The 144,179-nt window shown below is 40.5% G+C and overlaps 5 protein-coding genes across 5 annotated transcripts in view; 4 read left to right on the forward strand and 1 right to left on the reverse strand.

Moving 5' to 3' along the window:
- cand2 (cullin-associated and neddylation-dissociated 2 (putative)) overlaps window positions 1-1,106 on the forward strand; it is a 19,068-nt gene extending 17,962 nt beyond the window's left edge. Inside the window, exons 22-24 of the mRNA XM_078283599.1 lie at window positions 1-99; window positions 313-420; window positions 876-1,106. The exon at window positions 1-99 is cut by the window's left edge and continues 66 nt beyond it. Coding sequence (XP_078139725.1) covers window positions 1-99; window positions 313-420; window positions 876-1,106 — 438 coding nt within the window. The remainder of the gene's footprint in view (window positions 100-312; window positions 421-875) is intronic.
- Window positions 1,107-2,766: 1,660 nt separating this feature from the next.
- LOC144539362 (uncharacterized) lies at window positions 2,767-9,720 on the reverse strand. The gene is made up of 5 exons (XM_078283804.1): window positions 9,715-9,720; window positions 6,675-6,797; window positions 5,955-6,047; window positions 4,521-4,561; window positions 2,767-3,932 (listed from the first exon to the last, which is right to left on the reverse strand). Exons 3-5 carry the CDS (start codon window positions 6,028-6,030, stop codon window positions 3,642-3,644), a joined length of 408 nt encoding a protein of 135 aa, XP_078139930.1. The 5' UTR covers window positions 6,031-6,047; window positions 6,675-6,797; window positions 9,715-9,720; the 3' UTR covers window positions 2,767-3,641.
- A 17,505-nt stretch (window positions 9,721-27,225) lies between these two features.
- Window positions 27,226-88,046, forward strand: angpt4 (angiopoietin 4). Its single transcript, XM_071903578.2, has 10 exons — window positions 27,226-27,630; window positions 73,206-73,361; window positions 74,322-74,443; window positions 80,266-80,350; window positions 80,867-81,014; window positions 81,429-81,541; window positions 82,964-83,065; window positions 85,058-85,224; window positions 85,444-85,577; window positions 87,886-88,046. Exons 1-10 carry the CDS (start codon window positions 27,226-27,228, stop codon window positions 88,044-88,046), a joined length of 1,593 nt encoding a protein of 530 aa, XP_071759679.1.
- Window positions 88,047-95,950: 7,904 nt separating this feature from the next.
- On the forward strand, window positions 95,951-100,321 carry cox6c (cytochrome c oxidase subunit 6C). Its single transcript, XM_071903586.2, has 4 exons — window positions 95,951-96,051; window positions 98,452-98,566; window positions 98,856-98,988; window positions 100,193-100,321. Exons 2-3 carry the CDS (start codon window positions 98,462-98,464, stop codon window positions 98,979-98,981), a joined length of 231 nt encoding a protein of 76 aa, XP_071759687.1. The 5' UTR covers window positions 95,951-96,051; window positions 98,452-98,461; the 3' UTR covers window positions 98,982-98,988; window positions 100,193-100,321.
- A 1,261-nt stretch (window positions 100,322-101,582) lies between these two features.
- On the forward strand, window positions 101,583-137,630 carry LOC139915088 (serine/threonine-protein kinase 4-like). The gene is made up of 11 exons (XM_071903589.2): window positions 101,583-101,997; window positions 106,858-106,938; window positions 108,345-108,473; window positions 109,141-109,255; window positions 109,600-109,764; window positions 111,152-111,319; window positions 111,666-111,803; window positions 112,877-113,005; window positions 114,289-114,499; window positions 127,989-128,146; window positions 136,243-137,630. Exons 1-11 carry the CDS (start codon window positions 101,954-101,956, stop codon window positions 136,399-136,401), a joined length of 1,497 nt encoding a protein of 498 aa, XP_071759690.1. The 5' UTR covers window positions 101,583-101,953; the 3' UTR covers window positions 136,402-137,630.
- Window positions 137,631-144,179: the final 6,549 nt, after the last annotated feature.

Consider the following 144,179-nt stretch of genomic DNA (forward strand, 5'->3'; position numbering starts at 1 on the left):
TGTATGTACACGCTGCTGGACAGCTGTCTGGACGGGCTGGACGTCCTGCTGTTCCTGGACCATGTAGAGGAGGGGCTGAAAGACCACTATGATATCAGGGTGGGTGGGAAACACACACACACACTGATGCACATAGCACTTATACACACACAGCATTTCACATTGTTTTATCTTCTCGCCTCTACTCCTGTTTTTGCCTCCGATCTTCCACTTATTTTCTCTGCTTTCTCTCCTCTTTTCACCCTTTCATGCTTGTGTGTGTGTGTGTGTCTGTGTGTGTGTGTATGTGTGTGTGTGTGTATATATATGTAGATGCTGACCTTCCTGATGCTAGCCAGACTGGCCTCTCTGTGTCCTGGTGCTGTTCTCCAAAGACTGGACAGACTGGTGGAGCCGCTTAAAGCCACCTGCACTACCAAGGTACTAGATGCATGCACACACACACATACACACACACACACACACACACACACACACACAAATGCACACACACAAGAGACAAACTCACATTCACAGACAGCTAAAAGCTGCCTGCACAGCACACAAACATACATACACACACGCACACCCACACACACAATTGGTTCACAGAAACACACACATATGCACGTACACACACACACACACACACACACACAATCTCTTACGATCCAATAATACATATATAATACATATAATAATACATAGAAATTAAACTCCATAATCAATTCTTAATAATAAATAAAGTATAATAGTGTTTTTTTGCCCTCAAATTGTATGATTCATATGGATTTTAGGAGTACATTGAGAATGAGCATGACTCTCTTCACTAAACTAAACATACCCCCCCCCTCACACACACACACACACACCCCACCCCACCCCCCCACCCGCAGGTGAAGGCCGGCTCGGTGAAGCAGGAGTTTGAGAAGCAGGAGGAGCTGCGGCGCTCGGCCATGCGCGCCGTCGCCGCCCTGCTGGCCGTGCCCGAGGTGGAGAGGAGCCCCAGCATGGCCGACTTCGCCAACCAGATCAGAACCAACGCGGACATGGCCTCCATCTACCAGAGCGTCCAGGGAGGGGAGGGGGGGGGCTTGGGTCCCGCCGAGAGCATGGACACCAGCTAGACTCCGGTGTTGGAAGACTTGCTTTTTCTTTTTTTGTTTTTTATAGACTGGGTTTAAGCACAGTAGATAAAAGTATTCAGGGTGTTTTTATGATAACACAGTGCAGTTAAAAATTGTGATGCAATTACAGCTACATTTGGAAAACAGTACATTTTACAGCAGATAAACTTTAAACCGTAACCTTAGAATGCAGTTGTGAGTTTCAGGTCCTTAAAGAGTAACTAAACCCCAAACTCACATCTGTGAAAAACCTGACAAATCTGTGTCAAAAGCATGCTACCGAAGTGGCCGTCTGCTATTGGCTGATCTTTGGTGCCAGGTGATGTCACCACCTGTTGTACTAAGGTGACATCACCTGGCACCAAAAATCAGCCAATAGCAGATGGCCACTTCGGGAGCATGCTTTTTACCTTCAGATGTCAGTCTTTACACAGGTTTGGGGTTTAGTTCCTCTTTAAATTCAACATTGGGCTTTTTAGTATGTGAATTTACTTCACACCAAAGAGACATTTGATGATAACGACGCCAAAGACGATGTTAATGATGAAGATGAGGATTTGACAGTTTCCCAGACATGAATGAAGCCTTGTTGATGTCACAGTGCCTTCTGCAGCCATTCTGTGTCCTTCCCAGTACAGATTGGGTTTAATTCAGTTGGGGATTCAAAATGAAGTACAAGCTAACCAACCTTTTCTTAATGGTATCTGGCAGTCTATCTGTGCTAGCTGTAATGGATTTTTCACACAGGAACTTGCAACAGAAGTACATTGTGGAACTAATTTGTCATAAAATAGAATGTTATTTTGCTTCTCAGGGCAACAACACTAACAGAAATAATGTTATCTGCCTTTTACAAAGACTAGTGCAGTGCCCGTTCAAAACATGCCTGTTCGGAACGGGCCGATTGCTTGGCCTCCAGTATTGCTGCTTGCAGCTTTCTCGAGAACCGCTCATCCAAACAACTTCACACTCGACACTGCGCTTCCAGTCGCTTGCTTTGAGCCCCGCTGCTGCACAGAGCGCTGTTCGCTTGTTTATTCAAAGTTTATTAATATTGAACGTGTCGCGTGTCCAATCCGACACTGCACGTCCTTGGGTCCCCAGCAATACACCCGCCAAATGTGAAGTAGATCGGACGAACGGTTCTCGTGATATGTGAAGGACACACACACAGACAGAGATTCCTTGCTTTATAGTATGATGGAAATGTGGTAAATTTTAACCATTTCTTATCAGAACAGACTATCATGTCTCATATCACACGAGAGTGAGAAGTGACACACTGACTGTCTGACAGGATGGGGCTTTAACCATGTTTCTGAAAGCAGCAGCAGCAGATTTTTCAGATAGTAGAAGAGTTTTCAGGTTGTTTTCATATTTTACTGGTCAGCCTAGTTTCAGATCCTTGTCATTGACACCAATTTATAATATCGATCTCAGGCTGGAGTTTCAAGAATGCCTCCATCTCAATTTGGAAACTAAAATCAAGGTGAAATTGAAATTTAATATTTTTAAGAAGAGCCATGTGAGCCTCGATTTGAGTTGTAACACTAGAATTAACATATTTTCATTGTTACATTTTTCCATCATATCTTTATTGAAAAATCTTTAAATATATTTTTTTTTTAGGAATCGTGGAGCTGGTTCAGTTTAGACATAAAATCACTTGGATAACAATGCTTATCATCATGCAGCATCGAAATCAAAAAGAAGACGAGGTTGGAGGATGATACATCACAGGATTACTGCCACACACTACAACCAATATGTAATAGAGAAAAAAATACTCAAACAGAAATGTGCCTTTTGCAGTGGTTCAGAAATAAACATTCACAAAGCAGTGGCATTCAGTGCTTTTTTAATATCATATTGTTGATAAAAAGCATGCAATGAATAAACTATGACAAAGGTACAAATCATTTGTACCTTTGTCATAGATATGTTACGTTTTTTTTTACTCAACACATTTGTTACAAATGTGTTGAGTAAAAAAAAATGTAACATATCTTGTAATGATTATTGTTAACAAATACACATCTTAAACATATTGCATAAATGAAACAGTACACCTGTATCCCAATATCTCAGCATCAGGGGTCCAGAAGCCCGGCCTTGATGGAGCAGGAAAACATTATGGTGCCAGACTCAACACACACTAATGCAAATCAGATGCTGGTAAAAGTGCAAATCGGTGAGGTAATCAACATAGTTATTATTCTTGAAATGTATCTATAAGGTATAAATGTGATTCGATTTGAGGTTTTATGTTAAAGAGGCGTTAAGTAAGTTATGACTTTTATTGACTTATTGACCAAGTGTCTGGCACAGCTTACTATGGACTATAATTGGCTCAGAATTGTTCACAATGAAGTCCAACAAGACACAACATCTCAGATTTTTTGTTTAATTCCTCAAGTCTGAGCTGGTTTTGAAGTAGAAAAATCCCATCAAAAATGAAAACAGCACGGCCATTGAAATCTCAGCCATAAGACAAGGCTCGGTTCAGGTTCAGAAATGGATGAGGTCAATCTTTGCTCAGAGTTTCTGCGGCTTGTTGACTGTCGAATAGAGAGGATCCTCACAAGGTCCGGATGGGTGATTGACAGTGGAGTAGGCGGGGCTTTGGTTGCTCCTCACAACAGAATATTCACAGGCAGGGGAGCTGGCTTTGTGAGTCGGCGTGCCGTTTGTTAGGATGACGGTGGAGTAGAGGGGCAAGGCAGAGGGGTTTGTGGGAAAGCTGGCGTTGACGTAAATCGAAGGAAGCGCAGTTCCTGAGTCTGGCTTTTGGGGGCGCTCCTGTATCTCTTCATAGACATGAAGGCCCTGCAGGGAAGAAGGAAAGATACAGTGTGAATAGTGTTTAGTGCAAAGTACATATACAATCCAAACAGTAGGCATTATCCATACGAATCCTACTGTATACTGTAGTATGCAGTACAGTAAAATAAAACCTGACTTGATATTTGGTGGACATTTTAACCCAAAGTATCACGAGTGCAAACATTTTAGCATGGAATTAAACCCATAAACCTGACAATATCAACGCACTACGTGACAATCTTAATATTTTATATGCAAATTATGCTGTAACCCAAACACTGGGGCATCTAGCATCATGTGGGTTTGTCTGGTTAATCTAACTATTGCTCAATTCGAGCAATGAACACACATACACAATTGTGTAGAGAAAATTACACATTAGTTGTTGGACTGTACAATATAAGTTACATATACTGTATATGTTGAACATATATGGGCTGCACATATATCACCATACATCCAGAGGGGGTATATATGTTTGGTTCATATATGACTATATATGTAACATATATGACAACATTTCTCTGGTATAGGGGCATATATATAGTATGTTCATATATTAGATTTCCGTATGGAAAAGCATACACTAACCTCTCTGTTCCCAACAGCTGTATTTTTTGAAGGCACAAATCCTGGGGAGCAAAACACACGAGAGTGAGAGGGAGAGAGGGAAGGGAACCAAAGAAATGCAACAAAATGAAGGAAAGAGAGTGGATTCATTTAATTAATCTTTCATCAAATTATAATACAGCTGCCTCTCTAGCTAACCCAGTGGTTCTCAGCCTGGGGGTCTGGACCCCCCCAGGGGGTCACAAAATAATTTTGAGGGGTTGAAAGATGATTTATGGGATAGGAAAAATACACAGATCTACTATACACATTTATCGTCATATCTATTTCTGATTTTTATCTAATTCTTGCTTTTTTTCTATACTGATAATTAATCAGATGAAACAAGGGAAATCTTTGGTAATCAAATTCTTTGGTTGAACTGTTGACGTGTTGAACTGACCCAGCTTGTGATGTTGGGTCCTGAGTATGGCTTCATTTTAGGGGCCACAAGGCAAAAAGGTTGAGAACCGCTGATCCAAGCCATCCACAACCAAACACCTACAACCCACCAGGAGGGATCTCATAGAGTTGCCACTGTTGCTGAAACTGGGTCCTTCAGTTTGCTTTCATTTGATACTATTTAGCGGTGACCATTCTGCATCCCCAATAGTAAGAACTTGTGTTATTTGGTGTAATTTAGGACACTTCAGGAATAGTGAAAGCTACCCAAACACCTCCAGGCATGAAACAAGGTAGTCTGTGGACCATTGGTGGGGACTCGAGTCACATGACTTGGACTCGAGTTAGACTTGAGTCACAATTTTAATTGATTGACACTTGACTTGATGCATGAAGAGAAGACTTGAGACTTGACTTGACTTGGGTTCTGGTGACTTGGGACTTGACTCTGACTTGTACTTTGATGAGTGGAAAAGGTTTTCTGAATTTGTATGGAATGATTGAATTTATTGAAGTTGAAACTGATTATAGAAATCAAACTCATGATGCTCTTACCAAGTTTTTATCCTATTAAAACCATATTGCATTGAAAAGTCCTCGATATTTAGTTTTCTTTAAGATATTAAATTGATACTGGGCTCTTGGCTTGGTGTTCTACATTTAGACTTGAGACTTGTGCTTCAAGACTTGAGACTTGGGACTCGAGCAAAGCTGACTTGGTCACACCTAACTTGCAGGAAATGCAGGAATGAAAAATACTACTCAGCTGTAAACTTATTTTTACTTTTTTGGGCTTTTTTTTCTGAATCACTCCTCCCAGCCTGCCCACTCCCAGATAAAAAGAGACGACATGACATAATGACTGCATTCATCTATGGCATTTTTAGAAATGACATCCCTATAAGGAGTATGACAAAAGAAGTGTGTGTGTGTGTGTGTGTTTTTGTGTGTATGCATGCATGTGTGTGAGTGGGCGGATTTCATATTGGTCAAACTGATGATGAAATCTCTTACGTTTGCAGACGAGGACCAGAGTAAGCAGAAGCAGCAGCAGCAGCACCGCCACACAGACAACCACAATAATGATCATAGTTGCCAGGGAGTTGTCTGCAAGACGAAACCACACAACACAAGGACGTCCGGCATCATTAAAGCCACCATCAACACACCCACAACTGTCTGTGTCATGGCATTTATTTGCCATGACACAGACCTGAACAGTTTGTTCAGGTTAACTGAGCTGACTCTTCTCAAGCTACAACTCAGAGTGTTTTGGAGTATAGACTAGGGCTAAAGACAAGACAGTTTACTGTGTCACAGTAACCTACATTTGGAAACAAATCCACCTTATCACACTATTCACTTTAACTTATAACAGTGCTGAATGGTCTACAGCCACACCACAAGAATGTTTTTCAGGTATCACTCTTTCTGTAGACCGGTTGTTACACATTTAGACATTATTTGCACACAACCAATTCTCCCATGGACCTCCATGATGGCACCAGATGTGTATCGCTTGCAGATTTGGGACAAAACTGCAAAGCCTCTATTGGGGAACGCATCACAAAGTCATAGGACTGAATTTTCCTTGAGAGCCCATAACTCAAAACTGGTAAAAAAAAATAATAATAATAATAAAATATTGGGAAAATGTCTACTTTTGCAAGATAGCAACCTTGAAGTACATTTCAGTGGCTGCAGTGGATTTAGCTAGCAAACACTCTTTCTTACCAGAACTGTAATCTTGATTGGTTGAAGACACTGGAGATGTAGCAGCTGGGACTGTGATGGATGGTGATGAGGTTAGAGAGCGGGTTGTTGATGTGATTGGTGTAGTTGGTTTGGTTGGTCGTACTGAAAGCAAACAGTCAAAACTGCATGTGAGTTGTGCACGTGGGTAACAATTAAAGTTCAATTCCAAAATAAGATAGCAACGGAGAAAACATATTGGTAGAGAATTGATAGCATAAATGTAAATTTAAAGGGTAACTTCGGTATTTTTCAACCTGGACCCTATTTTCCCAACTTTTTGTGTCTAAGTGACTAAAGGGGACAACAATTTTTGAAATTGGTCCAGTATTGAGCGAGATCGCTTCAGCCGGCAGCCGCGAAACGAGCTGCAATGTAATCCGACGGGGCAAATCGCACCGTCAATGTACGTCCACTAAAAGTGCTTGTTTTTGCCACTGACAGGCTCAGATTGTTATTATAAGTGTCTGACAACATTATGGAAAGGACCCTACAGAGAAATGAAACGTTTTTCTTTACCTTTCGCTTGATCCGGTCTGTCTGTAACCAAGTCTCGCTCAAGTCTCGCAAGAGTTGAGTTGTTGCAGGAAGTTACACACAGACCGGATCAACCAAGTGAAAGGTAAAGAAAAACGTTTCATTTCTCTCTCACACACACACACACACACACACACACACACACACACACACAAACACACACAATGGACCCAAGTTCTTCAATAACATTTTTTTCTCCTCCTCTTGCGATGTGCTAAGCTCCTTTTAACACCTTTGACACCTTCTTTCATCACTCACCAACATCCTCCTTCATGTTTTCGAAATTAAAAGACAACAGGAAAGTTTCTTGCAGTGAGATTTAATACAAAAATATTAGGATCTATCTCCAGTATAGTTAATCTACATGCACACCACTCTTTTCCTTTTATTTTATTATAGATTGGACTAAACTCCTTGATTTTATTTTTTATTAATTTCCCCAGTTGTGTCATTTTTCGGACACAGCAGTGACACACTACTGCTGAGTGAGTATGGGTGGTTATGTTAAATATGTTTTTGACTATGGATTTTTAAAATAGCTCTGTGGTAAAGGGTTTTGACAGGGCATGATGCGAACACAAACCCAGGATCACGTCACCGCAGCGCAGCAGTGAAGCAGTCAGGAGGAAGACAGAAGTAAAGATAGCAACAACCCCAGATGTCGTGTGTTCAGTGTGAGAGAGCGGGCAAAGCAGAACCGACCGGTGAAACCACAAGCTGGTTTTGTTTGCACAGGATTGGAAACAGGAATTTGCGGTGGCATACTTTAGAGAAATGAACATCTTCCTTCCATTAAAACATATCCGCCATTTAAAAAAACTGACACCTACTCTTACAAAATAGCTGATTGCACAAAATTAAAACTGATTATGGGACTTTTTTAATAACTAGCAACTGACTGAAGTCCTTGGTTGACATTTACACTGATAGCACACTGGATCTTCTGTATTTGAGGCAACACAGTCTCACAATATTCGGTAAAATGAGCACAAACTCTGAAATGCAGATGAAGTGTTATGGACATTATTAATGTGAAGATTACGTTCTACCATGAAAGGAACATGACAATAGCATGAACTGGACACTCCATTTTTACTCCTACATGAAAAGGTTAGGTGATGATTAAGTTGAGTCAAGTCAAACAGTTCGGTTAAGGTTAGGGTGAAGGTGTTGGTCATGGTTGATCAGTTGGGAATTGAACCTGGGTTGTGAAGTTGAATGTAAATGTATTTTTTCTGACTTGATAATTTTGGAGGTTTTTAGCGCGCTTCAGTCGCTATATAATTACACACAATGTTATTTACTTCCATACATATGAAGGGTTTCATCCCTGCTGCTGTAAATATCCATCAGTCAGTAATTCAAAAACACAAATGATTCTCCCCTCAAAACACAACTATTTGGTAAGTGAAGTTCATAAGATGACTCATAACTTGGTGGTTTAATGTGTGGTGTTTACTAGACATTGACATCTGGATGGATCTTCTCCGTTACAGATGTACTTCTCTCCCCGAGCATTTGAATATTTACACCAGTGTGTTATGTGTCATCCTGTCCGACGTGTAACAATTTTTTAAAGGTTATAATACCTGTAGATAGATAGATAGATAGATAGATAGATAGATGTGCTAAGGGGGTTTTATGACCCTTAGGCCCTTCAAACCTGTTAAAACCCCTTTGTACACTTTCAAAACTACATGGCTGTCAATGAGAAATGTGTGTTTTCATATAACAACAGCATTATACTGATTAAATAATTATGCAGGATGATTTGGTGCTGTTATCATGAAAGTTGAAATATCTTGTCTTTTTGGGGAGTGAGATGTTTTTAAAAACCCTTTGGGAGGGTTCTTTGTTTTCTTTGTTTGGTTTCCTTCTTTTTCACTTGTCATCATTTGCATGTACAGTAGGATTAGATCACTATATATCAGTGTGCTGATTTATCAGGCCGATAGTGGCATTTATTAAATATCAGATATTGGCCAATCACTGCTGATGGAGTTTGCTCCATGACCACAGCTACATAGAAACAGTCTGTAAAACCTGCAATTCTTTTTTATTTTCTTTGCACAATTTATTTATTAATTTAATTGTCCAAACATGTTGTTTTTGTAAATTAATTATTCATTTAAAGTTTCATGTACCATTGAATAGGTGCAGTGGGTCACCCTGCCTTCAAGCTGCTAACCCTAAAAGAATTCAATCTGTTTCAGTGGAGAGTTTTAGTGTCCTCTGTGGTCTAAATGCTGGCTTTTCCACTCTGAGTAAAGTTCTGGGGGAAACACTGAAAACTTGTAATTTTTTGGCATGAAAATGGTCTTGTTTACAGATCTTGAATATAGTTACAAAGTGTCAGTGGCTTCAGTCTAAAAATATTATTATTGGTGCTGGCCTGCAACAACCCATATTAGTCGAACACTAATCATATGTTTGTGTAAATAAACTAATCCTAAAACCTAAATATTTGCATGTGTGTGTTACTCACCATTAACTTGCAGGTTGACTCTTCTGAACATAGTACGGTAACGTTGTCCAGCTGAGACTTTCTCCACTCCACAGCCGTAGAAACCAGAGTCTTTAAGGGTCAAGCTACTGATGGACAGGCTGAAGGCACTGCTGTTCTCTGATAGAGAGACTCTCCCGTCTGACTTTGGAATTTCCTCACAGATAGATCTACTGGTGTGTTTACAGACAAACCTGACATTGGACTTAAAGTCGTCTTTTGGATTACATGTGATGGTGGTTGCATCTCCTGTATGGGCAGTTGGATTGATTTGGTCTTGGCAGCCATCGTCTGCTGTAAATCCAAAAGAAAAGCAGAACGAAGTAGTGTAAAGTATTGTAACCACATTCTAATACTGTGTTAACACATAATGAATATCTACATAATATATAATGTGTGCTTTATAGCAAAATTACTCATGACTTGACATATAGTTCAGAAAAGGTGGATTATACTGTAGATGGAATACTATGTGTAAAGCCTGCGAATAAATGTCAATGTATGATTTGGGAAAAATTTGGGGAAAATAGCAACATACTTTGCTTGTATGATACCTGAGTTAATGAATATATTTGTTATAAACAAACTATAATGTGATGTATGGATGTGTCCTGTAAACCTATGTGGGCTAGGCATGATGCTGATATAAAATCAATCTCTCATTGCACATTAAGAGGCTAAGTATTTTATAACTTAAAATGTGTTTCTACATTCTATACGTGTATATCTTACAGAGATTTTCATTGTGTACATACAACACTTTTCCATAAGATAATACATAGATTATACACTGGAACAAGGACACTGCAACGTAAAGTGTTTCCAAAAAAATACAAATAAAAACAAAAAACAAAAAACAAATAACATCTTCACTCTGTCACTGATGCAGCTCAGTAAGAGTGGATCATGAATGGACTTGGACTAAAAAGTGAATGTCTCTTACCATCTTCTATGTCCAGTTTCACAGTGGTAAATCGTTTCCCTCCTGATTTACATTCGTAGGTCCCTTCATCACCTGGTTCAAGGTCTTTGATGGCCACCGTGAGGTTTTTCGCTTCAGTATCATGGAACAGAGAAAATTTGTCTCTGTTTTCCCACCTATTGTTCTTCATAGTACTGACTACGGTTTTGCAGAGAGCTTTGTCTTTTTTGCAAAATTCTACATTATTATTATTATTTTCAGTGATTTGATTTTCTCCGGCATTTGTGCAGTTGAAAGTGACCCATCCTCCTCGGCACCCCTTCACTTCACTGAACGACTCCTCACAGCCTGTCAGTCAGTCAAAGAGAAAAGACATGGATCTGAGTGCAGATTGTGATAAAATACTAAATCATCCCAGAACTGCTGCAAGGCTCTGAATTAGCACTCTATTGATGAAACATATTTCTTCTGTATCTATCAATGGATCATATTTCTTCTGTATCTATCAATGGATCATAGACTTTCTGTATCTATCAATGGATCATAGATCTTCTGTATCTATCAATGGATCATAGACTTTCTGTATCTATCAATGGATCATAGATCTTCTGTATCTATCAATGGATCATAGACTTTCTGTATCTATCAATGGATCATAGATCTTCTGTATCTATCAATGGATCATAGACTTTATGGATATATCAATTAATCACAGACTTTATGGATCTATCAATGGATCATATATTTTCTGGATCTATCAATGAATCATGCAGTTTTTGGACCTATTAATTGATCATATACTTTTTGGATCTATCAATGGATCATGGACTTTCTGACAGGCAGCAGACAGTATGAGGATGGGCCTCATCACTGCGGTGTTTCTTCACTGCACTTCCCAGAGATCACCTGTCAATCAAACAGTGTGGGCGGAGCTTGGATTTTCTGTTGATGCAGTTTGAGTTTCTCTTTTCTCTGTCTTTGTCCATGGTGGCTATCACTGCTCATGCTAACTACCCAGTTCTTCTTCTTCTGTTTATTACAAACAAAACCTATATGCAGTTCATGAAAGCTTTTACATTTGCTGTTCTTAACATTTCCAGCAGCAGCAGCAGCGGTTTGTTTGGAATCAACAGAAGAAGAAGAACTGGGTAGTTAGCATGAGCAGCGATAGCCACCATGGCTGAACAGACAACCAGAAAAGACCCTGATTTTCATGGCCAACACAAAAAATTCTCGGCGCTGTACTATCACTGCTGTTTCTGAACGGTCAACAAACTACGTTACACCAAAAATGCAGTCTCCACGGTTATTCCATTATTAGCAGTTCTCAGTTGTGACCACTTCCATCTTGACTAGACTGCTTCTTTGGACTCATTGAGAGTGTCTCACATTCAGACCAGTATCTTTTCATCTGTGAGAGGCTCATCTGATTTAAGCAAAACAGTGTAACTCTTCTGTTCTCACCCTGTGCTTGTAGTAAAAAAAAAAGTAGCAAAAAATACATTTATTTCTATGAAAATGTTGCAGATTATTACTTTAAGTTTTCATCTATGTTGGTTAGAGCTACAGTATTGTACTTTGCTGTGAGAGTGCTACACATAGCCTACTGTATGTTATGTTAAACTAACACAAATGAATGTAGACCCAAACTAGACAAGGGGATGTGGATGAGGTAGGACAGTAATAATGATCAGATTAATTTCTGATATAAGTAATTGGGCTGTAATAATCTTTTTACCTGCCATCAATGAGAGCATGAGTATGAGAAGGTTCCTCATCTTGTTGTCTTGGATGCTGAGATCTTCAGTCAGATTACTGAACTCTGTTCCAGCTGGTTGCTTCAGTTCTCTCCAGTTGGTTGCTCTCTACTGTCTGCACAGCTGTATTTCCTGATTTTATGCTTTAGATGATCTAGAAACTAATCCCTCCCCCCCTCTTTCTGTCTGCCCTCTTTCTTTCTTTCTTCTTTCAATCTCTGTCTTAATCATACCTCCTTCCTCTTTTTACCTTGCTTCTGTATGCTGGGCATCACACCGTAAAGAGGTAAGGGTTAGAGAGAGAAAGCAAAATCCCCTTTTGGATAGGAAAGACACTGACAGAAACACACAACAATTATAAATTAGATAGAAATGAATCATTGTCAGCGTTTACATGCAAGAAACCCAGTATCTCCTCTTCACAAATGGATGCAGGCTCATCAGTATTTCCTTTTTCTTGCTGAAAATAGAATAAATGAATGATGACTAGGGGATAGGTTGTGTTTCTGCACAGCTTCTCACAGCAAACTGGGTGATTGAGGGGATTAAACTGATAGATAGAAACATCCAAAAGGGGAAATTAGGGAAATTTCTTCTAACAACAATATGATCTTCCAACAACTAGCGGGCAGCGTCTCTCTTCCTCTGGATGTGTGTGTGTGTGTGTGTGTGTGTGTGTGTGTGTGTGTGTGAAGCAACGGTGTGCCAGGACTCGGTGTTACACTCAAACAACACTGCTTCATGTTTAATTCACTGTTCAAGGCAGCAGATATCAATCTGTGTAAACCAGAGGAAGGAAAATCAACAGTGGCAGTTAGGAATGTCATAAGTGACGACAATGATGACGATGACTATTACTTTAATAATGATGATACTAATGACAGTGCATTGTTGTTACCACATACCTGAGATTACACATAGTGTTATATATTATCAATACTGAATATCATAAAATGTTAAAGGAACCTTCCAGCTGGTATTTGATGCAGAACATGTAATCATAATCCATACATTATGATTGAATGTTTTTGATTTGTTGAACTGTGTTTTATTTGATTCATAATGTTTTGATTTATAATGTTTAGCAAGTCGAGACAAACTCTCTGTGGAATTTCATGGAATTTAATGGAATTCTATTCTGTTTACTGTCATTCCAATTCAATTCCAGTTCTGTTTCCTTACAGCTGGGTGACATTCACACTCACACTCCAATCCAGGAACTGAATTGAAATGCGCCATGCATTCTTAACTAAATTCATGAATGGCCCCGACCCTGATGGGACAGATCCTAGGTGCAAATGTGTGAATCTGAAGCAGGGCGTTGCTGAAAAAGCGCAAGCATGCTCAGCTGTCTTTCCCTGGATAAATACAAGTTAATAATAATAATAAAAAATTTGAGAAACCATTAAGGGAGCATCCTGCAGTGTGCGGCTAACAGAAAGCCCTCACATTGACCCCAGCACACTCGATCAGATTGTGTTGATTGTGTTGAAACCCGCAATTTAAAGCCGTCTTTCACAACTAATAACACAGATCATTTTTCCTGACAATCCTCTCTGGGTATCTTGGCAGTGTTGTATTGGGAGGGACACCCGTCTTATTTCACAAAACGCTAATGGTTTTTGGCCGATGCCGTGGGTTTGGAGCTTGATAACGAACGTCATCCGCTCCAAGTGAAACATGGAACAATGCTTGAGTGTGTGTTGATGGTTTATGAGTGTGTTTTGCGATCAGTGCGGCTGCCAGCCGATCTGGAAAGAAAACACAGATAAGATAGAGATTTTATACGGTTAGGGCTCTTTAGCTAGAACAGAGTACATGCGTACACAGGCAAGTGGATGCGTGGATTTACGCGCACACACACACACGCATGCACACGCACACACACACACACACACACACACACACACACAGCTGGTTGCTGTTTCTAAAGACTCTGGCTTTGATTTAATATTAAGGACCTGCTGGTGAGAAGAACATTTGAAGAGACAACTCATTAAAAACTAAAGTCTCTACTAGTTTGCACTTTGTGAAAAGATGAGCGATAGTTTGTTTGGGGTTTGTTCAATATTTTTTGTAGACCATTTTGTAGTCATTTTTGGTTTTAATGTTAAAATGGTATCTTTTATCTAATATGACAGGAACTTGAGTAAATGCAGTTTCATTCCAAAACAAGATATCCACCATTTGAAGAAAGTGACCTCCTACTCCTGAAACTATTTGATAGTGCAAAATTAAAGCAAACCGTAGTATTTTTTGAAGGAGAGTTGGTCATTTAAATCCTAGGAGGACGTTGGACAGCAATAATCTGACTATTGGCCTTATTCTAAATAATAATAATATATTAAGCTGTTTACATGTGTTGCTTATAGAACTATTCCATTCATGTTCCTGTTTACATGCTAAACTCTGATTAACAGAACAAAGGAGAATCACTGGAGTCACGGACTGTTTAAGACGGTGACGGTTATTGAAGGTGCAAATAGACAAAATCCTGAGCATGGTGACAGTTTCAGCCTCACCCCAACATTGTTGGGACTTATTTTTTCTGCTGTCATTTATCTTTTTCCTCTGGAAACAAATTCACAACTGCTGGAAGGCAGAGCGAGCGTCGTCAAGCGTTCAGATTGAATCCTCCGTTAGAGTCCTAGTTGGATTAAGATGTTTACAGTCTAAAAAAAATAAAATGCCCTTCGATAATCAGACTAAAATCAGAATACTCCACATGTTAAGGTAATGAGAAAATGCTGTTTACATGTCAATTTCTTATTCTGACTATTGTCTTAATCGAGTTCATATCGGATTAATGCTGTCCATGTAAACGTTGTCACTGACTGTCTGGTTTCTCTTGATTTTAAAGACTTGGAAGGATGACCTTCAGGTGAAGAAGTGTTTTTACAAAAGGGATATATGGCTTATCCTCAAATAATATGCATCAAGCATTCGCTCTTTGCTTCTTCCTGTGCAAACCTTTGCCAAAATTGACACTATTGGACAGGTACAAAAAAAATGTAATGGTATCAAAAAAGTAGGCCATTATTTTCCTGGGCCTGGTGTGTTGGAGAATGTAAGCACTTTACTGTGAGGGTTGATGGATGAGGGCTGATGTTACCCTGCAGTTAGGGGAGTTCCAGTCTGTTTACTTAGGGATTTAAAAGCCTGTCAGTGCCGTTGGCTACAGGACCACCTCCTGCAGATTCCACTGTGTAACTGTCAAACACATTTATCCCGCCCACTGCTCTAAACCCACCCACTGATTGGCCCACAACAAGAACAATTACCTTCTAATTGGCTGATAATGTGACACATCCTTTCACAAAAGTAGTCCTTCGTTGATCCTTATCAAACCTGTATTTGATAAGCTCACTTTGTAGAAACCTTTTTACATGAATACAGTGATCCAGGTTTCTGTTTTCATTAATTCACTAACCGACGCTGTTAATCTTCATAGCCGCTCTTATCAGGTTTGAATTACTCTTGTGATACAGACAGAATGAAGAAGATAACACAATATAAACACAATCATCGCTAATGGTGGGAAATCTTCCTCCGTTTATGCCACGCTTTAGAAATCTCTGAAAAGTTGAGGCCTTTTTGGAGATACAACAATATCCCTGTTTTTTTCTGAAGGTAATGATGTGTTTTTACTCCCTCTGTGAAAGCATTCCTGTCTCCTCTCCATTCCTTTGCCAGAAACACTTGATGAGGAGACTCGTTTACACACTTCTGTACATAAACTACAAGACGTTTTGATTAAATAAAACAGATAATCTCTTCAAGAAACACAGAAATTGTCTGACCTAAACCTCGCCATTAATTCTTTATTTCATATTTTAGCTAGAGCTGTATATGTAGGCTGGTATGTGTAGAAGAGCTTTTCAGCAAGTGCTTTAGTGCTTAAAGGACAAATCCCTCCTTAGATCCTCTCACACTGTTAGATTTCATCAATCTGTGATGTTCAGTACATTCCAGTTATTCAGTGATGAAGTGTTGTAATTTACTTTTTTGATGTACCCACTTCCCCTCAACCTGTCTCCTCTATACCACCAGAGAACGTGCCTGCACTTGTTGCTTTCAATCAAAGGTGGGGGTACATAGACATATAAATAGCTTGAAAGTGTGATCAATCAGCTCCTGGTTAAAGGTGTCTATGATTGCAGCCGCGCCCCGCACTCCAAACCCAACCTGTCTTGATGCTGCATTGCATTCTGGTCTATCTCCTGCTCCCGTGGGTGGAGAAATTGGTCTCTCTCCTCTTCTACGATGGATTTCTCCCTGTATGATTGTTGAACGTCTCTTGGTGCAAAATGGCGGCTCTAGAAAGAAGCCCTCGCTCTTTGATTCTGAGGGACTGACACCAAAACCTGACGTTTACCGCTGATGTTTTACATCCTGAAACATTTTCTGATATCAAACTCCATTGTAGCTGCTGGAAATATCTTGATGTGGCGTCACGTCGTCTACGTTTGACCAGTTATCCACGGGAATAATAAAAAATACTCCACCAAACTCCAAAGTGGCCCCAGAAATGCAAAGTACAACGCCAATACATGTGTTCTAGCAGTGTTTTAGGGAAACTTTCCCTTTAATGTCTTCCTTGAATGAGTGTTCAATAAGCATGTTGCCAGGCAACAAATTCATTTCCAAAACACTATATATTCACTTTGGATGAAATTATCATCATTCAAGTACATTCAATATCTCTAAAATCAATGTCTGTAAAAGCATTGTTATTTTGTGAACCAAGGACCTAAACTACCTGCTATTCTTTAAAAAGTATCATAATTTGATGATATAATGATAATGTCTCATTCTGAAATGAAACTACACAGATAAACCGTAGCCAGTAAGCTGAGGTTTGGCCACTGTTACTTCCCCAAAAGATTTCCTAGAAGTAATGACGCAATCACTGGAGCTTAAAAAAGATCAAAACACCTTCTAATGTCACAACTCTTTAAGATAGAAGGCTCCGCTCTGAGCCAAATATCTGCAGTCGGCAGAATGAAGCGCTCAGCCGTTTAGAGTGCTGCTCAGTTCATCTTTGAGACATTTCATGCGAAATGATAGATAATGTCTTTAATCTTTTTTAATCTTTTTCTCAAAGTCAGAAAACCTCAACAAACATGACTGATCGAACATAATAAAAGTCTAGGAAAAGCATTTGTAATCTTCAAGATAAATACATAACTTAGACAAACATTGGAACTGGGCTCGCTAGATAGAATTTACTCTAATGTCCTAATGCTTCCAGCCCATCTGATACTGTGAAACTCAACCTCAGAGTCAGTGATACAAAAAAACACCGGTACCCAATTTTGGTCAAAACTTTGCTGCGCTGGTTTAACCCATAGGGCCATTCTGACACTTATATGGAAAACAATCTGTATAATCGTTCTATTCCAGCTTCAGCACTCTGCATGCGTCAATACTTCTGTCCTGACTTTGCCCTTTGGTATTTTATACTGCAAAATATCAAACCATATCGCTTTTCCACAGCCTATAGGTTTCAGGACTCTGGAGTAAATGCTTCTTTGTTCCAAGTAAACCCAAATAACCGATTTCTGTCAGTGATATATCTCGTTTTTCACTTTCCAAGACACCAGTCAAACAACACAACGACCGACGCTGCGAGACTCTGTCTGGATTAATGCTTCTTCATTCTGTTTTAACCCAAAGGCCCATTCTGATTCTATACCACACAAAATCACAATGTTAAACGACTCTATATCTCTTTCTAATTCCAGTCTCTGAGTTTCCAAGACTCACATTGGTGTAAATCGAACACAATCGCGAAACATTTTGTGAAATGAGCACAAACTCAAACACACAATTGACGATTACGTTCCTCCACCATGAAAGGATTATGTGACAATAACAGGAATAGGATACGATATTTTCACGTGTTTGTCACATGAAAAGGTTAGCTATCATTTAAGTTTAGGCAACTAAAACAACTTTGATTAAGGTTGGGGTTATGGTTAGGCAACTAAGACATCCTGCTGATTTCATGAAATTTCAGGATACCGAAATTTTCACTTGTTTGTCATATGAAAAGGTTAGCGACTGGTTAGGTTTAGGCAAATAAAACAACTTTGGTTAAGGTTAGCATAAGGTTACAGTTCGGTTTAAGCAGCTAAAACTTTGGTTAAGGTTAGGCAACTGACACAATTTGGTTAAGGTTAAGGTTAAGGTATGGTTTTGGTCATGGTTTAATAAGAAAAACCTTCGCGAAAAATAAGTAGCAAACTTCTTCACAAGTTGGGACAACCCAGGTTGTCAGTTGAAAGTAAATGTAAACCCCCATAAACCCCCTTACCTCCACTATAGGACACTGTGCTAATTTCCTGAAATTTCAGGAGACCAGGCTGTCTTAAATCCTACAAATCTCATCGATTAAAGCTAAGAGTTATTTTAGAAAACAGAAGGTGTGAGCATTTCATGGCTTGATCAGTAATCCTACGGCCGGCTGTGTGTTTCTATGGTGGTTTTAGAGTTTGCTTAAAATGAACAGTTCATCTCCTCGCTTGGACCTGCTGCAGTTTTCATTCCTTCAAGTCCATCCATCCATCCATCCATCCACCCACTCAGTCTCTACATGTGAGACTCTGTTTTTGTGAATGAGTGCAGGCCTCTCAGGTTGCGTCCCAGCGTGTGTTTTCGCAGGTGTTGAGAATTACAAAGTGTGAGGCGGGTCGTGACCTCGTCCTTCACAGCGCTGTTCCGTTGACAGGGACGCAGATTATTACACATCCTGGACCCGCTGAACACCATATAGTGACTGTGTTTTCCAGTTTTCCAGTATTCCAGATAGTGGTATAGTGGGTATAGAAGTGCTGTTGCTGTGGTGACCCTGACCTTTGACCTCCCTGTGCAGTGAAAAGAGGATTTCCCTACAGAGATCTTTAAGGTATTCATTATATCACAGCTATGATCCGATTCAGGATAAGCAGTTTTTGGCATTTTTATATCCCACCTACAAATATCCCTGTATAAATGAATAAGTGTATTGTGATTATTACCATGTAAACAGAGCTTAAGACTGTAATATGCTTACTTTGAATCACTTTGAAACACATTAAAATATCAATAAATGGGATATGATAATAACAATAATAATAACTTTATTTTTATAGCACCATTCACACAGAATGCAACTCAAAGTGCTTTACAAAAAATAAATGGATTCAAACAATTATGAGCAAAAGCACAATTTTCAAGCAAAATCCAAAATAAAGTAAAAGCAAGATTTAAAAGAAAGACAGAAAGATAAAAATAGGTAAGGATAATAATAAAAAAATTGAAATATTCTTTTATCGAACCGCATTCCAGCAGAATGAACGTTTTGGAACATGGGAATGTATATATTATACCCTATGTATCTACATAATATACATTATTTAGTCTGTGTCTGTGTGTTCATGCCTAAATCCTTCTGTTTCCTGGGCTTTTCGATGATGTTGGGGATGTTTTGGAGCAGCGAGCAGGAAGAAAACAAGGAACAGTGAAGCTAAATGAACGGCAGACAAGACTCATTCAGAAACAAGGATGAACATGGCATTGTTTTCACATTGTAACCAGATTGGCTGTGTTCGCCCTCTGCTTCCTCAGCGCCTGTGGAGGCTTTAGGGATACTGGTTACCTCAGGCCAGAGGCGACTGTTATATTTCTCTGACTTAATGTGAAATTTAACAGGAGCTTTGAAAAACAGCCTTGGTTTTACCTTGACGACAATGCAATTTTGAGTTTATCTAATGGGTTCTGAAACCGTTCCACTAGCCGAAGAGGTTGTATATTTTTCCCAACCCATAGAGGAGCATGTAATCCTTCAAATAGGATAGGACAGCGACAATATTGTATGTAGGTTTAAACAGGCTGCAAAATAAAGCAAATAAAATGTGACTTGATGAGGTGTTTAATACAGTCCCCCCCCCTAAATTTCCAAATCACTAATTCCTTATTTTCCATAGTATTATAGTACTACCAGTAGTAATTGAGGTCACAGAATAGATAATTTATCATTAGGACACTGCTTACATGGAATCAGCAAGTAAGGTTTTTGGTTTTTCTCTTCTTCATAGAGAAATGATTGATTCTGCAGATTGTTGTCTCACTTTTTCTGAACTTTATTAGAGCCAAGAAGTCTATTTTCTCTTCTGCACACTGTCATCTGAAACCTCAAGACAGGAAATCCTCCGGTGATGTTGTCCTCTCTCTATCCCTCTCTCTCTCTCTCTCTGTCTGTATCTCTCTTTCACTCTAAATCTCTGTCTCTTCATTCCTATTTCATTTATTTTGTCTGTTTCTTTCTCTCTCCATCTACATGTTCATCCCAATCTTTCTTATCACCTCTCTCTCTCTCTCTGTCAATTCAATTCAAGTAAGCTTTATTGGCATGAATGGAAGGGAAACAATATTGCTGAAGTATTTTAGTATGTCGCAAAGCAATTATTGCATTACATTTACCTTAGACGTCCAGCATAGAGATAGAAAAGTAAAAATAAAACAATACAAAATTGGAGAAATCAAACGACAGAACTTAGGTAATATACACAAGGTTACATTATGTTGATAATACCCATAGAGATAATAAAAAAGTTTATATCAGAAATCAATGAAATGAATCAACATTTTTATCTGAGTTACCGAGGCAACAGCAACACCCACAATCTTTTCCTCTTCACCAAACTGAAATCTGGAACATATTTTTCAAAATCAAGGTAGCATTTGTCTTTTATTTCCACATATTTTGGACATTAAAATAAAAAAAATGTAATTCTGTCTCTGTCTCATGTCGTTCACACTGTCGACACAATCTCAGTTTTATGGGTTTGAACATGGATGAAACAAGGGATGCATCATCTCAAGTCTCCTGATGAGTGCTATCTTGGCAAGAGGAAGACGGGATTTGTTTCACAAGTGGGAAAGTGTTTTGTTCCCAAAGGAGAAATCCACCAGTTGAAAAATGGGACACTTGCCCTTACAAAATGAGGCAAAAGAATGTAACGCAAGTAACGGCCGATCTGTTAGATCAGTAACTGTAATGTGATTACTGAAACTGGGACAGTAATGCCTTAGTTTACTCTGTTACAGGAAAAGGTAATCTGATTACAATCTGATTAATGTATTACTTTGTAACGCGTTACCCCCAACACTGCACATAACACACTAGTAACAGACCCAATTCGACCAAACCTAAAACACAAACTCAGTCTTTAATGTTGAATTACAGTCTGCCTGTTCTGCGGCTGGCAGACAGTCAAATTGTTTTTTCCCTCCATTCACCACATCAACCTGTTCCACTTCTAATTGCTGGAGACTTGACTTGACTTGGGTTCTGGTGACTCGGGACTTGACTTTGACTTGTACTTTGATGACTTGAAAAGGTTTCTAAAGTCTTGACAAAAGATCTTGTGTTTGTGTAAATTACTTAGATCGAAAGTGATGAGATTTGTTCCAGCAGACGACTGAATTTAAATTCTGTTTTCTGAATTTGTATGGAATGATTGAATTTACTGAAGTTGAAACTGATTAGAGAAATCAAACTCATGATGCTCTTACCAAGTTTTTATCCTATTAAAACCATATTGCATTGAAAAGTCCTAGATATTTAGTTTTCTTTAAGATAAATTGATACTGGACTCTTGATTTGTTCTGACTTGACTTGCTGTTCTACATTTAGACTTGAGAGGAGTCAGACAGACGAAACAAAGACAACCAGATTTAGAAAGGGACAAAGACAGAGGAAGAGATAGAGAGCTGAAATCAAATCCTGGAATTTAATAATAAAAAAAACACACATCCTCATCCGTCTGTCCGTTCCCACAGAGGGAAGGTGAAAGGCCGGTTCATGCCTCTTGTGCCCTCTGTTGCTCCTGATATCAGCCTGAATAGAGGAATCTAGAAACACCATCCAACACAGAACTGGACTGGATAGAAAGGACACCTCATGTCATGGTAATCTCCTTCGGCACTCCTAAGATATGTACCACTAAAATCTTGTAATGCTGTTACGAAAAATGGGTATTGTTGCATGTATTGGCATACAACGCGTGAGACTCAGAAACGTTTTCCTGTTTCCAAGACAGAACATGAATTGGGTTTGATTTAATTTCTATGACTTCATCACAACTTCCACTGGAATGTGTAGTGAAACGAGCCATTTCCCATCGTAACTCAGGTTTCTGAATCTCATGCGCCAAACCAATAGAGGCTTTGCAGTTGCATCAGAAATCTCCTACTGTCTGGTCTAAGGCGAATATCATGTAACCGCTACATCCTGGGTTTGGATCTAGCTCAGGATCTTTGTCTCATGTCAAGAAATAATACAAAAGAGATCTCCTACTGACCACAGTTGGTGATATCATGGTCCAGTGCAGAAATATCTGTGAATATAAAACAAAGGAATTAAGAGTGCGGCTTTCCAACCAGGAAGTGCCACATGAACACCTTATTGTGTCGGATGACCAAGTCAGAGAAATCGGGATTGTAGATACATGAATTTGTTGAACAAGTTGTGACATAATCGCTCTTTCCAACTGAAGAGAGCACAGAGTCGCACGTGAACAGAAAAAAAAAGCATACAATAAAGCTGGAAAAGAACCACAAGTACAAATTTAAAAGACATGGATGTTCCTTGATAACTATAATGCTACGGCATTCAATTTCCTGTGGTATTTACATTCATACTCCCCTGAAATAACAAGAAATAAGATCGCTTGCTAGCTAGGCTATCGCTAGCTCGATTGCTAACATTAGTCTAGAAGGCTAGCAATATGTGTAAACAGTTTCCCCAATTTTCCCACCATAAAGCACGTGAATGCAAACTATTTGGATGGCTGAGTTGTGACGTATTCCCGACTCGGAGAAAAGTACGACCCAACAACACTTTAATGCAAAGTCAGTTAATCTAAATAAACAGCTACTTTTTGACGCTAGGTAGCTAAGCCAGACGGTTAATTTGGCAAAGCTGCATGTTAACATGCAGCTACTAGCCACTCCTGCTAGCATGCTACCATGTACCGTTGGCTATGTTTTAACAAGACAGTGATGGTTAGCTTGTCTGATGCTATAGGCTAGTTAGCTAACTAACAAGCAAACACAAAATCAATCAATGTATCAGTGGTGGAAAGATCAGTCTCCAGTAAAAACAGCACAGAAACTAATTCCATACTGAGACGGCATGAGTCATAAATTTAGAAATGCAATTGTCACTATTGCCAAGAGCAGAGCACCTCCAACATGGCCGCTACAGGGTGTGTTACATCATCTGAAAGCACTCCGTCCAAATGGATAAATGAGGGACAAATGTCCCCAAACACCAGGAACCCAGGCTCATTTAACTTTACAGGAGAGACATTTTACATAGAAACAACTTGATCAATATGAATGCAAAGATCAATAATCTATGAAACACATTTCCTACAATGTGCCTGTTTTACTATGTTGGGTCACAAATAGAAATTATATATTAAACCAATTTCTGAGTAGGAATACCCGTTCTATCTGTTCCAGTTCTGTGCCCCCGGCTCACTCTGTCCTCTCCTGTTCCCATGAGAATGATCTCCAGTTGGGGCAGAAGCCGTTCCCTCTGTAACCTCTCTGCTTTCCCCCAAAGGACCGATCCACTAACATTAAGCGAGCGGCCCGGCCCGGCCCCGCCAGAATGAAGATGTATGCCGGAGCAGAGCAGCGACAGTAGACTGAGGTCAGGCCGCGCCGAAAATAAGACTGTGTTATGTCAAAATAAAGAAGTGGGTGGTGGTGAGATGATGAGAGCGTGCAGCTTTGTGTGCTTTGTGACCAGCAGAGGATGGTGCAGTAACACTATATTATCAGTGTATCATCAGTATTAACAGAAACCTTGTATTGTAACATTTTTTTTTTTTTTTTTTAACTTTTTTAGCTGTGTCTTCGTTTGCCATTTAGATTTTTTTAGTTTTTTTTTTTTTTTAGGTGAGATGCCCCTTTAAGCCTCTTTGTTTTGTTTTTTTTGATCCTCCTGCACAAATTATCTTCCTCAACAGTTTTATATTTCATCTTTTTATAGTTTTATATTTATTTATTACCTTTCCTACTACTTTTCCTGTACGATTCTTATTACCTTTGCCAATTGCTGCTGCACCTGACTTTCCCCTAGGGGATCAATATAGTGCAACCTTATCTTCCCTTATCTTAAATGAGTAGTTGCATCTTTTATTACTGTGCTTTTATAATCTCATTTTTTCAGTACTTTTTATCACTTAACTTCTGCAGTACTATTTTATCACTGTGCAAATAAACAAGATAATTGACTTCTCACATTGTCCCCCAGATGTAGAACATGTGTTTCGTAATGCTGGGACCAAGCCATCTATCTGGAACTAATCTATCGTCGCTGTCGGGTGAAAAACTTGTATCTCCAAAATTTTCAGGAGCTGAGGAAAACAGCCTCGTTTTTAGCTTGACCACCGTGCATTTTTAAGTTTATCCGAAGGGGTTTGAAAGAGTTTTATGCACCCAAGGGTGGCAGAATCTTCTCAACTCGTATGAGTGTTTCTATTTCTGTCCATTTCTCTGTCTCTCCCTCTATTTCTCCCCCTCTTGATGTCTGTTCCCCTTTCTTTCTTCTTCTATGTTTCTCTTTCTCTCACTTTCTGTCTATTTCTCTCTCTCTCTTTCTCACCCTCTTGATGTCTTCCCCTCTCTCTCTTCTTCTACAACTCTGTTTCTCTCTCTCTCTCCTCCTCCTCTTCCCTTTCAATTAAAGAGAAAACACCAAAATTGGAGTTATGAGGTTTTTGCGTGCCAACAGTGCTACGCATGTATTTGTGTGAAAAGTGAAGAGTGGCAGGAAAGATGGGGAGAAAACGAGAACGTCCCGTACGGCGGTCGACAACGCTGGTCAGCTGGGTTCAAGCCCGCGGGATTGTGGGTGCGCGGTATGAGCCCCGGCCCGCCGATATATCCCAGGATGCCCCAGGACTCTGAGCCGAAAGCTGCTTCCAGTTGCTGACTCAGTGAGAATGACCATACAAGGCATCAGGATCCACTTGAGAGCAGAGAGAGCAGTTAGGACAGAAGATTAGAGCGGGGCAGAGAGGAGAGCTACCGGACCCTTTAACTCTCTCTCTCCTCTTCTTCTTAACGTCTCTCCCTCTTTCTCTCTCTCTTTCCCCCTTTCTCTCACTCCTGATGTCTGTTTCCCCTCTCTCTGTTCTTCTATGACTGTTTCTCTTTCTCTCTCTCCTCCTCTTCCTCTCTGTCTCTCCCTCTTTCTCTCTCTTCTCCCTTTAACTCACTTTTGATGTTTGTTTCCCTCTCTTCTGTTTCTCTTTATCTCTCCTCTTCCTCTTTCTGTCCATTTCTCTGAGTGTCTCCCTCTTTCATCGTTTCTCTCACTGTTGATGTCTGTTTCCATCTCTCTTCTACAGCTGTTTCTCTTTCTCTCTCCCTCCTTTTCCTCTTTTTGTCCATTTATCTGAGTCTCTCACTCTCTCCCTCCCTTTCTCTCACTTGTGTCTGTTCCCCCCTCTCTCCCTCTTTCTGTCTATTTCTCTGTCTCTCCCTCCCTTTCTTCCTTTTTCTCACTCTTTACTCTCTCTTCTTCTACAACTCCGTTTCTCTTTCCTGCTCTCTTTCTGCCTTTCTCTCACACTTGATGTCTGTTCCCCCCTCTCTCTCTTCCTCTGTTTCTCTTTCTCTCCCTCTCTTTCTCTGTTTGTTTCTCTATCTGCCTGTTTCTCTCTCTTTCACTCCCTCATCTCCCTCTTCCTCCTCTCTTTCTTTCTTGCTTCTTCTCTTTCCTTTCTTTTCTTCTCAGCCCATGCACAAACAGACACAGTACTCTAATAGACCTCCCTCAGATCTCCCTCTCTCCCCCCACTCCTCCCTCTCCTTCCCCTTCTTTTCTCTCCTCCTCCCTCCTCCCTCCCACCTCCCTCATTCCTCGTTTTCTCAGCCGGCCCCAGATAAGAAGGGGGCAGAAGTATTTCTCTTCGGCCACTTCTGAAACTGGAGCCACCGGAGCAGGATGGGAGGCAAAAAAACTCTCTCTTTTTCTCTCCCTCCCTTTTTCTTTCATTTCTGGACATTTGAAGACTGAGAGGTCCGTTTCAATCAGACTTTCATTCACATGCACTTTTAATGCCTCTCTTTTTCCCCACTGCATCCTTGTCCAGAAATTACTTCTCTATTTCATTCTCTCACTCAGTTTGGATGCTCCTCGTTCCCTACATCCTACATCAACTCATATTCCCTCTATCTCTCTCTCTCTTCTTCCTCTGGACAAACTGGATGGAGAAAAAGATCAGAGTGTGTCTAGACCTGCTCAGCTGCAAGCCAACGAAACCTCTCTAAAAACAACTGTATGAGCAATAAGAGCCCGACCTGCGGAGTGAAGAGACAAAATCAAAGTGAAGGACGAGAGAAGGAGGAGGAAGAGGAGAAGAAGAGGAGAAGAAAAGAAAGGAGATGGACTGCACTTTTTGACCGTCTCATCTCATGTGCATCCTCATCACAAGGGATTGAGGAGGGGAGGGGGAGCCGATTCAGCGCGACACTGCAGGACAGGTGTTGCTTTTCCAGGTCTGAGTTTCAAAAAAAGTGATCTTCAAGAAAAGTGACTGCCTGGAAGTCAAGAGAGCAAGTTAAAGCGACTCGGTGCAGACTCAAGAGCTTGTGGATGGACTGGTAGATTCAGGAACTCATGCATGACTTGTGCTTCATCCTGCGCTCCCATGTTTTCTTAACGTGAATTGGGGTCACGCCGCCAAACGAGCTTCTCTTGACCCTCTTTGCATTGAGAGAAAACACTTTGGGTGAGGAGAAAGGAGCACCATGAAAGGCTTGCGGCTCATCCGGGGGTTGCTGGTGCTCCTGCTGCTCTGGACCTTGTCAGTCACCTCCGATGCGGCTGGCGTGACGAGCGGAGAGCGAGGAGGAGTCGGAAGAAGCCAGCGGAGAGGAGGTGGCAGCGGCGGTGGAGGAGAAGGAGGAGGTGCGGAGAGGAGAAGGAGGTTCCACCGCATCCAACACGGCCAGTGCAGCTACACCTTTATCCTCCCGGAGCTGGACGGGTGCCAGAGCGGAGGACCGCCGCCGCAGACAGAGCAATATGGCGGCCCGCGCGCCGGGACGAGTGTCGTGCAGAGGGACGCGCCGCCCATCGACGGCGAATGGTCGGCTCAGAAACTGCAGCACCTGGAGACGGCGATGGAGAACAACACGCAGTGGCTGCAAAAGGTAAGAGACTAACTGCCTTGTTCACCAAGCAAGATATTAATGAAGAAATGTTTGGAGAGAAACTCATAGGAGGCTGGAAAGCTTCTTAGTTTTGATTGTAGGAGATTGTAAGTGGTGGGTGCTCTGTGGGGAAAAAAAGGGTGTTCTAGTCATGAGGAGGAAGAGATTCAAGGCACTCCAAAGTAGGTTAAAAAGCTTTTATTGCATAATGTATTCTATTATGAAAATGTGGCATAGTTTAACTTTTCATAATGAGTAGCCAAATAGAATAAAGGCTTTTTTTTTTTAACTTATTCGGAGTGCCTTGAATCTCTTTTTCCTCTTGTTTGGAGATGAATCACTAGAGCTTTTGCACACCTGAGTACAAGGTGACAGGTGCGTAAGAGAAAACCACAGGTTGAATATTAAAGAAAGAAAAAGCTCCTATGCTGTGTGCTGAACTTTGTAATTAGAGCATCTTTATTGAGAAAAATCCTTGAGAAAATGTTTCCTTCATGGAGGGCTAGTACTAAAACGGTAAAGTTCAACGGATGGTGTGCGGCAGCTTTTTCTTTCTGCTCTTGTTTGGAGAGAATTTTTTTTAAATTTGTGATAGAAAAACATTGCAACTGCAAATGATACTGCACAGAATAGTTATCAATAATGAGATTATGTTAAAAAGCTCATTAAGTGTTTTCCTGTATTCAAAACAGACCCACAATCACTACTACTGCTATACAATCGGACAGTCTATAGCAGACCATGTCATTGGGTACATTGTATTTTGTGTCAGAATTTGAATATCAGGTATTGATCAGAGATTGAGCATCTCATGAGCAAATGGTGGAGGGAGTTGGAGGAACCGGGGATGGATTTTGAGCTTGGTGTCTTAATACTGTATGCTGTCACAGAGACCCAGGATCTCTTTGACACAAGCGACAGGCACTTGCTACAGCAGCTGTGTGGAAATAGTGTGTGTGTGTGTGTGTGTGTGTGTGTGTTGGTGGTGTGGAAGTGGCAGCAAAGAAAATTGGTGTTATTTTAGACTGTAGAAGTTAACATTTTCATGATTGCTGATGTGTAAGAGAGATCAAAGTTTCAGGTTGTGAACCTGTTTGAGTAGCAGCTGGTTTCAATGAGCAGAGAAGCATTGAGTGGATTCCGTCCTTTCATCTGACCAAACTTTAATTAATTATTTCCTCATCTGTATATGTTATAGTAGACCTGTGACTTGACACATTGCACAGTGGCAGCCATTGTAAAAACCCCCATTCATGCATTCATCTTGTATCTATCCTGCATGAGTACTGCACAAAATTCTCCTTATAGAAGAATCTAATTAGCATACTGTCACACAAAACTGTAATGTCTTCCACCCAGCTACTGTCTGACCGTCCTTTGTGATCTCTGACAGCTGCAAAAAGAGCAAAACCTTTTTTTTTTTTTTACAAAGTAAAGCAGAAGTGTAGAATTGCAGCAGTTCAGCAAGCATGCAGAGAAAAGTGGGACTTTTCCAACGGCTAGATCTGTGTGTGTGTGTCTTTATATCACACTATCACCACCGAGGTCAAAGGTCAGTTCTCACTGGAGCCAACTTTGCTGAAGGAATGCAGCGTTAAAGAACTGAACTGCATTTGACAAACCTACTGGACAGTCAATGAGACAACAGGCTGAAGACGAGTTGTTTCAAAGCCGATTATATTTACAGTAAACGTGCTTCATTTTGTAGATTTGCCCTCTGTAAAGGTTTTGTTTCCAGACACCTTAAACAGAAATGTGTCTTTCGCGAAAACAGAGCTTTTCAAAAACGCTGGCGTGGGATTGTCATGTGATCTCAGGCGGTACTCACACTCCCAAAAGACTCCTAGTCTATATTCTCTGTGGCTTTGGCAGTCATTTGTTACTTTCAAAAGCAGCTCAACTTCGTCGTCTGTCCAGACAAAGAAGTCTGGCTCGCTTTTGTCCGTCTTTTGTCGTGATTTGGACATCTTGTTGGCGCTTAAGGCTCTGCTACTGCAGCCATGACAACACTTCCGTAAACAGTGGTAACCATGGTGGTAACGACATAAACGTCATGGGTCGGAGGCTTGCGCATGCCCAATAGGGTAGATTTCACTGTTTTCCTATATTTTTTGCGTATTAGTGTGGACGGGAAACTTTTAGAAAACGGCATGGAAACGCTAGTGTGGACGGAAACGCAAACAACACGAAAACGTTTTCAAATTTACCCGGCTTAGTGTGGACATGGCCAGAGAGAGAAGCAACAAGAGAGCAGAGAAATAACGTTAGTGAATTCAGCTGCAGACTCTTTCTCATCTGTGATTCAGAGAAACGCTCAACAGAAAACCAGTTTAGAACATTAGAAATGACTTTTTTAGAGGACTACTAAATTTAAGACCATGTACTTTTCAATGAGTATTTGCAATTTTACTTGAGTAAGGAATTTGTGTACTTGACACATTACATGTTTTACAAGCCCGATTCGGCAATGATTTGAGATCGGGCAGAGTCTGTCGTAGTCCAGGGTCGTCACACTGTCTAGTCGCAGCTGTAATCGTTATGTGTGTTGGAGTGAAAGACTCAAATCTCTCTCCTATGATTCCAATCGGCAACGTCACAATTAAATCAAACATGTTTGATTTCATTGGCGCTCGTCTTTGCGTAATCCTGTGGTGTGCGCTCGCCAAAGACTCCAATCTAAATGGGAATTTTGATTTCAATAGCCAATAAAATTTGAGTTTGCAACAGACGAAGAGAGAGGAAGAGGGGAAAAATACGGGAGTGTAAACACAAGATCCAACGTGCGCGATGGCTGAGCCAGGAAAGAAAAAGAAACGTGAATGTGTTCTCAATCTTTTTTTCCGTGCAAATTGCAGCACAAACCACAATTGTTGCAAGCCATATTGACTCCATGCTTGTTTTGGTATCAAAAATCTGTTTTCCCCACAATGAAAGGATTATGTGGAAGAGACACAACTAGAAACAGGAAGTAGTTTGATATTGAAATAGCGCGGTGGAAATTAAGAGTGTGGAGGTCGGATAGGCGGAGACATTTACCTTCAACTCTGACGACCCGGGTTCAGTTCCCAACTCATGACAAGTTTTCTACTGTAAGTGAAGTTTTCATTTTCAGCAAAGGTTTTTCTTACTTGACCAAACCGTGATCAAAAACCTAAGCCTAACTTCCACCAGAATTGCTCTACTTGTCTAAACTTAACCATTGGCCAACCCTTTCACATGACAAACACATAAAAATTGTGTGTCCAATTCATGCTGTTGTCACATAAGAGGAATGTAATCTTAACATTATTTGTCATAACACGTAATTTGTGTTTCGTGCTCATTTCAAAATTTCGTGAGACTGGAATACTGTGGTTGTACGGGTTGTGTTTCTCAATCAAATTTGAAAACACTTATGCATGGTTGTTTTGTTTGGCATGCTAGTTCCAGACCGTCTCATCTGACTCATGAATACAAGTTTCGCTCATTCAGCTTTTCTGCACAGATACAGCCATTGTAGAAGCCCCACTTCAAAAAAGGGCCACGAAATGGAAATTTTACACTATTTATGTTCAAGATGGGAAAGAGAGAGGGGGGATGGCATTCAGGCAACACGGGACAGAGAGAGGCGGTGACATGCGACACAAGTTGTGAGCCAGATCTGGATGCCCAAAAGTTCGCAGCACATTGATTGGTCTGGTAAGCGTCACTTGAGAGACACGTGCTTTGTGTGTGATCTGAGGTGGAAGAATGACGAGGACCAGCACAGTGTCTCTACTGTAAACGGACCACACAGCGGCTTCCTGGGTTTTACAGTTGTTATCTCTGTCGTCTCCTCGGTCCAGTCGGAAACAAGCTGATGTGCAGAATGGATCGATTCGGTCGCACCAGGTGATGCTGATCCATGACATCAAATGAGCGAACGCAAACGTTTCTGAAAGGAATCTGTGTGTGTGGGGACGTCACATTCATCATCATTAGGACCGTTTAAAACGTCGCAGAAGAATGAGAGCCGCAGTCAAGCTTGAATAATGCTCCCATGTTTGGAAGTCGGGGCCCATATGAATCATAATTCTTAGAGAAGGAATGCTGAGTTGACATCACAGATTTATGTGGCTTTCTAAATGTTGGGTGTATTCAAGCATAATCTACAGAAATTTGACATGCATATAGAAAATGATCTTTGGAACTTTCCTGAACTAACTCACGTTTTTCAGGCAGCCTGGTATCCTGAAATTTCATGAAATCAGCACCATGTCTTAGTTGCCTAACTATAACCTTAATCAAAGTTGTTTTGATTTGACTGTTAGCAAACCTTTTCATGTGACAAACAAGTGGAAATGACCAATGTCCAATTTGTGCTTTTGTCACCTAATCCTTTAATAGTGGAGCAATGCAATCTTCATATAATTTGTGTCCGCCACAAGTAATTCCGTTTCAGAGTTTGTGCTCAATTCCCAAAATTTTGTGAGGCTGTGTTGTCTTTAAGAGTTTGACTTGTACATAGAGAATAAGCTTTTTGATACTTTCTTGTGTATGATGTATGATGTATAACTCAAAATACAGGCTTTACCCCATATAGGATTTTACGCCAATGTTTACAATTATTACAAAAGTAAAGAAACCTTTTACATCCTTAAAATATTATGCAAAACTTATGTTTAGATGTCACACACTGCCAGCACTTACATCAAAAGAATATATTATAGAGTGAAAAATGCATTAATTCCAGTAAATCACCATGTAAACATGGCCACCAATGGGCCAACAGTGTGTCAACAGAGGGCACGATAATAAAATGATAGATTTGGGTCTTAAACGTTCTATTGATGACTTTAACTTAGAAGCTCAATGCTTATACTGTATGAGATTTGTTCAGATTTAGCAGAGGAAAGGGATGGATAAGTACATTTTCCCTCAAGATTTCCTTAAAATCTACAGTATCAGGTTTGATAGGTTATCAAAGGGAATGCATCTATTTTAGTTTATTTTTTACCAGTGAGTGGGGTTGCCGTTCTGCTTCACTCCCCCTAAACACTGCATTTTAACATGTTACATATCTTGAAATAGCATTCATAAGGAACTTGAAGAAAGAAACGGTCCTTAAATCAGAACTCCTCATCTTAAAAGCCTGATGCGCATCAGATCAGGTTTCAATTGATACACTACATGGGTTTAGATACATTCCAGTGTAAATGGAGCGAGTCAGAATTTCATTATTTCTGCTCGATCCTGTATGGGAACTCCTTTCTTCTTCTTCTCTCCTGTGTGTGGCGGGCAAGACGGACGAGGGATTGAATTACTTACCAGAAAGATTTTAATCTGGAGAGAGAGTGTGTAAATTCAGAGTGGTGCTTCACTGAGATTACACCACTGGGATTTGTGCAGTGTGTGTGTGTGTGTGTTTTTACCACCCACATGGTTAAACCTCGGAGGAGAGGCGGGTCAAGTCCAGAGCTGAGGTCTGCAGCACCCGACAGGAGAGAGAGAGGGTTGACCTTTGACCTTTAGGGTTCAGTGGGAGTCGACTCTCAATATCAAGTCACTCCCGACCCCAAAACACCAGCCTCCTCTCACCACTGCTTTAATTCAATTAAGATAAAAGACAGCAAAGTCTCCTCTTCTTTCTTTCTCCCTTTCTCTTTCTTCTCTTTCTACCTCCTCCTAATTCTAGAGAGGTGAAGTGTTTCTTAGATTGAAGTTGAATTAATCAATCATCATGTCTTTCTCAGGGACAGAGAGAGATATCCCTAATAATCTAACTTCCTAACGGATCAAGTTTAGGCTTGCATCTCTAAAAAAGGTAAAACTAAATTCCACAGCTGCAGATTGTCCTTCACGTTGCTGTTAATAAGCAGTATTCCTATTGCAATATCACACGATAACAGCTAATCTTTATAGCTGTTGGTTGAGCTGTTATATGCAGTTTATCATTTATGAACCATATAGGCATATAGCCAAGGACAAATTTCGCCTTTTTGGTTTTTATGCGTGAACAACAGTTTGAATCTTAAATATTAAAAGAGATGCAAAGCTGCACAAGGCTGCACAAGATTTTTTACATAAAAATATACCCGTCTTATCAGTGTAAATCATAAAGTGGGGCTGTAATAGAGAGGAACGTCCCATCCCCACTCACTGAGATTCATCTTATTTGCCCAAATTCTTCTTCTTCTTATTTGGGAGTATAGGTCACTGGCAGGAAATCTTCTCGGCACACAGCAAGTGACGAATCGAAACTTAAGAGCGAAATACAAAACTGTTTCCTAAAAGCGATCGAGTGCTTCTTGTAGAGAAAGCTGGACTCACCAATGATGTCTGAACCTCTTCTCCTCCTCCACCTTCACCAACCGCTGACAAGAAGACATTTAATTATTACTACTTAGAAGTGATGACTTCTGGGTAATGAAGTCCTCAAAATTCAAACAGTGACCTCTCCCTGCCATGTGGGTCTGTGCAAAATTGCATAATGCAGCTTTAAACATGACATATATCTATTTTATATTTACATAGATTTTCAGTTTATACATGTTTTTGAATCAGATATCCCAAAAAATCAGTAGTAAAAGTAAGTAGTTGTTGTTTTAAAAGTCGAAGGACTGCGGCTTTAGTTTTCATATCAACAAAAATAATACCCATAAATACTACTAATGAACACACAATCCACTTTCTGTACCAGCGATACTACTTCTAAAGTGTGAAGTGTGTTTTCTTGGTTTCCCCGCTCACTCTGCTGCAGCTCGGTGGGTTTGGAGAGAGTCTGTCTGTAAACAGCAGTAAGTGAGGTAGTTAACAGGAGGCTTGTTTAGCTTTCTGCCAAATGACTGACTTCAAATGGACCTGCGCCTGAGAGAGAGGGGGAGAGAGAGAGAGAGAGAGAGAGAGTCAGCAAGAGTCCATATTCTGTGTGTGGATTTGTGTGCATGTTGATCTGGTGTATGGAAAGAAGGAGATAGAGTGAAAGTAAGTGAAGTGAAGAGTAAAGTAGAATAATAATAATAGAGAAATAGAGAGAGTAGAAGCAAGAGAGAGAGAGAGTCATTGAGTGAGAGAGAGAGAGAGAGAGAGAGAGAGAATGTATATGTTTTCTATATGCTGAAATATAATGGTAATTGCTTTGTATGTAGTTGTAGTAATATTGACATATGATGCTTCACACTGAATACTTTTGCAAAACACTTAAGTTTCTCTTGTAATGCCAATAAAGCCAATTTGAATTGAATTGTTGAATTGGAATTGAGAGAGAGAGAGAGAGAGAGAGACTGTGTGGTCTGCTGCTGCCACAGTCGGATGCTTTGATGTGCTCAAAGGTTATTTTCATGATAACCTGCACTAGAGAGAGAAAGAGGAAAGAGAGACTAAGAGAAAGAAAGAGCAGAAATAAAAAGAGAAGACTGGGGAGACAAGAAAGAAAAAGAGAGTCCAAAGAAGGAGAAAGAGAGAGAGAGAATCATGCAGTGCAGAGAGTTTAGAGATAAATTAACCATCTATTTAAATCCCCTTTACTCCTTTTTTTTTTAGAAATGACTTCTATAGAATTACTGCTTTATCGGAGAGTAGAGAGCAGAGTAGAGAGTGATATAAAAGCAGAGTGCAGGTTATCCTCTTTAACTTGAGCTACCAGTCCCATGTTGCTTCCTTAATCTTTACCAGAGAGAGAAATTACATTTCTAAAGCTCTAAACTCACAGTTTGATGCCAAACTTCAGATAAGTATAGAGGATTTTCCAAGCCAGCATATGGAAGACTTACAGCATATTCCCATATGAAAGAAAAGAAGGATTTCTTACATGCCTCATTATAATTTACAAGCAATTTTTATGACACACATACTGTATGTGGAAGGAATAAACAACTATAGCTGGTAAATGTTTTCATTATAGGTGAACTAAAGCGTGGCAAAATATCCCGTCTGAGCAAAGTGAAAATAATTACATTAAAATACAGGGAATTAATTATGTAGTAATGACTGAAAATAACTAAGTAATAAAATAGTATATTTTATAGAGTAAAATAAATGTAATAAGTAGTTATAGCATTAGAATGATTTACTGAATAATAGGCCTGTTATTTGTGTAGAGTTACAATGGAGTACTTTTGTATACCTATGTGAATATTGTACATGTTCAGTACTGGTATGTTTTTTCTAAAATATATAATGTATTATTGTATGTATTCTACATTATAAGCAAATGGAAACCTAATGAAAAACATTGATTGTTTCTGCACAGGTGTTGTCACTTTCTGTAATGAATGGAAGAGATATCAGTGCAGACAGTGTGTTTCTAGCTTTTTCAACTTGTTTATCCTTCGCCTGCAGCGCCGCTCTAAGTTTATAAGTGTGTGGTGCCACTTATCTAATACAACTGCTGGTAAAAACACCTTTATTTGCTTGTATATTACTCAGTAATTACCAGTCATTCTAATGCTATAACTAGTATTCCATCTATTTTACTTGGATATTACTTAGTTATTTCTGGTCATTACTGCATAATTAATGTTCTGTAATTTAAAGGGTTACCTCTACACTTTCTGATACTGACTGTCCTGTCCTGTGTGGCAGACTCCACCCCTCTGCCACCACTAAAAAGGATAAAAACAAACCATAAAGACTATTTGTAAGTCATATCTGAGCCCGGTCTGGAGAAACACCTGGTGCAGGACTGCTGCTCTGCGCTCCATCATCCTTTACAGCCGCACATCAAACAGCTGCAGCCTGCGGACTCCGGTGACAGAGCTAATAACGGCTAATGGCAACAGCAATCTGCAGCCATTATCTCCCAGTCGGCCTCCTGCAGTCTAAACAATCCTCTGATTCAGCTGCAACCGGCCTTTTAATTACATCGTTTAAAGAGCGCCACGGTGTCAAAACTAGAGAAATTGTCGGTTTGACTGAAAAAAGGAGGAAAAGCAGAATTACTCAGTAGAAGTAAAAGTCCTGGTGGTTCAGCAGATGCATACCATGGAGTCCTGACTAGGGTTAGACTGACATATTAGTTATTGGCCTGTTATTAAATATCCAATATTGTGTCGTCCACTGCTGATATGATGGAGGTTCCTTCCTGACACAGCTACATAAAAACAATCTGTAATGAAATTTTTGTTTCTTTGCACATTTTATTCATCTAATTGTTCTACTATGTTTTTTTGTAAATGAATTCTTCATTTAAAAGTCTAATGAGTTTCCCCAGCCATTGAACAGGTATGGCATGTCACGCTGCCTTAAGGAGCTGCCAATCCACCTAAAAAATATTCAGCAATATTGGTTTCAGTGGAGAGTTGTAGTGTCCCATGATGGTCTAAATGCTGTTTCAGAGACTGACAAGAATCAAATTCTGGGGAAAACACTGAATATTCGTAATTCTGCAGCACGAAAATGGCGAAAATTCATGCTCTTGAATATTGGCACAAAATATCAGCTTGGTGAAAAACTATTCCTCGCATCATGGGTTTGAGACCGGCGATGCCACATCGTCTCTCATCCCTCCTGTCTCTCTTAACGGTTCTCTAACAGATGAAGCAGAAAAGTGAATGTTTTTAAAAGTAGGAGATGTGGGTGTTGGGTGGGGTGTTCAAATCCCAGTGGAGTCTAACTGAAAGTCACCTAGTTGGCCTGTTAGAGAGAAATGTCACAGGTTCGATCCCCTCAGCAGCCAGTGTGTCCCTCCCTGCTGAAGTGTCCTTGAGCAAGACACCAAACCCTTACCTGCTCCAGGAGAGACACATTCCAAGTTATACTGTGTGTAATATCGCGATTAAAAGCTCTAAAATCCCAAAGTCATTTTGCCCTGAGTGTTTTTTTGTAATACATTGCGTTCTTGAGTGTTTCTTTATATGCTCAACAGCGGCGTTCACGGCTCCCCGAAGGCCGAGGTAACAGTTTATAGGTTTTTCGTCCCTGGGATTCTCCCCGAGTTTATTTCCCTGTTGGGAATGGTCGGGAATGATTATTAAGGATTGGAGGAAGTGTTGGGAATGTTTGGGAATGGTTTTTTCTCCCAGCAGGCTGTTTTATTGTGTTTTATGGAGAGCTGGGAGCGGGGTGGGGGGTGCGAGTGTGTTAGGAGTGTTTTCAACTGGCTCATAAAAGGTTTGACTGCAGTGTGCTGGTTGAGTAGCTGCTGGTTTATGATCCGATAATGTACAGGCCATGTGCTTCTGTTATATAGTTTTGCTGCACAGTTTAGTATTTGCACAGTGATAAAACATAGAGGCAATGTGATAAAAACAAAAAAAACTGATAAAATGTGGTGATAAAAAACAAATAGAGGAGATTGAATTACTATTTTGTGCAGGTGAGATAAAAAAAAAAAAGCACTTCAAAAGAAACAACAAAAATGAAGGCAACAAGGAAAGACACAACAGAATAGGATAACAGCATCTAAGACACCTGCCGTTAAAATGCGTCCACACTGGGATTGGATTTCTCTTTCCCTCACCAGATTGTCAGTCACTTTCTTCTCGTAATATTTACATCTTTTCAAATTGACAGTAAACGCCCCGTCTCACTTGTTCCCAACCCATTTTTGGTAGTTTGTTACTCTCCGAGCTCCTGCTGCCTGTTTCTTTAGCTTGTGTTTCCTGGTTGGATCCAGAACTTTATTTCCGTTAACGTAGCTCCTATATGCAGATTGAAGACGCGTTGCATTTACACTACTTTGGTAATGTGGCCTAATGCATCTCTGACCTCCGGAGGTGGTTTGGATGATCAGAAAGGATCAGACCTTTATAATGTGTCTTGAGTGCATTTCCACCTGGATTTTATGCGTGTTTGCGCTATCCAATCACAATCCGTTCACCCAGGATGCATTAATGTCGTCTTAATGACAACAGAAACACAACATGGCTGAAAACAGTGGAACAACATCATCAATAAAATGGAAAAGGGTAACTTAAAAAATTTAAATTGGGAACATGAAAAACAGCACTAATGCAGGGAATTAAATCATAGGGGAAGTGAGTGTGGTAATGAGTAGGAGGGTGTACAGTACTTATGTGTGTGTGTGTGTGTGTGTGTGTGTGTTAATATGTGTGTGAGTGAGACAGACAGCAGTATCATAACTATGTGGTCAACCTTAGTCTGCAACCACCAAGAATTACTCACTGTAGGACTTAAAACATACATCACTAGTCTTTTTTTAATCACATTCTCGAAAAGTTGATGTTTTTTTTTGGACATATAAGGATTTCATCTGACAGTGGTAGGCTGTTGCCTGAACCCCAGGAGCATTGTTGCCAACTTGGGGACTTTATCACGAGTTTTAGCAACTTTTCAGACACTGGCGACTTTATTTCTGATGCCGATTTGCGCTATTTGCTTGTCTAATGCAGGGGGCTGTAGCAAATATATTCACATGCATATATTCATATCATATTGTACAAGGGCGTAGAATTGGGTAGGGACGGTAGGGACGTGTCCCTACCAATATCAAGCGACTCTGAAATGTCCCTAGCAATTATTTTGATTGACAATAAACGTTGTTTTGTCCATCAGTGTCTAGTCAATGTTAACAGATCGCGTTCTCTACTACGAGTCCCGCTGCATTGGCGTAGTGCATTGGTGTCCCGTGTCGGCATAGCAACGGACGCTGTAACGAAACTTTAGTATAACAGCTGTTTTAGAATGTTATTGCGTCACCCAGATAAAAATTGGCGTGACACCGCCTCCCTAACCCCCCCAAAAAAATCGCTGATTGGCTTTGCCATTTCTTGCTAACGTATGAAATGCTGTGGGCAAGAAGAGCCAAAGCTCCGCCTACCGGCGAGCATGCGAGTGAAGACTCCATCCTATTTTATATTAGTAACAGTTGTGTTTAGCCATTAAAGTTAGTTTATTTAAGTACCGTGTCGCGTGCGTCTGTGACGAGTGACGACCGTAAGTAGCCTACATGTCACAAGTGAGACTGAACAATACTGATGTTGCCACACTGGACAACACTGATGTAAAACAAATATGCCAACAGTTCATCTCTGTTAATGACAGGCGTAGGCATGTGTTTGGCTCCTTCAAATAGGAGCAAGGCAGTGGACACTCAGCTGTTTGTATGTAGGGTTTGGATATAGTTTACAATATCTTATTATCATTATTATTATTATTATTTTAAATGTAAATACAGATCGTTGGTTTGAATAGGCAACAGTACTACAGTACCTGCCTTAAAACAAAATGTGCTCTTCAAAGTCCCATTCAGCTGGCAAATTTGAGTAAAGGATTCATTAATGTGCTACACCCCTGTGTCTGTGTGTCTGTTAATGAGTGTATTGGCTACCATAACTATCTAGATCAGTGGTTCTCAACGTGGGGTCCGGGGACCACCAGCGGTCCTTGAGGGGGTTCCAGGGGGTCCCCAGCAAATTGATGAATTGTTAAACTTCAGCATTATTTAATTTACAAATAGTTAACACAATTACAGAATGTAGAAGAATGACTGTTTTGATCTTAGTTTCACTGTTATCTCTCTACCTACAATACAGACAGTCATGGGATTCTGGATCAAAATCATATCTAACAATAAAAGTATTCTCAGATTTGGGTCCGAGAGACAAAATCTCATCAAATGGGGGTCCATGGCTCTAATGTGGACTAAACTAGGGGTCCTCGATATGAAAAAGGTTGAGAATCACTGATCTAGATGATATGAAATGGCGGTCAGAAGTCTATCATAAATGCAAAACACCTCAGCTTCCAGTGGGGGTTACATCCCCTCCGGACCGCCCCCATTTGTGTCCCTACCAATGTCAAAATCAAACCTACGCCCTTGATATTGTATCTCAAAAATGTCAACTTTTCAGGAGCTAAGAAAAGCAGCCTTGTTTTTAGCTGGACGACGATGCATTTTCCAGTTTTCAGTTGCGTTTTGAAAGTGTTTCATAAACCCAAAGGTTGTAGAATTTTCTCAATCCATAGAGGAGCATGTGATCTTTCCATTGAAGTGAAAACATGAAAATCACCAAAATTGGAGTTTGCGAGGTTTTTACCCGACAGCATTGGAGTATGACATCATGTCGTGACTTCCAGCAGCAGTTCACTTCCCCATTCTGTCAATAATTCCCACTCCAGTCATAACAAGACACTCACCTTCATCTTCCTTCAGACGGTGGAAACTCATCTCTCAAGTCTTGCTCATATCCCTCGTCCCACATCTTCCTCCAGTTTACTCTCATTGAAAAAAAAACAAAAAACAGCTGCCCTCCTAAAATCTGATTTTTACTTCTTTTTCCAGCATTTCTCTCACAGGAACGTTTCCGGTCGTGTCGCTCTGACCAAAATGATCTCACACAAATACGTGAAATGAACACAAACTCTAAAACGGCGATTTATGTGCTGTGGACACGTATTATGGGAAAATAACGTTTCTCCACCACAAACTGAATTACGTTCCCCTGCAACAAATTTAAATACGTTCCTCCGCCACCAATTGAACTATGTCCCAAAAGTTTAGGCAACTAAAACAACTTGGTTAAGGTTAGGGAAATGGTTTGGTCATGGTTAAATAAGAAAAACGTTAGTTAAAAATTAAAATATTACTTACGCTTGAAATGTCCTTTGAAAGCTTGAAGCTTATTCTACTGTTGCACTTGAACTTGAATGGATAGAGCGGCCATTCCCATTCAAATCAACGTTCCAGGATGATCGAAGCGGCGGCCATTTTTATGTGAACCGTTGGGCTAGCTTCCGTATAAACCGACTTACGGCAAGTCACTGAGCTGAGAGGTTTTACAGCAAGAACTAAAGCAGCTTCTCTGTCTCCTTGCTGCCATGGATTGCTAACATGCTAATGTTGACTAGAAGAGCTAGAGAGAGAAGTAGTCTTTGATAAAGCTACGTTAGCCTCGTCGCTAACGTAGCTTTCAGTTGAGCTTTGACAGTTTGCTAACAGACTCACAGTTCTCAAGCAAGTGTGACAGACTTTATGACCTTAATGCCGTGCTGTCACCATAGCAACTAACCCTTAAAATTCGATAATCGCCATTTTATGATGGCAAACAGTGGAAGGACTGTTCTATCCATTCAAGGATACGAAGGAGCGTCAGCTAAATGCCTAAAATACAAACGTACTGTAAATGTAAATAATGTGACTGGGAGAAACGACACGACAGAAAATCAGACGTCTTCAGCGGCAGAACTTCCAATTCTGTAAACGGTTCCTGAGCCGCAGACCTCAAATATGCCCAGAGCAAACGATTTATTCTATTTGTGAGACTTTTACAATGGCTGCCCCTGTCTGCATCTCTTGTTATGCTATCACAGGCGACAGGAGAGCCTGACCGCAGCCGCTCTCTGACCACATGTGGCTCATTTTCAGGCCGGGTTACTGCAGTCTTTAACTGCCTTGTAAAGATGGAAAAAAAACCCACACCATGCAGGTTTACGGGACTTTCTTTTTAGTGGGAGCCAGGTCAGCCTTCCATATCACTGGAGCTGATTACTGGACTGTTATCAACACACTGCATCTGAGCGGCTGCTGGAGAGACACTTCAAACAAGCTGACAGAGAGAGAGAGAGAGAGAGAGAGAGAGAGAGAGAGGAGGAAAGAGGGAGAAAAAGAGAGATAAAGAGGAGAGAGAGGGTTTGCACAGAGAAATAGAAAATGGGGTAAAGAGATGGAGAAAAACGAGAGTATCCACGTTCTTAAAATGTCTGAAAAATCACAATGAGAAATCACATTCTTAAGTTGTTAGATAATTCTCCATATCATAATGTACACTCATTTAAGAATGAATGCCAAAAAATTCACAAAATGTTCTCTTTTTTGTATGTTTATATCAAAATCCCAATACTTTTACCTCCTGGAAAACGATATACTTTTTGTGATTATTTCATGGTGTAGGCCTAAGTGAAAATCAGAAAAAATAACAGATGTTTTAACTCCCCTTGTCCCATCATATAAAACCTTCTTCGACCTTAAATACATAGGTGCATTTTTGGGTGTTCACACCCAAAAACCCTACTTCGTTTTCCTAAGACATCTTGCTGATGGTCCCAAATGTATCAACTTTGCAAGAATCTGAAATTTGTGACGGCTCAAGATTATGTGCAAAGCATTTTTGAACTTTTGAACACTTTTGAACCGTCCCTTCCTGTGTTTTGTCCCACCTCAAAGTCCTGTTTCGACTGGAAATACGTTGAATTATGACCGCAAAATTCCTTGTGACCCTAAAATAAATGATCTATGTTTAAGGTCTTAAAAGATTTTATTTGAGGAAATGTTGTAGAATTTTGACATTTCCATTTAGGTTTTCAAATTCGATAAATCATAATTTGCAAATAAAATACTTGGATGGAAACCAGCTAGAGAGAGAGAGAAAAAGAGAGAGAGAAAGAAGGGGAGCAGCTTAAGATCTCCACCATAAGATGATAATGATGATGATGATGAAGGAGTTTATTTGAAAATGAGGCTCCAGAGGGAAAACAATGTCCGTGGACAAAGTGCTTTTTAAGAGGAATTCCGCGGACGCTCGTTATCATCATATCATGACCGAAAATGCTGTTTGTGTGGATTTTCGGGAAAATCGCTGAACAACCTGAGGGGGTGTGGAGTGTTGTAATGGTAAATCTGTGTGATCTGTTTGATGAAAACTGAGTCAGTTGATACGAGTGTTTTGATTAGACTTTTTATCGCGGTCAAACTTCAAGACGGGGGAGAAACAAGGAGAGAGACAGAGAGAGATAGAGGGAGTGTGTGTGTGACAGATAGAAATAAATAGCAAAAGGAGGACGAGAGCCGGGGAGAAATAGGTGAAAAGATAAAGAGAGAGGGAGTATGTGTGTGGGACAGAGAGAGAGGAGAAAAAAACACACACAGAGGATGAAACAGAGAGGAAGACATAGTTCAGCGCTCCCAGACGTGTCGCCTGTTAAACCATAAATCACTAGTGAAGCAGAGGAGTGAATCACCAGCAAGAGCGAGAGGAACAAAGAGAGTCAAAGAGAGAAAGTTAGATTAGATAGAGGGTGGGGGAGAGGAGAGTGAGAGAAGATATAACAGAGGGAAACAAAGGCGCGATGGGGATGGAGAGAGAAGCAGAAAGACAGTGGGGAAAGTGGGAGAAACATACTGATAGGGAGAGAGAGAGAGAGAGCGAGCTGCTGGGTTTATATTCAAGTATTTCTTTTCTAAAGTGTGATGTATTGAGTAAGAAAGGCTGAATGGAAGCGGCAAAATTCAATGAAATGTCCTCAATTTTGCGAAAAAGTTTAAACGCTCGATTGAAGTGGATTTTTTTGGTGCAACTATAAGATAGATAGTGAAGAAAAGGATAAATAAAAGCATAGACTGGGCATTGTCCAGGTGAAGGGTTCAGTCTCATTGCACAGCAGTTGAAAAGGCTTTTGACGTTCTGAAGTGTAAAATGTCTGTCCACCACTACCTTCTAGAAATATGCCCACTGTCTCTCCCAGGTATAAGGCCCCTTTGTAACTGTATGGCTATTAGTTGGTGCATTGAAACATTGACAAGTGCATTTGTTTGTCTTTGGATGAAAAGCATGAAACATGGCCGACATTATCTGACACTAAAAATACCTGGACCCCACTTGAACTAACCTATCATGTAACGATCTTCTTCCTCTTCTATACTTAAAAAAAATCTGATTCTACAAATGCTACTTATTCCTATTAAAAGACTTGGCTGATGAAGACTGTGATACACAGTTGGTTTCACTACTGTTGACAAAATGCACTTATTGTAAGTCACTTTGGACAAAAGCGTTTGCTAAATGATGTAATGTAATATAAAAATACCAAGCAACTCTTGAAAGACTCTTTCCATGTTTCTTGTGGATGTGTTGTTTTTACATTTATTCAATTCAAACCAGCTGATGGAAACACGCATTTCAAAAGAAATGAATGCACTTTGGCAATAATCTAATGCACAAACTAATCGCTATACAACCATGATGGAGACTTCTTAAACGAGGGAGAGACAGTATGGGAGCAGGTATGGGAAGTCAGATATTTTAGAGGCAACATTTCAGAAAGTCAAAAGCCACTTAGAACTGTTAAACGTCATTATGTATTCAAAAAACGTGTTTCCATCACTATTTATTGCATCATTTCTTTATTGGCAAAAAAAGATTTCCACCTCAAGTGAGTGTAAAAGCTTTTTTTAGCGATATTAAGAAAATTGTAGCAAAATTTGCCATTTCTGTTCAGTGTTTTTAATCATGATTTGCAAAAAAAAAAAAAAATCTTGGGTACTCGGTCAGAAAGAGTTGGAGACAAAGCGGAAAAGAGAGGCTGTTGTTAACTGCCAAGAGTTACAAAGTTCCTCAAAGTGTGTGATTGTGTGTATAGGAGAGGGGGAGAGAGAGAGAGAGAGAGAGAGAGAGGGAGAGAGAGAGAATAGAAACATTGAAGTGCTACAAGACAGACAATGCAGAAAAATGCTTGGCTACTATGAGTCTGTCAAAAAGAGAGAGAAAGAGAGAGCGCAGGGATGGGATCTCTACTATCAGAGAGACAGAGAGAGAGAGAGAGAGAGAGAGAGACAGAAGATGAAGAGACAGAGGGAGGTTTCTCCTCTATCAGCGCAGCAGACAGACGGTGATAGCAGCACTTTACTGCAGGACTTCACATCGACTGCAGCCTCTTCATCTGTCTCTGTACCAGCTGGCTAACGTCTCATCTGTGACATACACACACACACACACACACACAGACACACACACAGATAGACAGATATACGCACAAACAGACAAAGAGGCACAGCGCACACCTAGAGACACAAAGACACACATATACACCAACAGACACAAAACACACACACAGGCAGACATATACACACACACACACACACTCGAGTGGGAGTGTTGTGCAGAGAAATATATCCAATATAAGAAAATGTAATTTTCATGTTTGTGGTTGGACTTTGACTCCCAGCCAGCAGACGTTGCGTCCCGCCTTCTTTACCATGAACAGTGTGTGTGTGTGTGTGTGTGTGTGTGTGTGAGCGCTCACATAGACGACCACAGTTCATGAACAAATCTACAACATAAGTCCTGATTATTTCTCTACGTTACGTTCTGCAGCTGCTCTTTGTCTCGCTAATTTTTCCAAAATCTTTCAGACCTTTAAATATTGCTTAAGTAAACCCAGATACCAAGATAGGTTACACACACACACACATTTCTCTAATGAACCGTTGTATTACACACTGAAGGGCCATGATGACACACATACTGTATATACACACAAACTAAAACACACTCGTATTCTCTCTCTCTCTCTCTCTCTCTCTCTCTCTCTCTCTCTCTCTCACACACACACACACACACACACACACACACACACACAAACAGAGTTCCTCCCTAATCAAGCGCTGTATTTCCCATTGGATGTCCATATTTACAGGGTTCATTAGTCACTTAGCTTTTCCCAGAGAAACGCCGCTGTCTGTTGGCACCGAAACAAACCCACAGTCAGCAGAACAACCATAACTTTCCCATTACTGTCCTGAGAGCTGGGGCGAGTGTGTGTGTGTGTGTGTGTGTGTGTGTGTGTATAAGAGAACATGTATATGTGTATAAGAAACAGTATGAATGTTTGTGTGTGTGTTTGCAAGAGAAAGACTGTGAGACAGAAAGGGAGAGAGAGCGAGTGTTTGTGTGTGTGTGTGTTTTCCCAAAAGATATCAGATAGATTAGCTGCTAATCAAGCATGTAATCTTGTGTGTGTGTGTGTGTGTGTGTGTGGCTTGGTAGAAGAGAAGAAGAGACAGAGAAAAAAAAAAAAAAAGAAATCGACTAAATGTTTTAATTTAACAATATTAACAGTTTGCCATGGTATGATTCAGTAATTAGATCAATATGACTGATACTTTAATGATTATTCACAATATAACAACATTTAACACAATAAGGAGTTGCAGCAAGAGGTAGCTAACTGTTTGAATTCTGAGGACTTCATTACCCAGAAGTCCTGTAACGTGACATCAGTAAACTAAATTTCTTCTTCTTGTGGCTGCTGGAGGTGCTGAAGAAAACCTTCTTGCAGCAGCTTCAGCTAACACTGTTGAGTTCTCTGCTCGCAACTTTTGTATTTCTATTGTTATTTCTGTGTTTCTATTTCTGTTTTATCATTTCTATTTGAGTATTTGATAGCAAGGTGTCATTGATTCAGTGCAATTAAAGCTGCATTTAGGCAACTTCATACTTTGGCAGCCCCAAGTGGCAGAGAGAGGTAACTGTTTGAATTTTTGGAATGTTTGAAGTACTTCATTACCCATAAATCCTGTAAGGTGATGTCAGTAAACTGAATGTCTTTGGTGAAATCTACAGCGTCTCAGTCAGGGGCGATGGGATGCTTCCTCTCTGCCGTAGTCCCACTTCATCATTTAGGCTGAGAAGACAGGTGCATTTTTTTTTTACATAAAACTCCTAACTGTTTTAGATTTATTTGAGTCAGTATTAAATATGGTCCACTTTAAATTCAAACTGGATAAAGAATCTGACGGAATCTCTCAGCGCTGCCAAGCAGAGACAGGTAGCCAACTCAAACATGGACATTATGTTATTTAGTCATGATTAAGAACAATACCAAGGGCGAAAGTAATTGTATTTGATGCTGGCGGCCAAATACGTGCTTAAATGACTGAGAATTAATCATTACTTGTAGTACAGTACAAATATAACAGTAAAACACACACACTCACACACACACACACACATAGCCAGCCCGCTCTCAAGATGGATACTGATATTCTTTCGCAGAGTGTTTGTGTTTTCGGGGTAACACAGTACGTGCCGTTTGTGTTTGTAATGATTATTCAACCTGTCATCGAGCGCCTGAGCTACCGCCATTAATTCACTCTGCTTATCGCTACGTGCCGCATGACAACGCCAGCAGCAGCGAGCAAAGCTCTGCTTTCATTCAGCCTTCATTCGGTCCAATTAGGTAAATAGCGGATAATGTTGTAGCAAAGATTAGATAGAGCAGAACATTATTGATCCCCGAGGGCAAACTGGGTCAGTGCAGCAGCAAAGAATAGAGGAGTAGGTCGGCGAACAAAGAGAAAAAGGTACTAAAGGATAGGAGTAAAAGTTGCGTATAAATAAAAATATAATGCTTTTTTTTTTTATTATATTAAGGATAGAGCGTCTTCTTGATGCTAATTGAGTCTCTACTGGTACATTTACACATTCGCAGATGCCTGAAATTTATTTCAATTGACGGTAAACAGAGTGCTGATCAGCACAGTGGGGACATGATACACACATACTGTATGTGTGTTTGAGTGTGAGTGCATGTGTTTTTCTGTGTGTAAGCAAGCATGTGTGTGTGTGTGTGTGTGTGTGCATGTGTATCGGTTGATACCATGTAGTAAAGTTATAGTCTTAACGTTTCGTGTTATTTTACGAGTTAATATAACCAGCTGACAAGTGCTAATTAGTAAAAACTGAAAAAAGTCAATAAAATGCAGCCGTTCTCCAAGAATCATTTTTGAGACGTTCATTCCTGTCACCTTTCACATCAAACTTGTAGAGAACTGGGAAGCTTTGAACTTCTCGTCCATTTTGCACTTGGCAGGCGGAGCTGTTGTTCACAAAATTCAAAATCACATTGGTAGGGAAACAAGGAAGCGGGGAAATCTGATTGGCTGTTGGCGGCTGTTGACCGTGAAAAGTTCAGCCTTGGTCAACTTTTCTCAGACAACAATTTTGTTGAGTGTCCAAACATCAGCAGAGTTTCCTTGGTCGCTCAGCTCTATAGGAAAAGAACACACACACACACACACACAAACATACAGTATATATACATACACACACATGTACCACTATGGGACTGAAACACCATCTCACCCACGTACAATATGTACATCCAACCACACACACACACACACACACACACACACACACTCCGGTGGGATTGGAACACCATTATTTTGCCATTACTCCATTTTGCCGTTTCCTCGGGGGGTTTGGTGATAAATATTTACTGCTTTCAAGGAGTCTTCTCCTCTCTGATCCAAGGAAAATGTTGTGCTGAGTTGACAGTGTACAGACACACTGCAAAAAATGCAAAAAAAATGTTTTATATTTCTATGCATTAGAAAGTGCACAGTGTTTTGTTTCTGATGATATTGATTCTTTGATATTTGATGATTTTAAGACTACAGATAAAATCAGTTGCTTGGTAGTAAAGACGGGCATTTTAAAAGTTTCAATCTGAAAAAAAAAAGTCTATTTGAAAAAAATGACACCTCTTACAAAATGCTAGATAGTTCATTATTCAAAAAAGCAGGGTAGGCCTACTTTTTTAAATGGATAGTGGGTAACTTACATCATTGAAAAAATCATAACATTTGTAAAGTCAGGATCGAGGATAGAGTTATTAAAGGCATACTGAGCCGGATTTTCCTTCTTGAAATAGCATAAACTCATCCAAAAACTATCCTACTAAATCATGACTTATGGTCCACTGGTAGTGTGACAGTGTGTGTGTCTGCAGAGAGCCTGCTGCCTTCTGCCTGGATCTACTTATTTCTGCATGGTCGGGACGTTTCTGGGCGTCGACCTTTTGGCTGCAGGTGTGTCCGCCTGCAACCAAAACCACTGCTAAATCGTTTTATATCTAAAAGCCTCGCTGGCTGCGGTAGCGGTCCGAACTCTAAAACAGAGCAACTGGTCAGAGCTGTGTGTGTCATGAACTGGCAGCTAGCTACTGTTACCATAGCTTCGTTGTAGTGGAAAAGCTGATAGCTAAGCTAACCGGCACCTACCTGTCCAACAGAAAACAGGCCAACTCTGTGTCGGTCTTCATCCCCACTCTCTCCTTCAATACTCACCAATGGGTGAAAGCCAACAGATTCACTTTCGTTTTGGAACGAGCCTTGGCTGCGGTCGAATAGTCAAAAAAATACGTCCTAACTCCTATTCCTAACCACTTTTCCTTGATCTCGTTGGAAAACGTCATGAGGTCAAGGAACGATGTGAAGGAGAATTCATAAGGGCTTAGGAAAAGACAACCGCGGTGCTAAGAGAATCCGACTGCACTTACACTAGGCTACGTAATTATGCGACGGCGGATGTTAATGACGTGGGTCTGCCGTGGTGAAACTACAATGTTCCGGAGATGGACTACTAAAAGCGCATTTTAGATACTTCGCCCCGTGCGTTCTTACCGTGTTGTTTCATGCAGGCTATATAAATGTGGACAACCCAGTGAAAAATATTACTTCATCACCAAGGTTGGAATTTAAATAAAAAAGGAATATAGGCTACCAGTCACAAAAGTTAAACGAAATGCTCACATTGAGAACGGTTGCTCACGCTCACCCTCCTGTCCACTCATATTTATCGACATGAATCCCAATTAGTATGATTGTATGAAAATAATTGTTAAATTCATGCAAGATAGGCATAACATGTTAGGCCTACAAATCTACTACTGTACATATCATCATTCTTAAGTTTCAAACATGTTGAATTAAAAACATCATCTGGCTAAAAACGTCTCATATCCCTTCTTTTTGAAAGACAGACTTCTGTGTTATGGTTAATATGCTGATGATGATCTAATTATAAGCCTATGCATATAATAGCTTAAGAACCACCACACAACTCAGTAAACACCTTGAAATGTTGACTTGATTGTGCTTTGAAGTTGTTATGGCTGATTCAGGCCTTTATTAAGGCAAGGGTTTCAGCATCTGTGACTGAAGTAACATTAATTAGTGATATTCCTAAAGGCTGGCAATACAACAACGCTCAGAATGAAGAAATAACTAATGCAAACTGAGCATAGGTTACGCTACAACGTTAACTTCACTTTGATCATTTTACAACAGTAGCGTAACGTTCATAGTTCGCCTCTATGGGTTTAACATATTGTTGAAAGTTCAAAACATATAAGCATATTAGCAGGTTATGGCATAAGATGGAAAATGCTTAATAAGCAACAGGTCATGTTGTTGATCGTTTGTTTTCGTGAACGGCCGGATGGTGCGTCGCTTTAAATGTTGCTGCCGCAAGGAATTGTGGGACGGCATTATCTCCTTTCCTTTCGTAAAGGATGGTCCAGTGTATCCTATGCTAAAGGAGATAAGTAAGGAAGCATTGAAGCACCTTTCCTTAGCATGTAGAGAATTCGAACAGCTCTTATCATGGCTGCCACTTAGGTACTTCCGGGTCATTTCACTCAGTTAGGAACCTTCCTAAACAAAAAAGACTATTCGACCGCAGCCCTTGTCTGCTTGTCGTTTCGCCTCGCTGTACTATTTTACTGGTTTTTACCGTTCTGGCAACCGCAGGGAGGAGGGGTCAACTTTGAAAGTTGCGTTGACAAGCCACAAGCAGCAAAATCCTACTCAGTATGCCTCTAAATGATGAATTTCAGGTAATGATTTTTCCCAAATTGCAGATGAACTCTTGATGTTTTGCAGTGCGGCTGTCAGGAGGAGCAGACATGTTCAAAAGGCTCCAGCTAACATGTGTGGCACTAATCAGTTTAATCAGACACACAGCAGAGTCAGACAGGGCAGAGTGTTTACTCCAGTCCAAACTGTGCAGGCACTTTGCTCTCTGATTTGTCATCCTTTCCTTTGATCTGCCCCTGAGTGTTTAAGTCTGTACTTTTACTTCCGTTGTGTTTTTTAAAGCAGTGGTTTTCAGTCACGTTCCTCGGGACCCAGACTTCTGCTGGTTTTCATTCTAGCCATCTAATCACGATACAAGGTGAATTCAATTCACTGCAATTAACTAATTGGTAGGATAAAAAAAACCTGCAGCACTCTGGATGGAAAGCCAGGATGGAAAACCACTGTTTTTAAGTATTTACTCTTTCTTTTGCCTGAGCAAGTGTTATGTAGACTTATAGACTTAAAGTGTATATAGTGAGATCTAGATGATACTTCATTGATACTATAGCTTTGTTAATATGAACTAAAAAGCAACCAGACCCAAACCTTGGGTTGACAAAGTATTTAAAAGGACCCCTGCAGAATCTGTAATCCCTTCATTTAAGGGTAAATATTGTGAAAAAAGTTCAAAATCTTAATAATTTCTGCTCAAACAAAAGGCATTTTTAAACAGCTGGTCTTTTACCTTTCTGGACAATTCCTCTTACTTGCACTTGAGTAACATTTTACTGAGGTAGCATTACTTCTACATGAGTACAGTATTTCAGTACTCTTTGTACTTGTGCCGTTGGCCATACTGTGTTTGTTTATGTGAGCTGGAGAGAGGAATCTCTCCTTTTGGCCCGGCGCTGCTCCTTCCCTCTGAGCGGCCGGGTCAAAGCACTCCGGCCCAGTTTGGGGGCAGCCAGCACCATCTGAATTGCTAAGAAAACACAAAATCCACTTCCAGCTCAATCCTAACTTTATGATAACACGTAATTAATCGGCTGGAATCTGCTGGCGCAATCAAATCTGGCCTCGACCCCGCACCTCCACGCAATTACAAGTTCAGGATGGGGAATATGAAATGTGTTTTGGGGGAAATGTGTTTTTTCTCAGAGTCGCTCCATGTGAACAAACAGCTGAGTGGAAGTGTTTATAACGCATCCGGGCAGAAAATGTTGACGTGTTTTGTTTATTACATTTTTTTGTCTATTGCAGGATGCTGCATTTGTTGATTTGCTTATGGCTCTTTTTGTAATGGAAGTGTTTTCCTTGAGGAGAAACAAACACAGCAGAGAGGTTGGGTGTCTGTGTTTTACATTCTGAGTGTCTCGAGGGCGGTTGTGTGTGTGTGTGTGTGTGTGTGTGTGGCGGGGGGGGTTGAGTCTGGACAGTAAGTGAGAGTATCAAATGGATGTTCAGCCTGCAGTGCTGCTTTCTGAGGCTTCACTGTCAGTGGGATTGACAGGTTTAATTCAAAACAAGCTGGTGTTTCATACTTCTAAGCGTTGTGGAATAAAATGCGAGTCAAAAGCACATGTATGCAAGGAATGGAAAATATAAACATTAAGCACCACATTTCATATGTAGGAGCATTCCATAGATGACCATGAACACACACTTACATTTACATTTAGACATTCAGCTGGTCCTGTTCAGAATGATTTACAGTAAGAAAGTAGGAAACAATAGAATAAGTCAGTATTAGTGAATCCCATGATTCTTTAAAAGCTGCACTACAACTTTACACACGGCGGCTCCAACTAGCAGCGAGAAGTATCTGAATTTGAACTTCAAAACCCAGAAATCCTGTAAGGTGAGGTCAATAAAGGTCACACAGCTCGCTCATGTTTACCATCTGGCCGGTCTGTGATGCTTTATACCAAAGGAAACCAAAGAGACGAGAGAGGAGAAAATCTAACGCTGGTGAGTCCAGCTTCCTCTGCTCACTGCTGTTTAGGAGACGGTCATGTCCTGGTGTCATCAGAGAGGTGCAGAGTTAGCCGTTTCCAGCAGGTGAGGGCTCAGTATCTTGTTCACAGCGATGTATACTGGGCTGTGATCCAAACGGGTTTGTGTCTCTCGCAGCAGACCACCCTGTCACCTCCTGGGAGTAAATAACAAATAAACAAGCCGCCTAGGAATAAACAAGTGCAATGATAACAACTACAAAAGGATAGATGATTACTTTAAATGTTATAACACACTATCCTTTTCTAGATCTTACAGAATTCTTATAGTCTTAGTTAGCACATAGCTTTGTTGAATAATCAGTTCTGATTGGCCAATGAACACTTTCTGAGGTTTGTTATTTCTAAATACCAGAGCGCTGTTTCACATCTAATCATATCACTCCGTCAAGAAGGTCCGGTCGATTTTGTTCAAATCAAATCAAATTAACCGCCGCCACCTTGTGGCAACAAGACTCCTTTGTTACTGCAGACAGTCAGCAGAAAGTTATAAATTAGTGTAGCTTGTAATGAAATCATTTTAAATCAATATTTCATGTCAACTGATTAATGTCTTTGGTAAGTATAGGCGTGTAATAGGCTGGATAATATCAGGGCTAATTTTAAAATAATGACCGGCTCACTGTTCATTACCCCTTATGTAACTAATGGTGTTATGTAATATTGGAAATAGTGACATTTTTTCTTTATTTTCCAGAGAAAAAGGTTTTGTTGAGCAGTTATGCCCGTTTCCAGCACCGCTACCGCCCTGCTTCAGTTTATACACAGTGGCTCTGGAAAGAATTCAGACCCCTTCACATTTTACACACTTTGTTATAGACTTTTTTTTGCCGTCAATCTACACCAATACCCCATAATGAAAAGCAAAACACATTATTAGACATTTTTGCAAATATATTAAAAATAAAAAACTGAAATATATAATTTATATAAGTGTTCAGACCCTTTGCTATGACACTCCAAAATCACAGCGATCACAGACAACAGTACAAGTCATCATCAAAGGACTACAAAAACAAAGATAAAGGAGAAAGCCTGGTATAACATTGGGATGACTGCAGGTTTTCCAGCTCAGTTTCTTATTGAATTTATTCTGTATCATCTGTTTCTTCTTTTTTCTCTGAAGTAGCTCCGTTATGAACAAAGCCTTCCTGTTCTTCTGCCTCTCCACCATGTTGACGCTGTAAGACAAACCAGCAGACACAAATCTATCTGTCAATAATTCTGTCTGTTTCCTGATGGATCAGTGTGTTCGCTGCCTGACAGATTTTCCAGCTGCTTTGAGAAATCCAACCGGTCACAAACCCGACTGTCTTTCCCTTCACCATTACCCTGATATCAAATTCACTGCAGTCTCACCCGATCTATCCAGCAGAGCAACAGTCTTTATGTTGTGTTTCATGAATACCTGGTTCCTGTTTTACATCCAGAGTGGATCAACATCTGTCCAGAGCTGAATGTGAAGCAGTCAGAAACAAACTGTGTATAAATCTATTGCTTTTACTCTGCATTTTTCATTGAGAGTTTTATGGCTGTTCGTTACACTCAGATAGCAGTTTACATTAAACTGAACTAAATGTTCAACATGCATATATACACACCGACACACAGTCACATGCACACATATGTACATGAACACATATTCATATGTTAGCCTACTCAACAAGACAGCCGTCAACAAGATTTGGACCCCACAAGATGGTGAAATTCTCTCTCTCTCTCTCTCTCTCTATCTCTCTTTTTTTTCTCACACACACACACACACACACACACACACACACACTAGCATTCAACAGGAAATGGTATATGTCCTTGTCTGATCTCTGAGGCCTAGTTTGTATCAGTGTTTATGGTTTTATTCTTTCTTTCCTCGGCGACACAACAGGAGTTCAACATATGACAAACCCATCAGTCAGCACAACACTGTGTGGCCTGGACCGGCATCTACCTTCTCCTCCTTTACTGTCTGGTATGAGTTTCTACCCTGAACACACATATGTATTCATCAGAGCCCAGCAAACATTTGGACGTTGAATAGACGTTGATATGACAGCCTACACCAGCATTGAAAACCAATGTAAATCTAGCGCTAAAATGAAAGTTGAGGTGACATCCATAGTCGTCCATAGCTGCTGCCTGCATCGCTTCGTGATCAGACCTACATATTTTCCTGATATCAGTTCAAAACAGTTTCCAAAGCTGCTTTATTATGAATTTTTACTGTGTCATAATATCATACTAAAATCAGGGAATCAGGGAATTCTTCACAGTGGAAATGTAATGCTCATTTAGGTTTACGTGCTTCTGCACGGTTTTAACACTTTCATTTATTCAGGGAAAGGTGCGTTTTTACCAAGCGGCCAAAACCACGGGTGAATTTTGAAGCCAATAAGGAAGTGGCGGCAGGCGGCAATTGTCCAAATCTAATGTCCGCTAAATGCTGGCTCCAAAAAGACAAAGTCAAAGTCAAGAAATTTTCAACAAGAGGTTATGTCTCAGTAGCTAATTTCACTTCTTCTAATATGTGTCTGCATGGTGATTTTCAAAATAATTGCATCATTTACGGGATATAACGGTTATAAAACGGTTATATCGATTTATATATATGAAGTTATATGATTGACAGGTCTCCTGTCCAGTGATCACACAGGTTGCCGATTACGGACCAATAGCAGGCAGCGCTGTGGCTCTGTGGATGACCCTCGGCTTCGCTCTGGCTGCTCTGGCTCCAAAAAATGTCAACATGGCGGCGCTCATAAACCCCAACTTTTGGCTTCAAAACGGCCCTTCTGAAACCTGTGGGTCACACACACTACTACATCTGTTTTTACAGTCTATGGTTTTTACACAGTCCTCTCCCTAAAAAAAAGCCTGTTATGGAGGCTAAGCTGCACCTACCTCTCTGTTACTGTGAATGAGAATGTGTTCCAACGAAAGTTCCCCAGTTAAAAGTAAAAAAAATAAAAAAAAAGCTTCCTACAGTTCTATCATGCTCAACTTAACATGAGGAGACTATGACAAAACAACAGATAGTAGCTTAAAGTAATAATCAGCAACATTTTCATATAGATACATGTGCGGTGCTTCTCTCTATTGCCGACTGATATAACACAATAGTTGATTCAACCTACAGTATATCCAGTTCATAAAGCTTTTCCATTGTCTGTTCTAACCAGCCGGTGTCTGGTAGCTCTTTCCTGGGAAAAATCCTCTGCCGCACAGGAAGTGATGCGTTTTACATTTCCAGTTTGTTTGGAATCAACAGAAGAAGAAGAACTGGGTAGTTAGCATGAGCAGTGATAGCCACCATGACTGAACAGACAGAGAAAAGAGAAACTCAAACTGCATCAACAGAAAATCCAAGCTCCGCCCACACTGTTTGATTGACAGGTGATCTCTGGGAAGAGCAGTGCAGAAACACCACAGTGATGAGGCTGAGTGACACAGAAGTCGCAAAAATCACAAAAACAAGGAACTACTTCAATGCAAAATGTGACTAGCTTCCACTGGTAAAGTCACAGAGTTTCTCCAGAATAACTTAAGGACCCCTTTTCAGTCTTTCTGGGAGCCATGTTCAGGGTCCCCAACCAGCCATTGAGACACACTGCATTAGATGATAAATAGCCGAGAGGAGGAAACAGAGAGACAGACTGTAAGTGAGATTTATCCTCTGTTCAAAAGGCCAGAAAATTTGTTAGCAGAACGGACAGGCTGTTATCAGCTGGACAGGGATAAAATACTCCTCCTCTGTGTGTGTGTGTGTGTGTGTGAGAGAGAGAGAGAGAGAGAGAGAGAGAGTAGTATCTGAATGCTGGCTCGTTTTTTCCCCCCAAATCCCTGTTTAAAGAGTCATTTATCACTTTACAGCTGTGAGTTGGCATTGTGGGAGATTTCAGTTGCCATGGAAATGACAAGGGCCGATGAGGAGGGGAGGGGGGGCGGAGGGGGGTATGGGAGTGATGGGGGCAGAGAGTTGGGGGCAAAGGGAGGACAGTTAGAAGAGTAGAAGAGATGAAGAAGAGGAGAAACAGAAACAGAGAAAGAAAGAAAGAAAGAGGGAGAATGGAGAAGTTCAAAGTTTGAGATAGAAGAATGGATGGACAGACTGGAAAGAAGTTGTAGAAGAAGAAGTGGATGGATGGAGAGAAGGAGGAGAGGAGTGGCTCAGTCGATGGATCGCTCATTGGTAGACCTGTGAAAAAAAATAGATTGTGAATAAATAGATTGTGGGATAGATAGATCACAACAGATGAAGGAGGTGAGAGGGATGGAGGGATGAAGAGAGGGAGAAGAAGTGTGTGTGTGTGTGTGTGTGTGTGTGTGGGAGAGATTCCCAGTGACATGTGGCCGAGCGCCAAACTGACCGCAACCATGCAGCGTTTCCAAGAAACTCTACTGGTTCTTTCTCTTTCTCATTCTCCTCTCTTCTTCTCTCTCTCGCTCTGATTCTCACCACGCACACACACTCACACACACAGTAAATACACACACACAGTCTCGCTCACACACACACACACACGCACACACACACACACACACACAGTCAGACACACACACACACACCCTGGAGTGTGGCCAAGCACCACAGCCACCAAGGGGCTCAAACATTCCCTTTTTATCGCCCCGAAACGAGTGAACCCAAAACTCTCTCTCTTTCTGTCTCTCTCTCTCCCCCCCCCTCTCCCCCCCCCCCCTCCCCTCCCCTCTCTCTCTCCCTCATCCCTCCCTCCTCAGCTCCTCTGGGACAGAGCAGGTAGTCAAAATGAAAACCCTGATTTTAACCACACAGATGATTTCTTGAAGTCTTGAAGGTGCTACATGTAGCATTTTATCATCAATAAATCATGAATTATGAGACATTAGTATAATTACTGTAAACAAACGAGACCATCACTGAGAAGATTGGCAGCATCTACAACAATATATTGATGTTTTAAGATGCTCCAGTTCATTTCTAAATTGTTTACGGGCAAATCCGCAGACAGGATCCGTAGGGGGCTCGAGTTATTTATGTGAAAATGTCGTGGATTATTATTTTAAAATACAATATGACATCTATTACACTTACATTTTTCATAACTGCTTTCACACATTTCCTGAAATGCACTTTCCCAAAACTATAAACACATAACCCAAAAACCAACAGTGTTCTGGCCAAATCTCACGGCCGAAATACATGGGACACAGACGCGGCGCGACACGTCTGCCGCAGAATGCCCGCAGCAGAGCGCGTCCAGTATAATCAACTGAAGCTGCTACACGGACCACGGAAGCCGCGCGCACCCGCGCGGGCATCGCGCGGCTCATCTCTAGTTTTGCGTGTCTGGTCTATTTTTTCCCCTCTACGCGCGGCTACGCGGCCCTCAAACAGGTAAAAACTCCATAGAACTGTGTAAAAAACGAGTACAATCTGATTAAAAATGATTAAAATAAATACCTCATTGTACCAGAGGAAATGTGACGCAGCAGAGCAACCTTGTGGGTGCTTTTACATTGCACATTAAAATAAATCAATCAAATCAATGTGTATCCATGATCCTGTAGTTAAAACGATCTAGTTAATTAATTCAGTACCAGTTAATATAGCCTACACTTCCAAACCCTGCATAACCAACTGCATTATCACTTGGCAAAACTCAACTTGATATCTCCTCAGAAAACCACGGCTGGCACGCAACCACGCGCTACAAAGACGGAGTCTGTGTAGCAGGTAAAAAACCCCGCTCCGCCCCGCCTACGTGACGCGTCGCGTCCGTGTCCCATGTATTTCGGCCGTCAGACTGCGAAGACCAAATGAAACACTCGACTCAAAATCATGTTATACATGATCATGTTATGTTGAGAGAAATAAAAACTATATATACTACTGCTATAAAAGTTATAAGTTACTATATCTGTTTCTATCATTATCTTTGTGAAATGTCTGTAAATGTCTGACTCAGTGCTTTTACATGCAAACAAATTCCTGTAAAAGGCTAAAGACCATCAGACCTTTACAGCCAATCAGAACGCTGCAGCCCGTCTGGTGTTCAACCAACCAAAACTCTCTCACGTCACTCCCCTCTTCCAGTCGCCTCACTGGCTTCCATCTCTGCTGCATCAAATTCAAGACACTGGTACTCGCCTACAGGGCAGTACATCAGACTGCCCCTCCCTATCTCCCTAAAAATTCAATGAATGCTACTTATTCCTATTAAAAGGCTTAGCTGATGATTGGTTTCTCTACTGTTGACAAAATGCACTTATTGTAAGTCGCTTTGGACAACAGCGTCTGCTAAATGACATAATGTAATGTAATGTAAATAAATAAATTAAATCTGAATCTATAAAACTACTATAGAAGTTAATGAATCAGTAACCACATGCTTTTTCAGAACAACCTCTATACAGTTTGCACTTTGCAATAACATGCTACTGTAATCTACATTAATTATATAAGTGTGCAAGTGAAACAATGCACAATAGCCAAACAAAAAAACAACAAAATCCTAATTTTTATGTAACACTAGAAAGCTGCCGTCAAATAGGCTACTGCTGTTTTGAATTTTAGAATTAAAAAACCAGCATACTGACAGCGGGAAGTCAAAGTATTTTCTAAACAGTGGAAATGAATATAATTACTGTGTAATTACTTTAAGTCGCCTGGGAATGTAACCTCTCTGGAGCTTTTAAAACATCATCAGCACTGATATACGGCTGAAGCACATGAAGTCATTTTGGGTTTCTCATAAGCCGCTGTGTTTGTTATGGATGGAACAGACAGTCTGTCAGAGGCAGGTGAAACAGCAGAGAGCGAATCAACATCCCTTCATATTACCAAACCGCAGTCTCTCACTTCGTCTTTCCATCGCTATCTCTCTTTCTCTCACACCATCTCTCTTCTCCTCCCAATCTCTCTCTCTCTCTCTCTCTCTCTCGTTTTACCAAACCAATTTAAACCACACTGTCCATCATTACTCTATGAATGACGTCCATCCCACACCATCTGTTTAAACATACTGACAGAGGAGCGCCATGACAACAGCTGTTATTAATACTTAAAAAAAAACAAGAGCCTTATTTATTGTCATAATTAATCCATTTGGACCTACAGGTAATGTTACATCTTGTCTTTCACCAGTGACTTGTACATGTTCAGTCGTTTTGTATGTTCATGTCTTGTGTTCTGTGGTGTAGGGATCGATCTGTGTGGGTTAGTGATTGAAGTGATTGAAGGCTTTATTATCATACTTTAATGAATGCGCCAAGTCTTTGGTAGATTGCCCATTGCTGTTGGTCAACTTGCCCGGAAAGTGATGACAACATAAACATCAAAATCATCCCTGTGTCCCTGGTAGATGGTTAGCTGTGGTTATGTCAAAAGTGAGAAATTGAGAACAGATTGTAGCAGCTCTAAAGCTAAATGGCAAGTAATCCCAAAGGATATGTGGCTAAGTCTGACAGCTTTCTGGAGGAGTTTGGTGAAATTGGTAAAATATAATACAAAAAACTAGATTGCTTTGAACAAGCAGGGACTACTTTTCCTGTTTACATAGAAAGTGGTGGTTGTGGAAAACATTGTACAGCTAAAAATCACTGCTCAGTTGATGAATATGTGGTTGCTCATTTGAAATAGTTCCAAAGATAAACCTGGTTACATCAGCTATATTGACTTAATGATATTTACTTATTTTTTAAATGTATGATTCTACAGGCCCTATAATAGAAACCCTGAACAACTTTTTACTTAAAAGTCAGTCTCCTTACTTTGGATAATGCTTGTCGCCTACTATCACTCAACATACTGTATGCTAAAGTGTTAGCATGGAGCAGCGGATCGAATCATCTACCAGGGACACATGGATGATTTTGGGGTCGATGTTCTCATCACTTAACTTGATCCACAGGCCAGTCTCCCAAAAACTTGGTGTACTATATATAAAATTACATTTTAGGCTTTTTGTACAGACTGTCCAACATACCATCCGTGTATTTATATCCTACTTCTGTCCTGTGTTGGCAGCCATTGCAGCCTGTTCTCCAATGTAAATTAGGACTGAATTTCATTTGCAATCCAATCAAACCATTCCTTCATGTTTGCATTCTTCCACATGAAATAGCGTTTTTTTGAAATCTTCTTCTACATAACAGACCCCCCCCCCCCCCCCCCCCCCCCCCCCCTCCTCTAACGGCCCGTTTTAAAACCATTGAAACCAGACGGTCACATAGTAGGAAAGGATAAAATACTCTCTTCCCCACCCAGACCCTCACCTGCCCTGCTGCTGTAAGATGTCTTTTGGTTTCCTATTCCGCTCTTCTTTACCCTCGGATGGGACTCTCATGCTGTCAGGTTCTCATGCTTTCTTATAGCATACAGAAAAGCCCCAAATTAATGAACAAATTTCACCAGGGACCCATTCTTTAAAACTCTAGCTGAGGGAACCCCCTCTGAGAAACATTTTGCCTGGGGACTTTGTCCTTTTTCTATAAAGTTTTGGCCGGTGGCAGCTTGAGAAAAGTTTGGCTGGGGACTCTGTTTGAGAATATTTTGGCCAGCGTACTTTAAGAAATTTCTGACATTCTTGATTTTGAGTGATTATAGAAAAGTACACTTTATTGTCCAGAATGATAACAGAAGTAAGACTCTTGATGCTTGAATATTTATCCTCTCAATGTAATACAATATACTGAGTTATAAAATGCTATGAAATGCCAGGTTAATTTCCTATTTAATAGTTTATTACTGTCAAAATGGATTCCATAGAACCTGTAGGCAGCAACAGCGTGTGTTTGGAAATATGATATTGTCGAGTTGACTGTTATCTTCATATGTGTCTCAAAAGCATGTATGCATGCATGTGTGTGTGTGTGTGTGTGTGTGTGTGTGTGTGTGTATGTATGCGTACATGTAAGTATGTCTGTATAATTTAAGATGAAACTTTATTGATCGCTGTGGGGAAACTGGGTTGCTGCAGCATCAAATAGTAAAAGGATACAGCAGGGAAGTAATATGTATGAATGGGAATTATGTGAAAAAGTATAGATTACAGCATTATTAGGGCGTGCAAAATAACAGTATTGTGTGTACATATGCAGGCGAGTCTGTGTATGTGTGTGCGTGTGCGTGTGTGTGTGTGTGTGTGTGTGTGTGTCCGTGGGCACGTAGGCATGTGGGTGATGTTTTAAATTACCCAGGTTCCTTCACTCTGTGATGTCGGAGACACGGAGACATCGTGGGCACCAAGGGAGTCAAACGAACAAATAAATATAACTAGAACATGCCGGAATGGGCTGGAGGAGGGACAGAAAACACACACACACACACACACACACACACACACACACACACACACACACACACTGACATAGTGAAACACATGAACATGTACATACATACACACACTCTTCTATATGAGTGCGTTCCTATATGCGTTCATGTGCATGCACACGTTCACTCACACTTGCAGTCTTAAATGTTTGCTTACATCTGCACACTCGCACACACACACACATGCACACACACACACACACACACACACACACACACACTACTGTGTTGACTTAGTCCATCTGGTCCTGATTGTGGTGAGATGAGTGAGATATTTGTCGTGGCTCGTTTGCGGGGGTGTAGTGGTGACCCTGCAGTCTGACTGAGACACACACACACACACACACACACACACACACACACACACACATAATGTAGACGCATTTACAGACACACACTCACTCACTCACACACGGGCAAAAATATGCAGACGTGCACACGTATGGCCTCCATACACACACAGAGCACCATACAATCATGCACAGCCCCCTAAACACACACACATGCACACACACACACACACACAGTCCTGACCCTCTGTATAGTGACTGTCAGTGTTGGGAGTCCTAACACACAACAGACGGTTGGAGGGTCATTAGACTATAATATTTAGGTTAGTGACACAGCAGAGTCGACATATAAAGCTGTGATATATATTAACCAGATGCAGGAAGAGGGCGTTTTTTCTCCTTTTTTCTTTTCTTTTCTTTTTTTTAATTTTTTATTTTTGGGTGGATACTTCAATCCAAACCGCCTTACAGCACCGTTAAGTGCATATATTTTTAGTGCTGATGTCCCTGGTGAGAATGGAAGCTCTAATCCTGGGTTTCCAATTCCAAACAGGTATTTTTGTGACTTATGATATATTGAATTAGAAAAGCTGAACGGAAACAGCAAAATTCGATAAAAACGACCTCCATATTGCAAAAAAGTGAGTGGAATCTTGTTGTTTTTTGCGATGAATGTGATGAATAGCAATGAAAATGCGTTTGCCCAATAAATAATGAAGTAGGCTTGGCATGATCAGCTAATGAATGGTTCAGTCTGATTACACAACAGTTCAAAAGTGGCTGAAATGTTGTCTGTAAAATATCCGTCCACCACAACTTCCCAGAAATGTCAAACCCCTGGTCTCTCCCACATTTAACTCTCCATTGTGGTTTTTACGACTATATAATAGCTGGTGCATTCGATTATTGCCAAGTGCATTTCTTTGTTTTTGTCTTCGGATGAAAGCATGAAACATGACCAACAACAGCTGCCACAAAATAATTATAACAACATTCCCAGTACTAATAAATCCTTGAATACGCACATAATCCACATTTTATTTGTTGCGACGTTTCAAAAGTTTGCCTAACATTTTCTTGACAATTCGATGGAAACAGCTAGTGTTAATGCCAGGCCTTACCTGCTTATTTTTATGGAAGTTTGACAGTATAAAAAAGTCAACTGCTTATCAATAAAGTCGTGGATGGCTGTGTGTGTGTGTGTGTGTGTGTGTGTGTGTGGGTGGGGGATTATATGGTATGTGCCTTAATCCACTGAGTCACTGCGATGTGTGTGTGTGTGTGTGTGTGCGTGTGTGTGTGGGGGAGTGGGTTGGGGGTTTATATGGTATGTGCCTTAATCCACTGAGTCGCTGGGATGTGGATGATGTGTGTGTGTGTGTGTGGGTGGGGGGGGGCTGTACTTCCACTTTCCTGACTATAGATTTTAGGGGAATATAACAGGGAAACTGTTATTAGTACTATTTGATCCTATTCTCTGGAACTGCTGTGTTTGTATTTGTCCTCTGACTCACAGTGACGTCCTGTGGGAACGACGTTCAGAATAACGAGACCAACTTGGATCCTCTCAGCTGCTTTCCCACTCCTACCTCTTCACAAAATTAGCTTTCCCAAACGGAGAATGGAAGTAATTTAAGAGCTAAAGTAAAGAAAGTGAAAGTTGGAAGCTGTTTTTTTTTTCCCCTTTTCATTCTCCTCTCCACAAGCTAAAAATGAACGCTGGAACATGACTCTCTACTGTCTTCGCAGAGGAATGAACGTCCAGTAATCCGATTTTTTTATTGATCTCCCAAGGGAAATTGTGTATTTGCTTGCCCCCCCCCCTCCAGGGACAAAACACACAGTACCAGCAAGGACAAGCGACTCGGTTACAACGGCTTGTTTGAGTCACATGCTCGAGCCAGAGTCGACCAATCAAAAGACAGTAACCACTAAGCCACTGTAAACTAACTGTAACCTTAATTTGCTGTACATGAATGGTTAGCCTCACCAGAAAAAATATACACGGAATAGGAGACTTGAATTGAAGCGTTTCCTTTCATTTAATTAATCGCTGTATTTTTATTTTGGAAAAAATAATATACTATAATATATAATAATACCTGATGTTCAAGCTGCTATTGAGTAGTGAGTTTTACTTAAAATGGCAACAATAATTTTGTCAGAGTAGGTGTCACATTTTTCAGGAAGAATCATACTTTTAATTTTTTTATTTTCAAATTGCTTCACAGGGCTGTTGATAAAATGAATAAAATGAGTAAAAGTAAATGAGGTATTGAAATATATCTGATTTGTTTGCGTGAGTAACGTCTGTACATGCTGAAGTAAAATCGACCTATGTTGTTTACTCTGAGTTACATTATATTCTCACAAATTCCATTACAGTTTATTTTCCAACGACAAGTCAAACCCTGAGAATGTGTTTGAATAAACCCGCAATTTATATGGTCAAAAAAAGTTACTGATGAGGGATTTAACATCAATCTATACATCATTACATCTGAATCAATAACATTTACACAACCATGGCTTATGGATATTCTTTCAGAGGGAGATTTGAAGGCTTGACAGTGTTTGCAGGCGGGCCAACATAAACGCAAAGAGGGTAAAAGTGAATGTTGTCCAGTGGAGATTTTTCCACTGCACTCCCAGCATGGCACCAAAACAAGTCACTGTGAAGTCCATGTGGGAGGTAAAAGAGCTATTCTGGTAGAGACGCTTAAGGACACAATATAACAACAACAACAACAACAACACTACTACTAGTACATCTACTACTACTGTTACTACAACTACTACTACTAATAATAATAATTATAACAATTTAAGTAGCATATATGTAAGCAGTTTACAATTGCTTTACAAAAAGGAATAAAAATAACAATGCTGCTCTGGAGGCAGAAATCCAGTTAAACCTCAGTGGGCAGAGCCAAATAATAGTAGTTCATAGTTTTCAGAGCGCAACTTAGCTAACTGCCACTTGAATGGCAAAGAAGGAACTCTAAACAAAATATAAATGGCACTGACTTTTTTCATTCATCCATGACCATGGCATTCATGATGTTGGAAATTCAGCAGCTAGCTAACTAGCGTACCTAGACAGCTATAGACTTGCATGTCTAGTTTGAACTTGGAAGGTCAGCTAGCTAACTAGCTAACCTAGATAACTTAGTATGGACAGATTGTATTTTTTCAGTAGCACTAGGCTTCATAATATTAGCTTCCTCCTCTCTTACCTCTTGCCATTTTCACTGGGCTTCAGTCTAACGTTACTTACCCAGACTATTTGATTGTTTGGCTCCGCCCACTGAGGCTTAACTCAACCAATGAGATTATTTCTGCCTCCAGAGCAGCTCTGACTCTGAGAAACTCCAATCGGCAGCAGGTTCAGGCTTGGACTTGGGCATAGCAGCTCCCAGTCTCCTACCTGCTGACAAAACAAAGGTGTCTATGTAGAAGAAGATAGATAGGCTCCATGCACAGCTTGTTGTCTCGTAAGGCAGCTCAGCGTCTTTCCACCTCACGATCGAACTCCACTTCAGTCCCACTTGCCACAGGAACCCGCTGTACTTTGTGATCCTGTTGAGAAATGGCTTCTCCTCTATCTCTGTCTGCCTTCCTCTGTCTTTCTTTCTTGCTCGATTTCTCTCAGTCTCTCAATCCTATAAAAGGTAAAGATGATGCTTGCCATGATACTGTTAAATCCCCCAAGAAGAACTTACCTAACATCTCCTCAGTGGTTCGGTGTTTTAGAAAACGCCCGCCATGAGATGCGCTAAAAACTGAACATTTGAGGCGTGGAGACTGAAAACATCGGGTCAGTTTTACGAGGGAAGCTAAGAAGGGAACGTCCAAGCAAACTGTGACAGGTGGAAAAACACGGCATCACTTACATAGCCGGTATCTGTCCTGCACCATCGTGATAAAGTAAGGAATGTTTAAGAACACACTCCCTCCCTTTTTACATGTGGAAAGTGGGCCGCTTCCACGGTTTACATGACTCAGCTCAGAGGAAATATGTGACGAGTCGAATTCGGGGGAAATAACATCAGTCCGACAGTTTCCACTTATCACTCAGCGGATTTGATTTTTATGACTCGGCTACATGGGAAGTTCAGAACGAGAAGAAATAAGCACAGAATGTGATGAGGCTGAGAGTTTCTAGATTAGCAATTAGATTTTTATCACAAGTTTTTTTTATCCACAAGTTTTAGAAGTTTTTGAAAGTTTGTGGATTTAAGAAAAAGAAAGTAAGACCTTGAGATTTTGGAAAATGGATGGCCTTGAATGTTTTATTAAACTATAGCACCCTAATTCATCAGTATGATCTATGATGTCTAATTTTGACTTGACCCCAAAACGTGCCAATTTTGAGTCCCTGAATTTCTCCAAAGACCTGTCCAAAGTCCAGGAATTTGATGTCCAAGTGAATGTGGGAACCCCGGTTTATACAACTGTGTACAAAGACAAAGACAAAGCTGTTCAACTTGCGTGTGTTATGGGTCTCATGAAGCCAAAATCAATATTTGTCTAGTAGCAGAAGTAATACTTTGGAAGATACATGTTTTGTGTTACAATATGCCTACACACTTGTCGTCCTGTTTTATGACAGGACGATGATTGCAGGATACTGTAGCTGCAGCATGGCCTCCTCTGTAAATCTCACTTTTTACATGAAATGCAGAATGAAGAATTGTTTGGAAAAAGCATTACATACACAGGATGGATGCAGGGAGGGATTTCTACCGCTGTACCCGAACAAAAGGAGCCTTTTTCAAGTCTGATGATTCAAAAAATGACATACTTCTTCAAAGAGTTGCTTTATTGAAGTCTGCTCAAAATAAAAACAGTGCATTTAAGTATGCATCATTTTCAGATATAATTTCCTATTCTCCACTGGCCATGCTAACCTCCATTGAATATAGTATAATGGACAGTTAATTCTGATCAACCTGAGTTCTTTAAGGAAGCGTGTACCACATTATAGTAACCTGTGGAACTTTATGAGCAAATGAATTGTTCAAATGCACGCTAAAGTGTTGGCTAATTTTGGTGAAATGACCGATGGGTCATTATTTATTCGGCAAATGCATCACTATTTAAAAACGTCTTTGTGATATTAGGGAAATTTTATTGAATTTCGGTGTTTCCATTCAACTTTTCTAGTTCGATGCATTATAAGAAGAACCATAGAGGAAGAGAAAGAATGCACTCTCTCTCTGCCATGCACCAGGCAGAGAGATGCAGTGATTCCCTGTTTAAACCAGAGAGAGAGAGAGAGAGAGGAGAGAGAGATAGGACAGAGGGGGGGGGGGGCCTGAGTGAAGCCTCAGGCAGTTTGGCTCGGTCTGCCGGTTCATGACACTTTGAGTTTTCAGCCAAAACATCTGGGCGCTCTGATAGATAGAGACACACTGCGGAAAAATAACAAGCTTTGCAAGTATGCATGTGTGTTTTTTTTTATTATTACATCTTCTCTTCAGATTCATGTAACTCATGTAGAGATGTTCTTTCACGTCAAATTATGGCACAAGCAGATAACTTTACTGGTCTTTACTGGGACTTGTAGGCTACATGTCACTGCTTTGAAAACTCTGTTACTCTAGTCTTGATGCCTTTAGATATTTTAGGTTTTTGACTGAATCAACGTTTTGCTGATGCATTTTTCTATCCTGCACCAGCACTAAGGCATACTCCTAAGTTATTTAGTACGTAAGCATGTTGAAACCTTTTCGAAAGCTATTGTGATTTTAAAGATGCAGTCATCAGTCTGAAAACTGTTTTCATTTGACAGAAGCAGGGGTTTGTAGTCCAGTTTTTGGAAGGCAGTTCACTATCCCTTGTTGACTTCTGGTTAACTTTTTAATTCATATTTTATGCTGAATTTGGCAAATACGAACACACAAACACAGAAAACTTTAATTTGGCTGTGAGTGTATGTGTCCAAACAAGGAGAGCACATAGCATACTGTATGTGGTACATATCTGGTCAGATTACACATCACAGGTGATTACAGCAGGTCACTGTGTGTAAACCTGTATGTCTGTTGGTAATGCTCAGAGGGGCTGAAGTGCAGATAGACAGATTTGGTGTCTTGACATGTTTGTGATTAAGATATACTGAGTCAAGATGCTGTTTAACTGTGTTGCAACACTGCAGTGTGGACTTGGCTGCAGGCAGATTACTGCTGAACAGCGGTGCAGGTCGGGAGTAAAGAGCAACTGTTTATGGGTTTTGTCACTTGTTTCCAATGCAATTTCAATTCAAGAAAATAATTGAAGCAAGTTTCATTGTGTTGAAAATATGTGAAATGATCTCTCCTCATTGGCAGATCAGTGGTAGTGATCAACACCCTGTCAGAGGAGCTTAGTAACAGGGTGTTCACTGCTGCTTTGATATCTCCTGTCATAACGTTAAGCTGCTTTAACAAGTTAATATAGCAAGTGCTAAGTAAGTAGCATTAATGGCAAATAAACAGAAAAAAAAATAATTCAACAACATTACTTCAGGGTTTACCAACAATGATGGATGCAGCCGCTCTCCAAGCATCATTTTAAGACGTGTCCTGCAGTGTTTCAAATAAAAGTTGTAGAGAACTGGGAAGCTTTGAAAGGCTGGAATCAACTTCTTCATGTTACACTTGCCAGACGGAGCTATTGTTCAATAAATGAAATCATATCGGTTGGGAAACAAGGAAGTGCAGCGATCAGCCATGACCAACTCTTCTCAGCCGACAAGCTCACTGACCCGGTCGCTCTGGAGGACACGAATGGACTTGTGGTGACTTGTTGATCGTGTTTCTCGCTCTCTGAACTCAGTAAGATACGTTTACAATGTTTGCAGTCCTGGTGGAAACACTCTAATATTTGAATACTGACAGTGTCCCTTTAAGCACAGAGCTGCCGGTCCAGACCCAGACACACTCCAGTGGCTGAGAGTTCACTTGTAACACTAGATCCATATCAGACCAGTCCAGTCCCATTCAGTCACACTGCAGAGAGGAGAAGCAGGCAGTTCAGAGAGAAGTCAGCATATACAGTATATAATATATAATAATATAATTTACCAACACACAGGATCTGATGTAACTATCTATTGATATTGGCCAAAATTAATATCAATAATAGATAACATACTGTATGTTATAAAATGTCGTTACTGTTGGGTGAAAACCTTGTACCTCCAAAAAAAGAAAAAATTAATGTTTTTTGAAAATATAATTGATCTTAGTTGATATTGGTGGATGTTTACCTTTCGATGATCACTGACTGAAGGTAATAGTTTACTGCACTTTGCCTTTCTGGGCCCATTTAGTAGTTTAGTGTATTTTTCTTATTCTCGTCACAGATAACTGGCCAGTCAAGATATTTCCACCAGCTACAACAGAGTTTGATCACAGAAAATGTTTCAGCGATTGAAAACACCAAAGGAGGGAAAGTGGGTTCACCAAAAAAGTGAATCACAACATTCATCACAGATTGATGATATCTAACAGAGTATCGGAGGGTGGATTTCTCCTTTAGCGCCGCCGCCCTCAGCATCGTCGCTCCATTCTCATATCAACATATCATCATATTCCGTGACACTGGCAGGTTTCCAGACGGTCAGAGGCTCAGCCCAGATCCAGACACACTCCAGCGACCAGCGGTGCACTTGTTACCCCAGATCCCTATCGGAGCTACTTGCCAGTGCGTCAGCCATGTTTTATCGGGGCTGTTTGTCCGTCCCCCTGCAGAGTCACTCGGAGGGCCAGATCACAGAGGAGCCAACATGTGGTTCCAGTTAGCATCTCTGAAACAAGCCCTCTATACGTGGGGCTGTCCGCGTATTCCCAGAGCTCGCTGGACAGGCACGGCTTGTGTACTTCTAATTGTGTGTGTGTGTGTGTGTGTGTGTGTGTGTAACTTTGTTTGTGTGTGCGCGTGCTCATATGAAAGTATGCCAGTTCCTGTGCGCGAATTATTTGCGCTTTTGTGTGTGTGTGTGTGTGTAGTTCTAATCCAACGGCAGGAAGCAAGGGTCAATTAAAAAGTCAGCACATTGTGTCTCAGGAGACCCGACAAAAAAAATAGACTAAAAAAAGAACCTGCTGAACTTTGGGTTTCTTGTTTGTTTCAATTAATCTCAATTCTTTCTCTTTCTCTCTCTCTCTCTCTCTCTCTCTCTCTCTCACACACACACACACACACACACACACACGCACATACACACGATGTACGTATATACAATGCTCTACTGCTACTATTTTGTGCTACTTTTTCTCTTTCTTTCCATCTCTCTCTCTCTCTCTCTCTCTCTCTCTCCCTCTCTCTCTCCTGGTCTGACCATACGACAGCCAGGTGGAGGTTTTGGCTTTCATCACAGTTTATCTGTGCAGCGTTGGAGGAAGTGGAACAGGAGAAACGATCCAGTTTGTTCCAGCTACTTTCTCTCCATTTGATTATTTGATTAGCTTCTGGTTGCGTCACGGCATCTGTTGTTCCCTCCCTGCTCCAGGTTTGCCTAATTTACTTACGTACGCAAATTCCTCCTAAAAGGCCACATAAAATTTGCGGCTGCTGAGATTTGTATCTCGCCACACATTAAATCATTTTCTGATTGAACAATCCTCGTTTAATCTGAATCTGAATCTGAATTAAGCCAGACTAAACATAATAACACATGGATAACTGTATTCGTGCAGTGGAAAATGAGCAATATTGCCTTCAGCAAGCATGGGGATTGACAAATATGATAAGGTTAGTGTGGATAACATCATCAGTTAGAAGGAACTAAACCTTGAAAAAATACTATTAGTGATAACTGTTGGAGCTGGAATAATATGCAGCACTTTTGAAAAATGAGTCAGCTGTCTGTTTTCAGCAGTCACAATAAACACATTTCAGCCAAACAGCCTCGGTCAGCATCAATCAGCATGACAGTTTTTACATGTTTTTAGGCCTTTTGCACCACATTTTGTCTTTTGTTTTTAAGCTCTTCCAGCCTCTAGTTGTGGTCATAATTACAGGAAAAATTGCCTGACTATATTGGCTCAAAACCAGGGCATAGTGCAACCTAATTTTTGAGGGGGGTAAAACAATTCTTCACAACACAAATCAGTAGAGAACAAAGACAAAAAAAAAGTAATAAATGTCTGTTTTTCTTCTCTCTTTCGCTGATTGATGTAACATAAATACCTATTACCAGTTCAGGGAAAAATCCTCTGCCGCACAGGAAGTGATGCGTTTTACATTTCCAGTTTGTTTGGGATAAACAGAAGAAGAAGAACTGGGTAGTTAGCATGAGCAGTGATAGCCACCATGGCTGAACAGACAGAGAAAAGAGAAACTCAAACTGCATCAACAGAAAATCCAAGCTCCGCCCCCACACTGTTTGATTGACAGGTGATCTGTGGGAAGTGCAGTGCAGAAACACCACAGTGATGACGCTGAGCAACAAAGATGGAGACACAATAAAAAATAGATTTTGAGGATTACCACTTTAACAGAGTTATTGTCGGCCTGGTGGTAGCTGCATTTTGAAATTCAGTTATCTCTGGTGGTGCCAAAGTATGCAGCAAATTTTTTTAGGAAGGAACTAAAAACAATGAGTGGGGATTACCCACTCATTGTATGGATTACCAAGGTTCGATCTACTACGTAATTAGAATAATTTTGACTACATATTATAAATGAAACGCAACAAAAAATCCCCTCTTTTTCCTCAGAGTGATGTGAGTTTGAGATAATGCTAGTTGCCTACTATCACTCTACATAATGTATGCTAAAGTATTAGCAGGAGGCACTGAAGTGAATTATCTACTGAGGACACGGATGATTTTGGCATCTAGGTGCTCATCAATTAAACAATAAGTTCATCAACGAGCCAAGACCCTCAAAAACTTGGTGTATTCCTTCAAGAAACCAAAACATGAAGGAACAAAAGCATGAATAAAGTTTCTTGATGCGATATGCATTTGAGAAAGTGATGGTGAGTCTCGGCCTTCAGTTCCCCCCCCCGTGCCTCATCAAACAGCCACATGGTGACCGGCCCTCCCACTGGGACGGTCTGTTTGTTGGTCCAGCGGTATATTTATCAACTGCCTGTGTTTCTCAGTGCCACTGATATCCTGGGGAAGCGGAGGCAGAGGGGCGGATGGATTATTTATTTGTCAGAGGTTAAAGGTCATGGCATGGCACCGCAAGTTGGCATGGGCTGATATTCCCAGAGATGGAGAGACCTGTGTCTTTATATCCCAGACCTCTGGAGATGTTGGGTGACACTGCATACGTGCGCGATACTGCGTGATACTCTGGGTGCGCTTGATTTGGTCGACTTGATGTACTGGGCGGGCGGCTGCAATGTTGAGAATGCAGCTTTTGCACTGTTGAGCTGGTGGAAAGACTCAACCCAGCTCAGTTCATTTATTTGAAGGTATGATTTTAATAATGAGGGCATAACTAGTATATGAATAAAGGTTATATAACTCAAAATCACTGTATACTATGCTATGCAGTTTAAAATGCAGGGTTTCAGAATTTCAGAATTTCATTTCAACGCTGGCAGTTCCTTGTCAACCTTCTTTCTTTCTTTCTTTCTTTCTCTCTCATTCCCTTCCTTCATCCCTCCCTTCATTCTGTCCTCCCTTTCCCTCCATTTTTTAAACCGTCCTGTATACTGTATACATAATTTTCCTTTTTTTTGTCTGCAGTTGGAGAACTTCATTCAGAAGAGCGTGAGGCCGGACCTGGCTCAGATCCAGACTCATGCTGTTCACAACCAGACAGCCACCATGCTGGAGATCGGAACCAACCTCCTCACACACACAGCGGAGCAGACACGCAAACTCAACGTGGTCGAGGCCAAGGTAACCTGGGTTACTGGTAACCTTTGGTGAGCGAGGGAAAGAGGAGATGGATGGATGGATGGATCATGAATGAAGTGGAGCCAACCTCATCAGGCAGACAGAATTTTCCTGAAACAAGCTAAATTGTATGAAAACAAATCATGTCATTGGCAGTTTTTTTTTCACTTATTTGAAGAAAATAAGATTTTGACTCAGAGTACAAGACTGAACAAGGCAACAACGAAACTTGCTGTCCCCCACATATGATGCATTCCCCTTCTGGGCCAATTAGTAACACATATATCAGCTTGTTTTGACCTGTAATCGTGGGCCAGTCAGTGTAATTTTGAAAAAGTTGGAAACACAGTGGTGAGATGCATCATTCCCCCAGATTTCATCAGTGCAATCAGTGGTGTTGCAGACAGATGGATGACAAAACAAAGAAATGAACGGACGGAGACCGATCAATAGTCTGTCAGTGGTTCATATGGAGATTTCCTGCAGCAGACAGAGTTTTGGAAAAAGCATCGCCCCCTGTGTTGAGGGCCATCACAGCCTCACAGCGCTATACCAAATCATCACATTCCTTCTACTTGTAGTCAAAAACCAAACCATCAAACTGCAAACTTAACTACTTGCATTTTCATTTGTACATACCAGAGACTCCCACTTAGGCACCACCAATCCCCCCAAGCTGGTGCCTTTTGTTGCCGTCTCGGTAGACATGTTTCAAGATGTCAAATAACTTAGAAAAAGCCACGGCAGCAGCAAGTTGTTTCTCCATGCTGCAGTTACCAACGCAGTATGCAAATATCACGTTTAAAAACCTCCACTGATGTTGGTCAACAACATGCAACAAACTCAAAAGTTGAAAAGGTTTGTACTCTGAGGCGTCACGGGTGAGACTGAGTCAAGACCGTAATCAGTTGAATTGAAAGCGGACTGACAGCACCTGTGGTTTCATGTGTTTTCCTCTACCAGGTGCTGAACCAGACGTCGAGGATCGAGATCCAGCTTCTGGAGAATTCTCTGTCCACCAACAAGCTGGAGAAGGAGCTGCTGCTGCAGACGTCCGAGATCAGCCAGCTGAGAGACAAGAACAGGTAGAGAAACACTCCTTTCTACTTCTCTCTCTAGCCTTTGTTTGTCTTATCTCTTTTCATGTATTTCCATGTATTTGTCTTATCTACTACTTCTCCATCTCACAAGATCATTCCCAGACTATTTATTTATTCCTTCATTATCTGGTATGTCGTTCACTGCAGAAAAACAGAAATCATGCTGACTGATTCCCAGTGTAATGCATTTCAGGTACCTGTGTACTATTTTTATCTAGTGTAAAAGTCCTGATGCACAGCTCAGAATGGAAAAGGAACTCCAGTCCAGGTCTGTAGTGGAGAGAAAACCCAGCTACACTACGTTTACCCACTGTAGCAACAGAGAGCGCAGATGACCAAATTACAGTTTTAATTTCCTGTCGCTTTCGCAATCACAGTCAGCACTCCTATGGCTCAGCTCAGTTTTTGGTCCTCTCTGTCCTCTGTAGGGAATATACAGTATATAATGCAGGAGAATGGGGCTGATGGGGTTCAGGTGAAACTCTCTATCACTCTTGTTACCCAGAATAGAGTTTATCCACATTTTTAGGTTCTTGTAAATCTGCACAGAATCACAAAAATTCACTCTATACATTATAGTAAGTGATGCAAAATTGATGTAAGTGATAAGAGGATGGAGTCTTTTAACGGAAAAGCATAAATTAATGCCCTTCTGAAATTAAAATAGATTTTTTTTTTCATATTGGTGGTCGTGTGCTGTGTAATAATCACTGACTGGAGGTCGTAGTTTACCCATATCCATATTTTGATCTTCCACTACATCATTGCTCCTGACCAACGCTCGACCTCGCCACACCCTTCTTTTTAACTGTGAAATAGTTATAGTTTTTCAGCGAAAATAAATGGTATGATGTAAATTCATTAGAGACATAGTAGTAAGTGGCAAGTAGTTACATGACAATATAATCTTTTTAAGCCATAAATTAATACTTTTCAGAAAATAATACCGTGGTGGTTCGCACTTTATGGTCAGGGCAGTTGCAGTCAAATCCAGTCTCAGTCTTGGTTAATTTTCTCCTCCGAACTACAAACACTTTAAGGTTTTTCAGCTTTGGAAACCCATGTATGTAATGATCCTCAAACTTTATGCGCTGATTTGTCAAAATCCTCTGCATCGATCTGTTGGATGTTGGAGGGTTTAGTCCTGATATGCAGCAGGTAGATCTACATCTCTACTGATCCTTAACAAACTCCTTAAGCTAAATTTTTACATTTGGAAAGACATGCACCCTGTTTATTGTCTTAGTCTTGGACTTGATTTGCTCTGGTCTTGGTCTTACAGTAATTCGGTCTCGACTCCCTTTGCACTCGAACTGGACTGGATCTGGTCTTGGAATTGACTCGGACTCGACTAAGGTGGTCTTGACTACAGCTCTGTTTATCACCAATAAGAGTCCACAATCAGCCTTAATAGCGGTTATACATATTTCTTCGATTGCCCCCTGAGACAGATGAATGCTGAAAACACATTTTGTTAAAAGCCTCTGACCTAAAAATGAGTTCGCCCTCTGTGGAGAAAAAAACCCCTGAAGTGCCTTATCAGTGATTTCACAACTTGACAGTGAGATTATTTGAAATACAAGCAGTGGTTACAGATGATGGAAATACGTCCACAGCTGTTGCTGCGAGACACAACAATATTTGGAATCACAATATTTTCACTATTTTTCATAGTGAGGTGAACTTGGACGGAGCGCTGCGCGGTGAAACATGTGGAGTCATTATCTAGCGTATTCTCTGTTTACAGTAACAGATATAATGCAAACAGAGAGTGTTTGAGAGAGTGTGTGTGTGGGTGGGTGGGTTCGTGCAAGAGAAAATGAATAAGAGGGTAGGGTGTGTGTGAGAGAGAGATGGAGAGAGAGAGAGGGAATGAAGGAGACCAGACCGTGTGTTTGTGTTTGTGTGTGTGTGTGTGTGTGTGTGTGTGTGTGTGTGTGTGTGACAGTGATTGAGACAGAGAATAGATGTTTCAGTCTGTGTGTATGTTTGTGTGTGTGTGAGAGGGAGCGAGAGAGTGGGAGAAAGTGAATGAGAGAGGAGAGTAAATTGTGTGTGTGTATGAGAGAGAGAGAGAGAGAGAGAGAGAGAGAGAGAGAGAGAGAGAGAGAGAGAGAGAGAGAGAGAGAGAGAAATAGTCTTCAGCAGAATTCTGGCATGCCGGTGTGTGTTTGTGTGTGTTCATGCATGTGTGTGAACATGCAAGTCTGCAAATGTACATGTTTTCATCTGTGTGTGTGTGTGTGTGTGTGTGTGTGTGTAAGCGTGCACAGTGAGTGTGAGATATACAGTATATAAAGACAAGTCGAGGCAGAATAGGTGGAAACTAAAAAACAACATAACATCATCGTGGCTTCATAACTTACCTCCATCTCTCTCCAGCACTCCTCTTTCTTTCTTTTTTCTGGCACAAAGAGCGTGCGCAGAGTAAGTGCTGCTGTTTACGAGACAGTTTGTAGGTCGATTACGTCATATATGTACCCGACACCAGAATTTATATATCAAATATATCAAATCTACAGCATCTCAATCAGTGGGATGAGACGCTCTTCTCTGTTGCAGCTCCACTTTGTGATTTGGTCTGATAAGACAGGCGGATTCTTATATAAAATTACCACCTAGTGCAGCTTTAACCTACATTACCAAACAACATTAAAAACAAATTCATTCTTGCCTGTGGTTAGTCCTTGCATTGAAACCATGCAAGAGAACTAGCTAACCTCAAAGTCAGTTGTAAAACAGTTTGAGCCCACACAGTGAAAGCAGGTCAGATGTATTTCTCATCAGCGGTCTTGATGAAACCAGAAGACTGTGTTGAGGTTTGGGTTATTCCTTCCAGACAGGAGGACGAAGGCTACCAGTTCACTTCTGCGGTTCTGCGGCTTCAGTTTGGTTAAATGGGTGCAGCAGCGGTTACACTGCTGTACCTACAGTACATGCATGTACAGGGAGACATACTCAGAGTGTACATGGGTCTTTACAAAGTTTGAAAAAGTCTCAAATTATCTCAATTCATGACTTTAAAAAGTAATAAAATGTCTTAAATCCAGTTATTAGTGGTCTTATGTTTTCACCATACACTGACAGCTTTCTTTGCGCTACATATCCGCCGTCTTAGATTAATACAGAATTGGGTTAGTAGTACAATATGCAAAACATGCTTTACTAAACACAGTTGGACTTCATGTCCCGTAACAATTAATTTCCTTTTTAGTTTCCTTTTTATTATACTGACTTTTTATAGTTTCAGATCTTTCATTTCATTGTTCAATCAGAAACAGGCTGGTTTTGCCAGCTTTGTTTCTTTTATTTTTGTTTTTCAAATTGCTCTTAAATCCAGTTCCAGGAAGCATTAAAAAGGTCTTAAAGGATAATTAAAAAGCTTGTTTCTTATCCACTACAAGACCTGCTTCAAAACTGATAAATGTAAGCAATTTAAGGTAAAATAGAGGACATCTAGGCTACAGAATCTCTCTATCTACCACAAAAAAAAACAAAAAACAGGAATTAGGAGAGGGAGAGAATAAGGGAGAGAGAGCTTAACATTCACCATGGCCAGAATTATCTTTCAAAAAGTCTTAAATTTGGCTCTGAAAACCTGCAGATACCCTGAATTTGTACATACAGGGACACACACACACACATGCACACACACACACACACTGTACAGTCAGTGGGCCACATGCATGCTCAAGATGATGAATACACATGGAAATACACACGTGAGTACACACACACACACACACACACACCCCTCCACACACACTGTATAAACCGCAGCACCATTAGGATCAGCGGCTCCCCATCACTCTGCATTAGGAGTCGTGCTCAGTGGGAACAGACAGGATTTATGTTGCCTTGTTCATATGGAGGTCAGCATGCTGAAGTGATCAGAACCAGGAGCTGATCATGTGTTTCTGCTCCTAATATGGCCACAGTCTCACCTGCTGGGGGAAAATAACATCACTCATAGGTGTAAAACAGCAACATGATACAGCTTGACACCTGAGAATGATGAAAAGCTAATTTCTACTTTTGTCAAGACACACTCAGAAAAAAATGGATTTCAGATTGTACATTTTGGTTAGAAGCTATTGAGGAAATGAATATACTCTCTGAGGTAGATCTCTGGTCCTGAATGTACTAATGTGTGGAGGGTAATCCCACCTAAAGTTAACTACCTATTTTTTTGTGGAAGACTGTTTACCCATCTTTTAAGGCTGATATTAATATCTATGAGGTAAATTCTTAGTATACAACATGTTGAGTACTATCAAATTGGTGTTATATAAAGATAGTTACTGTAATACTTTTCAGAAAATATAATTGTTTTTGGTTTGAATACTATGTTATTTTTTGTAATGTATTGTTCTGTCCATTTGTCTTTGTGTGTCTTGTTTTTTGTTTTTCTGTATTTTATTATCATCTCTGTTTTCTCTTTTCTTGTACAGCACCTTGTTATGGTTGTAAAGGTGCTATATAAATACATTTTACTTATTTACTTACATATTTGCCTTATGATGATCAACAACCAGTCACAGTTTACCCATATTTTATTTAACATAACATCGATGATTAAAATGAATAAATAAATGAAAATGAAAGCACCAAGGTGGTAGTTTGCAATGGTGTGATGATGCCATCTCTCTGCTTAATACAAATGATTAAACACACATTGACTTATTTTAGGGAATATTTGAGGAAAAGATAGGCCTTCCCTCCCTGCTACTGCCTTTGTTAAATATGAACAAACCTAGTCTCCCTCCCTGGAAAGCAAGTGTGAACCGGCCGTCAGACGGTTTCAGAGTCCCATCTCTCCCTCTGAAGCCTCTGCCACTCTCTCAACAGGTTTCTTTTATTTGGCTCCTAGTTTGTTGATCCAACCTTGGCTTGAGTCTATTTTCAGCAGCTGCTCTGCTAGTTGAGCCACACAGATAAAGTGGACTGCAGTCTGTACAGGCAGGAAGAGCGATGGTTGGGCTATTAATCTTTGTTTCTTCTCTAACAGGAGGGAGGAACTTAGGAGTTACAGCCTCTGGTCCATTATGGACAGATTTGTTGTACAAATTGTTTGGGTTGGAGTCCTCCCTCTTGCAGCTCACCCAGCGTTCCTGTTAAACCATCATTAAGAGGATAGAAGTCGGAAAGGTCCACCCTCAGATACTCACTGTTAGACATCATCAGTCTGTGATGAAGTGTTGCAATTTACTTTTTTGGTGTACCAACTTCCCCTCAACCTGCCTCGTCTACTTCTACTTCAATCAGTGATTTCCTACGTTTCCCAGAATGACTTTCCGCAACCCCCTGAAAAAGGGGGTTCTCTGTGCTGTACACATGCAGGTGGAGAGAGCGATAGTGATAACGTAGTAAATTATTCCAGTCAAGAGAAAGTGAGAGTGGAGCGAGAACAATGCTGTGGTGCCGTGCCTAGTTGTTCAAATTACAAAAAGCCAGTTATCCACAGGAATAATAAAAATGCACCGGCAAACAACAGAATGCACCCAGAAATGCAAGGTACATCATCAACAGCTGTTTTTCAATAGTGTTAAATTGTTTTTACATTTGTATTCAGAGGGAAATGGATGAATCTATTGAAAAAAACTAACTTATATTATATACAGTATATATATAATATCAAATGTAACTCCTATTTGTGTACTCAAAGAGTGGAATGGATGAATTCATCTAATCAATCTAATGTAAAAAGTTGTATCTTTTTTTCTCTCTCCTTTTTCCACCCTCCTCTCTCTCTCTCTCTCTCTCTCTCTCTCTCTCTCTCTCTCTCTCTCTCTCTCTCTGTCTGTCAGTCGTTTGGAGAGTAAAGTTCAGGTGCTGGAGTCTCAGCAGAGAGGAGAGCTGGAGGACATGAAAGAGGAGAAGAACAGACTGCAGGTACAACAGTAAAAACATTTGTACACAATTTAGGAAAGCATTGCCTCTGACAGACGTCTGCTTATGGTGTCCAATAATCTTAGTATCATTAGTCGTGTACTCTAACTTATGAAAGGTTAAATTATTCATAGGAGAATGTATAAGTGAATTAATCAGTATGGATCAGTATGTTCTGCACACTTAGATCCATGCAATTTACATTTATTAGGTGAAGCTTTCAGTCTCAAGACTAATAATTGAAAGTTGCAAAGATCTATTTTACTGTGGATTTGACTGGTTCTCCAGCACCTTATCAAAGACTCAGCGGGATGAGTGGTGGACTTTCTACACACAATTAAGTAGTATGTAAATGTTAAAGTATGTAATTGTTAAGTAAAATGGCAAACACCACCATAGGAGATGGAAGACAGTAATAATTTGATTACCATGCATGTAATTCAGAACAATATAAATACATATACTAAGTGCAGAGTGAGAGTAAACAGTGTTTTAATGTGTGTAATCCTGTTCCTGCAGTCTGTAGTCCGGACTCAGATGGCAGCCATCGAGTCTCTGGAGAGGCAGCTGAGAGTCGCCAGCAGCAACAACACCGCTCTGCAGAGGCAGCAGGCCCAGCTCATGGAGTCTGTCCACACACTCATTAACATGGTGGCCAGTACTACAGGTACACACACACACACACACGCACACACACACACACACACGCACACACACGTACAATGTGGGCCCGTGCAAAGTCATGCTATACTCTCTTTCTCTTTCTTTCTCATATTGTGTGTGTGTGTTTCCCTCTTTCACCTCTTCAAGACACACAAGCATAGATGCATACATACACACACACACACACATGTATATAGATATGGAAACACACACACACACACACACACACATACACACACACACACACACACACACACTCATGTGCATGTATGGGCAAGCACATGCAAACAAAAGTGTGACTAGAATAATGGAAAAGAAGAGCTATCACAGTTTATTCCTGTTTCTGAGTATGTGTTTGTCTTCTTGCATGTGGGTGTGTTTGGTGTGTGTGTGTGTGTGTGTGTGTGTGTGTGTGTAGGGTCACCTCCTAAGAACCAGAGGTGGAAGGACTGTGCCGACGCCTACAAGTCGGGCCACTCTTTCAGCGGCCTGTACCACATCTACATCGGCAACATGACCGAGCCAATACAGGTGAAGAAAACTTAACCATTTCCCACCTGGATCCTGTTTCCCATCATTCTCCATCATACTGATCGATTAACTGCTTCACTATAGAGCTACTTACATCATGATTGCCAATGCAGTCCTACAGGACCAATGGATCCTCTGAAAAACAACCTGAAAAGCACCCAAAACATGTCTTTTTTTCAACATATTGACACCTGACAATTTCCACTATTTGCAGAATTTTACACAGCGGTGCATGCAGACAGGCAAAAAGTAAACAAGGAAGTGCTGAGGCAATGGCCAAGGAAGCATCAAAACTGTACATGTCCTGACTTTAGATCATTTCCATTTACATCTTTTTACCGACATGTCTCATTACAGAGTGAAATATCAAAGTGTTGAAACAGACATGCTTTGTATGCTTTTGGGGTTGATTTGTGGAGAGTCCATTGGCCCATAGGATTGTATTGGAGCCATGCACCCAGGCAAGCAAGATGTAAGCTCTATAGTGAAGCGATTGACAAGATTTTGATCAGAATCGATCGGTATGATGGAAAAACACAGGAAAATAGGCCGAGTCCAGGTTGAAAATGATCGTTCTGCTTTAACATGTAAGTCACTCTGTTCTCCTTTACAATAGCAGTCTCTGTCTGTTGGCAGTGACTCCACTGCTACAGCTGTGGAGCAATTTGGATCATTAACTCAGTTTTACACCTGAGTCAGCAAAGCTACCTATACTGTAGCTGACTCCTCACTAAAGGTACAGCAGTCTGAAACTGATACAGCAGCTTTGGTGAAATGAAGTGTTTCACCTAGCTGTAAATGAAGAGTATCCACAATTTCAAAGAGTGACACCTACGCTTACAAAATGATTAATAGCACCGAATTAAAATAAATTATGGTATATTTTATTTTATTAGGTATTATTAGGTAAGTGAAGTCCTCGGCTGACAAAATGAAGATACTTTTACAGACTAGGCTCTCTATATATTTTAGAGATACTGAATGATGAAGTAGTATTTTTTCTCCCAAAATGTATATATAGCATTTTAGTAATGAGCTTTTCAGTTCGTATCATGTTCAGGAAACATGACTGACCCTGCACATGTTAACATAGTCTGTTGCTATCTTACACTGTAAATAAGTTTAGTGCCACTAAAGCATTTGTTGTTTTATTTAGGGCTTCAACTTAAATTCATTAAGTTTCTGAATAACAGCTAATATGCGTTTTTTGGAAATGTTTATTATTATGATTTTGTGTCATAAGAATAAGAACACATTTGATTCAACTGATAAAATTACTCATTAGATTCAAAACAATGGTTCAAAACAAATTTCAGTTGATTTTGATGCCAAAATGGACTATTCCCCCACACTGACTGTGGGAAAATAACAGACTAGAATACAAAATGTCAGGATTTTCCTTAAGACTGTTTTTCCCTGCAGGTGTACTGTGACATGGAGACCAGCGGCGGAGGCTGGACGGTCTTCCAGCGCAGAGTGAACGGCAGTGTGGACTTCCAGAGGAGCTGGAGGGAGTACAAGCTGGTACGTTTCTCTCAGTCAGCCACAGAGTGATCGATGGGAAGCTAAATCTGGCTGGATGGCAGGTTTGATACTGGAAACCTGTCAGTGTGTAGACTGACTGAGGCTCAGGGACACATTAACCATATCTGGTTGTCTAAAGCCTCAGAGCCAAATCTTTCATTTTGTTCTAATATGATAGTTTTATCTGTCATTTTCTGAGGGTCTATCTATCTATCTATCTATCTATCTATCTATCTATCTATCTGTCTATCTATCTATCTATCTATCTACTAACCAAAGACTAACACCAAGCTAAAGTTCAGTTTTAATTCCTTTGATTTTGTTGAAACATTGTGGTATTTCAGGTGAAATGTAAGATATTTGGGTGTTAATTGTACTTACCATTCAGCTTTAGAGCTGCTGCAAGTTCTCATTTTCTCACTTTTGAGATTCCATCGATTAACATAGTGTATGCTAAACTGTTAGCATAGAGCACCGGAGCAAACAATCTACCAGGGACACATGGATGATTTTAGTGTCTATGTTCTCATCACTTACAGTTTTTCTCAGTCGCTTTGGTACATTTCTCGAATCATCCTTAACATTTGCAAAACAGTAAGTGCATTTCTCGAAACAATTCGTACAAACAGCACCACACAATGGATTACCTGCAAAAGCCCGTAACTTGCTCAAAATCCTTAGTCTATCTCTCAAAAGTAAATATTTATGTCAATGAACATGTCAGTGCCATCAGAATGACAAGTCCTTGTGTCATTGTTTACAAACAAGATAGTCAAAATGCTTAGCCATGTTGTCAATATAACAGTGACTCTGTAAGTATTTTCTGATGTAAACTATGGCTAAGGTTTTGATGACAATGATTGAAAATGCACAAGGCTGCACTTTTTCTGTATGGCATATATCAATTTCAACAGTACGAAGTTACACATTACTGTATGTGGGAGATTGATTGCAAGAGATTGGACAGGATTCACATTTATGCTTTTACTGTTTGTACTGTAATTTGTTGACAGACCATGTCATTGCGATACAGAAAAGAAAAAGACAAGACTGTTTCACAGCACTGCATAGCACAAAGGAAAAAAATACAAAACTAGAAATGTAAACATAGGAAACACCCCTTAGGCAGAACTGTACATGCAGCGCTGTATGGGAGTTACAGTAGTGCAGTCTTTCTACACCTCCTGATGTTCCTGTCTTGTAACACTGTGTTGTGTTGTGCTCTGTCTGTATCTGCTGCCAATTGAAGGTTCATGAGATGCACCTCTGAGCTATTTTAGAGAACCGATTGATCATTGGTTGATCTTACGCTTCACACATTCCCCTTCTTTAGTGAAAGTCAAGATTCACCTGAGAGTAATTCATCAATTCAAGACACATTTACAAAAAAAGTCTAATAGAAATGTATAGAAAATATGCTTGACAGATTATGACAACTGGTTCAACCATTTTGCATGTAATGACTTATGCAATGAACTAATGCCTAGATGTTTTGGGGGGTAAGACTATCCAACAGAGAACCAGTATAATACATTTTGATCAACATGACATGAGCAATTGATAATGTAGGAAACAGCAGACAATTGTACATAATCATTTGCATCAATGTGCCAAAGCATTTGCAAGTTGTTCAAAAGAATGAGAAATTGCTTTTATGATGTGCACAAGTGACTAGATGATGTGGAGGTTGAACAAGTAGTTTTGAGAATTTTAATTCTGATCTAAGAAATGTACCAAAGCGACTGAGAACTAAGTTGACCAATGGGACAATCTGCCAAAAACTTATCCTTTTCCTTTAACCACCAATGGATCCCATGTCTGCATGTGTGTAACTGAATGAATGTGAAGCAGGGTGTTGCTGCAAAAGAGCCTGTGTGCTCAGTCAATTTTGCCTGGATAAATAAAGGTTAAAACATAAAGTAAAAATAAATGTGTTCATCTACCTATCTACCCCCCCCCCCCCCCCCCCCCCCCCCTCCCCCCGTCCTCCAGGGCTTCGGGGACGTGTCAGGAGAACACTGGATGGGTAATGAGGCGGTTCACCAGCTGACCAGTCAGGGCCAGTACTCCCTCAGAGTGGATCTGAGGGACTGGGAGGGAAACACCGCCTTCTCCCAGTACGACCGCTTCACACTGGCCAGTGAGAGACAGCAGTACAGGTAACTACAATACACACACACACACACACACACATCTGATGTGTGTCCAGCAATCTGAATGACAAAAATAATGATGATAAGAAATAGTTTACCAGTCATTATATCAATCAATTAATTAATCAGTTAATCCATCAGTCTCTCTCTCTCTCTCTCTCTCTCTCTCTCTCTCCCTCCATCTCTCTCTCTCTCTCTATCCCTCCATCTCTCTCTCGTCCCCAGGTTGTATCTGAGGGGTTACAGTGGCACAGCGGGGAAGCAGAGCAGCCTGGTCACCCATGGGACCGGCTTCAGCACCCGGGACCAGGACAACGACAACTGTGACCACTGCAAGTGTGCGCTGATGCTCACTGGAGGTAAACACTGTCCCGGTCTGGTCCGGTCCAGACTGGTCTGGTCTGGTCTTTTCTGTTCTAATCTGTTCTGGTCTGTTCTGATCCATTCTGGTCTTTTCTGTTCTTTTCTGGTCTGATTAGATCTGGTCTGTTTTAGTCTGTTCTGTTCTTTTGTGGTTCCGTTTGATTCCATTCCTTTACATTACGGTCCACTTAGAATCAGTTATGTTCAGTTGCATTGTGTTGCGTTTTATTGCATTGCGTTGCAGTCTTTTATGTTATGTTATGTTATGTTATGTTATGTTATATTATGTTATCATGGATTGTACCATCTTCCAGGTCAAACTCATGGTAAAAGCAAATATAATTAAAGTTATTTCTGATTTGGAAATGTTCTCTCTCTGCAAAGACAAAGTAAGATAAACTTAGTGAGTATCTAATTAACAGACGTGTCAAAAACAGGCTTCTCAAGGAAATCAGTGGTTTCACTGGGTGGAACCAGAAAAATGACAACGGTATTTCCACAGAGGAAAGTCGAAATTAAATGAGACGTCTTAAATACTCTTTAAACAATATCTTCCTGTCATAAATCACACTGACCACCCTAAACTTAACACAGAGTCACGATTCCAAAAATACGCACAGCATTACATGGTTGAGAATCAAAATAAGTGGTGGATTTCTCAAATAGCGCGGTCTTTAAACATCTCTGTGTCACCCATCAGTTCGCTCCTCTGTATGTTTCCCCGTGCTTCACCCTGCGTCACGCTGTGCCAAGACAAACAGCTCTTTAGCTCTCCTCTCGATTGGTTCTGATCGCCGTTTAACTTAATCGCTCCGGCACAACTTCAACCTCTCTGAGGAAAACATCCAAGTCTTACTGTTGGTGCCGTCATTTAAAATCAAAGGAAAAGAGAGAACGAGAGCGGGAAAGAAAGAACGAGTGAGATAAAGAGAGAATCAGAGAATGAGAGAGAGAGAGAAAGAAAGTGAGGGAGTAAGAGACAAAGAAACAGAGGGACAAAGGGAAAAAGAGAGAGATTGGGTGAGGGAAAGAGAGAGAGAGAGATACAAACAGAAATAAGGAGAGAGAAAGAGAGTCACAGAGAGAGCATTTGATTGAAGAAAGAGAGAGAAAGCAATATATTTGATGTAAAGAAGACTTTGATCTGTTTTTAATTTATACTATTTATTATTTTGTCCTACATTTGTTGTTTTGTTGTTGTATGCTTTGGCAATATGTTCACATGTATGTCATGCCAATAAAAGCTCACTGAATTGAAGTGAAAGATCAAGAGTAAAGTAAGAGAGAGAGGGAGAAAAAGAGAAAGGGAGAGAGAGAGAAGCAGACAGACAAGGAGACAAAGAGCGAAAGAAATATAGAGATATAGAAAGAGTGAAAGGAAGAGATGAAGAAAATGAGAGAAAGAGATAGAAAGAGGAGAGTGAGGGAAGGGAAAGAGAGGATGAAAGAGAGAAACAAGGCTAAAGACAGAGAGACAAAGATAGTGAGGGAACGAGTGAGAGAACGAGCTAAAGTGACAGAGAGAGAAAGATAAATATTTTACATACAGTATTGTTATTAACATCGTAATAATTGTTTCTTTTGGTTTTATTAGATTTTTTTGTCATCATTATCAATATTAATTTTTATTGATTACTACCAAAGCCTTGGCAATATATACTGAATTGCACTTGCCAGTACAGCTGATTGAATTGAATTGACAGAGAGAGAAACACAGAAAGAGTGAGTAAGACAAAGAGAGAGAGAGTGTGAGAAAGAGAGAGACAATGATAGGGAGAGAGAGAGAGAGAGAGAGAGAGAGAGAGAAGGAAAACAGATTTAGAAATACAATGAGAGAAAGAGAGAGAGAGAGAGAAAGAATGTTTGAGCCAAGTTCAATAGAAGTGTTGGTAATGAGAGGTGATCTGCTGTATCATCTGTGTCATCTGAGCTGCAATGTGGATCTAATTATATTTGGAAGGGAATCCCATCCATTCAAAACAATGAAGATCTGCTGAGAGTGAGAGAATTTAGTCTGAGAGGAGAGAGGAGAGGAGAGGAGAGGAGAGAAGGAGAGGAGAGGAGAGGAGGAATTACTGAAGGAAAAACGACAGTAAAACTATAACTGTAACTATAGCAACATGTCACACTTTGACCATGGTACTCACTCTTTCTCTTTTTCTCACTTTCTCATTCCCACTCTCTCCTCTCTCTGTACATGTGCCTCCCCATTTCTCTCTCTCTCTCTCTCTCTCTCTCCCTCCCTCCCTCCCTCTCTCTCTCTCTCTCTCTCTCTCCCTCCCTCTCTCTCTCTCTCTCCGTCAGGTTGGTGGTTCGATGCCTGCGGTCTCTCCAACCTGAACGGTATCTACTACACCGTCGGCCACAACATCCGGAAGCTCAACGGCATCAAGTGGCACCACTTCAGAGGCCCCAGCTACTCCCTCCGCTCCACCGCCATGATGGTACGACCCTACGACTTCTAGCCACGCCCCCCCGCTCCACCGCCATGATGGTACGACCCTACGACTTCTAACAACACCCTCCAATCCACCATGGTACAACCCTATGACTTTTGAGAACCCTCTGATTCACAACCATGATGGTAAAACCCATTTGATCCGTGCCCTATGACTGGTCACAGCACTCCTCTGATCCACAGTCATCGTGGTACAGTCCAGATCCCTTTTAAACATGGATTCAGTCTACAGTCTAGATGGAGCAACCTTGCGCCTTCTTCTAAGAACCTTGGATCTGTGATGGATGAACTCCTCGGATCCGTAATGGTTCAGCCCTAAATGATTTTGGATTGGAGATGGTACAGCCCAATCGACTTCAGAATACCTCCCCAGTTCATAACCATGATGGTTTGGCCCTGCAACCCGAGAACACCCCTCTGTTGTCCAGCCTTGATGGTATGGCCGACTCCCACTTCAGAAAAACCCCTTCCATTAAGATTCGAGAACCAGCGGCGATGCAAAAATCCAGAAAACGCGTTTCGGCATAAAGCCTTCATCAGAGGCTGAAGGCTGAATGCCGAAACGTGTTAGCCTGATGAAGCCAAAATATAAAAATGGTAAAGTGAGACCAAGTCTTGCTGTTTTCTGGATTTTTGGTGTGCTGCTATCCCATGTTCCCCATGGTTTTCTTCATGTTTTATCAGAGCAACCAGCCAAAAAAGGGCCACAAGAGGAAACGCACCTGCTCTACATTTCAATTATGTGATGTTTTCTTTTAAAAATGGCTTCTTCAGAGATATCTTGGTGGGGCAAAAGTGCACATCATGCAGTGTGATCGTTTCAAATCTGTTCCACAACTTATGTCGCATGAGAACCTCCTCTCTTCCTACTATCTTCCCTCTACTGTACGCAGTTGAATGAAACAGAAACGCCATAAAAATAATGTAGCAAATCCTCTTCAAACTCAAGGACACTTGACAACCATGAAAGTGCCGACAAAATAACCCACTGATGTCTGAACTCCCATGGGTGTTTCTTTTTAAAGGACGCCTGAGGTGCCCGAATACCCAAGTGGACAAATATCCAAGCAACTGAAACTGCGCTTACTGTATACTGTGACCAAATGAGAGAGAGATTGACTTTTACATAATAATACTGTCACAGTTCTCTCTCTCCTCTGCTTTCTGTCTATCTTTACCATGCATGGGAAACAAAACTAATGATGAACAGCCGAATGAAGGGCTGCTCTCTTTCCCTTTAAGAAAAAAGAGATGAGGCAGCAGACATGCAGTTGGACGGAGGTTGGACATTATTGTTTTCAGCCATTATTCATATGGGGAAACGGGACTGAACTTTGTGCTGGTTGACCATTTTGTAAGTAATCAAACTTTCATCCTTCATGCCAGTGGTTGGACATGGCAACACATATCATAGCCTCTACTCTGTGTTTCTGAGTGTTTTATTGTAGCCTACAGATGGAAGAGGAAGTCAACTGCAAACCCCGTAACAGACTGGAAATGGAACAGCTTGAAGAGACGTGTTCTTGTATATGATTTGACATTGTAACAGAGAGACAGGCCGACAGAAAGACCAGTGGACAGACAGGTGGAGGGAGAGACAGGGAGGCAGACAGACAGTAATGTGTATAATGTGTAGAATTGTTAAGTTTATCACAACACAAGTATCATCTCCAGACTCCCAGCGAGATAAATCCAACAGCGGCTGCGGTTACACTTGTTGTTTCACTGCGGCTCTCACCATCTGATCACACCAAGATGCATTAAGTGACATTAAGGTCCGGACACGCAAAAATGACATTTCCCTCTGCTGTCAGATCTACAAAACAGATTGTGGTCAGGAAAATACGAAGAGATGGAGAAGGAGAGCCATTCAGACAGAGATTTAAACAAATCCAGCCACAGGAGATGCGTGGCAGTTGTTTTCAGTGTGGACAGACAGTGCTGTGATTTCATAAAATCATTTGTATCAGATTTCAAAAATCATGTTGACATGACAAGTGTGACCATAGACAATGATGTGGGAAAAGTAATCAGGCACATGGACAACACATGAACCACATGAATGTTTTGGTGCATGGCGGATGGATGGCAAGGACTGTGGTTGAGGCAAGTAAGGAAGGAAGGATGGATGGATGGATGGATGAAAGAAACTAAGAAAGAGAGAGAGAAGAGAGAGAGAGAGAGAGAGAGAGAGAGAGAGAGAGAGAGCGAGAGAGAGAGAGAGAGAGAGAGAGAGAGCGAGAGAGAGAGAGAGAGGGAGAGGGAAAAAAAACACCCAATACCCATGAACTTAAAATCAACCTTTTCGAGTCGGTTCGACTGAGGCAGGAACGCTGGGCAGACAGTCTGGCAGAAATTGGACGAAAAGTGAAGACAGACAGAAAGAGAGAACGAAAGAAAGAGACAAAGAAAGAAACAAAGAAACAAACAAAGCAACAAAGGAAGAAAGAAACAAAGAAACAAACAAAGCAACAAAGGAAGAAAGAAAGAACAAACAAAGCAGAGCAGTGGGGAAATGTTGCTTTAATTATCTTCCTAATGCAAACAGTCTGATTATGTTCTTCAGCTGCAGCATTCTTCATTTCTCCGGAGTCTGACCCGGCGACCATGTTACTGCTGGAGTCAACACACACACACACACGTGCGCACACACACACACACACACACACACACACACACACAATATACCAGGGTTGTCATTGTCAACGAGTGGAATATATCTCTCCTTCTCTCTCTCTCTCTCTCTCACACTCATCATATGGGTTAGGTTTACAGCACATACACACATATTTATATTATTCAAAGTATTCCAGGGTTGTCATTGTCAACAAGTGGAATATTTTTCTCTCTCCCTCCCTCTCTCTCTCTCTCTCTCTCTCTCACACACACGAACACACACACGCACATACACACACACATACACACAGAACCCCCGTGATCTTTCAATGCCTGCAGATGGTGCACACACACACACACATGCACACAATCTGACAAACCAGTAATAACCCATTGAATGACACAGTTTCAGAGAAAAAAGAAAAAGCCAGCAGCCTGGCTGAGCCTGTGGAGAGACTGCAGTGTCACATTTTAACAGATATTTCAAACATATCAAACATATTTTTGTTGTATATTGTCACTGCTATAGCTCACATATGGTTAATGTTGTCGGCTACGGTTTATGTTTTGTTCGTTAGCGCTGTGTAAAAACTGGATTGGATGCGTCTGTTAAAGAAGTCAGTGAAAGTCAGTGCTCGGGTAAAAATCATTTCTGTAATTTGTCACATGATCTGTGTGTTCAGGATGGAAACTAAACTCACATCTGAAGAACCAGGAATGAATAGATAGAGATGATGTTTGTCGTTTCCCTGCCTCTCGCTCCTCACAGTATCTGTCTGTCCAGTTTTATATGTATAAAGCTTTTCCCAGGTTTTAAAAACTAACTTCAGATTCATGCTGCCACGTTTTCTTTGTCAGAATAAAGATGTCTGTTCTTCCTTCACCCTTTTAAAGATGCACTTTATGAAAAAGACAGTGGCGAGGTGCCGGACAGATGGAGCATATGGTTTAATCTCTGCTTTCAGTGTTAAGTTTTACTGTATGTTGTTCTGAGGCTGCGTTCAGAGGTTGATTCAAGAGATTTCACTTTTTTTTCGGCTTTTAAAGTTTTTTATAAACTGTGTATGTGTAACAAAGCTTGTCCACTCAAATGTAAACCATCTGCAGTATTTTGTACAATAAAATATGTTAACAAAGCCGGTCTTGGTGTCCTGGTGGAGTCCCAGATCTGTCATGTGTCATTATTATCTCCCTCTCCTGTCTTTCCGCTGTCTAATAAAGCAGAACAGAACACAAACAGAATATAAATAATGCATTTTTCTCATGATTTACTCTACAAAAAATGGGAAAACCCACATGTGAATTCAAAGCACTAATGGCAGGTGAAAATGTGAAAAAAAAGAGTTCACATGTGGAAAAAAACACTTAATCTAGAAAGTAAAAACTACGTGAGGAAATTTGTTCACATGTGAAAAACAACATGCGTCCAGAAAGCACATGTGCTTTGAATTCACATATGGGTTTTCACGTGACTCTTGTGAGGGAACCTGTCAGCATTTTGTACTTTCATTTACATTTAATTTAGATTGTGACAGCTACGACTCAGAAAGAGAGAAAATGTTACTTGTCTTATATCTGAAGGCTTTTTATTCCAAAACAGTCCATTTTGGAAAGACTTTGTTGCCCGAAATTCCTCAGTGATATTTCAAAAATACAGACAATAGTATCCTCATAAACAACAAGTTTGTAAGCAGAGGGCATAAAGTGACCCAAACCATAATGTGCTTTACTTTCATGCCAGCAATCACTTTCTTACAGTAGATGTAGATTTTTTTCCAATGGTAGATGTTGCATTTTGGAATGAAACTCCATGCAGTGAACTTCAACATATGTTTATTGTTTGTGTCTTTTCATAGTCAGCACATATTTTCATTAGGATTTGTCACTGAGACACTGTGAAGACACTTTCTCATCTCTAAAGATCAATTATACTGCAGCTATGAAACTAAAGGTACCTAATATAATGCAGGCCTGAATGGGTAAACTATGGAGAGCTGATTGTGAAATATCGACTTTTTTAAAGAAGTGATGATTGTGTCGCCTCCGTATTTTCATTTAGAGAACAGTGACTTGATGGAAAGACAATGAAAAAATGAAATGGGAGCGGAGTTTCACTTCGACATGTGAACCGTTCTCTCAGCAGTATTTTATGTGTGAGAATTCTGTCATAAAAGGTAATGAATGTGTGTGTTTATGCATGTTTGTGTGTGTGCGTGAGCATGTGTGTGTGTGTGTGTGTGTGTGTATGTGTGTGTGTGTGTGAGAGTGATGGAGAGAGAGAGAGAGAAGGTTAAGGTTTTACCACTCTGATTTCAACGATTTTACTGTTGGTCTTGGCGTGGTGCTGAAAAGGTCAGAATGAACCTTTAAAAGCAACATCCAGACAACACACACACACGCGCACACGCACGCACACACACACACACGCACACACACACACACACACACAAATATTAATGTTATTGGGCTAAGCTTTTAATACTGACATATTTTGCTCCTAAGATCTGTTTTTATCAGCATAGTTCTCAGTCTGTCTCAACGTCTCAAGTGTTTGTTTGTGTGTTGTTCCTTGTATTTCATGACAAATAGTTCCAGCAAAAAAAACAAAACGGGGAATATGAAGATGCAATTTGTCTCAGATAGATAGTTAAATAAACAGCAGACAGATAGATGGAGACAGAGTGAGAGAACCACATCAAAAGACTCATAAACTGTCGTATTACCACAGAATGAATGATTCGTCTCAGAGACATTTTAGAAGACAAGATACTGTTAGAGATATACACAAGCATCTGCAAATACACTTTCTGCATACGTAGGTACAGCACATGCATATATGTTTGTGTGTCTGCTGCCCAAGTGTAGACGTGTTGATAAAACTGTTAACATCCACTGATCCTATCTGCTGCCTCCTTCACTCTGCTTTCACCAAACATCAGATCCACTGACTGTCCAACAAAGAGCCACTGACAACAAAACCAGAGCTGATTACCATTAGATGGAATAGCCTGTTCCATTAAAACATAGATAGATCGATAAAAGACAATTTGTGTGTGTGTGTGTGTGTCTGTGTGTGTGTGTGTGTGTGTGTGTGTGTGTGTGTGTGTGGTGCATGCAAGTCTGTCATTTTGTGAATCAATTTGGAGCAGGGAGAGGGTGTGCGGGATGCAATGAGTACTATGTGTGTGTGTGTTTGTGTGTGTGTGTGTGTGTGGTGCATGCCAGTCTGTCATTTTGTGAATAAATTTGGAGCAGGGAGAGGGTGTGCGGGATGCAATGAGTACTATGTGTGTGTGTGTGTATGTGTGTGCGTGTGTGTGTGTGTGTGTGTGGTGTAGAAAGCAATATGATGGTGAATGATGCCCCCTTGTCAGCATAAATTCACCCCATGATAATCAATTTTAAGTTAAACATAAAGAAAACCAACCATTTAATTGTTGACTATTTCTCTCATGAACCAGCCCAGTGTGTGTGTGTGTGTGTGTATGTGTGTGTGTGTGTGTGTGTGTGTGTGTGTGTGTGTGTGTGACACATTCACGAGTGTGTGTGTCATTGCGTGAATGTGTGTCCTGTATATATGTGTGTGTGTGTGTGTGTGTGTCTCATAACACACACACACACATATATACAGGACACACACCTGAACAAACTTGTCCTGCTGTTTGGCAGCGAGTCATTTGAGCGTCAGCGCTGTGATCTGATTGGTTGACGCAGCTCCTCCGTCAGTGTGTTCACGCCTCTCCTCTGTGTTTGTTTGTGTCCGCTCACCACAGAGACATTCCTCAGCGTGATGAAGCTTTTCTATTTTAGACAAGTGCGCAGCGTGAACTGTACCTGTGACGTCATCAGGAGAATCTGGATCACGGTATTTGGTGGATGTCAAACCTGCTCCCCTCTCTCTTTATTTTTCTCTCTTTCTCGTTGTTTCTCATGTCTATTTTTTTGTCTCTTTCTCTCTATGTCTCTCTCTCTCTTGTCTTTCCTCTAACTCTCTGTAATAATGCAGAAATGTCAAAATATTTTCCAGGTTTTCCCCAAAACATGTAATGAGCAAAGGACTTTGATATGAAAAAACATCCCATAACGTCCTATAAGAGGTACATTGGTTTCAAGTAAATAATTAAGATTTTCACTGTCCAATAGCACAAAATGACAATAATATATGTGCAGGGGTTGATAGGGTTGTTGATCAACACCAATGACTCAACAACTACTGCACCGGGTGCTTTCAAAACTCACTTTCTCAGTTGCAAGACTCTCCCAACCTCCCAAGTGCAAGACAGTGCTACCAGCAAGCGACTGGCATCACAACACATTTCATCTACAAAGGCTAAAAAGTCTCGTTCTCAAGCCAAAAAAGCAAATGACAAAGCAGTGTTAATATTCTAGCATTTAACATGGTGATATATTACCTGCTTACTCTCCTCTATTGTGAAAATGTGAGGGGATGAGAGGGGTGAGACTTTTGTTGTAGAGGCCTGTTGATGTTGTTGCAGGTCCTACTGGTCGTCAATTCATAGTATTGTCATATGTCACATATTGTCCCATGATGTCACGTGCATTTCCTAACAATATAGTGCTTTAGCCTACCATATACACAGCTCACTGGCTGTGGCTGTCATTTGACTATAATTATCTGTGAATGTATTACAATACACTTCAGTTGAGAAACAGGACCAGATTGTTTTTTGCTCTGATATAAAGCTGCAACATGTGCTTTGTAAGTGACTTTCCCTGCAAACTCTCCCACAGACTGTGTTCACACGTTCTCAACGTGCCCAGCATCAATACAGATTTATAAAAAGCTTTGGGGAAACTACAGCAGGACTTACATGTGCCGGTGAGTCAGTTCAGTGGTGCTCTGCTTCCCTCTTGTGGTGAGACTGTGAAACTACAATACAATGTTTAGCAGGTACAGAACTGATGCTCGGCTGTTGGTCATTAATTCCCACAGTGGCAAACCAAGGTTATGTGTGTGTGTCGTCATCATCATCATCATCATCATCATTGGTATCATCATCATCATCATCATTGGTATCATCGTCAAAAACTTCCTCTCGATAATTAGACACCAAAGTTGGGACTCCAAAAGCACTGCAAGTCACGTTTTTACAGACGTTTGGAAATAATTATATTATACACTTTGTTCTTTATATGCTAAACGTACCTTAATACCGTATACCATTATGTTGGTAAGTACAACAAGTCAAGTATCAATGAGTGTTCTTATTCTGGTAAACCCATAACTCGTTGCAATAACTCCCTTTGCATTAGTTTCTGCTGTGTTATTGACAGTCGTGCAAATTGTCCCTCCGCGGCACCAGTAGAATTTCTTCCGGTAGAACAACGCAGCAGAACGGTAGTAGCGGTTTCTGTGAAGGTCGTGAGTCTTACTGGTGAGTATTCACTAAACTGAGACATTTAATGGTATATGTTGTGTCTTAGATATACATCTTAAAGTTATTTAGACTTGTTAATGGCGTCTGACTTTCACTAATTAACCAACATTCGCATTATTCACCTTATGTCGCCAGCTTGTTCCTAAACTGTCAAGCTAACACTTGCAGGCTAGCTTATCATGCTGTCGTTATCAGACATTAGCCACTAATGCTACTGAAGTTAGCTTAGCTTATTACGGTCAGGAGTTTGGTACAAGCAGATGACGCGATTATTTTGGTAGTGTAACGTGTAATATGACTTAACAGGCCAAATATGACGGTAAAGCTCAATTTGTTGGTGAATTATTCACTTGCGCTGCCTTTGAAGGGGAAAGCTAATGTTATAATAAGCCGATGAGCAGCACCCTTCACTGCCATGACCTAACGCGGTGTCATTTATTGTAAACAAATTGTAATTGTTGAGAACACGCTATATAGCAGGTTCTTTATTAGATGCATTTGTATGATACAGTCTAGAACACGGAGACACATGGTGCAGCAGCTGGGTAAAGTGAGGTCACACGACACGGTGTCCGTGCTGACCTGACTTTGCTCTGGTGTCTGATGGCGTCCTGCCACACAGGAACATTTCCCACATTCATACCGATATAAAGTTATGTTGGCTGTTATCAACAGTTTCTTACAAAAGGACCTCACATGTGTCCGATCATGTGTATGTGGCATGTCTGATACATGTTACTGTGCAAAGGAAATTAAAAGTTAGCATCAAAATCACCATTTTGAAAAAATGTCTTGGGTTGAACGTTCTACCCGTTCAGTGAATTCAAGATTCAAGATAATTCCTTCAAAACAACCAGGATTACTAAGCAGTGAGAGAAATTGCTGATCTTTGGGTCAGAGCTGGGGCCTGAGTGTGTTTTTTGTATGGGCCAGCTGAACTAGGATAGAAAAAAGCACAACAAATAATTGATTTAGAGTTCTATAGTGTCAGCTCAGTGAGAGCTTAACAGCCACAAAACGTGTTCAAACCTTGTACCTTGAACTTAGGGTTCATTGTACTCTTCATAAGTACTTTGCATGATACACAAAAGTTAAAACGTATAGTAATGATGATTTCTCCTTGTACAGTGTTACACATGGAGATCTCTGGGCTCTGAAATCCTCCCTCGAGTAACCTTATCACCCTGTTGATGTTTGTAAGCTCCACTGAAGAGTTCATCTCAAAACGAAGAGTACCTCTACTAGTCAAAATTTAAATCAAATTTAGCTTAATTAATGTAGCAGTGCAGATGGGGTCAGAAATTGCCACCAGTGTCTGAATAAATTGGTAAAGAAGTTGTTACTTCCAACTCTCCCTGTAAACACATAATTGTTTTTGCTGAGGCCTGGATAAAAACCTTTCACTTGTTGTTGAAATCACTGGATGGGGAATAAAAACAAATAAATAAAACAAATTGAATGAGTAGAACCTTAGATGCTTTTGCTACAAGGTTGCAATATATTTGACAAAGGACAAAAATGAACAAGATACAAAAGGAAAATACATGAAATAATATAATTGAACTGCATGTCAGTGATGTATATCTGTTTCTCTGAGAAGTGCTCTGTATGTGTGCCTTATACTAATGTGAAGTCTTCTATTAAGGGCAGTGACAGGGAGAGTACATTCATTCTTAGGTATAGTCACGTTCTAGGGATTGACATGTTGACTATAGATGTGCAAAAGCCCACTTTTTCAAGGTGGACTAGACTGTTGATTGTCTGATTGATTAGTTGACTAGTTTGTCTCAAGAAAGGCCGAGACTATATTTAAATTAGGCTTTACTGTGGACAGGCTTAAGAATCTGTTTCTTTGCTATCTTAACAATGAAAAAGCATGAACTGTGCGTTTTTTGAGGCAGAATGCTTATCAATTACTTCTTAAATTAATTAAGTAAAAGGGCAAAGAGATATGTAAAAGATCTTTCTGGTCTATTTTTCTTCCTCTGTGCTCATGCTGAACACGGACCTGCAGCTTTGATCTAGTTTACAGTTTCTTTTTGATGACATATTCAAGATGAATGATGAAACTTTAATAGGGCAGATTTAAGACGGCTTTCCACAACCTTTATAAAATTGGTGGGATTAGGCAACTTTGGTGTCGTCACAAAGAGATGAATAGGTTACCTTAATCTAAGAGGTTAAAAAACAATCAGACGCTATCTCAAATATCAGTGGCTGATGTTATTATATGAATCTCAGCTGTAAAAGAAAAAAATAATCAAGAAGCCTAGTCGAATAGTCGGCTGTTCACAAACTAGTCCACTATTCTGGCTCGTCCCTAACGTTGACCACACACACAGGCCGTCCCAAGAATTCAATTCAGCTTGATTTTTCTGTCTTGGTTTTTCTCTCCAGGTAATCCACCATGTCTCTGCCAAAGCCTGTGATGAGGGGGCTGCTGGGAAAGCGCCTGAGGTTCCATCTGCCCATCGCTTTCGCTCTGTCCATAGTGGCTGCAGCAGCTTTCAAGGTGAGAGTAGGGCCACACGGTCTTGGCTAAGACCTTAATTCTGATTATTTAGCCAGATATTGTGATTATAATAACGCTTATTAGTCTTGATGATTTGAGGAACAAAGTTATTTTTCTGCACTCAGAACAGGCCAATGTATGGGAGGTTTTTTTAAATATACATTAAGGGACTGAGAAAGTAAAAACATTTGGAGCTTAATGCTAACGTTTTCTCTCATGATTGGCAATAATGTCCTCACAGTTTGACATTTCATACTTTTTAACTGTTATTGTGTTTTGATCCCCACAGTACGGAGTGACAGAGCCCAGGAAACGGGCCTATGCTGACTTCTACAAGCAGTACGATGCCGTCAAGGAGTTCAACGCCATGAAGGAAGCCGGCATCTTCGAAAGTGTGCGGCCCTCTGGCGAATAAACCTGCTGTGAGTATTTCATTGGTTGGGTTCGATTAATGGATGACGATCACTTTATTTGTCAAGTACAATAAAAACACAGGGATTTTTCATGTGGCGTTCAAGGACTCATCAGCAAACTTGCGTAGCATCACAGTGCATACTGACACATTGGAACTTCACATGCAGTACCAAAGCACAGTGCAAGAGCTTAATTAGACAGTAGACCATACACATCACACTATAAATATATATTCAACATTCAGTCACTGTGTGCATTATGGGGAATATCACTCAGTTTGAGGATTTGCAGATGTTTTTATGATCAAGGACAGTTGATTATTGGTGAACAACTCCTAAAACTAGAAACTAGACAACTAAGACTCTTTTATAATTTGGAGCCACTAAACTAATGGTGAAATGGACTAGTGTTCTGGCCTCAAAAAACTAGAAAGCACACCCTGATCCTCAGAACATCACTACTGATGAAACTGTCACTTCTCTCATCTTTTTATTCCTGATTGAACCATACGTTGCTGTGACTGATTAGGGGACAGCACTAACTCTTCTCTGTCGTTTCCGTCCATGAGAGAGAATGGTGAATGTTGAGTAATATAACTGACACGGCATAGGAAACGTATGTATATCAATGCTCACATTTATTAGCAGGACCAAATTGTCTTTTTCAAATGCGGGTTTTAGAAATCGAGTGCAGTTAACATGTCAGTTTCAGTCTGTATTGTCAACTAGACCTGAACTGGTTTTGTTGGGATTGTTGTAATATAAAATCCAGCACCACACATCTATTTAACTTTATATTAACAGTGATACATTTTGAATGGATATTTAGCACAGACAGAATGTTTACTGCCACTATTGTCAGAACAAAGACACTTCACCTCGAATGCCCATGTGGGAAGAAAGTTGTGGAAGTTTTCGTCTTGTGTTCTTGACTTTCAGTACCCAGTGAGTCGAATATTAGAACTTAGTGTTGAGCACATTTTACTATACAGGTTCCTTTTTTTGGTTGAAATAATTACCCTTTTCTTTACCTGGTCCCTTTTCCCCCTAGGCTTATAAAACTCATTGTATATCATATCATGTCAAATTTCTCACACTGCTGCCAGAATTGTGCATTTTTTTATATGTATAGGAATGAAGACGGGGTGGGCAGCAACAGAAAAAATAAGGTGTTTTATCTAATCGTGCTGTTCTTGTGTTTTTCTTCTTCCAGCTGTGTGTCCCTTATTGTGCATTCCCGGTATGAAGCTGAAGTTCCTTCTCGCCCCCTGGACGTTATTTACTGATCAGATGTGAACATCGCTGTGCTGTTATGTTCCTCTAAAATAAACTATTCTATTAATGTCAGCCTCATTGTCTTAATTTTTTAAATATTCAAATTTGGGGGGGGGAAATGAAATATTCTGACACCTGGCCCCATCAAGCAAAATGTTGCAAAGATAATAACAATATATAACTCTATTTTTATATTACTTTTCATACAGAAATGTAGCCTAAAGTGCTTCACATAATGATTTAGAATTAAACATAAATACTTAACAAGCAGTAAAATAGTTGCTGCAAAATAAAAGAGTAAAACAAGATAAAACTGGGGGAAAAAAGGAATATGAACATAAAATCCTTTGTACCAAGCAATTGCACTGTGTACTGATAGTATGCATGAGGTAAATGTCAGAATCTGGTGTTGCTGGTGTGTATCAGAAATGTTATTTGATTCATACCAATGAGCATTGTAATGTAGGAGTTTTATGTGCCATGGTGTTGCTATAAGGGTGTACAAACTTATCTACTGTGTAATGATAGTATCAAATATTGTTGTGCTTCATGGCTGATTTCTTGAGCCATTTGTGTCCTTTATTTTTTTTTTTTTATTAGTGTTGTAAGTAGGGCAGGTGTATGAGCATTGCATGCAGGTTGTGCATTTGTGTGCATCGTTGAAAGTATTCAGATTAATAGATGTCAGAGTCAAACGGACCCCTTCAGCAGAGTTCATGAACTGAACTGAGATGGCATGGTAAATTCCAGTTCAGTTCCTGGAGTTGGAGTGTGAATGTCACCCAGCTGTAAGGAAACAGAACTGGAATCGAATTGGAATGACAGGAGACAGAATTTTATTCCATGAAATTCCACTTCTAAGAGAGTTTGTCTCGAAACATTATAAATCAAACATTATGAATCAAATAAAAGACAGTCAAACAAATCAAATACATTCAATCATAATATATGCATTATGTTCTCAAATAGCCTACCACCTGGAAGGTCCCTTTAACTTTTTATGATATTCAGTATTGATAATAACACTACGTATGTGGTTAGAAAAAACAAACAAGAAAACATGGAATTTCACATAATTTCATTGCATTAAATTAAACTTCCTGAAATTCCAATTCAGTTCCAATTCAGTTTCCTGTAGTTTTTTTCAAATTTCAATTTCAGTTCCTCAGTTGAACTGGAATTGATGAGTTCATTCATGAATTGACCTCGACCCACCTGTCAGGCCGTGCGGTCTGCAGCGCCTCCTGTCGGTGAGCTGCTGCACTACAGTCTTTGTCTGGACCGCCTTCCTCCTACACACTGACTACTCTTCCTGGTTTGAAGTGGATGTCAAGGCGTCTGCCAAGCGGCAAGCGGTGTGTCAAACAAGTCCAAAGTTGTCCTGACACGGGAGGATGAAACCGAGAACGGGAATACAGCAGCGGGGCGACGTGTGAACACAGAGCGAACCTCGTTTTACAAAATGATAAACGGACGATAAGTTTTGCGAGACCAGCAGCAGCAGCAGACACACTGCTGTAAACCGAAACAGGCTAGCTGCCCAGCTAGCTGCTAGCTACTGCTAGCCAGTTAGCGAGCTAGCATACGGTAGACGGTTTGTATTAGCATACAGTATCAGTTTGAAACGTTGGGGTTGACGAGCTTGCCCAAGCTTGTACACGGTTGGATTGAAGGAGTCCAGCTACCCGAAAAGGACAACATGGAGAGCAAGGACAAAGTACAGATGAGGAATCATCCTCGCAGGTAACGTTATGCTAAATGAAAACATGTAGGTTTTGCCATCTGACATCTCTGTTGACTTTATCTGTTGAACTTGGCATCATGTTAGCCTGTTAGCGAATGTGTTGGACTGGAAATTAGACAATATTCGTCCATAACAACCTCTAGCTTCAACCTCAAGCTTGTAGACAGATAACATAAGAAATTAGCCATACTTAATAAAACACCTCGTAGAAACAACAATTTTTGACTTGATTTTGGAAGGACTTCAGTTAAGCCAATTTTCTGTTCTAATGCCTGTTGCAGTATGAAGTGGAGACATTTTTCTTCAATATTACTGTATGACAACTGGTTTTAAGCTCTGGGTTGAGACCCCAAATGGTCTGGTTTGTCTTGTGAGACCCCACATTTAACGAGAGCAGACTGGTGTGTTTCTGTAAGCCTGGACCAGTGGATCCAGGATAGATTTCGCATTTGGGTCTTGGACTGAAAAAGTAAAACATCAACAAAAACCTACAGTATTCCACTTGTTAATGAATGGAGATGGAGTGATTGTCCTGTCTTGATCCTTGTTGTGCCAAATCCCAGGCTTGTCACCAGTAAAGCCATGCTGATCCCATTTAATGCCTTAACTCTATTTTGTAAATCGAGGATTAGCTGTGGATCTTGGCGAGGTTTAACTTAATCAGCTCAAACCTTATGCAAAAGTAGTTAATTTACATTATCAGATCTAAGTGTTGGTTTTAAAGCCATGGTTTTTAGAGAAGACTATGGTTGTGTGGTGGCTTTCCATTGCGACAGGAGTTTGAAGGTTCAGAGACCACACCATAGATTTTGTGGTAAAAATTTAGGCCATTGGACTTCTTTCTGACGCTCTGGTTAAGAAAAAGAAACTACTGAATTCAGAGTTCATTCAGATGCATTGCATGTGAGTTTAGTCCCTGCACCATCATGTATGTTAGTGTGTACCACTGTGTGTTACTGGGTTAGTTGTCGCCATGTCTCCACACCATTGCTGCCAAGACAAATTGTTGTACATCTATTGTACTTGGCAAATAAACTGATCTACACCTGCCATTTATTGTCCAGTGCAGAAACTGGTTTGTTTGGTCGGTTAGGTCAGTATGAGGCATGGCAGTAGGAAGTGAGGAGTTCCTATTACTGCCTCTGTCCAGCTGTCAGGAGGCTGCTGGTAAAACACACAGCTGTCCTGTTATCACTCATCCAGTGTTTCCTCTGTACGTTTACGTTGTGGTGGAGCTTGGAGGTAATTTTAGTTTTGGTTCCACATCTGTACCAGCTTTGGTCCCAGTTGTGGTTCTAGTGTTGGTTAGGGTTAGAGTGATATTGGTCTTTTAGACCACAGCTACATGAAGCACTTTGTACAACCTGCAACAAAGAGTTATTTTTTTGTAAATTCTTAATTTAAAGGCAGTAATATGTCCCAGAGCATCAGGTAGTGTTCCTACCCAGTTCTGGAAGCATGAAAAGTCCTGAAGTGTATGGAAAAGAGGATTTGGTCATTTTCAGGTCTTAAGCTTGGAAATTGCACAAAAAAGTTTGGAAAAGTATGGGAAAATATTATTGTACTGTTCCAATATAAATACCACTGCACTTTTTCTGTGGTTTTAGGTCCTTGTCATCTCACATATTCAGATTTTGTCATTGTGAAGAATAGTCTTCATATATATAGACATATAGAGCAATATGGCATAGTGTGTAGGGATAAGAGGACTATCTGCGTAAATCATTCTGAACAGCAAAGTCTTCAAATTAAATCAATAAATTAAGATGTGGAAAAAGTATAGGATGTTGAAGCTCTAATCAGAGCTACCATTCTTTGTGTTTAATTTGGCAAAAATTATACTTTTATTTCACATTTTCTCTAGCAGTGGTAGTAGTTTTGTGCTGCAGTGGAGCTTCACTGCTGAATTAATACAGAAGGAGCTGTCATTTCCTGTGAGCCATGGTGAGCTGAGTATCCCATCATTTAGCCCAGTGTTTCTCAACTAGTGGCTCGGGACACAAAAGTGGAACTTTTCAACCCCGTGTGAACCATGTTTCCCTCCTGTTGTAACTTCATTTCTGTTGCAAGTCTCTCTTGAAAAGGAGATATATTATCTCAATGAGACTAACTTGATTAAATAACCGTTAAATAAAATAAACACTCTGATGGGATTACAGGCAGAAAACAAGTTCGGCAAATACCGTGCTATCTACTTTAACATACTGCTAGGTTGTCACTTCACGGAAGAGGTAAAATTTAATGTAAAACCACAGATTTAGATTTTATACGTGTCCGCTATGCCAGAGATGGCAATTCACGTTTTCTTTATTGGATGAATATAGGAGACTTTCATGGCAGAAGAACTCCAGTTTTTGAATTTTAAGAAAATCAACATTCTGAATGAAATGCATTGAAAGTGTGTTGACCCAAACATTACAAATACACACAGAATTTAAAGTCATTGGGACCACTCTGAGAAAGTCTGAGGGTGCATCGGATCTGCATTTATTTTTTCCACATTTTAGGCACTTAGCTGATACTTACCAACTTACAATGAGTGCAACAATAGAACAAGCTTTAATTCCTCGATCACCAACATTATAAGCGACCGTTAGTAAGGAGAGCAACGGTCAGAGCTGTGGTATTCTGACAATATAGGCCCTTTTCACGGCGTCAGAAACAGGTGCATTACAACTTCCTGTGGCAATTTTATTTTTAACCTGTGGCGAAGGACTTGTAGCCTTTCTCTAGTTTAGTCTTTGTACTTCACCAATGTTAATTTTGGGCAGGTTATGGAGTGATTTAGTGAAGGCCAGAGCTGGTTCAAGAAGTTGGAATGCACCTGTCTCTCAATGCAGAAGCTGTTACCATGACGATGTGAAAAGGGCCTATTCCTGTAAAGAAGAAGAAGAAGTGCTTGGAAAATAAATAAGAAATAACAACAAAATGAATAATTAGAATTAGAAGGAAAAATTCATCTCCGTAATTTAAACTCTGTCGGCTTTTGGTGTGTCCAGCTCTTTCAGCCACAGGCAGGCACACACACACGTCATGGAGTTCATTGGAAAACCAGATTAAGGGGTTCGAGGGTAGATTAGCATTTCAATACTCAACTCTCTACATCAACTATGGCTTGTGGCCCTTAGCCCATACGGTGGGCAGCTAGGCTGAATGGGAATTAGGCCTAGAGGCTTTAAAGAAAGAAACAGACTTTTTTGGTAAATAAACTCTTTGATTGATGTACCACTTTGCAGCCAGAAGATTGGTTGTAGTTTGACCACAGTGTACACAGAATTTACTGTTTCAGAGCTTTTCAGATGATGCAAAGCTAGTTTGTACCGTCCTCTGTACGCACACGGTGTGCTAAAACATTGGCATGCACTGCAGAGGATTAGAAACTTCTACCCATCTTCTCATTACACAACAGTAAATTGATCACAGTGCTTATTTGCCAAAAGGTAAAGCTGCCATTCCCAGTCTCATGCTGCTGTAGTTTCCAGCATGAAGACCTCTTTCAGTGCAACGCTGACTTAGGTCTGCTCTAAACTAAACTCCTATAAATTCCTGTCATACTCAAATTATTGTAGACAAATAACTTACTTTAATACAACCCACATTTTAAAACAAATACGTTTTTCTAGTACATATGAAGTGTTCCATTCCCAAATATTATACATCCATTTTTGGACAAATGAGAAATTCATGACTCAATAGTTAAAAAATACAAATTATTTCATTTCCAAAACTGTTAGCAGCGAATGAGTAAATGGTTTTCCAAAATGAGTTCTGATTTCATGTCAACAATCATTTTGTAAGACCAGATGTCACTGTTTTCAAATGTCAGATATGTCATTTTGGAATGAAACTCAATAACAAATCATGTTATTCCAGGGCAGCAATATGACTCTTTCTCCAAACTCTGTGAATACATCTTTCAGTATCACTCTAATGTAGGTTCATTATTTGTCCAGATTAACAGATCCCCATATAAACACACCGAAGGGACTGGTGGTACACAGAAAACAGGAGAGTGGAGAAGTGTGGCATTGTGGTTTGTGTCATTAACCGTATTTCCTGTCGAAGTGTCTTTGAGCACGGCATCAAACCTCTACCTATCATTCAGTGTAAGGCGCTCTGATTAGAGCGTCAGCTAAATACCCAAAATGTAGAATTTAAATGAGAGCAAGCTTAGTCTAGGACTTTCTCATCTCCTGTCCTGCTATTTTTGCAGTCCCTTTCCTTGTCAAAAGCTGCACCTTAGACATGTTAGGATCTATTTTTGTCCATATATTGAGACTATTTTGGTCTGTTGGCTGATCAAAGATGTGAAGAGATTTTCTAGTGCTGTTCACATCCCGAAAGAGAGCAAAGGGTGGACAGAAAGGAAGATGAATTAAAATTGCTGCTCTTATTTCTTTACTTAGCACATCTTGGTTATACATGAACGCTCTTGGGAAACAGGAATAGTTGTTGCATCTATTGTCTGGATGCTGACCGTTTAACTCTTTACTACTACTTTCAATGTTGGCATTCTTGGAATTAAAGCTTTTTCTACTGTTCAACTTGTTGTAAGTCACTCTGGATAAGAGTGTCCGCTATATTCCTAAAATTCTGTATAAATGTACACTAACAAATCAATTCCCTGTTACCATAAAGTTTCTATTGTAAATTTCTTTGAGATATGGGAAGGTGATGGTGATGTATATGGTGAAATGTTGAAATTTAACTTGCTCTCGTCTCTCTCTCTCTCTCTCTCTCTCTCTCTCTCTCTCTCTCTCTCTGTCTGTCTGTCTCTCTCTCCCTGTCTGTCTTTCTCTCTGTCTGTCTGTCTGTCTGTCTGTCTGTCTGTCTGTCTGTCTTTCTCTGTGTCATTACAGACAGTTAAAGAAGTTGAGTGAAGACAGCCTCACCAAGCAGCCAGAGGAAGTCTTTGATGTCCTGGAGAAGCTGGGTGAAGGGTGAGTCATACAGTCAGTGAGTCAGTTAGACAGTCAGTTAGACAGTCAGTTAGTCAGTCTGTCAGTCAGCGAGACGCCACCTCCCATAGCATGGTAGTGATGCATGAGACTGTCTCTCTCTCAGACTTTCTGTCTTTCTATTAAATGGGAGTCTTTGAGTTTGAGGGTTTGACTTCCTCTTTCTCTCTTCCTTACTTTCTCTCACTTTCTCTCTCTCTCCCTCTCTCTCTCTCTGTCTGTCTCTCTCTCTTTCTCTCGCTCTCTCTCTCTCCATATCTCTTCCCCCTCCTTCTCAGTCATGCATTAAGCCCCTCCCTCCTCTGGTGCCCATCATCATAACCATTGCCTCTTCATTTCCTGTTTCTCAACTCACTTCCGTTTCTGAACGGCTGACAAACGGTGTGTGTGCGTGTGTGTGTGTGTGTGTGCGTGAGCGTGAGGTGACTGATACTGTCATCATTATCTTCCCACCACTAGCGACTCTCCAGTGACTATAACTCATGTTACAGGGCTCGGTATACAAATACTTTTTGCAACATAAGCCAGTTAGCAGCTACTCTGGTCCTTATCAGACTAGTTAACTAAGGGCGAGTTCACACCAAGCATGTTTGGAGCGGTTTATTCAAACTCAGAACTAAGTTTGTTATGGCAGGTGACAACAATGCCATTCAAACTCGGGTGTCACCAAATAACGGCACCGAGACGCCTGAAAATGTGAGTCTCAGTCCTCTAACAAGAGAACTGCAGTGCGGTGTGTTAGGAGTGAGGAAACAATCTGAATCAACTACAGGAAACGACCCCAAAAGGTTTATGGGTATAAGGAGGTGAATGTTGACATCTGATAGTCAGCAGTTCCTCATGCTTATAACGCCAAGCATAACAAAATGAACTGAGGGCAAACCGCAGCCGGGACTGATGTGGCAAAGATTGCAGACAAATCCCTCATGCTTGAATAAAGTTACAGGAACTGGAATCAGATTGTAGTTTTGATCCCAGAAAAGTTGCGTTGCTTTCAAGTAATTAAAATAGAGAATACAGAATTTTAATAATTTACAATCTGGCTGTTTACAGGGTTTTCTAAAACAACATTGGACAGATTTCTTAGCCCTTATTTAACCAGGCCAATTGACTAAGAACACATTCACATAAGTAGGTATGGGGCGTTTACGTACAAGCGTATGGAAATTGTCTTAAAATGTTGGCCAGTTAGCAACTCCAATGGAGAATTTGAGGGTTAAATGCCTTGCTCAAGAGCACCTTGACTGTAGCTGTTGAGGGAGGGGAGAATGCGCCTTCTTCACTGCTCTGGGGATCTGAACCAGTGACTTAATGGTCACAAGCCCGTTCACAAGTACTGCCAGCGACAAAAACACACATTTTTAACCTGTTCCTCCGTGTCTCTGCAGGTCGTACGGCAGTGTGTTCAAGGCCCACTATAAGGAGACGGGGGAGATCGTAGCCATCAAACAGGTTCCTGTGGAGTCGGACCTTCAGGAGATCATCAAGGAAATCTCCATCATGCAGCAGTGTAACAGGTACTTCATGGTTTGTGTGTACGTTAACATTTGTGCATGTAAGTGTACATTATGTCTGCATGGCTCACCACATACATTTCTTTGACTCCCCTCTCATTTTGCTGCCTATTTGTTACATGGTGGCTTCACTAAAAGTGTAGCATTTTAACATCAATAAATCATTAACACAATAATTTGAGACAAATGAGACCGTCGGCGAGAAGATTGGCAACCTAGACTGTATTTTACATTATGTTCCACTGGATCAGATTTCGCAGCGAGTCTGCTGGATCGCTTTACGACACAGAGGGAGATTGCTTTACGGCAGAAAAAAGAACAAACAGAGCTAAAGCTTTCAGAGGTTCCCCACAATAGCAGATGATGGAAAGGGTAAAATCCCTGTGGAAAAATCACCACCAATATGTTTTTTCTTTTCAGTATTGAGAGAGCCGTTTGCCTGCATGTGTGCTTGTAATGCACATATGTGTGTGTGTGTTCACCTTTTCAGTCTCCATGTAATGTGATACTATGGCAGCTACTTAGAGAACAATGATACTAACTGCACTTCAAGAACACTTACCCAGTTAGATCTATTTTGTATTTTTTATCTGACTGAAATGAATGGAAAATGGCCCCAGTCCTGTTGTACATTATGTATCAAACTCTGTGTATGTATCTCTGTGTCCAGTCCCCATGTAGTCCGGTACTATGGCAGCTACTTTAAGAACAGCGACCTGTGGATCGTCATGGAATATTGTGGAGCTGGATCAGTGTCTGACATCATCCGACTACGCAACAAAACGGTAATGCAATACTCACAAACACACACACACACACACACACACATGCATGGTAGTTTGTATAGAGAGTTGCGGAGCAGGGTCTGTCTCTGATATCATACTGAAGGAGTGAGAATTGTAGTCAGTGCAGTACCTCTACATGTGACATGTCAGCCAACACTGTACCTCTTTCACACTGTATGTGTGTGTGTGTGTGTGTGTGTGTGTGTGTGTGTTATAGCGAACAGAGATGGGCGCTCATGTTTCGCCCACTCTACCAGATTTGGTGTGCTTTGATTGTGTCTCTCTCTTTACTTGTGTTTGTGTGTTTATGTGTTTGTGTGTGTGTGTGTGTGTGTGTCCTGTAGCTAACAGAGGAGGAGATAGCCACCATTGTGCAGTCCACCCTGAAGGGTCTGGAGTATCTCCACTTCATGAGGAAGATCCACAGAGACATCAAAGCGGGAAACATCCTGCTCAACGCAGAGGGTCAGGCCAAACTGGCCGACTTTGGAGTCGCTGGACAACTCACAGTAAGGAAAATAACTATATTCATTTAAATCATTATTTAATGAATTGGATATTAGGGCTGAACAATTAATCAAAATTTTATCGAAATCGCAATATGGCCTACTGCAATTTTCAAATCGCAGGAGGCGCAATATTTGTTAAAGGCGAAGTGTGTCAAAATACCATTTTAAATTAAATATTGTCGTGCTGCAGAGATGTCCTGGCCTACACATCATATTCTACAGACTTAAGAAAATATCTTTGTTTGGTACAGATCCCCGCAAAAATCACACCATAATCATTTTAATACGTTTTTCAATGAAAATGAGAATAATGATGTAAAAATTATCATTCCCTCTAATATCGCAAATCATATCACAATTGCAATATCAGTCAAAATAATCGCAATTAGATATTTTTTCAAAATCGTTCAGCCCTATTGGATATGTTAGATGTGGTGTCCTATTGATAGGAATAAAGCAGGCATCATCCTGTTCAATGACAGGATGACAAATTCAAAGACAACTTATGCAAAGAATGAAAAATATCAAGTTTTTGAAAGGGCAATGGTACTTAAAGGAATAGTTCACCCAAAAATGAAATATTGGTCATTATCGATAACACACAGCAAGTTTGCTAGTGCTGCTTTGAATCAGCCTCCTTCAAAATAACTAAAGTTGGCTGGTCCTGGTTTTTTAGAGTTCCAAAAAGGACAAAAAATGACCATGAAATTACTCCAAACAGCATAATCCAAGTGTTCTGAAGTCAAACGATTGCACTGTGGGTCCAAAAGACCAATATTTACCTTATAAGGAGATAATCACAAAATACATTTTTTTGGGTGCACTATTCCTTTAAAAATAGATCTGGAGAAGTCAAGGAAATATGTTAAATATTATCTCTTGCCTTTTTTCTTCACTCTGTGTCTTTCTCAATTTGCGCTCTTGTGCGTTCTTGTGTCCTCCATGACACATTTGGCGTAATATCTAATGGCAGGTGTACATAAGGTGTACATGTAAATAAAAACGCAGAGGACGGGTAAAGATGCTGTAAGTTTTCTCACTAACCGGGGATGCATTGGGTGATGACTTGGCCGACGAGAAAGAATGGAAAGCCCCAAGATTTGTTGCGAGAACAACACATCATGTCCATACAGCAGTATAGTCTATTGTACAGAGCTGATTGAAACAGTTGGAAAATGACAACAGCTGTACATCTTAATTGATAATGTGAAGTCAATCACAAACTGTAAAGATGCTTCTCTGTTCTCGTATTCTTGAGAAATTTGTTCTCTCCAAGACAGCTTGGGAAGAGCGACACAAGTATCTCGCCATTCAGCCTGGCATTCTTGGGCTTGACAATCACTTTCTCTCTCCCTCTAACTCTATCCGTCTCTCCTCCTTCCTTCAGGACACCATGGCGAAGCGTAACACGGTGATCGGCACGCCATTCTGGATGGCCCCAGAGGTCATACAGGAGATCGGCTACAACTGTGTGGCCGACATCTGGTCCCTGGGAATCACAGCTATAGAGATGGCAGAGGGGAAGCCGCCCTACGCAGACATACACCCCATGAGGGTGAGGGAGTGTGTGTTTAAGTGTGTGTGGGTTAAAGAGAGAGAGTACGTGTTAGAGAGACAGTATTTGTGTTTGTGTTTAAAGGTGAGAGGGAGCGTGTGTGATTAAATGAAAGTGTGTGTAAAGTGGAAGTGTGCTTGGAAGTGTGTGTGTGGAGATGTAGAGGGAAATTTTGCTTTATGAAGACAGAGAGAGAAGAAAGGAGAGTGTGTTTGAGTGAGTAATTGAGTAATTAAACACACCCAATGTATTGATTAGTGTTCTTTGTTTCTGAACTCCATAACAACTTACAGTGTGTGTGTGTGTTTGTGTGTGTGTGTGTGTGTGCACGTGCTCCCCCCTCCAGGCCATCTTCATGATCCCCACCAACCCTCCCCCAACGTTTCGGAACCCGGACCTGTGGTCTCAGTCGTTTCGAGACTTTGTCAGCCAGTGTTTGGTGAAAAACCCAGAAAACAGGGCAACCGCCACACAGTTACTACAGGTAACACTATGTCAAACCCTGCTGCTGCCGCTGTATTACTGCTAGAGGATGAAGTAGTAGTGTTTGCTCAGAAATCTTGAAAACAGGGCTACATAGTTACAGGTATCAATATCACAACCCAGGGTTTTCCACAGGAAATGTGTTAGTCAAGGTATTAGTAGCTGACTAACTTAGATACCTAAATTAGTAACACGGACGTTTCTACCTTCTATTTCTGTTATATGCAAGGGCAAATGAACTTAAACATTGAGTTTGAATTAGTTTGCATTGTGTTTGAAAAGTCAAATTCATATCAGCTTGTAGGCTAACAAAGTACACCAGTAAATACAGGGAGGAAGGCAGCGCAAAGTCATGGTTTGCAATGGCAAGAAGGAAATACTTTGAGGTATACTTGGTAACAGAGCTAAATGTTAGAGGCTTTAATGTTAGCTAAAGTTGTTTAACTTTACTAAGACAATGTGTAACTTCACTAAGACCGTGTGATGTTTCCAAAAGAATATAGTCTTTACTGGTTGCAGTGTCACTGGATGCACATGTCATGGTTGGATGTTGTGTTTATCATTGCTTTGGTCTCAATGAAAATAAAGGCATAATGTTGTCATTTAGGCAAACAAAGACACTGCCACTGCATCCAGATCAAGTTGTTCTGTGAACTTTTTGACACATTGAAATAGAGCTTTAGCGTGTACGCAACCAAATAAATAGAAAAATTGAGCAGGAATCTAGGTGTGTTAATTGGGTTATGCTTATACCCATTATAACCTTTCTCTGGTTGAGATAATCAGTAATAAATAATGACATTTGCTGTAGCCAGAGCATTGCCTTTATCAGATTAAGATTAGTGTATTAGTGTGCATGTAAACGCACCCAGTGTGTCACACTATGTCACAACTTACAATTGTGACTATTAGTATAACCACTATTACAGATACTAGTAGTCTTTAAAGGAAAATGTGTGGGAACCTTTCTCTTTTCCCCTCTCTCCTTGCCCTTAATTCACTAACCCTCTCTGTTCATTCATTTAATCTCTCCCCCCCCCCCCCTCTTTTCTCTCTTCCTCCCTCCCTCTCCAGCATCCGTTCATCAGGTCAGCCAAGTCCAGCTCCATCCTCAGAGCACTGATCACAGACGCCATGGAGATCAAACTGAAGAGGGAGGAGGCAGAACAGAGAGAGCAGGACGCAGAGGATGACGACAATTCGGTACAGACATGCAGAGTTATACACATTAAAACACACACACACACACACACACACTCATAGAAAGTATCAAACTGAAGAGACGGGAGGAAGCAGGACACAGAATGACAGTAAAAAAATGAACACAGGATATGTAAAACAAACATGGGGTACTCTGGTACTTTTGGAGCTAAGGTGCATACCATGTGTTTAGTCCTCTGCTCTTTTTTGTCTTTGATCCAGATACATACATACTTTATTGATCCCAGAGGAAAACTCTGGTAACAAAGTACAATAACAAAGTGCTAAAAACGAATAAAAACTGCTATATGAAACCCTGTCAGTGACCCCTGGACCTCATTTTGGGAGCCAATATTTTAGCTATCTACTTAAAGTTCAAATGATTGGGCCACATAGGATGGTGCAATCTGCTTAGACAATTACAGACAAGTATTTGAAAGTAATTGAATATACCTCTTAGTGACCGACCACTTGCCTGACAAACCCCACCCACCTGCCGGATAAAAGAAGTGTATTTCTATTTGAATTTTTTGCACCCACTATTTGACCCAGGCCCAATTCGTTTCAACGCAATTCAATATGCTTTATTGTCTCTTAAAGGAAATTTGGTTTGCAGACACGTAATGAAAACAGATTATAGTGCGATTAAGAAGTTGCTCATCAGTACAGAATATAAAGTTCTTACACAGGCAGAAGAAGCTACATCATTTCATGTGCAAATTAAAAATCTAACTGCAGTGGGGAAATTGAGTCCCTGGTTCTCTTACTCAGTATTGGTCTCTAGATACTGTAATTGGTCTTTAGATGTATCTTATGTATCTTTTTTAGTCTCTCTTCACAGTTTCTTTCTGTTTTTTCTCTCTTAAGCCCTGTTTAGATGGCATTAGTTTTTGGCTATCATATCTATAATACATCTGTAGTGGCCAAGGGGCTGAAGTTGAGCCTAGGACAAAGTTTGTTTGAGCACCTCCAGGTTGATGAAAAAGCAGACTTCTCCTACCATAAAATGTCAACTGAACTGCAACATATTGGGGGGGTTTTCTATATGGGCTAGATAACTTTACCTGATGAAACTTTTTTACAAGGCAAATAACCATAGGTAAAAGAGGCAGGTCTGTTCATTTAGTTAATTTGCTGTGGATGTTTTTTACTTTCTAGGCTTGTAAAATGATGGACTTAGTTAGTTAAAATGACATATGCTGTTGGTAATAATTACAGTTACAGGACCTCCCCCCAGTAAAATGAATCCACTTGAAATAAGGCTTTACTCTCTGTATGTCTTCCAGGATGAGGATGAGGTTGACCAGGGCACCATGGTGCGGGCGGGGACGGGCGACTCAGGAACCATCCGGGCAGCTGGCTCGTTAGCAGAGTCGTTAGGCGGTACGGCGCACACCATGATCGCACACGGAGACACAGGGACCATGGAGTCACACCTGGGCACCATGGTCATCAACTCTGACGACGAGGATGAGGAAGAAGCTGGTACTATGAAAAGTAAGTACACACACATATGGTGGTTGCGTATCAGTCTTTGTTAACAAAATGTGTGTCAATCATTTATCATCACGAATCTTCAAATAAATATACATGTACACATACAAAGAGCTTAGAAGAGGGGTAATCAACTCTGACAAAGAGGATGAGGAAGAGGCTGGCACTTCACTGAAAAGTGAAATAGAGGCATTGTACATACAGCGAGAGAGAGTTAGACAGAGTGTAAGGAATGAACTGATGAGGAACATGCTGGCACTATAAAAAAAAAAGTTGCTGGTGGATTATCAGGCCGATTCACACCAGATTTATTGGTGTGAGATTTAATTGGGAGGGGGAATTCAGATCGGACGCTTAGTCAGGAACAATGGTCAACAAAGATTGTCTGGTAATGTGAGGAGTCAGATTCAGTCATAACCACCCGATCGACTCACACACTGACTGATGTAAGCCGCTCCCATCATGTCAAACATGATCCTGAAGTCCTGTAGTGTGTGGGGATCACAAACTGCCAATAGCAAATGAGTGAATTTACAGTGAGGTGAGGCAGAAGTGTTATACTACAAATTCATATGAATGATAATAATGTGTACCTATTTAATTGTCTATTGTGAACACGTTTACTGCTGAGAGACAAAAAACCTGTGAAACCTGTCGTTATGTTTGTGATGCAATGTGTTTTCAAAATCAGCAAGGAAGGGGAAGCCATGGCCACAGTCAGTAGCAGGGTGGCAGCCGCATGTAATCAACTGAGCTCTTAGATTATTATGTTTTTAGACATTTTGGAAGTTTTGACCACTGAATTTTAGTATGCTATGGAATTTTAAGGATCTTACTCATTAGTATATACAACGGGACAAGAGAATGAACAGCAATAAGCTGCCGTCAAACCCGGTTGTCGATGAAACTAGACCTGGTCCATTGTAGAACTGAACACTACGGCAGTAGTGATATCTCCTGTATGACCAGGCTCCTTAACTGAACGCTTCTCCCATGCTAATGCTTATGCTTTTTAACCTTGATTCTTGTTTCTGCTTTATTTATCTAAAGTAAATTTGTAGTTTTTATTCAGCTTTCTGCTGCTATTTGTACAATGTGAGCTGACCTCCTTTTATCTTTATAAATTACAATAAACCAATTCAACATAAGGCATTACTGCTAGAGCAGGGAACGAGAAACACTTTCCCCATAGTTGCCCATAGTTGCTTGCCCTTGGTCTTCTACACTGTGAACCATTGGAAGCTGGATGTTGAGGCAGGTAGCTGCTGAAACAGAGTGATGCTTCCTTCACATCCACTAGAGGGCACAGTCACACCATGACTCTGACCTGGGGTCCCTGACTGTCTTCCTGTGACCTGGAGGATCACTATATACGTATATATATGTGTGTGTGATCTGCCGACAGGTATTGGGATGTGTATGTTTGAGCTCGCCCATTTGTGCTTGCGAGCATTTATGTTTGTGTGTGCTTGCATGTGTGTAATGTGTGTTGGACAATAGTGCATCCACTTATGGGGGTGTCCTGGTGGTCTAAGGCACATACCATGTAACTGCAACGTCCTATTGTATTATGTCATCTCCCTCTCTCTTCCCCCTTTCCTGTCTCTCTCAACTGTACCGTCTAGTAAAAAAACAGAAATACCATAAAAAAATATGTAAAAAAAAAGGCTGATGGATACCAAAATTTTGCCGCTGTTTTACTCGTCAAATAATGATTTTTAGAATTGAAAACAACCTGTAGATAATTGGTGGGAACCAGTCGAAGTGGCTGGCGGAGTAGACAAACTTATATAATCACATTTGATGCATTGAATGCATTAATCTCCACTGGAAGTTCATTTATTTCATGTGAGAGAAGCCGTGAGCACTGCATCATTCTGTTTCAGTTGCTTTGCACTGCAGATTTCACATGTATTGGATTTATTGGGTGCTTGGGATGAAGCGCCTCAATAAGAGTTGTGGGTAGGGTAGGGTACCGAAACCTGGTACCAATATGGCACCGGTTCCTATACGAACGGTACCTACCGGACCGAATAGCACCGCTCATTTCGGTACAATGTCTGAGCTGCCGATTGAAATATCCGCCCTCTGATGATCCGAAACCTCTGCACGCGCCTTCACTAACGTTATCGTTTGGAGCGCACCGCTTGAAATCCACTATATTCCTCTGGTATGACGCACCTGCCGCTTTCCGTGCAACTCGTCTTGCGCATTCCAACTTTTGGTCGAAAGCCAAACAGCAGCGGCGCTCGTCAATGTGACATTTTGGTCGCTTCGCCAATAAGATAAAAGAAGAGGTGGGTCGAAACATTTTCACTACCAATAACTTCCGGTTCATACAAACTGTCAGTTTGTTAATATGTAACATGGAAAGTACATGAAAAGCAATTTAGGACAAATAGGTAATTTATTTCATATAGGTAATTTTAATTCATAAAAAGACGTTCTTTAATGTTGTTATTTGTGTTTTATATTAAAAAAGGTATCGGTTCAGGCACCGTTTAGGCACCGGTACCGTTTTAAAAGTATCGTTTCAGCACCGGTATCGGAAAAAATGTAAACGATACCCATCCCTAGTTGTGGGTGCTTTCATGTGTCTGTGGGGACGTACGCACAGAATTAGCCCCAATGAGACACTAGATGGAGTTGAGTTTGTGTGTTTTATGTGTGTATTTATTTATTATCTAAAAAGCGCTAGTGTTCTTATTCTACTTTGCTCTCTGTAAAGTTTTCATGATGGAAAACAAAGCTGCAACGAAAAATGTATGTTGTACTATTACAACTGCTAACCACATCGAATGAGTTTCAGCAGCAACAAAAAGTTTAGCAGCATTTTGGCTGGTGGCTGCTGGTGACTTCCCACCCTGCAGCGCTGTGTTGGAGTGGTCAAAATCCTCAGCAGTAATGGGAATTGAGCCACACAGTAATGAGCCGTCTGCAGTGGAACAGTGTATGGGTCTGCTCAACACCGCTGGCTGATTAATGGAGCTGATTAAAACACACACACACACACACACACACACACACACACACACGGGATGCTAGCTCAAATACATGCAGAAACAGAGTGAAGACGCTATAACTCAGACACCTTACACACACACACACACACACATACACAATATATACATTAGAGACACTAGATTACACACACATATATTTGAGACATTAACCCACACACATAAACATTCTCTCACACACACACATTCACACACACACGCACATACACATACACACTATGTACATTAGAGACACTAGACCCCCTCATATTTGAGACTAATGTGAACACATAGAAATATACACGCGTGTGCAGCTATTAACATATATACACACATACACACACAATCATTTGAGCCATTAGCTTGCACACATAGACACTCACACTCAGTGGCAACATATATATCTTAGACACACATTCACCTAAACATACACACACACACACACCACTGTCTCCTGTCTAATGTCCTGCTATTGAGTTAGTATGGATCTCTACTGCTGGAAGTTAAAACCACATTAACACAGGAACATTTAGACTTTATAATTACATTAGCACTCCAATATCCTTCAGCTGTGTGTGTGTGTGTGTGTGTGTGTGTCTGTGTGCATGTGTGCGTGTCTGCATATGTATTCCTGCTGCGTCCTTTTTGCTTGTGCATTTGAGTGTATGCATGTTTGTCTGTGCATTTTTGTTCAAGGTTATGTGTGTGTGTCCGCATGTGTGTGTGTTTTATGTAAGTGCATCTTCATTGTGTGTGTGTGTGTGTGTGTGTGTGTGTGTGTGTCTGTGCTGAGCTAATGGCCATGGTCTGATGCTGAAGGGGCCCTGAGGACCAGGATAAGATATTAGATCAGATATTGATCTTTCCTAATGGTGCTGAACAATAAAAAGCCTTTTCATTTGCACTGATTAGCCTCCATCCCACACTTACATGCACACACTAGAATGCATGTTAGCCATCTTGCTCTCTTTCTCACTTATCTCTCAGTCTAGTCTTCAGCACTATTTCTCTAACTCATTCACAATCAGAAGGGCTTTATTAACATGACAAGTATACTTGTGTTGCCAAAGCACTCATGGATCCTAAAGGAAAAATCCATCCTAGAAATACTTTAACACTTTTAAAAACAGCTATTGGCGATGTACTTTGCATTTCTGGGCCCAATTTGTTGTTTAGTGTATTTTTTGTCTTCCCTAAGTGGCTGGGTTATTTTCAAGATATATCCAGCACAGCTACATCAACGGTAAACGTCAGGTTTTGGTGTCAGTCCCCCAGAATCAAAGAGCGAGGGCTTCTTTCTAGAGCCGCCATTTTGCACCGATGTTCAATAGTCATTCAGGGAGAAATCCATCACAGAAGAGGCAGAGAGACCAATTTCTCCACCCACAGTAGCCTTAATAGACCAGAATGCAATGCAGCCACAAGACATGTTGTGTTTTTACCACGGGACACAGACTTTCACTTTTTCTCAACTGGAAAAACTCACTCTCTTGCTATTGCTATGCCATTGTTATCGCTATCACTATCGCTCTCTCCACCCACATGTATAATCCACAACTGAATGCAGCAAGTTCACACCCGTTCTCTGGGGGCTGTTGAAAGGAATTCTGGGAAATGTAGGAAATCACTGATAAGTAGAAGTAGATGAGGCAGATTGAGGGAAAGTGGCTACATCAAAACAGTAAATTACAACACTCAGTCCTGAAATGCATTTAATATCACAGATTACAAAAGTAAAATCAACTTATTACGTTTACATAAAATGTAGGCTACACAAATAAAAGCGAGTTTATACATGCAGTCAATGTGTGCAGATTTGTTCTTCTGCCACTGCTCTGTCCCCCAGTCATACACACACACACACACACACACACACACACACACACACACACACACACACACACACACACACACACACGCGCCGTAAGGTGGATGCAGCATTGTCATTGATTCCTTCTTCCACACTTTTTCTATCTGTCTTGCTGTCTCTCACATACATATAAACAGCAGCTGACATCCAGATTTCACCATTGTTGTTTTAAATGCATTTAGATGGAACCATTATGTTGAGTTAGATGAATCAGATAGATTGACTACTCCATCTCCCTGTAGCTTCACAATGTTCTCCAACCTTGAAATGCTTTGCTTTGTGAATAAATGGATGTAAGTTAGCAATTACGCTCTACATTTAGCTTACGCATTCTTACAGAGCAACTTACAACAGCTGCCAGCGGTAAAGTGAATACTAGCCTATCACTCTCTTTGCAAGGTTTTGGTTATAAAGATTTAATTGCTTTCTGTGTCTGCTGAGTTGAGATGGCTGGAATTCTCTCTTCTTTTATTAAAGTTTTATTTTGTTTTGGGAAGTTGCAAGAGCAGGCGACGGTCCTCTCTGGAGTCCACTCCAGCTAAAATCGGTGTGTGTGTAGCCGAGTTTAGAGGTTCCACTACCTGTGTAGCTCAGTGGGAAGACCAAGGCACTAGCACTGCCACGGCTTCCAATCCTACTGAGGCCTTTATCAAAATTAAATGAGCTCAATGGTACTCTAAGTTTCTTTGGATAAACACATCCATCAAGTTGCATTTATCGCTTTTGTCAGATGAAAACGTAACTCCAGAGATTGGTGATTTCAGCTAGCCGCTTTGCCACCATAGACGTGCTAGGTGCTGCCAGCTCTTGTCATGGGCGTTGAGTGTGTGTTTTCGGTAATTGTTGGTTCTTATAAATGAGTACGGTACGGGATTGATCATCATTTTCAACCCAAGGAAACAAGGAAGCAGGTTTTTACTTTTTGCTTTGTAATTCAATTAATTTGTCACCATGTCTGTTCCACACATACTAACTCTGAGGTGGCGTCCAAACTGATGGGTCAGAAAAGGCACAACAGAGAGGAGAGTGGGTGTAGCAGAGGCAGAAATAACAGGCTTATCAGCGGGTGAGAAACAGTACGACCAGAAACTTGTTTTTTCAGGCACTAGTCTAATCAACTGGCCCAAGTGAGTGTCTTACTGGCCCCGGGCCATCAGGCAATCCTTGTTACCGAACCCTGCAGTGTATATGCAGTGGTTTGTTTTGGCTAACTATTAAAAGTATTTATTAGATTGCTATAAAATCATCTCTGTGCATGTTGCTTCCTGTAATGACACCGTCAGCTCCTTGCTTTTCTCTCCAGCACTGCTAGTAAAATCTACAGATGAAGCCTTTATAGAAGTCACATGTTATACTGTATACAGCAGTGAATCTGCTGCTTCAACAGTGTTTCACACCCAAAAGGAGTTGTTCACATTTTGGAGGCGAAGGCTTTGCGTTACCATATATTACTGTTTTGTGTTACTGCACTATATTTAGGAGTAGAATGTGCAGCAGTGGCCATTGCAGCCAAAATGCAGGATAGATATGAAATATATTCATGATGAGGGACATGAGCAATGGAAAAAAGCGCGGTAAAAATGAGGGAGGTAAAGGAAAAGTTGTTTGGGCATGTAAAGACAGACATTTTGGACCAGAACATAATCCCAATTCTCCTCCCTTCCCATCACCTGTAACAGGTAATCTATTCTCTTCACGTTCCCCTGCTGCCTCTAGTTTGGCCTCGATACCCTCATCAGATAGTCTGAACCATCTTTTGTCAGGATGATGGAAAAAGAGGTAAAAGAAAACTGACGTGAGGATGTTTTCATTGGAAGAAGATGTGCGGTTGTGGTGACGGCTCAAGTTTGAATCCACCTCATGACCTTTGGTACATGCCACCCATCCTCTCCCTCATCTTTCTTGTCTCTCTCCACTGTATACTAATAAAGCAGAAATGCTGTGGAAATACAAAATAGAAAATCCTCATGTAGGCTGGGAAAAGGTAAAAAAAAAAAAAGTCTTCATGTATCCCCTCTCTCCACCTTTCTGCTCCTCTCATATTCCTTCCCTTTCTCCTTCCCTTCACCCAGTAGTCTCAGTCTGTCATCTCACCAGCTGTTTTTCTCTGTGTTTTTATCAGTATGGTTTCACCCCAGCATGGTGAGGTAAATTATAGATGTGTTTCCTTACCAATTGTAAGTCATGTCTCTCTCTCAGAGATGGGATTCAGGCCAGACTGAGAAGAGGCGGTTGTGTTTCAAAATGTATTTCATTAACATTTGAAAAATTTGAGCTATTTGAGGTGCGCATTATGTATATTACAAAAAATTCAAACGGTATTAAAAGTGGATAGATACCTTGTAAATTCAAACAGATCAAGTGTTCCTAATGTTTTTCAAAGTATTCAGAATGCTTGTCTCCTCTACTAATTATTCTGCACGCATTACTGTCTTAGAGCGATGTCTTAAGGTAGATTTCAAGTAAAAAATCATGTTTCAAAACCTCACATGGCGTCTGAGAACATTACAGTACTTCACAGTCTAATACTTTGCACTTTTTAGAAAGAGCATCTTGAGCAGAGGCTGGTTAACACTTCCTAAACTGAGTTACATAACAGACAAAGTAACTTAAAAAAGGAACAGGGTAACTTTCTTCTGTCAGTAACTGGGAGATTCTCAAGATCTTAGATGAATTATATGATTGTGTTCACTTGTACATTTTCCATACACAGATAATATCGCAGTAATACCAAAGAGGGCGGTCTAGGGCGGTGACGCAATTATCGCAATAATAATAAGGAAGAATAATAATCATCACAGTAAAGATCACTCTTGGTGGTAGTACAGCTTTTATACAACAATTACCAACACTTGTGACTGAAACTCTGAATGTAAGGTGCATACATAACTATAAAAAAAAAAAAAGCAGAAAACAAGAGACTGCGTACTAGCTCCTTGGTGACCACATGAGTTGGCATAGCAACCAACAAAGCACAGCAGGTCACAGTTTATGGGAATTTGAAGCACAGTTGGAACGAATCTATGGCCAATCAGATTGTGCTTGGCTGAAACTACCCAACAACACAAGACTATAAACTACAACAAAGTGACTGCAGATCATGGCTTTTTACAAGTCTTTGGGCATGTAAAGACAGACATTTTGGACCAGAACATAATCCCAATTCTCCTCCCTTCCCATCACCTGTAACAGGTAATCTATTCTCTTCACGTTCCCCTGCTGCCTCTAGTTTGGCCTCGATCGAGAGGTAAAAGAAAACTGACGTGAGGATATTTTCATTGGAAGAAGATGTTTTACCTTCTTTCATTATTATGATTATGTAGGGATAACGTCCATATTGGGAGAACTGGCTGGTTTCTTTAAATACACACTGACTTTCCCAAGGTCGCTGCACTCGGCAGCTTAATTAAGTGCAGAGTCACCTGGCAGCAGGTATCGAGAATAAACTCAGAGCTATTCATTCTTTGCCTATCATGAGAACCCCATTCAATAAATTGCCTTTGTACTTGAAGGAAATCAAAGCGGGAAGGAATTCTCATCGAGCCACAAGTGAGGTCAGCTAGGAGATGCTAGGAGTGCGGAAAGATGAGTCAACAACTTTGTGTCCCATCAGAAATCATCAGTATCAGCCCTAACCCTGCACACACACCACCAGCATCTCTAGTAACTAACCACCTGAAGTCCATTCATGTTTGAACCAGGCTTGGAATTTCGTCATTTTAGGGGCAAGGCCATTTGGCCTTTGGTGTCACAATTTTTTTTAGGGCACAAAGGCCACATGCCAGGGCACAAAGGCCATTGAGTGAAATAAGAGGATTTGGAGCCTATAAATATCCTGTTAAGCCCGACGGACCCGGTAACGTTACCGGATCCACCCCCATGGCGTAGTTACGAAAAATTGCAATGGAAGATGGTCTATTTATAGAAGATATGAATGTTATACTGTTTTGAAAACATGGGGTCTTCAGCTTTCAGAATCCGTAATGTATGTTGTATCTTGTCCAAACTATGTCTTATTACGAAGTATTTTAACAATAAAGTTGTACAAATATAAACTTCGTAAATATAAGAGCAAGTTGTGATCAAAAGATCTGGGATAATTTTCTCGTCAGTCTACAATAACATGCTTGCTTGGTATCGCTGGAAACTAGAAATTCCGAGCTTTCCAATGACCCTAAACGCACCACGATTGGAATGATACAACGTCCGCCATTTCCAGGGAAACGTAGCAGTCAAACTTCACATTTTAAGTCACACTGACAAAAATGTTCTTGCCAAAATATTTCACCAAGGCTTATGTTATTTTCGCCAAAAACGGCAGAGTTTAGTTACTCACGTTTCTACCATAAGTTCTTCTACCGTGAGTTGTTTCTGACTCATAGTGATCTTCCGGGGATTTTCACCAGCCATTTCAGTCCAGACAGTCTGGAGCTCTATGGTGGGAGCTCTGGCTCTTCGTCACCATCTGGTGGCTGTATCGAAGTACTGACACCAATGAGCCTTACACCATTCTATTCCTCTGACTCTGACAGTACCAGGGCACAAACGCCATGGTGGCCGTAGGGGCGTACGGGCATCACGGCCAGAGTGAGGGGCAACGACGGCCATGGCCGTCGTGGCCGCCGTGAAATTCCTACCCTGGTTTGAACACCAGTTAAATATCAGATGTTGACAACAGCCGCCTTCTTTCCTTGTTGTTTGACATGGAAAAGTTTCCATCCAAAAGTTCAGCTGTAGCCATCGCCCATCAGAAGCTAATTATGAATTAGTGTGTCCAGTGTGTACAATGTCCCACATATGCAGTAACTACAGGACTATTGCCGCTACAGCTGGTAAAACTTTGTTCAAATTGGCATTTAGAGGGACAGTATGTTTGGCAGTGTGTTTAGTAGCGGTCTGAATGCAGAGTAAGACAACAATAACATTCTACAACCGAACTCACTACCTGGAAAAAATTCAGGTATTGACTACTGAATTTGAGTGCGGATTCGTTTAGTTCGAGTAGTGTGAGCCGTACATGCAAATTCACTCTCATTCATAAATTTGGTTGTCGCTACCAAATTCTGCCAGAGTGTACGTAGCCTTTGATCATTACAGCTTACTTCCAACAGTCACAATCCTGACATTCCAATTATTAGGCTGTATTTTCATTCATATGACCTTTGAACTAGTCGGTAAATAAGATATAGTTGTTATACCATGATAACAAAATAGCAAAACACAAATACAAGACTGCTGTAAATCTTTTAATAATCTCGAAGTAATCAGCATGATACAAATGAACAATGGTCTATGAGTTGAATAATGTAATATTACAGAAATTTAAGGATGTTAATTGTTATTAGATAGAGCAATTCTTCGCACACCATTTACAGTATGGCCTTATGTGAGCACAGTGAGACTCCCCACTTCAGCCACTATAGCAAACACCACAGCAGCTTATTAAAGCCATGCATCAAATACTGAGCTATACTGATGCACTGGTTGCTTTACTCTACTTATTGCCTCCCCTGGGTAAAATTAGGAATGCAGACAAGGACTTGTCTTATGAACCAAACTGCCTCAGTCTCATCCCAGAAACTCCACACACTAATTCACACTCTCACTCTCTGTCTCTCTCTCTCTCTCTCTCTCTCTCTGTCTCTCTCTCTGTCTCTCTCTCTCTCTCTCTCTCTCTGTCTCTCTCTCTCTCGTTGCCTTCTCCATGCATGCATGCACGCACACTAACACACTCTAACACACTAACTCTTTCTTTCACACACACATGCACACATATACCCTCCCACTCATTTCCCACTCATCCTTTATCATTTTATGGATCTTATTGTTGTTCTGCTATTTTCCACCATGTTGCTTCTGTTGTCTGGTGCAGTGGGGATTGTTTTTGGGTGAGATGTTTTTTTTATAAGCCCCATTATGCTTTTTATCGCAGCTGCACAGATTGTTGATTGCATCTGTTCCTTCTGTGTTTTCTTAATCATCGTATTTTATCACTGTACTCCATTTCTATGTTTTATCATTGTGAAAATAAATTTAAACTGAAATGCAGACAAGAGCAGGCTCCACAAAGCAGCAGGCTGTGTACATTTTCATTTTCCAAAATATTGCTCATAAAAAGTATGGACCGCTGTTTTAAATGCTGTTTTCAGTTTAGCTCTGTTGGTAAAGCGTACGCTAAGTTCGCCACCCAAAGACCCGAGTTCAAATCCCAGGTGAGTCAATTTAACAAGCGCCAAACTGATCACAGCTTGTAACAGATTGCGTGCTTGTTTTGTTTTGTTTTATTAGAGAGAGAGACAGGACTAAGTGACTAAAAGCCATCGTTGTTGTCATGTAATTTAATTATGAATTTATGTTTATTTTATACTAAATGATGTTGGTGTTTTCCTTTAGGCAGAGACAAAACACTGAAGCCACAATACATTAGTATTGTGGCTTCAGTGTTTTGTAATTATGAAAACAAAGTAAACTGCCACTTCTTAAAATTAGTTTTTTTTTTTCTGGGCAAGATGAGAGAACGCAAGCAGCCAAGACTTTCACTCCAGCAGCTTAGAGCCTCAGTGGATTGGGCCTAAATGAAGTGACACTGTAAATGTTGCTGTTAATTATGCAAATGTGGTGAACCAGCATTATAAATATTATTAATTATGAAAAGAGGTGAGCTGCAGCCAGTATACATTTTGTTAATTATGAAAATGAAGTAAACTGACATTATGAATGATGGTATTGCTTAGTGAGAGACAAGTCGGTCTTGCTGTAGTTCCTGAAGTTTAACACCTCTGTGAATTAAATAAAATGAAGCACCGTTATAAATTTTGTTAATGAAAGGTCATTATAAATAACTGTTAATTTTGAAAATGTGCTACCATTATTCATAAGGCCATATTTTAGGGAGATAAAAGATGAAGCCGCCAGCCAAACCATGCTGTTGACTACTAAACTGGCTGTAAAGGTTGTCCTGGTGCCTCAGTGGGCTAAAGAGCATATAGTGCATTCAAATCTGACTCACAGCCCCTGTTGCATGTCATAGCCTTGTATTTCTAGTCTTGTAGACTAGAACTGCCATGAGGCCCCTGATGCCTTTTCTTTCTCAACTGTTGTAAGTGAATTTTGAAAGCCAGAAATCTCAGAACCTGGCCAAGTAATCATTGAGTCATTAGTATTGATCAGCAACCGTATCAAATCCCTGCAGATATATTATGGTAATTTCCTGCTAATGGGCAGTAAAAATCTTACTTATGACCCCACTGATCACTGAAGGGGAAATTATCCTTTTGCCTACCCACACCGCAGGGAGGTCAGTGCAGCACTCCTGTAGCTGTCTGGGATTCACTGAATCGCTCAAGGACACTCCAGCAGGACAGATGCTTGCTGACATGAGGACTTGAACCCAGGTCCTTTGGTTGAAGGGCGGTTTCCCTACTTCCCCAATGTCTCTGTCTGGAGTTAAGACCAAGCGGCCAAAACCGCAGGTGAATTTTGAAGCCAATCCTGAAGTGTAGCAGCAGCAGTTCCTCTAACGTCCACTAGAGGCTCCAAAAAGACTCCAAACCGCCCAACTCCATGCGAGTCAATGAGACCACAACCCAACTTCTCAAGTCTATACATTTTTTTGACAAGAGGTTATGGTCTCAGTAGCTAATTTCACTTCTTCTAATGTGTGTCCTTATGGTGATTTTCAAAATAATTGAGTCATTAACGGGATATAATGGATATAAAACGGGGTTGGTTTCCTAGTGATTGACAGGTCGCCGATTATGGGCCAATAGTAGGCGGTGCTGCGACGCTGCAGACAACCCAAACTCCACCCCCTCCACCTTGGCTCCACCCTCGGCCTCGCTTTGGCTGCTCTGGCTCCAAAAAATGTCAACATGGTGGCGACCGTAAACATAATCTCCAGGCTTCAAAACGGCCCTTCAGAAACCTATGGGTGACGTCACACTCACTGTGTCCATCTTTTTTTTACAGTCTATGGTTGAGATATTTTTTGACACTGAACTTTGTTGTCTGAGCGTTAACAACAAGGATTGACAGAATGCGAGAGCTGAACACAAGTTCTGCATGTATTTTAGGGCTGTAAAAGGTTTCTTTACAATTCTAATGTTTTGATTCTAGAGCGAAACAATTCAATTCAATTCAATTTATTGTCATTAACACAATGTGCGGGCACATATGTAACGAGAAGGGCTACGGCTTCACCACCAAACGGTGCAAGGGGGGGGGGGGGGGGGGCACATAGGGTCATACATAGCATAAAATACGTACATAAAATAATATAAAATACGTACATAAAATAATATAAAATACGTACATAAAATAATACAATAATATCAAACCTGTAATTTGAGTTACGATGGGTTAAGGACTCGCGTGAATCTACCCAAATTCCAGTCTGTATATTGTTAGAAATAAATTATTGTATGTGTATATGTACAGAGATATGTGTAATCCACTGTCCGGCACTGTCCTCTTATACTGAGTTCCATGTGTGCTAGGATGCACTTCTGTCACTTCGTTAGCTGTCAGTATGGTCCTGCACCGGGATCAAGACAAATTCCTGTGCATTTGCTGCACTTGGTGAATAAACTGATTCTGAATCTTACTCTGATTGTGTGTTTTTCAGGGAGAGATGAGACGATGCAGCCAGCCAAGCCTTCCTTCCTGGAGTACTTTGAGCAGCAGGAGAAGGAGGCCAATAGTCATAATGACGGAGGAGGAAGAGGAGGAGGAGAGAACAACGCAGACAACCGCAAACTGCCTGCCGAAGGAGACCTCGAAGCGGTGAGTTAGAAGCATGGTGTGTGTGTGTGTGTGTGTGTGTCAGTCACAGTTTGTGGAGGAAGTAAGCACAACATAGATAACTGTAAACTACTGACCACTACAGACTTGCATGTGTTGATTTAGTCAGATGCAGAATGTTTGTGTATGTCAGGGTATCTGCAGGTCCTTAAAAAGTCTGAAGAAGTCATCAAATATGTAAATGTACAGTCTTAAAGAGTATTAAGAAAGGTCTTATTTATTTCACAATGCAGTGGAAGATTTTTTTTGTGCTGTATGTCCACTCTTAGATTAATGCAGAACATGAGGCACTGGCTATCAGATGTCAACATCCGTCTCCTTTTACCCATAAAACCTTGCATTTTGGGGTCGTTGCCTGTAGTTGATTCAGATTACATTCTCACTCCTAACGAATCGCACCGCAGTTCTCTTGGAAGAGGACCAAGATGCACTTTGAGGTGCCTTGGTGCCGTTATTTGGTGCCACCTGAGTGGCATCGTTCTCACCTGCCCTAATGAACACAGCTAAAGGAGTAAACGCTCCAGAGTGCAAATAAACATTTAGGGCATTTAGCTGATGTTTTAATGGAGAGCAGCTTAACGTGAGTGAGGAAGAAAGGTGTCTGTGTCTTGGACACTTCAACAGGACAAATGGCTGCTGCTGGGATTGAATGTGTGACCTTTCAGTTACGAGGCGGCTTCCTTAACCACCAGAGCATCTTACCGCCCATTCCTCATTAGTTATGCAGTGGAAACTGAAAAGGAATATTGTAATGCAAAAACTTTGTCTCTCAAACAACTGGGCAACCGTTTCTTGCAACTTATAATGATTTTAAAAGGACAAAATTAGATTTTTCAAGCAATTCTTCTTGGGGATGGAGCAGTAGTTGTATGCCGTGAAAAGTTGTATTCTACGATAGCTGTATCAGTATATCATATATATATTATCATAACTCTAAGTGTGCCACTGTAAAAGAACAAAGGTGTGTGTGTGTGTGTACGTACAGTGGTGTTATGTGCACCTTGTGAAGATTCTGTGCATGTGCTGCTCTGTATCTGCCTTTGATGATGTGAGTGCATCAGAGAGTGTGTGTGTGTGTGTGTGTGTGTGTGTGTGTGTGGTATTACGTGCACCTTTTGAGGATTATATGTGTCCCAGTGTGCATTTGAAGTTGTTACCGTGGGTTGTTACATTTATAGAGAGTGACAGTTAACCGCCGGGTGACCCTGGTTCTCATATACTCTCTCATTCAGCTGGATCTTTAATAATTGTTACACTCACACACACACATACTCACACACACACACTCACACACACACATACTCACACACACACACTCACACACACACACACACTCTCACACAGCATCATCTTCAATAGGTGTATCAAACATTGCTGTGATACCTACACACTGCGTCATATTTAATAGATGTATCACACACCACACATGGGGCATAATCTTCAGTAAGTGTATCATGTCACATTACTATCAGACAGATAACAGATTTGGGTCAGTAGGAAGCTCTAGTATCTAGTGTCCGGGGGGGAAGAAAATCTCTTCTCTCAGTGAGATTGGGAATGGTTTGCCTAGAACATTTACATCTATATTACCCACAATCTCTGTATATAGGAGATATGAAGAAAGACACAGTTCAGCTGCCTTGTGTAAAATGAAAAAATAATCTTCAGTATTCTCCAGATTCCTTACACTAGGCGTTTGAAAGATCAGTGTGTCCCCCAGCTTGAGCCAAGGTGCATCCAAAAAAACATGTCAGAATTGCCACAATACATCCAGGTGCAAACATGACAAGGAAGTTGGCTCAGGATTTTTCTATGGAATCAGTTTTTACAAGTAATGCTATTTTCATCTTTTAGACTCCCTTGGTTCATTAAATGTTTTCAGCATGTAAATGATCACATACGCTTTCAGCTTAAGTAAAGCTGAAAGTGAATCATCAAACTTTAAAGTCACAATGAAATGAAAAATGACTTCTTTTTTTTTACCTTGTTAGCTAATTCTCTATATCATAATGTATGCCTATTTAACAATAAATGCCAAAAAATATATGTATTTCTTATTATTATTTACCTTTTTATTTCCATGACTTCTTGGAAAACAGAGTATTGTTAGTGGTTATTTTATCCTGTACCAGTAGACATGCATAAACATTCTAACCAATGATACCATCACACCCACCCCCCCACCTCCGCCCCTCCCATCATGTAAAACCTACAACTCCCCAACTTTCAAAGTGACACGATTGACAACATGTTACAGCAGTGCATTTTCACCCTGGCTGTTCACCCCCAAAAACCCTGTCTCCTTTTTCTAAGACACCATGGTTGCGTCCCGGTGCCTGGAATTTATTCATTTTGAAGAAACTAAATTCTGTGACAGTTCAATATCAAGTGCAAAGCATTTTTGAACTTTTGAACACGTTTGAACAGTCCCTCCCCACATCATGTCCCCGCCCCAACATCCTGTTTCAACTGGAAATGCATGAATGAATTACAGAAGCAAGACACCAATGAAATGCTGTTTCCTTGTGACTTTAAGTTTTCATGCATCACTTTACTCGCCAAGGATGATACAAACTGTTTCAAAAGTAGCTGTACATTTTTATATACATTATTAATACTCGCTGTATTATTAAATGTTTTTCTTGTTTCTAGGTACGCTTTAGGTCACGGCTGGAAATTTGACAACTGACTAAATAAATAAAAAATGACTAAAGTTATACAGCTTTGTTTTCCATTACTATAAAATTACTTTGTATTCCTTCTTCTTCTGAAACACCCAGTAGATGAAGAGGAACTGGTCTTGGTGGCATTGGTGCAGAGGCATATTGACAACTATCATAGTAACTCAATACATACTGACACTCATGGCACAAACACAACAGGAGCTCACGGAAATAAACAGTGGAAGCGAAGTACAAAATCTCTGTGTGCGGTGCAGAAGCATTAAGAGTGGCAGGCGGTTAGATTCAAGTAGAATCAAGTCAATTTCACTTCACCTCACAAATCCCACTCTGGGGATGTGTGCTCCATTAGACTTTTAAATGAGAGGATGAAAAGCAAATTTCTGTCAAGGTTTATGATACTTCGAAGCGGTTTGTTGACAGCTTCATGCTGACTGTGTGTAATTTTAGATCCGTACTCTCTGCTATTTCTGTGTTTCTGCTAGTAGATATCGTCTTGTGTAGTTATTCAGGACAGTCCGCGTACCATCGGAAAAACTCTTTGTATTTCCGACGGTTTGTTGTTTGCACATGTACATTTTTCTTTGTTGCTCTCTTTTCTTTTTTTTTTTCTAAGTTTAATTTAGCCTTAAACGGCTTCTCTGATTTCCTCACACTCCTGCACATTTCTTCTCGACCTTACACTTTCTCTGGTAAACACAATTATTAGATGTACATATCCCACTTTTTCAGTTTCTGCAATCAATCACACTTCAGGATTAAGATTTTTGTAATTGAATAACCTATAGAAAAACATTTGAGACATGTTATAATGTTATATTTGAAGCATGTCTCATATTTACCGTTCTCCCTCTCTCTTTCTCTCTCTCACCCATCCTCTCACTCTTTCTTACACACACACACACTCACCCCACATATATTGTTTATACTTCAGCCAGTTTGGTGGTGTGAGAATGCAGCATAGAACATCTGGTGGGAAAGCACAAACCTACATTATGCATGAGAAACAGACTTAGAACGACCCGTCTCCCTCACTCGCTGCGGTCTCTCCTCTCCCCTTTCCTCCATTTTTTCCTCTCCCTATATCTTTCTTAGTTCTTTCCATAATTGATTTTCTTTTTTCTTTCTTTTCTCTCCCTCTCCCACCCTCCCTATCGCATTTTTTCCCTTCTTCCTCTCCTCTCAGATCACGTCTGAAGGTTGAAACCGTAGTCTGTAACTAACAGGTCTTGACAGGGGGTTAAACGCCAATTCCTGTCTTGTCATGCAAAATGGTGTCGTAGCTCGAGCCAGACACTGAACTCCTACCTGCTCACTCATTGTAAATCGCTCTGCGTAAGGCCATCACCTTATTACGTAATTTGCAAGTTGTATGTGTGTGTGTGTGTGTGTGGAACAACGTTTGATGCACCTATTGTAGATAACTCTGTGTGTGTGTGTGTGTGTGTGTGGTTTCCTGACAGTTGTTTTAACAGTCCAACCTTAACTCCCAGTAGACCAGCGGTTTTCAAATCGACCCCCCAGCCGAACTTAGAAAGACATTACAGTACTAGAGACCATGCTGGTTTGTAGTTTTGGTCAAATGGGCTCATGGTTACTCACCTCTTTAAATAAAGCATTAATGAGATGGACGTTTTTTACCATGTGAGGAAGGAAGATACCTTACCTTAATACTTCAGTATCAGATTTCTAGAGAAGAAATCTGAATATTTGCCATTTAGTCCGTTGTCAGTCATTTTGAACCTTTCCATTCTCTAGTTATCTAGTTTTCTTTGTGGAGAGACAAAGACAAAAAATAGACGATGCTCCTAATAGAGTTAATCAATATGCATCTCAGGACGAGACTAACTTTGCTCAGTTAGTGTCCCAGGCATTTTAGGAATTCAACTCCCTCCACCAGCCAAATGCTGCTACTTTTTGGCTGAGGCTGGTTAGGTTGTTTACCCTGCCAGGTATTTTGGCAGGTACATGGCTATCATGTGTGCCGTCTGTTTAAGAAACGATCAGATGAACGTTATTGATTGCTGAGGGTAAATTGGGATTCATTTGTACAAATCTAGCTGGCTGGTTAAAGAGTGAAAGTTGCCCCACAAAAATGTTGGGTGTTTTTTCCCCCCAGAGTGTCCGCAGTGTTTTACTCTGACCCTGGTGTGGTCAAGTTGTAGGACCTTCCATTCTCTATTCACGGTTATCTGTCTAGTGGACTAGGACGCCAGTGTTATTTTAGCTCCATTGATTGTGGGTAATAAATAGCTTTAGAGTGGAGTGCTGCTGGTAAAAGCCGAGAGGGGGAATCCCCGGGGAAAAGCTAAAGCGGGCATCACGTCCCTATCTCAGGCCTCGAACCGAGAGAGAAACGGATTGAATAAATGCCAGTAGATACAGCCGAGGCTAGCTACTAAAATAGAATACACTTACCTGACACCTTGGTTATTGCTGTCGCGCGTCAGATATTTTAAGGTTTTGGTAAAGATTTTCCATAAGTGGCCATTAATGGACTGTGTACCTATTGATTTGTAGCTCCTGGCTCATCAAATCCTCTAGTTGTGCAGCATTCTAACAATGAAGAAGATAAGTAGTTAGCAATGAAGCTAAGTAGTTTCATATCTAGTAGTTTCATATCCTCATGAGGTTGGCAACCTGCAACCTCATGAAAGGTGGAAAACACATTTACTTGTTTCCACCCTTAATTGTTGGCTTTGTGAGGTATTAACACAGAAACAATATTTGGCGCTAGCAAGTAGGGATGGGACAATGTATTGAAATGCAATATATTGCAATACAAAAATGTGACAGTATGTATCATGGAGAAGAAAAATGATTTGCGATATTCGCTGCATTTTATTCTGCTGTAGTAATCACAAATGAGACGCTTGACCATCACAATTTCACAAGCTCTCCATCCAAATTATATTATTCTTAAATTGTTTACATTCTAGTAAGCCAATGCCATTGCTAGAGAGATTTGTGTCTCTGAAATATACATAATTCTGCACAGTCAGACTTTGTTGTCATTGAACTTTTATTTATTACATCGTATCGTGTTTGTATCAAATCGTGAACCCCATATTGCATATCAAATCGTATTGTGAGATAAGCATATTGTCCCATCCCTACTAGCAAGCTACCTAGGTAAGTAGCTAATCTCTCACAGGTAATAAACTGTGGAACATTTGTCACTTGTAAATTGCATGAAACCAGTGGCAGAATTTGGGGCATCTGCTCCACCGGCAGAGTAGAAGACTCTGAGCTAGCCTAGAAATGCAGTCAGCTCCATATATATTTGGACAGCGCTACAGTGATGGTTAAGCTCCATGTTTTGGATGTGAAACAAGATGATGACAATAGGGTTAGGGAGTATTCTCAGGCACAGTTGAAGAGGTAGAGCCGTTTGTGTGCAATTTCCTCTTGATTGACTGACAAAAAATGATCTATGAGCGAACGTCTATGAGCCATATCTGCCAATACCGATCGGCCATACCGATAGTTTTTTTGTTTTGTTATAGCAGCTGGTATAGCAGTATTATAGGTCTAACAGTTTCCATTTTACATACATTTCATCCATCAAATTGAGTCCTGGTTAAAAAGTATCCACATTTTCTTTTTTTCTACCTCAATATTTACTTGATCATTATGTAAACAAAACCATGTGCGTTCTAGGTAGCGCAACATGATTTAGTGAGATAACCAAAGCCCAAGACTCAGACTGTTGCCACTTGTGTTGTTGAGTCGAGTTAAATAAATGGAGACACCCTCCGAAGATATATATCCGTTTCAGTCTTTGTTTTTGTATAGCCTAAGTGAATGTTCTTAAGAGGGAGAGAAATGAGACTTTTCAGTTGCCTCTCCGCTGTTAGGGTCTCGACCAGACCTTAGATCGGGCCCAAAAAAACAAGCCCAACCCTACCGAGCCCGTGCACGTTCTGTCTGAGCCCGGCATGGGCCCGTCCCATTGGCTGCATTTATGGGCCCGAGCCCGGTTTAAAACCAAAATTTTCTTAGTAAGTTGGCTGTTTATAAGTAAACTAATTTTGTTTGTCTAAAGTTGTTGTCATGACAAAAATCTGTTCAGAATTACGTGCGGGATCTTACTGAACAGCCTACTTCCTCTTGCAAAGGACTCGCAAAGCGAGTGTGGTGCCATAGGCAGCGAAAACCCGACACTTACATTTCAAATCGTAACCTTTGATTGACTGGTGATAAAAACATAATTGACACAAGGAATGAACAATTGCGGATTACAGAGAAATTTGAATGACAGAAATCTGTTCAGAATTCCGCACGGGATCCATGGTTATCAACCTGCCTGCGTGCGCACGGCACCAGAGGAGAGGAGGAGACGCTGTGCCGCTGCTGACTGAGATGTGAATATGTATCGATCACAGTGATTGATACATAAGGTTTAAGATTACAATGTTATAATACATATAACATTCTGATTGTCACCCCAAATAGCTTACTCCCCACACCAATTATTTAAAAAAAAAAAAAAAAAAAGACGTTATATCTCTGACCACGAGACCAGTTGGCCCGGCCCGAGGAATGGAGGGGAAATTCCTACCCGGCTCGGGTTCGGGCAGAGAATCAAACCTCTGGTCTCGACCGTCGTCCAGTTCAGCAGTGCAGACCATTATGTAAACAAACGCACATGGCTCATGTGTTTTGCGTCATCGATCGTTTTTTGCAATCGGCGACTATAAAGCATTATCGGAATTCTCCGATCTCATATTTATACTGTATATCGGCCGATTCCGATTGATGGCCGATCGATCGCGGCATCACTACAAAAAATACAATGTATACTCACTTGACCTTTGTTTTCCAAGAATCTGATATTGAAATATTATTGGCGTCCATTGACTTAGAAGTCTGTGGTAGGGAAAGTGATATCTGAAACCGGCCTGGCTCCTTGGCAGTGACCCAATAGCTTACGCCTAAAGATATGTATAAGTGAAACAGAGGAGGTCAGTACCCTAGTGGAGCCGTTCAGTAGAAGACTGGGACTGTACTGGGCAGCTCCCAGTGTGAATGTGTTCAACTGTATGAATGTAAAGCAGGACGTTGCTGAAGAATGAAGAATGCATACTTTTTCTCTGCATAAATAAAGGTTAAAAAAGAGAGCACACTATGTTATACTCATGTGAAGATCAATGTCAAACAAAAATATGAATAATAGTAAAATAAATGTGTATGCTTGTGTGTTGCAGTGGCATTGTTTTTGTATATGTGTTGTTTTTATTCACTTAGCCATGAAATTTCACCTTGGGTGACAAAGGTTTGCCTATGTCAAATAACATCAGACTAATGTAAGTAGATGTTTAGTTTATGTGTATGTGGACAGTGGATAATCCTGTCAGCCTACACGTTGTTTGAGGGACTCTTTGTGTGTGTTTGTAGATGCGTACCTGGACGGTGGAGGAGCTGCGCCTGCGGCTCGCCTCTCTGGACCCTCAGATGGAGCAGGAGATTGAGGAGATCCGTCAGCGCTACCAGGCCAAGAGGCAGCCCATCCTCGACGCCATCGAGGCCAAGAAACGACGGCAGCGGAACTTCTGAGAAGGTCCTGCTGAGCTCACAAGCATTTATGTTCTCTGCAGCGCTTTTGTGAAATGTCAGGAAGGCAGCTGAGTTTCACAAAAAAGTAGCTCAAAGATTGTGTTGGAATGGCAAAATGTCAATAAGACTATTTTGAGGTTTCTCCTGAACAGCTGGTCATGAGATGATGGACAGTTGGATGTGCTTTGCCTTCTGCAGCAGTTTGCAAATGTCAGTAAAACCTCTGGGTGCTTCACTGTTACGCCTCAGAAAATGAAAGTGGGACATTTTACTGTAGGTTCTAGGTAGTAACAAAACTGCACTGGGACTTCTGATGGTCGTCACTTGAGATGTCGGATAAACTACTGAAGTCGTCAAACTTCAAGAAATGTGATGTCAGAAGAACTTCCAAAGAGTTGTTCTGTGTTGGAGAAATATTGGTGCGATCTATTGCAGTTTGACCATAAGATCCACATTTCCTCTATTCCGCCCCTCGAGATAATTTGAACTTTTTTTCTTTTTTTTTCAATTTCAACAATTTAGGAAATGACAAAAATTTTCTTTTGACATCCCCAACAACTGTTCTGGACTTACAATTCTTTGTCTTTAGTTTCTTCTTTTGAAGAGAACTTGCCTCCTGCCAAGCTTGTTCACAGTTGTCTTAAGCTACGGTGATGATTGTGGAACGGCATCTCAGACCTCCTAAGTATTTTTTATCAACTCATTCATGTGGTACAATGTGATTTTACCTGCTATTTGTTCAACTTTGGTACTCATGCTTCAGTCCCTTAACTGTCTCTTAACCTTTATGTTGGTAAACGTTGCTGTTGGTCTTTGCGTTCACAGGGTTCCTACAAAGGAGGGGAGTATAGAAAATCAATTTGATCATTTCCCAGTCGTGAAAAGTTTGTAAATTACACAGAAAGGTTGGAAAAGCATGAGAAACTATGGGTTAGTTCCAGTATACATGACTGCATGTTTTGTTGTCCTAAATCAACTGTTATTTTGTACATTATTACAGTTATTGACAGTCATATTGCCCAGTCAATATCAGCATACATCATATTGAACACAAGCAAAAATCTTCAAATCCTTTCAAGTAATTAAGGTCTGAAAAAAGTATAGAATTTGGAAATGCTAAATGTGTAGGAACCTTGCATTTAGTTAGTCGGACTGGATTTGTGTGCATGGCTAACCAGGGAAAAGAGATAATGGGATTTACTGTAAACCTTTACGCTTCTCTCTTTTAAGGTTTTTTCTTCTGCCTTCATTTGTTTGATTCGGTACTCGTTCCTAGCTTTCCTATTCCCACATACGGTGCTAGCCATTGCAGAAGTCCCTTTTCATACATTTATCCTGCTTTAGTACCACAGACAATTATGTTATATACAATAGTGTTATATAGTGGAGCCAAATCAGTATATTGTAGTGTTTCTCAACCAAATTGGTTACCAGACCGTTCCTTGTACCTTCTGTCAGCTAACAACAGAGCAAAACTTTAATTTCCCCTACAGTTCTGCTTGGTTATGGAGCCGAAGTGCAGGAATACTTCAGTAAACATGCAGAAAAAAATGGGACTTCTTCAATGGCCAACTCTGTACAGTAAGGTTTAATTTAAAACTCAAAAGTTGTATTTAACCAAAGTGAAGTGAGGCTAACTTAGCTAACTCGAGGTCATTAGAGGAAGGCTGTTTCTCTTTAAGAACAAAACTTCAGCTCTAAGTTACATTTAAGCCGTGGGCGATTCCTCTTCAAAATTAAACAAGAATACTTTGCTTTCCTTAAAATGTTTGTTTAACAAGGTTTGATGGAGGATTAATAATTTGTGCTTACAAGGATAAACCATCCCAAGTCTCACTGGGCTTTCATTAAGGGCTTTGTCCGAACTTAAGGAACTCTGAAGGTTTTTTTTTAGCAGCTGACCTAAGTTGAATGTCTGATATGTGTAACTCAAGCTGGAGTTCATGTCTTTGAATTAGATTTTTGAGAGTTGGGGAAAAAAGGTTTTTGAGGGAATTTGATTCAATGTTGATATTTTGACTTGCCTTTGTTGAACCGCCAGTGCACTTCTTAGTGTTTCAGTCGGGTTTTTATTGCAGTGTCTTTTCTCCTTTTCTTCTTTCTTTAGTTAAACAAGACCTGGGTTGAAGTATTTCTGGAATAGATTCAACAAGGCCTTTACTTCTGGATTTATTGGTCTTGTCTGGCACAGTGGAACCAATTGGATTGCCCCAAAAGTGCCAAGCCATGCCCATTTTGCACTCGGGGCTAAATCAAATGTTCCAATTACAAATGATTTCAGTTGACATCGACCCAAGTCTGGTTTAACTTTACTTCAAACATTCCATAGAGCAACTTGTCCGCTCGTGTGTTTTTTTTTGTAACGCTTCAGACATTTTTGGTATACATCCAGCACAATACATAAGGGACAATTTATATTTTTATACCTAGGTTTAGTCGTTACACAGTCGTTTAGGAGGAAGTGAACGTTTTGTTTCGATCACAGGAATGTGCGTCAGAATGCGAGCGAGCTTCTCAGGTCATTAAACTCCTCAGGTGTGTATATTAATGATGTTAGTGGTGAGAAACTACTGTAGATAATACAGGGAGCCTTCATGCAAAGAGCCACGTCTGTATATATTAGGAGCTTTGGGCTGTATTTGTATATTGTGATAATGTGCTAAGTTGAAGGGTTGAATTCCAAAATGAGATAGCCATCATAGAAAACAATGTGACAACAAATGCTAACATGAAAAACTCACTATTTATTAAGTTATTGGCTTTCTTGAGCACTTCTAAAATATTAACACATAAAGTAGCAACATTTTAGAGGATGTAGTCAGCTGTGTGAGTAGTGGGGCCAACAATTCTGTTTTAAAATCGATGTCTAGTAGGGATGGGACAGTATGCTTATCTGACGGGATTCACGGGGTTCAGGACTCAATACAACTACGATACGACGTAATAAATAAAAGTTCAGTGCAGAATTATGTTTATTTCTGAGCCACAAATCTTTCTAGCAATGGCATTGGCTTGCTAGAATATAAACAATTTAAAAATGTCATTACAAAGTGCTCATAATATAATTTTGATGGAGAGCTTGTGAAATTGTGATTACTACAGCAGAATAAAATGAAGCTAATATTGAGATTCATTTTTCTGCCCCACGATACATACTGTCACATTTTTGTTGAATTTCTATATATTGTCCCATCCCTACTTGCTACCGTCAAATATTGTTTCTGTGTTAATACCTCACAAAGCCAACAATTAAGGGCAGAAACACAAGTAAATGTGAAAAAACGCAGCCTCAAGAGGTTGGCAACCTCATTTTTGTATTGCGACATATTGAATTTCGATGTGTCGTCCCGTCCCTACTGTCTAGTGTTTTGGAGAGAAACCCTTCGGTTGGCCCGGTTGGTTAGAGAACAGTGTGTTCACCTCCAGACTTGTTCTTTGGCTTCTTTGTGTGCAGGACTCCCTCTTCTTCTGTAACATAATGATTCATAAGCACAACTCATTTCTCTGTCTGAAAAGGTTACGTGTTACAAGCAAAGCAAAAGGGAATTCTTTTTTATGCCTTGTCAACTTTGGTTGTACTACTGTTTTTTTTGGGGGGGGGGTTTAATGATAATTCCTTTAAAAAAAAAGTAAAAAAAAAAGTTAAACATATTCAAAGTAATAGAGCTTGATGGATCTATTTATGTTGAATTTGGGATTTGATTGCATGAGCTATTTGTTGCTGGCAGGGAAGTTACTCTGCTGTTGAACAACGATGCATCAGAATTTATTTAATTAAGTCGCAATCACTGGAGAACATTTTACCCAGAGCCAGATACAGAAACAGTTCTGACATTGTGGGGTCAATTTGCCTTATTTAATAAGAAGTGCTGTGTTCATTTCTGGCTTCCTTTGAATTGTCTACAAAGGATGAACTCCTTGTTATATCCAGGCTTTGGTCCAATAATAATTGCACATAATTCTTAGTTTGATTTTACCTGATTGGAGTACCAGATGGGTGGAGTTTATTACAATAGGACAAAATTGACTCTCAGATACTTTCCTGTGATTGTCCAGAATTGTCCTAAAACAAACCATTAAAGGTGCAGATACTGTTTGACAGGTCTGGTTATTGTTTATTCAGCACCTATAGGTGAGCATGATGAAGGGAAGGTTGCAAGGACAAGTAAAAGTTTCCTCGAGGATAAAATTGAATTACTAATTCCAGTGTTTCCTCATTTCGGTCATTTTAAGAGGCAGCGGTGCTTTGGGGGTGATTTTAGTTTTAGTCGTTTGGCTCTAGTGAAGGCCGCAGTGCTGAAATTATTCATAATTTGTTAGGATTCTTTATCAAAATATAAACATGAATCATTAATATCTGGACTAGATTTATATGTGCTCCAATTTCGATTTCTTTTCTTGTTCTAAGTTGTGTTTTTTTTGCTGAATGACCTCAGAGTGTCAGAACCGTTTCGTCCGTCTGGCTCTGGTTTCTGTACAGTCATGTGGATCAGACCTGTGTAAATCCCACTGGAACATATTTGGACATACAGTATATTTTGGGAAACAAATAATATATGGAGTGTGTGGAATTCAGCATATTTTGTGTTTTAAGTGTTACCACTGTTAAGGCTGCTCAAGTGTTTGTTAAATAAAATCAAGCACGTTTCAGGTAGCTCAGATATCATGTTTTTCATACCATGTTTTTTTTTTTTTTTTTAGAATAATCTAGTCAAAAACATAGATAATGCGAGAAAAAGTTGGTCATTTTTGCTAATTTATGTTGTGTGAATTGGTTCCTTATCTAAATTGGCTTTCATTAAACCATGTTAAAGCTGTCACACCTGCAAAAGTAAGCAATTAAATGAATAGAAATCAAATGAACTTGCCAGTAGAGCTGCATACTGTGTATTTCTGGCTGAGATGAACAGTAAACCCCAGCTGCAGCTCACTGTCCCTGTTTTAATGCATTTGACTGGATTTCTAACTCTATCTGAGGAGGATGAAGAGCTGCGCTGACCGCTCTCTGACTGCTCAGATCTCTTATTCATTTGGAACATTCAGGCGGTGTCGCTGTCTGCTTCTGCTACATTGCTCGGTCTCAAAATAAGGGATCTACTGTTTTCTATTCTGTTCTTTGGTGTTCCTCATGTTTTTGCACACTGGCTGTATGTCGGTCCTGTTCAACACACTGTTCGTCCGTACAGAAACTGTTTCTGAAGTGTGCGTACTCTTGCCTTAAAGTATGCAGCGGAAGTCATGCGTATGTGTGAGATCACTGATGTTTGGTTTGTGTATTTTTGTGTTTGTTTGCTTGTCTAATGAGGAAATGAATAAACAGATTTTAAGGGACTTGTGTCTTTATGTATTTCCAGTATTTGTTGCCAAATGTTTGTTTTTCTGTCTTATGTACAGAGTGGAGAGATTCATTCCCTCCTCCAAGGCTGTCAGGAGGATTTCTCAAAATCTTATGAGCAGATTTCCATTAAGTTTGGTAGGCAGATCAGCCTTGGGCCAAAGAACAATTGATTAGATGTTAGTGGTGATCCGGATCTGGGATATCTGCCATTAGACGATCATCTTTTTTCTTCTTAGCCGTAACTGTGAAACTAATAGAGATAGAGACTTGATTGCAAATCCTGAGTGTCTGTTTGCAGGACCGAGAAATCAATTGAACTTAAAATGTGATAGGATAGGAATGATGAGCTTGGGTGTAACAGCAAGTTGGAGAGTCGTTCAGCTTTGGCAGAGGTTTGTGCTCAAGAGTCCAAAAAAAAAAAAAATGAATACGAACAGAGTATAAAGCCACAAAAGTGTGATGTCTACTCAAAAAAAAAATGACTGGTGGCATGAAAGTAAAACTGGATTGTTATTAGTTATCTGAAGACTTCTGCTTTCAAAATATCAGATTATATAATCAGTTGTGTTTTAGAAATACTGAATAAAGAACATCATCATAACATTTTTTTTCCCCCCAAAACAGACTCGTACATTAGTAGATTACTGCAGTATTCATCAGTCACAATGAATGTTTCAGCTTGATTGATGCTAATGAAGTCTGCAGTGACCAAACATGTCCATTTGGCTGCTAAGTATAGTCAGACTTAATGCATTTTTTGAGAGTAAAAGTTATTTTCCCCAATGTTTCCATTTGTTAACCCTTCTGTCCTCGTGCTTGGAGCCGATCCGTCAATGACCTTGATTGAGGACAGGAGCCCAGTGAGTGAGCTCATTCTAGATCAGATTTACTAAAAGCCTTCCCTTGTCGTCCCATCAAATCCATCATAAACACTGAAACTTTGAGGCACGACTCGTTCCCATTTCTTTTATTATTTCTCCACGTCAGGAGTTCTGTCTGCCAAAATAGCAGGGATGAATTTTTAATCAGCCGGCCATGAATCTGATCTCTCTCTCCTTCGCTGTGGCTGGGGGGGTGTGGTGTTCCTTTCAGCCCAAATAACCAGGGGGGGAGAGAGAGGGTGTGTGTGTGTGTGTGTCTGTGTGTGTGTGTGTGTGTGTGTGTGTGTGTGTGTGTGGTGAGTGACAGAAAAGTTTGAGCTCCTGTGAGAGTTTGTATATTGCGAGAAAAAAACAAGAGTCTGGTTTTTAAGAGGATTTCTGTAGTTTTTCACGAATGTTTCTATAGTTTGGAGATAAACCACGACTAATCATTCTTAAATGAAGACAGTATGAGTCATTGTTATGTATAATGCATCTCAGACATAATTCAGTAAAGAGCTCAATCGCCTTCATTCATTATTCATCTGATCGAGATACATTATCTGTCTGGTCAGAGTCTCTGAGAGCGTCTTCCAACTAAATCCTCAAATAAGTAATTAACACTGAGGAGCTGTGATGACACACTTTACCATCAAAGTGTGTTTTTATACTTTTTATTGACTAGGAAAGTCCACATGCTGGGTAAGAAAACAGACATGAAATAAGGTTTCTCTGGTACGTCGATTTCAAATGGACTTAATTCAAGAAGCACAAAAAGGGAAATCCACACTCTCAAAAAGATATCTTGATTGATTTATTTCACGTTTCAAATAAAAAAAATATGCAGCTTGGCTTTGTCGTTTCAGTTTGCCAAGGTGCATATTTTTTATTTGAATAAATCAATCAAGATATCATTATATCTTACCATTTCCCAGTTTTTGGTTCTTGATTTATGCTTTTTATTTACAAACAGTCTTAAATATGTCTTCTCTGTTACAACAAGGTGTGAGTTTAGCTGAGGTGGAAAGCAATGAATTGATGAAGGCAGTTAAAGAGCCACTAAGTAAAGGTTTTAACTGCCCCAGAGCACGAAATGACCATAATATATCTGCAGGGCGTTGATAGGTTTATTGATCAATACCAGTGACTCAGTGATTACTTCACCTGCTGCTGAGATTTCTGGCTTTTAAAACTCACTCTGTTGTCGAGAAAAAACTCCCAACTTGTTTCAAGTCACACCAAACTCTCTCTGGACAATTCCTGGTTAAATGATAAAGAAAACACAGACGCACATCACATTTGTGCAGGTGAGATAAAAAAACAAAAAAGACCCTTAGTATGAGGCTTTGGAGCCTGTGTAAACCAAGATATATTTATAGATAGATAGATAGATAGATAGATAGATAGATAGATAGATAGATAGATCTTTTATCTTTATTCTCCACTACATTACATGCAATGGAAAATTGTCTTTGGCACTCCAGCAACAAAAAATCCAACACATCAGATTTTGTATACATGAGATAAAATTCAATATAAATAGTTAAATAAAATAAAAAGTAGAAAATAAATAGAATAGA

The sequence above is a fragment of the Centroberyx gerrardi genome, chromosome 5, assembly GCF_048128805.1.
Source record: "Centroberyx gerrardi isolate f3 chromosome 5, fCenGer3.hap1.cur.20231027, whole genome shotgun sequence".
Lineage (NCBI taxonomy): Eukaryota > Metazoa > Chordata > Actinopteri > Beryciformes > Berycidae > Centroberyx > Centroberyx gerrardi.

What these genes read in the sequence shown, in the direction of transcription:
- LOC144539362 (XM_078283804.1), bottom strand. Translation starts at nt 6,030, where the DNA reads ATGATCATTATTGTGGTTGTCTGTGTGGCGGTGCTGCTGCTGCTGCTT. An exon ending in TCTGGTCCTCGTCTGCAAAC is followed by an intron (nt 4,562 to 5,954) that starts GTAAGAGATTTC and finishes TTTGCTCCCCAG; the next exon opens with GATTTGTGCCTTCAAAAAAT. An exon ending in CAGCTGTTGGGAACAGAGAG is followed by an intron (nt 3,933 to 4,520) that starts GTTAGTGTATGC and finishes TCTTCCCTGCAG; the next exon opens with GGCCTTCATGTCTATGAAGA.
- angpt4 (XM_071903578.2), top strand. Translation starts at nt 27,226, where the DNA reads ATGAAAGGCTTGCGGCTCATCCGGGGGTTGCTGGTGCTCCTGCTGCTC. An exon ending in ACACGCAGTGGCTGCAAAAG is followed by an intron (nt 27,631 to 73,205) that starts GTAAGAGACTAA and finishes TTTTGTCTGCAG; the next exon opens with TTGGAGAACTTCATTCAGAA. An exon ending in CAGCTGAGAGACAAGAACAG is followed by an intron (nt 74,444 to 80,265) that starts GTAGAGAAACAC and finishes TCTGTCTGTCAG; the next exon opens with TCGTTTGGAGAGTAAAGTTC.
- cox6c (XM_071903586.2), top strand. Translation starts at nt 98,462, where the DNA reads ATGTCTCTGCCAAAGCCTGTGATGAGGGGGCTGCTGGGAAAGCGCCTG. An exon ending in TGGCTGCAGCAGCTTTCAAG is followed by an intron (nt 98,567 to 98,855) that starts GTGAGAGTAGGG and finishes TGATCCCCACAG; the next exon opens with TACGGAGTGACAGAGCCCAG.
- LOC139915088 (XM_071903589.2), top strand. Translation starts at nt 101,954, where the DNA reads ATGGAGAGCAAGGACAAAGTACAGATGAGGAATCATCCTCGCAG. An exon ending in CAGAGGATGACGACAATTCG is followed by an intron (nt 113,006 to 114,288) that starts GTACAGACATGC and finishes TATGTCTTCCAG; the next exon opens with GATGAGGATGAGGTTGACCA. An exon ending in CCGAAGGAGACCTCGAAGCG is followed by an intron (nt 128,147 to 136,242) that starts GTGAGTTAGAAG and finishes GTGTGTTTGTAG; the next exon opens with ATGCGTACCTGGACGGTGGA.